This window comes from Muscardinus avellanarius, assembly GCF_963383645.1.
Source record: "Muscardinus avellanarius genome assembly, chromosome: 1".
NCBI lineage: Eukaryota > Metazoa > Chordata > Mammalia > Rodentia > Gliridae > Muscardinus > Muscardinus avellanarius.
This window is the reverse complement of record NC_137786.1, coordinates 225259558-225403736: the sequence shown is the minus strand read 5'-3', so window position 1 is coordinate 225403736 and position 144179 is coordinate 225259558. Positions and strand designations below refer to the sequence as shown.

General features: G+C 41.0%; 4 protein-coding genes across 5 annotated transcripts in view; 2 read left to right on the top strand and 2 right to left on the bottom strand.

The window, feature by feature from the left end:
- Window positions 1-2196, top strand: part of LOC308279705 (glycine N-acyltransferase-like protein Keg1) — a gene marked incomplete at its 3' end in the record, with an annotated part of 9289 nt that extends 7093 nt beyond the window's left edge. The window contains exons 4-5 of the mRNA XM_080719819.1: window positions 186-354; window positions 1794-2196. Coding sequence (XP_080575945.1) covers window positions 186-354; window positions 1794-2196 — 572 coding nt within the window. The remainder of the gene's footprint in view (window positions 1-185; window positions 355-1793) is intronic.
- A 42498-nt stretch (window positions 2197-44694) lies between these two features.
- Window positions 44695-46507, bottom strand: CNTF (ciliary neurotrophic factor; the record flags this gene model as incomplete). The annotated part of the gene is made up of 2 exons (XM_080719815.1): window positions 44695-45177; window positions 46394-46507. The coding sequence occupies 2 exons, from the start codon at window positions 46505-46507 to the stop codon at window positions 44695-44697; spliced, it is 597 nt and encodes a 198-aa protein (XP_080575941.1).
- A 5510-nt stretch (window positions 46508-52017) lies between these two features.
- Window positions 52018-88166, bottom strand: ZFP91 (ZFP91 zinc finger protein, atypical E3 ubiquitin ligase; the record flags this gene model as incomplete). 2 transcript variants are annotated; one of them, XM_080719785.1, is made up of 11 exons in its annotated part: window positions 52018-52528; window positions 52866-52965; window positions 55572-55686; window positions 57272-57350; window positions 57730-57780; window positions 59019-59153; window positions 60142-60246; window positions 60845-60881; window positions 61114-61320; window positions 83548-83576; window positions 87844-88166. In XM_080719785.1, the coding sequence occupies 11 exons, from the start codon at window positions 88164-88166 to the stop codon at window positions 52018-52020; spliced, it is 1692 nt and encodes a 563-aa protein (XP_080575911.1). The 2 variants fall into 2 exon arrangements, with proteins under 2 accessions (XP_080575911.1, XP_080575912.1); XM_080719786.1 differs by having other exon boundaries at window positions 60142-60243.
- A 9483-nt stretch (window positions 88167-97649) lies between these two features.
- On the top strand, window positions 97650-137882 carry LPXN (leupaxin; the record flags this gene model as incomplete). The annotated part of the gene is given in 9 exon segments (XM_080719788.1): window positions 97650-97658; window positions 97662-97802; window positions 97806-97807; window positions 111746-111845; window positions 116014-116181; window positions 117528-117701; window positions 117794-117875; window positions 137156-137304; window positions 137613-137882. Coding segments are annotated over 9 exon segments (1095 nt in total).
- Window positions 137883-144179: the final 6297 nt, after the last annotated feature.

The window sequence follows — 144179 nt, the reverse complement described above, 5'->3', positions numbered from 1 at the left end:
AGCTTACCAAGACGCTGTTTCAATATATATATATATATTTGTCTGGGGGTGTAGCTCAGAGGCAGAATGCCCCTGGGTTCAATCCTGAGTTACAAAAAAAACCCCTATCTCACGGTTGAACAAGGTTTTATGACTATGTCCACACACTTACTGACTCTGTTTGGTTCCTCATTTTCCCCACTTAGGTTCACAGTCCAGCCTGGATAAGGTGATAACAAATCTTGCAGCCATTAATTTGAGCAAGGTGAAGCACACACAATGCTTCCTGTATATGATCTTTGACACCGCAAAGAAATTGGCCCCTTTTCTGATAGCAAAGAACTTATCACCCAGTGGTGATGGATACCCGCCCATGTAAGTTTCATGAAAGCACGTACACTTCTCGCCGCTGAAGTTGTCTCCTTTGTTGGTTTTCTCGGGCTGTCAAAATATGATCACAGTCTGGGAACCTTCAAATGACAAAAGTGTGTTCTCTCTCAGTTTTACAATTCAGGCATCCAAAATCGAGGTGTAGGTAGTGCCATGTTCCCTCTAAAGTCTAGAGAATCCTTCCCTGCCTCTTCCAACTCCTGATGGCTCCCTCTAGGTATGCCTTTGCTTGTGGTTTTGTAACCAACTGCTGAATAGAATTGAAAGCTAGTCCTGGGAGTTTCATCTGAAGATGCTCAAGTCCATTTTTTGTGTGTTTTGTGTGGGGAAGAGCTTTACAACTTGTAAAGGGCCTTACAGCTTGGAAAACACCTCCATGTCTGGAATCTCACTGCATCCTCTTGTCCACCATATGAGACGGGACAGGAGATGTGATTTCCATTTTCCTGAAAGAAAGTGTGCTCTGATGATGGGATGGCCTCCTCACCACCTGATGGTGAAGGACATAACTGGAGCTTTGTCTTCTAATCCCACATCCAGGGATATTGCCAGGATGCCTCCCAAGGGCCATGTACACCACTGCAGGCACTTCTGACTAAAGTATTCTGCAATGGGGGCCATCTGCATTTCACTCTGCTGCTCTTCCCTGGACTTAGCTTTCTCATTTACTCAACACAATGGCCAAGAATTCCCCAAACATCAACATTCTAAGATTACACAAGTCTAAACTCTGGCCGTCCCTGCTTGCTACCATGTGTTATATTGTTTATTTACTATTATTTATTTTCTGTGAAATGTCTCCTTTCTATACCTAATAAGGATAATCATACATGAGCTGAGTTATGGCCAAAGCCAAATGATACAGCTGTGAAGTGTGTGTGTGTGTGTGTGTGTGTGTGTGTGTGTGTGAGAGAGAGAGAGAGAGAGAGAGAGAGAGAGAGAGAGATAGATTTGGGGTTAAATTTAGGGGTGCGCTACCTCTAAGCTACTTTCCAGCCCTATTTTATTTTTATTTTGTTTTGCTTTGTTTTGAAACAGGGTCTCACTAAATTGCTTCAGTTGGTCATGTACCTGTGATCCTTCTGTTTCAGGCTCCCAAGTATTGGTATTATAGGCATGCAGCACCACGCCTGGCTTGTGAATGATTTTTATGTACTGCCCAGTATCTTCTGGGCACTGATTTTAAGTACCTAAACCCATTGGCTCATTGCCTGTCATCCTAGTCACTAGGTGAAGAATGGAGAAAATGAGAGGTATATCAGCCCAAAGTCTCACAGCTGTGTTGCCAGGAGCCAGTCGGCCTGGCTGCAAAGCACACGTTCCTAGAAAGGCTTCTGTTTGCCACTCAGGACACTTTGGAGGGAAACAAACACTTCACAGTGGGAATAATATTAAGGTTTATTCTTTTCTTTTGTTCCCAATAGCAACCAAGAGATGTTTAAACACTCATCTCTGGATGTTGCCCACGCTGCCTTGGTGAATCAAATCTGGCATTTCGGTGGCAATGAGAGGAGCCAGAGGTTTATCGAGCGCTGTATCCGGACTTTCCCTAGCTTCTGTCTGCTGGGACCTGAGGGGACCCCAGTGAGCTGGTCCTTGATGGATCAGACTGGAGAACTGCGGATGGGAGCCACCGTGTCCGGGTACCGAGGCCAGTCTCTTATTCGGCATGTCAGCCATCGTCAGATGCAATCCCTAGGAAAACGTGGCTTCCCTCTGTATGCCCATGTAGATAAGGCCAACCACGTCATGCAGAAGGTGGTCGCCAAGATGCACAACGTCCCCATGCCCTGTGACTGGAACCAGTGGAACTGTGTGCCTCTGTGAGGCTGGCCCCGGATGCCAGACAGCGATGAGAGGGCTGTGATGTGGCTGGAGATGTGGGTGGTGGACACAGAGAGGAGATTGTGATGGAGTGAACTAGGAAGGCTCTAGGAAGCAGGGGTGAATGGGGTGGGGGGCTCAGCCTGGACTCCTGCCCGTGAAGAGCTCTGACTTTCTTTAGTTTCGTCAATGTGAAGTAGGCCAAGCACTCCTGCTCCCAGGCTGGTACAACTACCACGCTCCCAGAATCCTTGTAATACTTTCAATCAATCCATTTTTCCCCTTTGTTTTAGTTTTTTGTTTGTTTGGTTGGTTGGTTTGGGGTTTGGTTCTGATAACTATACTCAGAGGCATTCTACGTCCTACACTTCCAGGTCTATTTTATTTGTATTGTTTATTGTAAAACAGAGTCTCAATAAGTTTCTGAGGGCCTTTCTAAGTAATGCTCCTATCTTGGTCTCCCACTTACTGAGATTATAGGCATGAGACCCCACGCCCAGCTAAATGCAGGTTTTCTTTTATTTAGCCTGACTTCTGAATAGGTCTTTTCAAAATCATTTATTTCTTCCAGTCCACCTCCTAGTCCTTGTGTTAAAATCATGTCAAGGACAGACATATGCACACAGACACAATACACGATGCAACAGTGAGAACTGTTAAGGTAAAGACGAACTGGTAATGGTTTCCAACTTGTATCAATATATTTTGCAATTTGTTATCTCTTGCAACTCTTACCCCAAGAGAAAGAATCCAGCATTGCTTCTAAAATCTGAGCTTTCTCAATCCTGGCCCACAGTCTCATCAGCATAAAGAGGTTCTTTGGTGATGGAAGCTAAATCTGTGAAGGGACATAAATGTTAGGGGAGGAGAAAGTGAGAACATTCAAACCAAGGAAATAGGTATGTCTTACCAGAACCTGGGGCTATGGGAGGCTTTGTACTTGGTTGGAGATATGGCTTGATTGCTGAACCCTCTGCAATGTAGCCAAGGGACACACTGGAGTCTGGTTGATAAAGGCGATCTGAGAACTCATCTCTGACTTGCTACAGGAAGGATTTTTTTCCCCCCAATAGTGCTGGAGGAACATCATCTACTCAAAAGAATAAAGAAATAAAGAGACTGTCAGTAAGTTGAAGCTTAGGATCATACAGCCCAATTTTTCAGCACATCGCAGAAATAGCACATCACTTGAAAGCCAGCTGAAACACCACCCCACAGCTGTCCTGAAGTCAGCCAGAGAAGAGGGGCTTTGTGATATGGAAAAAGGGAGGTAAAGATACTTGAAAATACCAAGAGGAGAGAGAGAGAGAGGAGAGAGAGAGAGAGAGAGAGAGAGAGAGAGAGAGAGAGAGAGAGAGAGAGAGAGAGAGAGAGAGAGAGGAGACTTTTCATAATTCTCAGGTTATGGAGGAACTGACTCTTGATATTCAGTAGGGAAGTTGACTTTGCATTATCTATTGCTGATGTCAAATGAAGCGATCTAGATGCAGTGCTAATAATAAGCATTTAAGATCTCCTGTGGTGGGAATTAGTTCTTTAGTTCTTCCAGTCCAAACTTTAATTCCTAAGATAAATGACCTGTGACTCCAAGCAATTGTTTAATAATTTCTTCTAGTCTTCACTCCGTTTGCCATAAATGACAGAATGTCTACTTTATCCTCTAGGCTGGACTTTCCAGAGGCTGGTGAGTGCACAGTGGTTCCTTTCTATTCTTAAATTCATTTTAAAAAACTTTTCACTTTGACAAGACTATTACTCAATTACCAAATCAGTGCTAAGTGTGAAACATTTAACAGTTTCTTTTATAGAACTGTAAATGTGTACAGATTCATTTATAAACAGCTTATTAAATACTTCAGGATGTTTCAAACTTTTATTAATAAATTTCATTTTCCTTTTAAAGACTTCGATTCTTTGGCAATAAATAGAACTATCCTAAATGGCAAATAATTCTTTAGAGTTTAATAAACTTATAAACACAATACATTTAGTTAGAGTATATCTTCAAAACTTTTACAAAAATTTAGAAATAGTCTAACTTAAAGATTAACTTAATAAATTTAACCAACTGCCCAATTATGCATTTCTGGTTAAATTTAAAAGGTTCTTGGTGTGATAGGTAAAATTTTGCCACATGTTGTAAGTATGTAAAACATCAAATATGCCAAACTTGCTTTTTAAGCTAAGTTGTTAGTACCATAGATCTGATTATTTATGCATCAGTGCACTTAATTCTAATTCTTACAGTGGTAGGGAGATCTATGCTCATGGAAGAAGATCTTACTCTCTTGGGTCATTAAATTTGTTGACACTAGACAGAAGACAGACAAGAGCTGTGCGTCTGTTGTTGTCTTACTCTGCTTTTCATTATTATAATCAAATGCCTGAGGCTGGGTAACTTTTTAAAGAAAAAAGAGTCTATTAATTCTCAGTTCTAGAGGTTCAAGAACTAAGTACAGCTTCAACCTTGTGGTGAAAGGCATATCCCAGAGTACACGTAAAAAGAAGAGATCGCATCTTGAGACAGACCATCAGAAAATGATTCAAAGATTTGGATGGCTTTTTTAAAAACTCACTCTTGTGTGAAATACTTCATAATACTTCAACCTCTTCTTATGGTGGCCCCCCTCGTAAGTAAATATTTCTCACTGTGCCCCCACCTCTTAAAGGTTTACACCATGTCACACACTGGGGCTGAAACCCACAACCCATGAACTCTTCGGGGGACAATTTACCTTTATATTATAGAATCTGCTCCTGCTCCCCAAGGTGGCTACCCCACTTCCGATGCAAAATCCATTCATTCCACCCACAGTCGTCCTCACACCTGTGATCAGAAGTCAGAGTCCAAAATCTCATTTGAGATTCAAGCCAAACTCTTCCAGCTGCTATAACCCCCTGTAAAATCAAAAACACAAGTCACAAACTTCCAAGATACAGCGGCGGGTGTCATGGTTAGCTATACAATGCCCCCTGAAGAGCTCATGGATTAAGCTTAGGGTTGACATGTAACGGGTTTATCAGGGTGGTAGCCGGGGCAGGTAGGGTAGGGTGTGCCTGGAGAAGGCAGATCCCAAGTATAGTCCTGAGGATTCTATATGCCTCCTCTTCCTCTCCTCGCCGATGCAGCTCTTTCTTGGGCTCTACTTCCGGCCTCCATGACATGAGGAGCAAAGCCCTGTGCTCTCTTTATCTGCTTCCTGCCTCCATTCTCTGAGCTCCAGAACCTGGCCTCACATGGACTGAGCACAAAATCTCCAAAAAGCTGTGAGCAAATATAATCTTTCCTGCCTCTAAGTTGTGTAGTTATGTTTTGGATTATATAAACGAGAATGCTGACCGAGACAGCGGGACTTAACAAGGTAAATATTCTTCTGCCAAAAGGGAAGGAAAGACATCTAGAAAGAAGTGATCACCCCAAAGCAAAACCAGAAGCCAGCGGGGAAGACACAAGCCTACAGCTGTAAGTCCAGCATCCTGTCCGCACTGTGGTGCGGGATGAATCCTCAAGGCCTCGGGCAACCAGAAATACTTTGCCAGTCACAGGCGCGTGGCTGACCTCTTGGGCAAGCTCTGCTGCTGCCTGCAGCTTTTCCACCTGAGCCTTGTACATTGCTGGTAGCTGTACCTTTCTAGAGTCATAGCTGCAAGAGGCATCACCCCAGCTGCAGGTGTCTCCACCTTTGGCAAACTTCTACCTGGCCTTCCAGGCTCTTCTTTGAAATCCCCATGGAAACTGTCATGGACCCACAGCTCTTGCATTCTGGATATGTTCAATGAAGGGCACAGTCTGGGTACATTCATTCAGGGTACGTTCAATGAACTCTAGCCTTCAGTCCTATTTTCTTTATTTTTTCACTTCCCACACCTAAGCCAACTATTTTGATTAGATTTTGGCTTATCCTTTAACTTTTTAATATGATCCCAGAATAAAGCAAAATATGCACACTCTTCTATACTTTCCACCCCCCACCTCCTGAGACATCTTCTCTCTAAAATATATCTTAATAGCAAGCCAGATGTGGTGGCATACATCTGTAATCCCAGCACTTGGGAGGTTGAGGGAGGAGGATTGCAGGTTTGTGGTCAGCCTCGGCTACTAAGTGGGGCTCTCAGCAATGTCCAGAGACCCTGTTAACAGCAAATACATTCCTCAATCCCTTTTCTTTTTCAATTCTATTGTAAAAATGTGCCATGATTTTTTTTCCAGGTCTGGGGATGGAACCCAGGGGCATTCAACCTCTGAGCTACACCTCCTGCCCTATTTTTATTCTTTATTTTGAAACTGGGTCTCACTGAGTTGCAGAGAACCTCACTAAGTAGCCAAGGCTGTCCGCGAACCGTGATCCTCCGGTCTCAGCCTCCCGAATGCTGGGATTCCAAGCGTGCGCCACCATGCCCGGTTTGTGCCATGATTTTTAATTAGTCACTTATTGTATTAGTCAAGTTTCCCCAAAGAAGCAAAGTCAGGAGGAGGCAGATATAGATGACATCAAATATAGATACAGATACAGATAGATTTGTTATTACAAGCTAGATCACATGACTGCGGAAGCTGAAAGGTCCCAAGATCTGTAATCAGCAAGCTGGAGCCAAACCCAGGAGATCCTATGGTGTAAGTTCCAGTCCAAAGTCAGGAGAAAATTAATGTCTCTGCTCCAGCAGTCAGGCAGGCTCAGTGACAGAACATCACAGCTACCTGTCATGGCAAGAACCTTTGGGGCACAGAAGAAGTTGAACAAACAGGAAAGTTGAGGCATGAGATGTCCACAGACGGCTTTGAAAGCTCTCAAATTTCTAGGACTCTAGAAGGCTCTGTGTTTGTATAGGGCTGCATGAATTCCCCAATATTGTGGACCTGCACAGGAAAGAACAGATAATGGTCTCTGTACTCACCTCTGGCTGACCTGGAGACTCTAAGCATAAAGAAAGTAAATATTAAGAAGAGGGAGCCGGGCGTGGTGGCACACGCTTGTAATGCCAGCATTCGGGAAGCTGAGACCAGAGGATCGTGGTTCGCAGACAGCCTCAACTACTTAGTGAGGCCCTTTGCAACTCAGACCCTGTTTCAAAATAAAGAATAAGAAAATAGGGCAGGGTATGTAGCTTGGAGGTCAAATGCCCCTGGGTTCCATCCCCAGACCTGCAATATATATATAATATATTATATATATATGCAATAAATATATGCAATAAATATATGCAATATATATTAATATATACCTTATATATTAATATATATATTAAGAAGAGGGATAAACTGTCTGCCTAAATAGAAGGCATGGACTAATATAAATGCAAAGCCACTCAGCAAAGGGTAGGTGATTAATGGTTCCAGGTACTCAAAGAAACCACTTAACTAATCACACAACTAAGGGATCAGAGGCTTCAGTGGCCACCCATGACAATCTTTATGATTATATTTAAAACCACTAAGTTACATACTTTACAAAGATGAAATTCATGATGTGCAGATTATCCTAGTAGTAAAAGGAACTGAAGGTTAAAAATGAATGCACGAGGGGGATGGAATGGGGCAGAAACCGGGTAAGGGCTAATTGGGTGATGTGTGCATGTATGCCTCCACCATCTTGTACCATCTTGTACTCCATTAAGATGAGTCGGGTATGGTGGTGCACGCTTGTAATCCCAGCATTTGGGAGGCTGAGACAGGAGGATCTTGGTTCACGGACAGCCTCAGCTACTTAGTGAGGCCCTCACAACTCAGTGAGACTCTGTTTCAAAATAAAGAATAAAAAATAGGGTAGAGGGTGTAGCTTAGAGCTCGAATGCCCCTGGGTTCCATCCCCAAACTAGCAAAAAAAAAAAAATTTAAAAATTAAGATCACAACTGGTTTATTGTGGTGTGGTCGCCTCTGGGTCCTTAGGCTGATCATGGTTTCCATCCTTTGATCAACAGATGGGCTAGAAAGTCCCCTAAATTATAGGTTTCCCAAGATACCATATCTGCCTTGTTAACAACACACAGGGTAATTATAATTTTCTGTTTAGTTTGTTTTTTGTTTTGTTTTATTGACTAACTTTAAGATTTATAGATTTGGGAGAGATAAAATGGGAGAGATATCCTGGGAAAGAGAACTGGTTGGGGAAGGAAAGGTATAAGAAATTTCAGTGCCAGGTGTGTGTGTGTGTGTGTGTGTGTGTGTGTGTGTGTGTGTGTGTGTGATGCTGGGGATTGAACCCAAGTGCATTCTACCTTCAAGCTACTCCCTCAACCCGAGTTTTTTATTCTTTGTTTTTGCAACAGGGGCTTGCTATGTTGCTGAGGCTTTCCACAAACCTGGATCCTCCTGTCTCGGCCTCCCATATACTGGGATTATAAGCATGTACTACCATACCCAGCTACCAGGCTTTTATATTAAAATTATGTCTTACTTCTTCCTTCCTATCTCCTTTCTATTTTTCCTCTTCTTTCATCAACCCTATCTCAATTCCAACTCTGATGCAAATATCGCAGGGTAATGAGCTCCATCCCAACAAAAGAATATGTAATGAAGGGAAGCCTAAATAAATGCTCTAGCTTCATTTGCTTTTGGAGATCTTGCAGCTGAGCAATCCATTTTTAACCTCTGGGTCATAGCTTTGCTCAGCTGTGTATCTAGACATGTTAATTATTTACAGAATGTTTGTCTGAAACTGGCACTCCAAGGTTGACTACCTCTCAGTTCACCTCGTCTGTCTCTTCCCCTCTCAAGATGGAAGACACTGAGACAAGACTACCTGAGATATTTCCAAGATATCTGAACAGGGGTGGGCAGAGCAAAGGCGATCCATTAAAACACTTGGCATTCACAGGCTGCTCCCAAGATGGAAGCGAATCAACAGGTGTGTTTTCATGTCGAGGTAGAAAGGCTACAGCAAAGCGCTGGAATGTCAAGGGAGAGAGTCAGTCACCAGAGCAGCAGCCAACGCGATCGGGAGCAAAAAGAGAAGTCCTGGAGGATTCACAGCATCCAGCTTCAAAACACACTACAGCCAGGCATTGCCGCGCACCACTGTCATTCCAGTACTCGGAAGGCTGAGACATGGGGATCACAGGTTCCAGGACAGACTCGGCAACTTAGCAAGACCCAGCCACCTAGTGAGACCCGGATTCCAAACAAAAAATGACACACTGGGCGTGTAACTCAGGGGTAGAATGCTCCTCAGTTCAATCCCCAGTACCCAAACAAATGACCCGCAGAGTCATAGTAACAAAATCAGCGTGGTAGTAACATAAAATTAGACACGTAGAACAATGGACTAAAACAGAGGGCCCAGAAGTATACCCTTGTGGCTACAGACAGGTGATTATTGACTAAAATGCCAAAGACGTACATCAGAGAAAAGACAGTGCCTTTAACAAAAGATGCTAAGAAAACAGGATATCCGTATGTAGAAGAATGAAACTACTATACTCCTGTGTCGCTCTCCACAATTCAACTCAAATAGGATCAAGGACCTAAGGATCAGACGTGAAACTCTGATGAAAGTGTTAGAAGAAAATTAGGGGAAACATTTCAAGATATAAGCACAGGCAATGACTTCCTGATCAGGACTCTGATAGCTCAGGAAATAATACAAAGCACTGACAATGAGACTGCATCAAAAGCAAACGCTTATGCCGGGCGTGGTGGCGCATGCCTGTAACCCCAGTTCTTAGGAGGCTGAGGCAGGAGGATCACAGGTTCAAAGCCAGCCTCAATGATTTAGCAAGGCCCTCAGCAAATTAGTAAGACCCTGTTTCAAAATGGGGCTGGGAGTATAGCTCAGAGGAAGAACTCCTCCTGGTGGTTCAATCCCCAGTACCAAAATAAAAACATAAGTAAGTAAAGCTTCTACACAGCAAAAACGACAGAGCGAAGAGAAAGCCCACAGAGTGGGAGAAAATCTCTGCCAGGTACTCCTCTGATAGAGAATCAATATCTGGAATATATAAAGAACTCAGAAAAACTCGATGCTAAAAAAAAAAAAATAACCATGAGCACAGATGCTAAACACTTTTCAAAAGAAGTAAAAGTTATATGGAAAAAAAGTTCAACCTCTTTTTTTCTTTTGGTACTGGGGATGGAACCCATGGGTATTCTACCTCTGAGCTATACCATCAGCCCTATTTTTTATTCTTTTTATTTTGAAACAGGGTCTCGTTGGTTTTCAAGGGACTTCGCTAAGCAGCTGAGGCTGTCCGCAAACCTGCGATCCTCCTGTCTCAGCCTCTCAAATGCTGGGATTATAAGCGTGCGCCACCACACCTGGCTAAAGTTCAACATCTTTAGTCATCAGGGAAATGCAAATCAAAGCTAAACTCTCACCTTAATGGCAATCATCATGACCACAAAGGATGCTAAACGCCAGCCCTAACTTGTCAGGCTTGCCAAGCCCCAGTCGTGGGAGCCAATTCTTTTAAAAATATATACACACAGCCGGGCATCATGATACACACCGGTTATCACAGAACTTGGGAGGCTGAGACAGGAGATTGCAGGTTTGAGGACAGCCTCAGCAACTTAGTGAGACTCTCAACAACCTGGTGAGAGCCTGTTTCAAAACAAAAGACAAGAGTAGGGGATGCTGAGTGTGTAGCTCAGTGGTAGAATGCCCCTGGGTTTATCCCCAGTACCACTAAATAAAAATAAATAAATAAATAAATAAATAAATAAATAAAGGCACACAGAAACACAAATCCACATACATAGACTATACATAATTATACATTTACAATAAATATATTTTATATTTATGCCTATAATATCTGTAGGTAGATAGGTAATATAAAGGTAGAGATAAAAGTGTACATCTTGGTTCTGTCTCTCTGTAGAACTTTGACTGATTAACCACGTGGGCTTAAATCTGAGATGCCTTGAAAAGTCTCGCCAAGTCTGAATATGGCTCCCCTTGGCCTTCCCGTGAACAACAACAAACAAACAAAAAATAAAACAAATTATTTGCTCCCTCAACACTGCATATTGTAAGTAACCACAATAAAAACATCTAATTAAAAAGAAGAAAATTGGAAACACAAAAGTCTTTGTTCCTAAGAATTCTGGACTGCCACAGGACAGACAACATTCCCCAGGGTAGGAATGTTTTGTTGATCTGATCCGACTGTTATAGGAGTAATTCTAACATCCGCTGCTCTGTATCCTTCTCCGTTCTTCTCTTTGGATGCACCTTAAGTGATAAAGGCCACACTGAAATTCCTACGGTCACAGAGTCTCTTAACCCAGGCTGTGTAGAAAGCCCTTCAGGAGGTTCACAAACCAGCTTACAGAAACCAGGCACGCCCCAGTGAGAGGGTGCGGACTCCATTTGGCCAGCAGAGGGCAGCAGAGGGAGCCCTGGCCGTAGACTGTGGATCCCCACCTCAGAGGAGGAAGGTGCTATGATATGAGCCTCTCTGTTTAAGTTGTTGAGGTGACCCTACCATAGTAACTAATAGATTTTTTTTCTTGCTGAAGATTTAAAGAGGTTTATTAAAAAGACAGAAATACAGAAGATAGTTACAGCCTCATGTTGTAACACGAGGGGGTGGTTCGAACGAATTCACCTACCTAATCGATTTTGCCCATCTTTTATTACAACTCAATTTTGGGAAACTCAGGATGTTGTGACCAGAACACGTGCAGATGAAAGATGACCACGTGGATGGTAACTTCCTCTCCAAAGGAAGAGGTCTCAAGGTGGGCACTGCAAGAAATAAAACGGTCCTTTATCATTTATCTACGTATTTACCTACTTATTTACTTATTCATTTATTTAATTTTGTTTTACTGGGGATTGAACCCAGGGCCATTTTACCTCCAAGCTATACCCACAGACCATTTTATTTGTTGTTGTTGTTGTTGTTGTTGTTGTTGTTGTTGTTGAAACAGGATCTTACTGAGTTGCTGAGACCGATCTTGAACCTGTGGTCCTCCTGTCTCAGTCTCCCAGTACTGGGACAATGGGCATGCACCTCCATACCCAACTAAAGGTATTCTTTTTTAAAGGCGACCTCCTCGAGGTTTACTAATAATTAGGTTTGTGATAATGACCAATTAGACATTGAGAAGGCATGGCAATGCAGAAAACAACTGGAAATGTCTGAAGTATGTAGCTTGGGACCTCTGATCCCAACTTGTGTCTCAAGCTTTCTGATTGGGGGTTGGCAAGCCTGGTGTGTTGGGGCTGCCCAGTGGCTGCGGAAACTGAAAAGGGAGTTAAAGCTAAGTTTTAGTTTTTATTTTATTGTTTTTATTTTTTATTTATTTATATTTATTTGGTGGTACTGGGGATGGAACCCTCTACCTCTGGGCTATACTCCCAGACCTATTTTATATTTTATTTGGAAACAGGGTCTCTTAAGCCAGCGAGGCTGGCTTTGAACCTGAGCGATCCTCCTGTCTCCTCCTCCCAAGCGCGGGGATTACAAGCGTGCGCCACCACGCCTGGCGATTTTTTTTTAACTTTTTAATTTCTATGTGGATCATATTGAAAATGACATACATTCAGACTGTACTTGGTGCCCTTCCCCCTCCACATCTCCCCCCAGACAGTGTCAGGTTAGCCATGCGACATAGAGCTAAGATTTTGGGGTTTTTTGTTTGTTTTTTGTGGTTTTTTTGTGGGTTTTTTTTTTTGTGTGTGTGTGTGTGGTGGTACTGGGGTTCCTGGAAACCCTTCTACCTCCAGGCTACACTCCCAGACCTATTTTTATATTTTTATTTGGAAACAGGGTCTGTTTTAAAATAAAGAATAAAAAAATCGGGCTGGGGGTGTATCTTGGAGGTAGAATGCTGCTGGGTTCCATCTCCAGTACTGAAAACAACAAAACAAAACAAACAAACAAACAAAAAAAATGTGATATGGGTATACACAGTTGAATTTACTCAGACAGAGACATAAAGAACAAAAGTATGCCATTTGCCGGAAAATGGATACTACACAAGGTGAGATCAGCCAGCCTCAGAAAGCCAAGAGTCGTTTGTTTTCGCTCATATGTGGAAGTCAGAGAGAAAGTAGGAAACAGAAGGGCCTTCATACACAGGAGGAGAGAGACCAATCGAGGAGTGGGAGGGGCTGGGCCCAGGGGCATTCTCCCTCTGAGCTATAGTCCCAGCTCTTTTTAAGATTTATTTTGAGACAGGGTTTAAGTTGCCGAGGGTCTCACTGAGGTTGGACTCAAGGCTGCAATCCTCCTTTTTCTGCCTCCCAAATATTGGGATTACAGGTGTGCACCACTACACCTGGTTTAGAAGTCATCTTTTGATGTGGAGGAATTTCACTAAGAAATGAAGCTTTTGAGATTAGACTTTGAAGCCAGGTGTGGTAGCACACCACTGTGATCCCAGTACGTGGGTGGCTGAGACAGGAGGATCACAGGTTCGCGGCCAGCCTCAGATACTTAGTGAGGCCCTGTTTCAAAAGAATAAAGAAGCCAGGCGTGGTGGCGCACGCTTGTAATCCCAGCATTCGGGAGGCTGAGATCGGAGGATCGCGGTTCGTGGACAGCCTCAGCTATTTAGTGAAGCCTTCTGCAACTTAGTGAGACCTGTTTCAAAATAAATAATAAAAAAATAGGGCAGAGGGTGTAGCTTGGAGGTCAAATGCCTCTGGGTTCCATCTCCAGACCCACCAAAAAAAAAAAAAAGAAGAAGAAGAAGAAGAAAAAATAGGGCTGGTAGAATACCCCTGGGTTCAATCCCTAGTACCATAAAAAAAAATTATATACTTTGAGCTAGGCATGGTGGTATGTACCTGTAATCTCAGTACTTGGGAAGTTAAGGTAGGAGGATTAGAAATTTGAGGCCAACTTCAGCAACTTAGTGAGACCCTGTTTCAAAATAAAATAAAATAAAATAAAATTGGTCTGAGGGTGTGAATTGGAGGTAGAATGCCCCTGAGTTCAATCCATAGTACCAAAATTTAAAAAAAAATCTAAAAAAGATTAGGACCTTTTGATCTGGGTCCACAGACTTCTCAGGGCTTCATTTAAGTCCAGGGAATCTCTAAAATTAAAGAAAAAACTGCATCTTTACTTCCATTTATTTCAAACCATAATTCAGCACTCCCTTCAATCACGGATACAGTTATAAACTACAGCAAGTTCACATGACTTTTGACGTTTTCATGAACGTGACAAGGTTATTTCATATCTGATGTCTTAGTAAAGAAAACTGAAATGTTACCTACTCTTATATTAAAATTATATATTGAGTAATTAGGTGCATTATTAGACTTTGCAGCTCATTCTTTTTTTAATTTATTGGTGCACTGCAATCATTCATCATTATGAGGAACGGAATGGTAGAGGCATAATGCACACATCACTCATTTATCCCTTCCCCGATTCCCACTTCGTTCCCTCCCCCTCCCTCCTTCTCATGTTTGGCTTAGGACTTTGAACTGTTTGTGAGTGTATATCACGTGCATTACAGTGCCTCCTGAGTGTATATCACGTGCATTACGGTGCCTCCCTCTTCCCCCTCTCATCCCCCCCAGGTAAGTCGCCTTCTTTGCTCATCTATGGTTTCTTCTTCCTTGTCCTGAGTTCCTCCTGTGTCCCGTTTTCTCCCTACTTTCCTCCTCTTAGGGAGAACATCCTACTTTTCACTTTTTGTGACTGACTCATCTCACTTAGCATAATGTTCTCCAGTTCCATCCATGTCCCTGTAAATGGCATAATTTTGTTCTTCTTTATGACTGAGTAAAATTCAATTGTGTACATAGCCCATAGTTCTGAGCTTCTCTGCAGCACAGGAAACTATCAAGAATCTCGATAGAGAGCCAACAGAATGGAAAAAGATTTTTGCCGGCTATTCCTCCGATAGAGGACTAATATCTAGAATGACAAAGAACTCAAGAAACTCGTGGCTAAGAAAACAATCCCATCAAAAAAAAAAAAAAAAAAAGGCAAGTGAAGCCAGGCGTGGTGGCGCACGCTTGTAATCCCAGCATTCGGGAGGCTGAGACTGGAGGATCGCGGTTCGCGGACAGCCTCAGCTACTTAGTGAGGCCCTCCGCAACTCAGTGAGACCCGGTTTCAAAATAAAGAATGAAAAATAGGGCAGGAGGTGTAGCTCGGAGGTTGAATGCCCCTGGGTTCCATCCCCAGACCCACACACACACAAAAGGGCAAGTGAACTAAATAGACACTTGACAAAAGAAGATGTTCAAATGGCCAATAAATGTATAAAAAATGTTGACCATCCTTAGCTCATTCTTATTTAATTGTTGTGTAAACGTCCAAGGCTGGGAAATTGTGTCTGCAGAAAAGACAAGTGGTAATCCCAGTACTTGGGAGGCTGAGACAGGAGGATCTGGGTTTTCAGACAGTCTCAGCTACTTAGTGAGGCCTGGGAAATTGTGTCTGCAGAAGAGACAAGGCCTTGGGGAGAGGGGAGAGGAGAAAGGCACCATGCCCAGCTGAGAGCTCTTTGAAGAGAGGCTTCTTCTGGTCCTCTAGAAGCAGCCTGGGGAGCAGAGGCTGCGGCAGATCCCTGTAGGCAGCAGTCAGAGCCCACCAGCTTCCTGTGCTCCTCACCACAGTTTCTGTCTGTCAGGGAGATAAAGGTATGTACCAGAGCCTGGGGCGGTGACTCACATCTGTAATCCCAGTACTTGGGAGACTGAGACAGGAGGGTCACATGTTGTTGGTAGCTAGCCAACTCAGTGAGACCCTCTTTCAAAATAAAGAATAAAAAATAGGGCTGGGGTGTAACTACAAGGTAGAATGCCCCTGGGTTCCACCCCCAGTCACACACACACACACACACACACACACACACACACACACACACACATTTAAAATTTAAAAAGTTAAAAAATTAAAAATAGGGCTGGGGATATAACTTGAAGATAGAATGTCCCTGGGTTCCATCCCCAGTACCCCCCCCCAAAAAAAATGAAAGTGAAAAATAGAGCCAGGCATAGTGGTACATACTTGTAATTCCAGAATTTGGGAGGCTGAGACAGGAGGATTACAGTTTGCAGACCTTGCCTCTACTTTGTGAGGCCCTTTGCGACTTAGTGAAACCCTATTTCAAAATAAAGAATAAAAAATAGGGCAGGGAGTGTAGCTCAGCGGGTCGAATGCCATTGGGTTCCATCCCCAGACCACCCCCATCCAAAAAAAAAAAAAAATAAGGCTGGGGGTATGGCTTGCCCCTGGTTCAATTTCCAGTATAAATAATAAATAAATGAATAAATAAATAGTTGTTCACCAGACTTAATGTATTGAATGTGAATAGTCTTCTTCCTTTGAGCCATGCTTTCTTTCTTTCCTTCTTTTCTTTCCTTCTTTCTAATTGATGCATTGTGTATGTATGTATGTATGTATGTATATATATATATATATATATATATATATATATATTTTTTTTTTTTTTTTTTTTTTTTTTACTATATAGGCAGTATTGGGATTGGAACCCAGGGGCCTTCTACCTCTGAGCTATGCCCCAGCCCTATTTTTATTCTTTATTTTGGAACAGCGTTCACTGAGTTGCAAAGGCCTCACTAAGTAGCTGAGGCTGGCTGAAAACCCAGATCCTCCTGTCTCAGGTTCCCGAGTACTGGGATTACCACACCTGGCTGCAATTATACTTTCTAAAGGAGCCCCAAACATGAAATCATTGGGCTGATAGATGAACATGGAGAAAACCATGGCTCTTACACAGACTTGCGGTCACAGGGGCTTTGTCCAGGGAATGAGTGCACCGGGTCCCCTGGTCCTTCCCCATTCTTTAATAAACCTCAGGCCTAGAGCAGCAGGCTGGACAGGAAGTATATGGACACAGCTGGTGTGAGCTGGGGTTGAAGGAGCTCAGGGATCCCACCGATGACAAATGCTTCGGGTATGACAGACACAAGAAGACTTGTGATGGAGAGCGCACCTGGGCCATGTGTATATGATGCTACAGTCCAAAGTAGTCATTGCCCCTCACAAACCAGCTAGCGGAGTGAAGTCCCTGCTTGCTGTTTTAAACTTGTCAGAAGGCAATCTTGCATCTGCACTGCCCTCTGCTGGTCAGTGGGCCCGATGCAGGGACCAGCTCCCTGCCTCTAGGATAAAATCCGTGGCTCAGCACTAGGAGGGCTCTTAGCCTACCTCCTGATTTTTTTTTTTATAAAATAGGCAGAAAGTATGGTCATGAGTAACAACTTAGTCAAAGGTCTGCACCATAGGCCAAGGAGGTTGAGTGGCCTTTTCTTTATTACTTCATGATCAGACCTCCATATTTATTTAATATACATCCCCAAGCCTACTAGATAAACCACAACCTGAGTAATTTTTTAAAGACAAGAAACTAGGAAGTTGAGTGTGTTGGCACACACTTGTAATCCTAGTACTTGAGAGGCTAAGAAAGGAAGATCACGGGTTCAAGGATAGCCTCCAAGATTAGTGAGACTCTCATCAACCTAGTGAGACCCTGTTCCCAACTAAGAAATAAAAATCCATCTGGGGGTGTAGCCCAGAGATGAAATGCCTCTGGGTTCAATTCCCAGTACAGTATCACAATAAATAAATAAATAAATAAATAAATAAATAAATAAATAAAACCTATGATCTCCCTGTAGAGAAGTTTCTTTGCTGTTGGCAACATGTTTGATACCCTGGAGGTAACTGTACATCACAAGGTTTTCTGATCTTTAATGAAGAAGAATTCCTAAGTTGTCTACAATGCTGGTTGATCATAGAAGATTGAGTTCATGGAATATTCTTCAGGAGGACGCCGGGAAACGAAGGGAAGTTCCATGCAGAATATCTTTGTTTGACTTCAGCAGAGACCGAAGTGATTCCCACCTGCAGCTGTGGAAAGAGAAGGTAGGGAGAGAGTGCTGCGAGCTTCCTAGAGGAGTGGATTCCAACAGGCTCCGAACATGGCTATTTGGTTATTTATTGCTGCATAACTAACTGTCCAAAATGTGGTGGCTTAGGGGCTAGGAGTGTCACTCAGTGGTGGAGTGCGTGCTTGGCATGTGCAAGGCCCTGGATTTAATCTCCAGCATCACAGAAACAAACAAACAAAATTTGGTGTTCTCGGGAGGCTGTGACCAGAGGATCGTGGTTCCCAGACAGCCTCAGCTACTTATTGAGGCCCTTTGCAACTCAGTGAGACCCTGTTTCAAAAAATAAAAAAAAGAATAAAACATATGGCTGGGCGTGTAGCTTGGAGGTACAATGCCCTGAGTTCCATCCCCAGTACTGCAAAAAAAAAAAAAAAAATTTGTGTGTATGTGTGTGTGTGTGTGTGTGTGTGTGTGTGTGTGTATGTTCTAAGGCAACAATTCTTTTCCTTCACTGTTCTGTGGTTTGACTGGACTCAGCTAGAAACCATTTCTGTTCCACAGTGTGCTGGCCAAGAGCTTGATTGGGTCTGAGCCATCAAAAGGTCTGACTTACATGTCCAGCCTCTATATGGGGAAAGTTTGAAGGGTGAGACCAAGAAGATGTGGGCAGGACTGGGCTCTTTCTCCCTAGTCTTCTAATCTCTCCCTCCTTAGCAGATCAGCTGAATGGCAGAGGTTCCCAAAAGTGAGAGCTTCTAGATCTTCTTAGGTGTGGAGACAGCTTCATGTCTGCCATATTGGATTGAATGAAGGGAACTGTAGGACCAGTGCTTTTCACTGTGGGACAGGATTTCTCCAGAGTATTAATCCTGAAAGGGCTAGTTAGCTGGGGGCTGACTCTGGAGACCAGTTCCAACACCAATAAAAAGATGCTGAGAAAAAGACAGATGAAGAGAGAGCATAAATAAAACATAAATGCAATCACAAAGCTGATAAAATACAAGAGAACAGAATGAAGTATAGGATTTGTACTTGGGAGGCTGAGAGAGGAGGGTTGCAATTCAAGACTAGCCTCAGCAACCTAGTAAGACCTGTTTCAAAACAAAACAAAACAAAATATTCAAAAAGTAGGGTTCTGAGGGGATAACTTGGAAGTCGAATAACCCTGGATTCAACTCCTAGTGCTATCAAAATAGATATATAAGTAAATAAATAAAGTGTAAGGTTTATAAGAAAATAGATGAACAATTGGCTTGAGAGTAAGACAACTCTTGGACCGCGGGGACCTTGGACATTAGGCTCAGCAATTTGGAATTAATTTTGTCCAGTAGTTATGAAATCTAACTATACCACAAAATGTCCTAGGAACCATCAAACACCACATCCCGCAGTCATCACCAAAGACAAGCCATTGATGAGACAAGGAGAATGGCACCTGGACAGAGGCCTGGCAGGGCCTCCAAGGGGAGAGGAGGCTCTGTGGAGAACTGGAAGGAGGGTGTGCAGTGGCGTCCTGGTAGGAAGGAGGGAAGCTGTAACATGGATTACAGAAAGTTCACGACACAGCAGTCTATGGTGGGCAGAAGGAGCAAGGTAGGTAAGAGATTCAGGTAACCACAGGGCAAAAATGACCCGGAGGGGCTTTTCACTGAAGAGTTGAGGGGTAGTTTGGACATTTGTATGATGAACACTCAAATCATTTGTCTGGGGAAGAGTCTCCTGGAATAATATAAAGTTATGCTTGTTAAAAGAAAAATTCTGAGATGTCCTACACCGAATTACAAAGGCCAGAAGGTGGTGGTGAGGGGAATATGGCAAGTTAATCAGCAGCCTCAGGAAGATGCCAACAAAAATCTGTTCCACATTCCTGAATGTAAGTAGAAACTTTGACTTAACCTCCCAGCGGCCGATCCCCACACACCACTCAAGGGTTGCACTGAGCTTCCTGGACTCTTAATACAGAAGCAACAAATCCTTCCCCTGATGGACTCTCTTCCCAGCCTACAGCTTCTCTATTTAGCTTTATCCTGCCCCTCTTATCTATAGCCAATGTAGAGTCACTATAATTATTTTATCATTTGTTTCACCAGGTTTTTGTTATAAAAATTCTCTTAGAGCTGGGCATGGTGGTGCACACCTTTAAAAACAGTACTTGGGAGGCTGTGACAGGAGGATCTCAGTTTCAAAGCCAGCCTCAGCAACTTTGTGAGGCTTTCAGTAACTTAGAAAGACCCTGTTTCAAAGAAATATAGGACTCAGGGTGTAGCTTGGAGGTAGAATGTCCCTCCATTCCATCCCCAGTACCATAATAAGTAAATTAATTAATTAATTAATTAAAGATGCTCTTAACCCACCAGACATAGTGGTGCAGGCCTGTAATATCAGTGATTTGGAGGCTGAAACAGAAGGATTTCAGGTTTACGGGCAACACCAGCAACTTAGCAAGACCCTGTTTCAAAATCTGAAAAAATAAAACATGGCTGGGGTGTGGCTTGGAGGTAGAATGCCTCTGAGTTCAATCCCCAGTGCCACAAGAAAAGGAAGGAAGGAAGGAAGGAAGGAAGGAAGGAAGGAAGGAAGGAAGGAAGGAAGGAAGGAAGGAGAAGGGAGGGGAGGGAGGGGAGGGAGGAAGGAAGGAAATGAATGTTCTTAGCCAGGGTGCGATATGGAGGGAAACACACCAAGTGTTGTGTGCATGTATAAATATATCACTTTGAATCTCATTATAATGTATAATTGCAAAACACCAATAAAAATATTTTAATGCCATTAGGTCCAGTAGATTTATTTCCAACTACTAGCTAGCCTTGCCACTGAGAGTTGCAGAACTTGTACCCGGACCTGGTCCTTTTCCTACTAGCATCTGTAATGGCGCATAAACCCTCTTATTTGAAGACTTCTTCAGTCCCAAGAGTTTTGTTTGAACACACTGATTTTGGTTAAACATGCTGATGATGATGGAGGAGTAATATCATGTGAATATGACAGAATAATAATGTTATGTGATTTAAACTCTGTGGTGTAGATGTAGTTTAGATCTCAGAACTCTCTGTGTGTGAGTGTGTGTGTGTGTGTGTGTGTGTGTGTGTGTGTGTGCGCATGTGTGTGTTGCTGGGTATTGAACCCAGGGCTATTCTATCTCTGAGCTACAGCCCCAGCCCTATTTTATTTTATATTGGGAAACAGGGTCTTGATAAGTTGCTGAGGCTGGCTCTGAGCCTGTGATGATTTGTAATGGCACTGTGTGATGGGTTCTTTTCCTCGGTTCAAATAGATGTGTTGAATCGTGAAAATTGAAGAACTGATAGGCAGCTCAGGTGCAGCTTAAAGCAAGTCTTTATTACAAAGTAAGAAATAGAAAGGGAAGAAAAAGCAGAGTTGTGGGGATACATGCAGGAGAGCCCACAAATGGAATTCTGCCTCCTCTCAGACCCTGGGCCCTTAAGTACAGTTTTTACTGGTATTCTTTTATTGGCCTTACCATGTCAATAGACTAGCAATTCATTTTCCCAGGCAGGTGGTATCATCTTGTCTCTGGACAACGCATTTACTGAATGCAAGTCCTGATAATCTAATTTCTTCTACCTCTGCTGTATTGGTTGCCCATCAATTATGGGTGCTTTTGAGTAACATATGGAGATTACATCCAACATACCAAGCTGGGTCACAGAGATAAAGGAAGACAGAGGCACTGATTCCAGCCAGTGCAGCTGTATATAGTCTCCAAGATCAAGGCATAAGGCTCTTGCTCTCCTTACAATTTTAAGATCTGTCAGGCAGAGCTACATGTGATCTCAAGGCTTTTAATTGCTTTTATGTATTATTAAGGTTCTAATTGCCTCTATATTCTTCCTATGGGTTAACATCAAGACAAAAGAAAGGGGAGAGGAGGTTCTGAAGTGTAACAGGCCAAGCTGCAGTCTTTCCCTGCCTGAGTGCTTGTGTAGCACCCAGGCTGTGATTGCCTTTTACATTTTTATTGGAAATCAATACTGGGGTAATTTTCTAAGACCTGGACAGAGAGACTACAAGAAGCAGGGATTCTGAGTTGTCTTTATAAGGAGGAGTGACAAAACCACTAGCTTTTTTTCTTAATATGTTTCTATTTTTTATTGACACATAGTAATTGTATATATTTATGAGGTAAAGTGTGACATTTCCACAGTTGAAAAAAAATGTAATGATCAGAGCAAGGTAATTGGCATGTCTATTACCTCTGGCTAGGAACATTCCAAATCCTGTCATAGATATTTTGAACTAGTCTACTAATTGTTTTGACCACAGTAGTTTCTTTAAACCTACAGGTCCCTTGGCCGACCAAGTGATGTGTTCCTGCATATGGTGAGGTAGGGGAGGTGCCCACAGAGTTGTTTAAAAGTTAACCCAGAATCTCCCTCAGGTTAAAGTGAGGATAAGAAACCTTTCCCCACATACACACACACAAACACACACACTTGGATTCAGGATCCAGGATCCACATTTTATTATTTATTTTTTAATTTTATTATTTATTTTATTGGTATTTATTTAGTAGTACTGAACTAGATCTCCAATGTTTTGTTTTATTTTGTTTTGTTTTGTTTTGTGGCAGTTTCATGAAATGAGCTCAGCTTCCTAAGTAGCCATCAGTGGCTACTTTTGATGCTGAAATATTAGTTTACCAGACTAAAAGTCTCAAACCTCTCAGCCTACTTGACCTTTCATAGGAGTGATCCTTTCTAAATTGCCTTTTGTTCCTCTTCTCACACTCACAGACATCTGCAAATAAAAAGGTCAAGGAGATTAGGATGGTCTAAGGTCAGGAGCCATTAAGTGCAAAACTGTGTCCCAAATCCAGTTCTGCTAAGCTCTCCCTAACTCCTCCTTTCTACTTTTTCCCTTTTCCATAGTTGACTTGTCCCCATTTACAGGGTCCTGATACTTAAATACATCAACAGATAATACTGAAAATAATAACATTGTGCTTCTACTAAAAGAATTCTCTTGAGCTGGGCGTGGTGGCGCACGCTTTTGGGAAGCCGAGACAGGAGGATCGCAGTTCGTGGCCCATCTCAGCTACTTAGTGAGGCCCTTTGCAACTCAGTGAAACCCTGTTTCAAAATAAAGAATAAAAACATAGAGTATGATAGTTTGGAGGTAGAATGCCCCTGGGTTCCATCTGCAGTATTACAATAAATAAATAAATAAATAAATAAATAAATATTAAAAGAGTTCTCTTCCTTTGTGGATTTTCTTTTTCTTTTGTACTGGGAATTGAACCCAGGAGCAGTCTACCTCTGAGCTATGTCCACATTTCTATTTTATTTTATTTTATTTTATTTTAAGTTGCTGAACCTGCAATAGTCCTGTCTCAGCTTCCCAAGTACTAGGAATACAGGTGTGAACCACCATACTCAAACCTTTGTAGTTTAAGACCATTTCACATCCTTATTCATTCATTTATTTATTCACTTATTCTTACATTCATCCATTCATGTATTCCCTCCAAAGCATGCATTGAGAGTCCTGTAGAGTATAAAACAAAGCCAGGCAGAATATAAAACAAAGCCAGGCATGGTGGTGCACACCTGTAATTTCACTATTTGGGAGACTGAGACTGGAGGATCACAGGTTTGAAGTCAGCCTCAGCAACTTAGCAAGGCTCTCAGAAACTTAGCAAGAGACCCTGTTTCCAAATAAAAAATAAAATAGGGCTGGGGGTGTAGCTCGGAGTTCCACCCCTAGTGGCATTAAATAATAAATAAACAAACAAATAAGTAAGTAAGTAAATAAAACGATACCCCTACATGAGGGCTGATAGCTAGCCGGTAACCTTAGGAAGACATTTGCAGCCTTTGTTAGCTCTAATTGGTTGCACCTGCAACTTTCAGGATGTTGCATATTTCTGGCATTTCTCCTGTGGATCTGTCAGGTCAATTACCTTTGTGTCCCCAGGGTGTGTAGGAGACTCAGCCTTTCTATAGTCTATTTTTATATGACCTCATGCACAGTTTCCCCTTTCTCTGGGAATCAGTTCTCTGGGTCAAAGTGTGCAATGGCCTGGTATCATCTTTGTCAAACAGAACATGCACACGTGTCTGTGTGTACCCTGCATGCATGGAAGCGAGTCTGGAAGGGCACACACCCACCCACCTATTCACGGATGTTACCTCTGGGGAGGCAGCTGGGTGGGGGAGGTCTTTTTCACTTTATCTAAATTCTACTCTTTTAATGATCCATAACAAGTGTTTTGTTGTGATTTTTGTAATCCCAGTACTTGAGAGGCTGAGACAGGAGGAATGCAGGTTTGAGAACAGCCTCGGCAAGTAGTGAGACACTCACTCATATAGCAAGACTCTGTGTGAAAATAAAAATAAAATAGGGCTGAGGGTATAACTTAAAGGTAGAATGTCGCCGGGCATGGTGGCGCAGGCTTGTAATCCCCACGTTTGGGAGGCGGAGACGGAGGATCGGGCAAGTTTGAAGCCAGCCACGCTGGCTTGAGAGAGACCCTGTTTCCAAATAAAAAGTATAAAATAGGTCTGGGAGTGTAGCCCAGAAGAAACTCAGTACCACCAAAAAAAAAAAAAAAAAAAAAAAGGTAGAATGTCTCTGGGTTCAATCCCCCATACCACAAAAATACATTTTATTATTTGTATATAATAAAATATAATATATGCATATATGTGCATATATACTTATATTAACAGCTAAAAAGATCTGTTTGTTCCTCTTTTAGAGGAAGTCAAGCTTCTTACCCATTGTCACTGGAGTTGGGCATCTGATTCAAAAGGCTGTCCAGCCCGCATATTTTTTAGGCTCAGAACAATTGAGGGATGTGAGTGCTGGGCACCCAGTGGCCCCTCCTAGTCCCTGGCCTTGGGGTGCTGCCCAAGGCTGGTAACAAAACATGCCCACAGTTTTCCTTGCCCTCTTCCTACTGGCATCTCACTCAAAGTCCACAAATGCTTACTTGCCATTCAGGCAAAAACATATTTATTCTTTCTTGTCTCCATAGCAAGTACATGCCCACCCACCTGCCCCGGGGTCTGGGAAGGAGCTAGAACCCAGCAGGAAGGATTTCCAGGATCCTTTGGATGTACAGTAGCGTGAGCTGCTTGCTTCCAGGCCCCCAGGCTGAGAACCTGCGCAGGATGCTGGGAAGCAACATGAATTTTGCCTGTGCCAAGGGAAGGACACACAGAAAAGCCTTGTCTCTGCCCAGGTAACAGCCTCTTTCCAGCAAATGACTCAGCCCAAGTGACAGTTCGTGTATATGTGTGTGTGTGTGTGTGTGTGTGTGTGTGTGTGTGTGTGTGTGTATAGAGATTGAACACAATGGCATTCTACCTCCAAGCTACAATCCCAGCCCTTTTTTTATTTTTGGTCTTGCTCAATTGCTGAGTATGGCCTCAAATCTGTGACCCTCCTGTCTCACCCTTCCAAGCTCTGGAATTACAGCCAAGTGCCACCACACCCAGCATTGATACTCAGAAGCCCTCAGTGACCAAAAGAGTGAAAGCAAGAAGCTTGTTAGGAACGAGCAAGCAGAGGCGGGTCATCCCCAGTGCCTCGCCTTCTGGCACTGCCGAGAGGAGCCCAGGCCAGGAGCCGTCGATTGTACAGCGCCTTTCCCCAAAATCTCTCCCCAAGGAGAGTCGCGGGGTTGCTGATCTTGATGCCGGGTGTAGGACTGATATAATTTTAAAATCCCTCTGAATCAACATTAAACGATGAAAACAAGTCCCTGTTTTTTGCATTTGTTCCTTGACTTAGTTAATTTGTCATCCTGTGGCTATTAACTCCCAGAGCCATGAGACTGTATATTCCGCAGGTTTGTTCCCTGATTTATCATGGCAACGGCCCGTGGGTCTGTGGTTGGTACACATGTATCATGGGCTCTTGACATCTTGGCTCCACTCGTCTGCCTTCAATTGTCCCTCTTCAGGTCCAATAAACAGCACCTAACAACCTTCTTGAGTGGGGGTGGGGCCTGCCTTTTCTTTTTCTTAACTTTTTATCTCCTGGGAATCCTCTTCCCTCATGGCCTACCCAATATCTAACTCACCAGCATCAATTACAATTACACGTTTTTCCTCCTCCTCCTCCTCCTCCTCCTCCTCCTCCTCCTCCTCCTCCTTCTTCTTCTTCTTCTTCTTCTTCTTCTTCTTCTTTCTGTGTGTGTGGTACTAGGAATGGGACCCAGGGGCAATCTATCTCCGAGCTACACCCCTAGCCTTATTTTTTTATTCTTTATTTTGAAACAGGGTCCCACCGAGTTGCAAAGGGCCTCACTAAGTAGCTGATGCTGTCTGTGAACCACGATCCTCCTGTCTCAGTCTCCTAAATGCTGGGATTACAAGAGTGTGCCACCACGCCCAGCTTCAATCACACTTTTAAATAAAAGAATACAGTTTATTATTTTAAAATGAAAACAAAGATTGAAAGGAAACCCTGGATTGACTAAAAGGGCACTGTGTCCTGGATCCAGATAAACCTGGGTGTGATTCCAGACTTGAAGAAGTCGCTTAGCCCACTGAGCTGAGAGAACACCTATTTTCCACAGGCTCCAGGTATCCGGTCTTCACTCCTTTGGTCAGTAAACTGATAAGAGCCTGTTACTCATTAACAAGGGGAGGAGGAGAGGAACAGGAGGAAAAGAGGAGAGGAAAACGTCAGCTTTGCAATAGGCCATCTGTTAGCTGCTAGGGCCAGAAGCAGGCCACCATTATATTTTCCCCACTGTCAATATCTAAATCTCATATCCATGCAATGGGCATCCACAGGGGTTCTTACAATGGTAGGTATTTATTCATTGCCATGTTTTTCTTTGGAGCTCCCTCTAGGGTTTTGGTCATAGATTTACAAAGAAAACAATACGACAGGAGCCACCAGCAAAACACAAATCCAAGACCAATAAGAACTAGCAATCTCCCTTTTGGTGTTTAGTGGTCCTGAACCTATAGAATCTGGAGAATGGCAGTTTTAACTTTAAGAACTTAACTGGAGGGAAGTTTGGGGCTTTGGTGTCATTTCTTACTTCTTTCATGAATCTAAAGGTAGAAGTATTATTATAAATGGCTTCAGAGTTGTGCCTCTTCCGACAAGCCCACATGCCCCTGATAAGCTAACTCTTTAAAGGTACAGTTGTTAAAGGGTGGGATATTATTATTATTATTATTATTATTATTATTATTACTGTTATTATTATTATTATTATTATTATTATTATTATTATTATTTATTTTTTAGTGGTACTATGGTTCCTGGAAGCCCTTCTACCTCCAGGCTACACTCCCAGACCTATTTTTTTTTATATTTTTATTTGGAAGCAGGGTCTCTTAAGCCAGAGCGGCTGGCTTCGAACCTGCACGATCCTCCTGTCTCCACCTCCCAAGCGCAGGGATTACAAGTGTGCGCCACCACACCTGGCCAGGGTGGGATTTTATTTATTTATTTTATTTATTTATTTTTGTGTGTGTGGTACTGGGGTTCCTGGAAGCCCTTCTACTTCCGGGCTACACTCCCAGACCTTTATTTTTTTTTGGAAACAGGGTCTCTTAAGCCAGCGTGGCTGGTTTCAAACCTGCGCGATCCTCCTGTCTCTGCCTCCCAAGGGCGGGAATTACAAGCGTGCGCCACCACGCCCGGCATCAAGGGTGGGATTTTAAACCCTCAAGTTCACTGGCTTTCTCCGATTTGCTAGCAAATCAATTATTTTCTCCCTCAAAAAGAACGAACACCTATTTGTGCCAAGTACTCAGCTGGGCGTCTCGGATCCAGCAGCTCAGGCCTAAAAGAGTTTTTCTTGTCCTCATCATGGTCACACAAAGAAAGTGAGACTCCTGGGCAAAGACAGGAGAATAGGAGGGCTCAGCTGTCAAACAACAGAGGCCAGATTCCAGTTCAGAACTTCAGAAGTCAAGGACAGCACCAGTACCCAGACGGTGCTGCCTGTCTCTCAATGAGGAGGGGAGAAGAGACTTTGGCTCCAGGCACAGGGCTGCAACCAGACCCAACCAGGGGTAATCCCAGGTGCCCGTTCCATGAGCCCTTAACTGCGATTGCCTATGAAGGATAAAAATCAAGATCCTGACATTACTTAAGAAGAAGAAACTTCAAGCACAGAGCAGTGAATGGAAACTCATTTAGCAGCAAACAAACCCGGCTTCAAATGCTGGCTCGATAGTGTGCTGTGACCTTGGGCACTTTATCCAGCTCTTCTGGGTCTCGGTTCCTGAAAGTATAAAAGGAGAAAGTTGAGAGGTTAAGATGAAATCACAAAGCTGTGCGTGGTGGCGCACGCTTGTAATCCCAGTACTTGAGAGGCTGAGGCAGGAGGATCGCAGGTTCAAGGCCAGCCTCAGCAACTTAACGAGGTCCTCTGCAACGTTGTGAGACCCTGTTTTGAAATTTAAAAAAAAAAAAATGAAGTAGGGCTGAGGGTGTAGCTTAGAGGTAGGACATCTCTGGATTCAATCACCAGTACCACACATAAATACATAAATAAATAGTAAATAAATAAATAAACTGGGCGTGGTGGCGCATGCTTGTAATCCGGGAGGCTGAGACCCAGAGCATCACGGTTTGCGGACAGCCTCAGCTACTTAGTGAGGCCCTCTGCAACTCAATGAGACCCAGTTTCAAAATAAAGAATAAAAAATAGGGCAGGGGGTGTAGCTCAGAGGTCGAATGCCCCTGGGTTCCATCCCCAGACCTGCAAAATAAATAAATAAATAAATAAATAAATAAATAAATAAATAAATAAATAAATAAAATGGTATCGTAAAGCTCCTAGCCATAGAGAACAGTTGTTATTCTCAGGAAAGGGGCAGCTCCTAGAGGGCTCCAGGTAGTAGGACTAGGACAAGGAAAACCCTTGGGCCCACATGTGGGCTGTGCTAAGCACCCTTGGGACACCCATCCTGCTCATGCAGCAGGGCGCTGGAGCCCGGGCACAGTTACCCCTCACCTCTCAGCTCGGTCCTGAGGCCCCTCAGAACTATCTGCTGGAGGTTCCCAAGGAATCAACCTGCAGCCAGGGTGACCCCTCCCGCATCCCTCAGGCCTCCCTGGCTATGGCTCTCGTCTATTGTCTATTTCATTGCTCAAGCTGAGCTTTACATCTGCAAATTGCAAGAGCCAGAGCCTACCCGCTGTCTTTGCTATGGCAAGGATCAGTGAGAGACCACGAGGTGCTCAATGAACATAAATGTTGGATTCTCTGCACAGAGTTGGGCCCTGCGGCTGTCTGCCCCTCCTCACCCCTCCCCAGCACAAGCCAAAGCCCGAAACCGTCCAGTTCCACTTCCCTGTGTGCTCTGATGAGGGGCGTGCTTGCTATGCTTTGCTCTGGAGAGCACCCGGGGAGGAGGTTGCTCCCTGAGGTCAGGCCTGCAGGCTGAGTCACTCTTCTAGCTGGCCCTAGTTCAACCCTCAGATGGCAGATTTCCCCTCTGTGACTCCCAGACTCCCTGGCCACAGAGCCACGGAGAGGAAGCTGCCAGAGTGAGGCCGTCTGGCTCCTCTGTGGGTCCTACTCTGGACTGTGCATGCTGGACGAGGGAACGGAAGCACCAGGCTTTCTGGGCAGCAAGCAGGCTCTGAGCTTGAAGGTGCTGCAGGAAGGAGCTGTAACACCTGTGCCCTGTGGGGCTGGGGCTGGGGCTCGGGGGTGACTGCTCCAAGTGCCTCACCATGGAGGATGACGAGTATCTCCCCCTAAACCATGTGCACCACTGCTCCCTAGTCTAGGAAGAGCGTCACACACCCATGCAGAGCTCACCGACCACTGACTCAACCACATCCACACCAGAGCAGTCTCCCTCTGTGCAGAGTTCTCCTTCCTCCCCTTCTCCAGTGATGAGTGCTCCGCTGGCTGCCACAACGCAACAGGGTACACTCTAGAGTACCAGAGGCCACAGCCAGGGTGCGGGTCTGCCACAGCATTCACCCTGCAGAGGCCCACGAGGATGCTGGCTGCCAGCCTGACGTTCACCAGCATCCTCGGACACTCAGCATCCACCAGCATCCTCGGACACTCAGCATCCACCTGCATCCTCGGACACTCAGCATCCACCTGCATCCTCGGACACTCAGCATCCACCAGCATCCTTGGACACTCAGCATCCACCAGCATCCTCGGACACTCAGCATCCACCAGCATCCTTGGACACTCAGCATCCACCTGGAAAACAACCCAGACATTGAAACTGAGTCCCTGACAGAGATACTTGTGCTCAAGTGTGATCCGTGCACCCTCACCCAGATGGAGGCTGGACCTCCATGCTGCAGGACGGCCAGGACAGGTGGAGGCCGGCGGGCAGTCAGGCCAGAGACGAGAGCGATGCCACAGCAGCCTCCTTGGCCGTGTCCTTCTGCATGGTCAGCACTGGAGAAGAGTCCTCCTGGCAGGCACATGGCCAGCTCTTCCAGGATACCGCATAGAACACAACAAGTTCCAAGATGCTCTGCAGAGCAGTGTCTACAGAAACAGAGAGGACACTGGCAACAAGCTGGAGGTCATCTGGACCAGCGCTGCTGGGGCCCGAGGTCCTGCGGAGCTTCCTCACCTGCCGAGCATGTGGCGACCACTATGGGCAGCTCTGTCCACAGCTACCATGTGGTCAGTGCACACCCTGGCTGCCCCAGGTGGGGAGCACCTGCCCTCTAGCCTCTGGCCAATGTGGATGGCTGCTTGTGCAGAGTCATTGGCCCTTAGCTACAGAAGCATCTCCCAAGAGTGCCAGACCTGGAGCCGGGCGTGGTGGCGCACACTTGTCATCCCAGCATTTGGGAGGCTGAGACAGGAGGATCCAGGTCCACGGACAGCCTTGGCTACTTAGTATGGCCCTTTGCAACTCAGCGAGACCCTGTTTCAAAATAAAGAATAAAAAATAGGGCTGGGGGTGTAGGTCGGAGATAGAAGGCCCCTGGGTTCCATTCCAGTACTGCAAAAAATGAAAAAGTGTGAGACCATGTTCGGGCAGGACGCTTAAGTGCCTGGGCCAGTCCAGCAGCACCCTGGCAATGCCTCCTGCCCAGCCAACTTCATGCTGGCACCCTGTACCGCACACTGAGGACACCGAGCAAGCTCCGCACTGCTTGCTGCAGGACAGCACGCACCACCCAGGGGCAGAGGGTGGGGGCGCCTGGCTGCCTCCTGCTGCGTGTACTTGCAGGCCTACGGGGTTGCATTTCTGGTTTCCTCCCTGAAGCTTCTATAGCCCCCCACCCCCGCAGGGTAAATCAGAGTCCCAGGGCTCAGGGTTGACTGCCCCTCCTCCTGGTACCCACCAGTGTTCTTCGATGGCCTCAAGGTGTGTGTCAGCAGCCACTAAGCAGCCTCACTCTAAGCATAGCCCAGGCAGTCCCCTCGGAGGAGGTCTTCAGCTGCTAGGTGGTCAGTCCCTGGGTGGGTTTCATGAAGGACCAGAGCTCCTGAAGGAGAGATTCTATGAGGAAAGTTCCGGGGACACCCCACGAAGTGCCCAGCAGTTTACAGTCAGAACCAGGCTGGCCTCAGTAGTGATGTTAGGTTCTCTACAGCTTCAGGCTGGGGAGTAGTCTGACAAGAGCACTGTCCGGATGCTTCTGTTTTCTTCTAGCCCATCCTCCCTCAACAGCAGGTCTCAAAGGCTCTCTGTCTTGGTGACTCCAGTGGATTCAGGGCTCTGACCGTCAGCAGCAGGCTAATATCAGTGATGCTTCTATTCTCTCTCTTCTCTTTGCCTCTGCTGCCGCCGCCTCCTCCTCCTCCTCCTCCTCTTCCTCCTCTTCTTCCTTCTCCTCTTCCTCTTCCTCCTCCTCCTCCTCTTCCTCCTCCTCTTCCTCTTCCTCCTCTTCCTCTTCCTCCTCCTCCTCTTCCTCTTCCTCCTCTTCCTCTTCCTCCTCTTCCTCTTCCTCCTCCTCTTCCTCCTCCTCTTCCTCTTCCTCCTCTTCCTCTTCCTCCTCTTCCTCTTCCTCCTCCTTCTCCTCTTCCTCTTCTTCTTCCTCCGTCTCCTCCTCTTCCTCCTCCTTTTCCTCTTCCTCCTCCTCCTCTTCCTCCTCCTTCTTTCTCTGTCTCTTTTTCTCTCTGTCTCTCTCTGTCTCTCTCTGTCTCTCTCTCTCATTTTTAATTTGTGGTACAGGGGATTGAACTCAGACATTCTACCTCTGAGCTATACCCTCAGCCCTATTTTATTTATTGTTTATTTTAAAACAGGGTCATGTTAAGTTACTGAGGCTGGCCTTGAACCTGTGATCCTCCTGTCTCAACCTCCGAAGTACTAGGATAACAAGCATGTGCCACCATAACCAGCAGTGACCTCTCTTTCTGGACAAGCTTCTGGGCCAGCCCAGCTCAGGGCCAGCATTCAGGCCATTACTGGCACCTGGGTAGGCGCCCTCACAGCTGTGAGGGGTGTTGCTGTGGCCCTGAGCTCTGGCTTCAGGTCCTGTAGGAAGTTGTAGGAGACTGCAGGGTGCACCCTGTTTGAGGATCAGGGGAACCACGGAGCCACTGAAGTGTCTACTGAGCTCAGGTTGGTCTAAGTGCACACATATAATGGCAATAATCCACCCAAACCTTTATTTAAAATAACCAAATGGAGCCGGGCACGGTGGCGCACCCTTGCGATCCCAGCATTTGGGAGGCTGAGATGGGAGGATCACGGTTCGCGGCCAGCCTTAGCTATGAGTGAGGCCTTTTGCAACTCAGTGAGACCCTGTTTCAAAATAAAGAATAAAAAATAGGGTTGGGGGGGGCGTAGCTTGGAGGTAGAAGGCCCTGGGTTCCATCCCCAGGACTGAAAAAAAAAAAAGAAAGAAAGAAAGAAAGAAAAAAGAAAGAATGTGAAGAGGTATGTTTTCACTCATATACTGGAGCTAGAGAAAAACTGGGTACCAATAGGAACTTCAGGTAAAGGGGGAACGACTCCAGTGGATTGATAGGAGTAAAGGGGAGAGGGAGGAAGGAGGCGTGATAAAGGCAACACAGCTCCAACAATGTACCTGTAAGGGATATCAACACCAATCTGAAAGCTGACTTTAAGGGGGGCGTTGACCTGTAACTACAGGACAAACCCAGATGCCGTAGGATGACGTCCAGCTCCTGCAGGCCTGAGCCCCGCCTCTCCATCCGCCCACTCCTCCACCTTCACTCCCCACTCCTTCCCCAGGGCTTCCTGCTGGCCAGAGTCAACTCAGCAAGTTGAAAAACTAGACCTACAGACACCCGACTGCTAATCTCCTTATCTTCTTTTTTCTTGAATTATTCGGTGTCCTCCTAGCTGGGGGCTGAATGTTCTTTGGCTTCTCCCTCTTACCACTTGCCTTTCTCTACCATGTTTTCCAGAGCTCCTCATTCTTCCTCCTACCCACTTTCACCATTCTCATTCGGGTTCTCGTCACCTGATCTTTCACTTCCAACATCAGCCCCTATAAACCCACCTGCCCACAGCAGTATGAGTGCTCATTTTAAAATAAGGCCGTATAGCTGAGTGCAGCGGCCCACGAGGGAAAGACTAGTGACTCAGGAGGCTGAGACGGGAGATTCCCAAGTTTGAGGCCAGCCCCTGCAATTTAGCGAGATTCTATCTCACAAATAAATAAACAAACTAAAAGAGCTGGGGGTGTAGCTCGGGGGCAAAGTGCTTCTGTGCTCAAGCCTCAGTACCAAAAATTAAAAATTAAAATACAGGATAAACTTTATTATGTTATTTTTCTGCTTAAAAGTTTCCAGTGGTTTCTTTGCAATGTTGATGTTCTTTTGCCAGTGACGGCCAGGGCAAAACCTGCGGACAAGCAGAGTTGGGTTCACTGGCTCGCTGCATTGCGGAGTGCGGCACACCGTGGGGCGCTCAGGATCTCCGTGAGGAAATGTTGGGGGGGGGTTTGTGCTGGATTTGGGCTTGGACTAATTTTTTGGGGGTGCTACTGGGGGTTGAACCCAGGGATAATCTACTTTCAAGCTACACCCCCAGTCCTATTTTTACTTTTTATTTTGGAACTGGGTCTTGCTAAGTTGCTGAGGCTAACTTTGAACTCGAGACTTTCCCGTGTCAGCCTCCCAAGTACTGTGATGACAGGTGTGCAACACCATGGCCCAGCTGTTAATAGTTAATTTTTAAATACATTGTTTCTGGCGCCTTGTAATTGTGCTTCATAATAAAGTTCGGAGTGACAGAAACATACAGGCACTCAACACTTCCCTACCCCTTGATGAACATGTTATTTATATATTATTGTTTATTATTTATTTATTATTGACATTGGTATTGCTTTTGAGAAGGATTCAATGACCTATGTCAGATCTGGGTTGGGTGTTGCCAGAAAGCAAGGGCAATTCTGTGACTGGGTAGTTAGATTTTTATCTAGGAGTAATTAGTACCCAGCGAGTGCTAATCACACATGGAGTTCGGTCAGAGTTGATTGTATATCTGTTGTCTGTGCTCAGTTAGGATAAAATCCAGATTTTTTTCTACACCTGATTTTGTCACTAGTGAGAAAGAATAGCATAGCCATGATCCAGAATGGATCTGACGTCCACAGCTGGGCTACAGAATTACTGCAAGCGGGGCTAAGGCTCACTGCCCAGCGAGCCAGAACGGTCTCGGCATTCTCAAAGAATAGCCCTGCGGACAAAGCTACCCTGAGACCGTGATAAAAATGGAACAAAACCACCCACTGCAGGGTTTTGTCTAAGCACAGACAAAAACAAGGTCACCGCACCTCCCACGATATCCCCCGTCCTAGAATTGTGCCCACTTAAAAGTATTTTCACCCCCGTAGGAACACAAGCCAGATTTTTGTTTGTTCTTTCTTGTACCTGAAGTACTCTTCCATGACATCCTTGGCCTGGGATTCTTGGCCATACTCTTTCCCTGACATCCAACCACTTTACAAGATTCCCCTCTTCAACCACCTCTGTGAAGCCGACGAAGAGGGAAAGCTTCTTGTGGCCATCAACCTTAATGAGGTTGATTTGGCGCTCAGCGTGCAGGGCCTCCACCAGCAGGACACACTAAGGTTCATCACGGTTGGATGCCGGCGCACAAAGGTGGGCTTGACCTGCATCTCGGGCTTTGGCAACTCCGTGCATTCCGCCTGCTGGGCCGCCTTGGAAAAGGCCGCCTCAGGACTCTTGTGAAGCAGTGTTAACCCTCTCTACCCCCACCAGCACCCGTGCCTTCCTCTGGTGTGGGTGGGTTATGGGTGAAACCTAAATTTTTTCTATTTTTTAAAATTTGTGGTACCAGAGATTGAATCTAGGGATGCTTTATCTCTAAGCTTGATCCCTAGACCTATTTTATTTTATTATTTAGAAATACGGTCTTGCAAGGGGCATGGTGGCACAGGCCTGTAATCCCAGTACCTGGGAGGCTTAGACAGGAGGACTGTCTAAGGTTCAAGGCAATTTAGCCAGATCCTTAGTGATTTAGCAAGACCCTGTTTCAAAATTAAAAATACAAAGGGCTTGCCAGGCGTGGTGGTGCACGCTTGTAATCCCCGCACTTGGGAGGCGGAGACAGGAGGATCGCGCAGGTTTGAAGCCAGCCACGCTGGCTTAAGAGACCCTGTTTCCAAATAAAAAAGTATAAAATAGGTCTGGGAGTGTAGCCTGGAGGTAGAAGGGCTTCCAGGGACCCCAGTACCACCAAAAAATAAATAAAGGCCGGGCGTGGTGGCGCATGCTTGTAATCCCCGCGCTTGGGAGGCAGAGACAGGAGGATCGTGCAGGTTCTAAGCCAGCCACGCTGGCTTAGGAGACCCTGTTTCCAAATTAAAAAAATATAAAAAAAGGTCTGGGAGTTTAGCCCGGCTTCCAGGCTACACTGCCCAGCGAGCCAGAATGATTTCAGCATTCTAAAAGAAGAGCCCTGCGGACAAAGCTACCTGAGACTGTGATAAAAATGGAACATTTTTATTTATTTATTTATTTATAAACAATAAATTTTATTTTATTTATTTATAAATAATATATATTTATAAATATATTTATAAGTAATAAATTTTATTCATTTATTCATTTATTCATTCATATTTATTTATTTATTCACAAATTGTTTATTTATTCATATAAATTATTCATATAAATTATTATTTATTCATATAAATTATTTATTCATAAATAAATAAAATAAAAAGGGCTGGGAGTGGAATTTGTAGGTAAAATAATGTTCCTGGATTCAATCCTTACTAAAAACAAAAAAGAAAGAAGAAATAAATAAAAAAGAAAGGGGGGAGGGAAGGAAGGAAGGAAGGAAGGGGTCTCATCAACGAGGTTGTTACTGAGGTCTCACATAAACCTGCGACCCTCCTGTCTCAGCCTCCCAAGTGCTGGGATTATAGGTGTGGGCCACCTCGCCCAGCTTGAAGCCCAATCTTGAATACGTTCGTGACTCTGCTGCCCGGCCGTCTTCACAGTATCCAGTCTAGAGTACAGCTCTGCCCCTCCTCTGGGCCCTCCTCCATATCATCCAACCACTGCGCAGATCCTCTGGGGTCTAAGGGGCTCTCACTGAGCCTCACAGTTCCCCGTGGTTCCCATTCTTCCTTGTGAAACAAGCAGCTCACGGCTGGGGTGTTTCTCCAGTGTCTGGCCAAAGGGCCTTGGTCCTGGTGTTGCCCCTATCCCGCTGCAGCCCAGGCAGCCTCCTTCCGTTTCTTTGAAGACAGAAAGCTCATTTCTGCCTCTGGCTCTGCACTTAACAGTAGCTTGCCCCTACCCAGGTCTCTTCATGGCTGACTCCTTCTCATCTTTTGGGGTCTCAGAGGACATGTAGCATCTTAAGAATTAGAGGAGATGAGGGTGATCTGGCTGTGATATCTGTCACCCCCTTGATCACCGGGGCCAATCTGGTGGGCTACGTGGGACACCCCTTCTTCACCACCCCATGTGTATCCCTCCCAAAGTTGTGCATCCCAGATAGAGGAGGGCCGCGCTTCAAGTTATCCAAACAAGTTCTCAAGAATTAAAGACGGCAAAGCTTTCTCGAAAATGGTGAGGAGTAATGGTGAGGCCACAAACCAATGAATAGAGCTACAAGTCAGAGCCCGGCTGGATTCCAAGTCTCCATCGGGCCTGCTGATATTGGAAATGCAATCTGCCCATCACGGGTGTCCTTCCCTTTCCTCTGTCCTTCGCTGACCAGGAGGCTGCGGGGAGTTCCCGAACAGCTGGTGATGCAGGCGCTGAGGGATGAGGCCCCGGGGGGCGATCCTTCTGGGACGCCCACTCTGCCTTCATAACTCCTTCCCTCGGTAATTCTCCATTACCTTTCCCACTTCCTAAAGATTGCTTTTCATGTTCTAAATGGTACTACTATGCGTCGCTCGTCTTTCTCCACCAGCGTTCAAATGTCAAGAGGCCCGGGGACAATGTGGTGTCCTTCTCTGAATCCTGGTACCTCTAACACAATGTCCACAAATAACAAATCTGTATCTTACGTTGGACTGTCTATCGCATTTTCTTAATAGACCCCCAGCAGTTCTGATCTCTGACAGAGACAGAGCAGTTTGAACTATTGCTTCTGAAACAAAGAGCTGGCCCTGACACTCTCCCTGTCTTCGAAATCCTCCCGCAGATTCTCCAGGCTGCCATGGCCTCCCTCCTCCAGTCTCGTCTTTGGCTGTGACTCTCAGGCAATCCTGAGCCTAGCCATGCCCAGCGGTCCCAGACGCGCCACCGGCCTCCCAGCAGCCAAGCGCTGCTTTTCCTAACGGAAACGCTCTGGCCTGCCTCTCCCTTTTGCTGCTTCTGGAGGGCAGCATTGGCCTCATCCTTCAACTCCCAAAGTGCCACTGTTGAGACGTTTTCTATCCAGCCCTTCCTTTCTTGGGCTCCTACAGCTCTTTGTTCTCCAGGTTAACTCTTAGCACACAGCTGGTTGCCTGCCTCTTGTGTTTCCCAAGGGACTAGGAATGTTCCAAGCATGGAGGAACTACCAGCTTTGAGCCTCTGCTCCTCTGTTTATAAAATAAGAGTCTCTGTACTTACTGCACAGAGTTCTTGTAAGGAATACTGAACTAAAGCATTAACAATGCCCCACACATGAGAAACACCATAGAAACATTTGCTAGTACCATTTTATGTATCTTCAGTACTGGTCTCAAGCAGGCATCAATCTGTATTTGCTGATTAATTTGGTCGGAGAAGGGCAGGTGACTCCCAAAATATTGGAGGATTGAAGGTTCAAGGCCAGCCCCAGGAATTTAGTGAGAGCGTTGGCAACTTAGCAAGACTCTGTTTCAAAAAAAAAAAAAAAAAAAAAGATAAAATAAAATAAAGGCTAGGGATCTAGGTCAGAGGTAAAATGCCCCTGAGCTCAATCTCCAGTTTAAAACCAGACTGGGGATATTGGCATTTTATCTAGTGGTCTCTCAATTTATTTGTATGATTACTAACACTCTACCACACCTAAAGCTTTGGAGATAGGATTCAGGAATTAAGAAAAACTAGTTCTAACTTTTTATCCACTGGTATGGCACAATGGTTGATTTGATGAAAAGGCATGACCTTGGGCATAGTATTTTTAAACATCGTCCCTGGCCCAGGCATGGTGGCCCATGCCTATAATCCTAGTACTTGGGAGGCTGAGGTGGGGGATGCTGGTTTTTTAGCCAGCCTCAGAAACTTAGCAAGGCCCTTCATAACTTAGCAAGTCCTATTTCAAAATAAAAATAAAATAGGGCTGGGGGGTATAGCTCAGAGGCAGAACACCCCTGAGTTCAGTCTTCAGTAAAACACACACACACACACACACACACACACACACACACACACCACCACCACCACCACCAACAACAACAACAACAACAACAGCAACATAAATAAATCCCCACCATCCCTGCGTGCCTTGTTCAAATGACAGTTCAAAGGAATGATGTGTTTAGCCATTGTCTCAAAATGTGTCCTACTTCTCCCATCAAATTGGAACAGGTTTGGGATATAATATTATCAGATTATAGGGGAGGCAGGGTTTGGAAGAGGCAAAAGAAGTCTGGGTCACAAGTTGCTAAAGTTCCAAAGGATTGAGGTCTCTAGAGTCCTAGAGCTACCAAAGGCTCACTGGAGGGAAGGCCGGATAGATTGTGTTGTCTCATGGAGAAGCAGGGAGGTGCCTTGGGGGAGCCAGGGACTGGAGCTGCAGTTCTCACCTTCCATTTCCTACTAGAATACCTGGGCAGACTTTCAAACCTGTCTCCCTCATGCTGTGTGTTTCAGGAGGAGCAGGAACTGAAAGTAGTTTGTCTTCCTTCCTGTATTCAGAGGAGGGCGTGAGCACATGGCGGGATGATTCTACGTGCATGCTTTAACAAATCCTGGGTGGCGTCTTGGTTTGCATGTCTCCTTGGTTCCCTCTAGAGCCTGCCAGGCTTCTTCAGGGCTTGTCTAACCCCGTCAAGTGAAAGCCAGCTTCCGGGTGCAGTGAACAGCTGGGATCCCAGCCCTCCAGCAGTGTGGATGATTCGAAGAGGCCATGAGTTGGGTTTTCATGGCCAAAGGCCAACAGGGAGAAGTCTAGGCTGTGACCACAAGATTAGTCCTGGGGAGCAAAGAGTATTCCAAGATATTTACAGAGTTTGCTCCTCAACTCAAAGTCTAGCATAAATCCAAGTTACTTAACATAGTAAATATACTTGATGTCACTTGCAAGTACGTTCAGATACTCAGTTTGTCAAAATTATGTAACAACTTATGAAGTTGGTTATTTGTCATCATTTCCATTTCATAGATGAGGAAGCTCAGAAAGAGTGACTTCTTCATTTGGAAACTTATCTAGGCTTTGTCATAGAGCAAGGTTTGGTACAAGTCTGTACTGGCTTTATCCAAGGAAAGTGAATTACAGAGATGGAGAATGGATTTTGGAATAAGATGATCTTGCTTACTGGGTGTTCCACGGTGTGGGGTGTGGTACAGCGAGTTTTGAAGCCAGAATTAAGACTTCAACTGTCAATGGAGTGAACTTGGGCAAATTAATGCTCCTTGTCATTTCCCTCATCTGTGAAACAGAGATCGTATCTCAAAGGATTAAATGGCCTAAAATAGTGTAGGGCTGCTTGATGTGGTAAGTAAACGTACCTTGATTATGTGGACAGAAATAGAGAATCTCTCAGCAACTACTCAAATTTTCTCTTGCTTTTTTCTACAACTTAATTTCTACCCTCAAACAAACTAGAAATGAGCTAGTCAGGGGTCTTCTCTTTAAAAGGCTTGACTAGGGATCAAATGCTTAAAATTAAACTATATATAAGGTTGGGTATGGTGGTGCAGGCCTATAACCCACTACTTGGGAAGCTGAGACAGAATTGCAGGTTTGAAGGCAGCCTCGGCAATGTAGCAAGACCTTCAGAAATTTAGTATCTATCTATCTATCTATCTAGCTATCATCTATCTAACTATCTATCATAGACGGCATTCTACCTCTGAGCTACACCCCCAGCCCTTTTGATTTTGTCTAAGTTGTAAATGGCCTAAGTTGTTCAGGCTGGCTGGGAACCTGTGCTCCTCCTGTCTCAGCCTCCCAAGTACTGGGATTACAGGTGTATGCCACTGTGTCTGGCTAGTGAGATCCTATGATAGATAGATAGACAGATGATAGACAGACAGACAGACAGAGAGATAATAGGAAAAGGACTGGAGGCCTAGTTCATAGGTTGAATACCCCTAGGTTCAATTCCCTGTACTAAAACAACAACAGCAATAACAACAAAACTATATACAAGGAAATCCTACTCATCTGCAGGCTGGTTGATGTGGCCACATACCCAGAGGGAGAAGCAGTGCTGGCCTGGTGGAGTAGGGGCAATCAAACTTTCTTGGCTCACTGGCCCTGGGAATTTTGCCCAGTGGCCTGTCATCATGGAGATTTACCCAGCACGCTTGGCTGAGCCTGGCCCTGGCTGGGAGGATTACATTTCATCCAATGTTGAAATCACTTGAAATTCCCCTTGTTCACCCAAAGACACAGAAATAAAAGAAGCAACTCATGGTCTTGCTGAGAAGGGAACTTTATTGTTAGCCACTCTTGCATCTTTTATCTTTTTACACTCCAAAAATAGACTGATCCAAGAAATCTATTTTCTGTCAAGAACCATAAGCACATGGATTTCATTTCCCACCCCACACACATTTCACCAAAAGATCAAATTCTTTTTGCTCTGACTGTAGGCCTCAGAGCCCTACTGAAGTTTCTGTGCCAACATTAAGTTTTTTGCCACCTCTCACTTTTCAAATGCACTGACTTTAGAGCACTTATATTCTTTTTCTCAGGGTCTAAGTTGCTGAGAGCCTTACTGAATTGCAGGGCCTGGTCTTAAACCTGTGATCCTCCTGTCTCAGACCCCCGAGTACTGAGATAACAGATGTGGACCACCACGCCAGGCTTAGAAGGCTCATTCTTGAGTCTGATATTTGAGGTGGAGGGTTGGATGAGACCAGAGTCCAAACCATTCCTTTTAAATAATTCCTTGACCTAAACACGACATCGGTCTCATACACACACAATAAACCAATAAAAATCCAAATCCTACCCCATCCCATGCCTCCCCTTCACCAATCCCTGCCCTATTTTAGTGGAGGTCTCTCTTCTCCTACACCTTCATTTTAACACCTTAATAGAGGAGTCGAGGATTCACAAGCAAAAATCATTCAATCACCGTTAGAGATAATCTCCCTGAAGTATTTCCTTGTCCTCTCCCTGTCTGACCAGTGGTCATAATGAGTCATCCACTGGGCTTTCCTCCACGGCAGCCTGAAACAACCGCCATGCCAGAGACTATGACCTTACACTTCCCATTTTTGACTAGAGCTCTTGCTGCCCTCGAACCTGAGTATCTTGAAGCTCACTTTATTTCATGTGTGGCCTTCAAGGTTGTATCCATTAGAAAGCCTGTTCCAAATTGCCTTCTTCATATAAGAAAAATTTACCATCAATCATGCAGTTTCTTGATAGATTAAGGCAACCAGAATCTGTCTCTCTGCAGAGAGGATGTTTTTGTGGAGGCTGTGACATGAAAAGAAATCCTTTTGACAAAGTAGTGGGTTAGAGGCTAGGAGCTAAATTTATGTACTTCAAAACTTTAACTTTAGGTAGTTATATGTGATAGTCTCAAAGGTCCTATTTATGCACAGATCTATGAACCAAGAGAAAAATAATCTAAAGAACAAAATCTCTGGGACCGTGTAGCTTTAAAACCTATGTGCTTGTACAATGTTGTCGTTTTCTACCTGAGCACCCGGAACACTAGCTCCTTGTCAGCACCTTAATGTGTGGCTGGATGTTCATTTCCCTTTTCTTTTTAAAAGGGGTTTTCCCATACTTCTTGAGAGACAGTGATGCATAGACAGGGCTGGGAATGAACTCGGTAGGCCTGGCTGCTTTGGGGAACTGATCAGGGTGTACGCATTCTATCTCCTCCCAGTCCATAGTTCATGTATGTGCCTTTCCTGGACGCTCTACCACTTCAGATTTGCTTCTCTTAAATATCCCTCCATATGCCACTGAGCAGAGCTTAGGCCAGGCTCCATCAATTTCTGAAACTGCAGATATCTGCCCTGCTCAGCTGCTGGATACAAAAACACATGGATAGAAGCCACTCATTTCAGGTTCAGAGAATTCATAGCTATTCCTCATAAATTCCAGTCATATCTTTCTCCATGAAAAAAAAAAAAGGACTATCCAGCTGGGCGTGGTGGTGCATGCTTATAATCCCAGTACTTGGGAGGCTGAGACAGGAGGATCATAGTTCAAAGCCAGCCTCTGCAACTTAGTGAGATTGTTTCAAAATAAGAAATAAAATAGGGCTGAGGGTATAGTTCAGAGGTAGAATACCCCTGGGTTCGACCCCAGTACTACACACACAAGAAAAACCTCACAAACAAAAGGACCATCCACATAAATCTATGATTTTACTTTAAATACAGAAGAAACAATATAAAGAAAAGCTTGAATGAAATTATCCTCTATGTTTAGTGGAAAACCATATCTCTGCACCAAAATTACAAAATAAAACCAAGCCAACAGCTGCTCTGTTGGCAGATGGGCCCAGATATTTATTGCCTAACTTCTCCTAGCAGCTAGCCCTTCTGCGTTTTGTTTCTTCATGATTTTACCTATTTTGTACCCAGCAAACCTCTAAGACAACTAGATCCTCCAGGAAACTATTTCTGGCCCTTACTGATTTCTTTAATTTCCTAACACTAATCCCAGGCTTTGTAATTCCAACCTATTGATCTGTCATACATATATACACACCCCAGTTTCCACAAACGCATACTAGAAAGTCGAACTTTACTTCCCTTAAACTGTCATCATGCCTAGCCTAGGCATTGTTTGTAACATTGACTGCATGGGCATGAACCCACAGGAGAAAGGATACAAGCCTATTACCCATCCCCATCTCATGCAGCCTATGGGAGCTAGCCCTGTGACTCATGGTTCACTTCAGAGTAAAGATGTCTTGATTAATTGGGCTAAGTTGACCTGGGTCACCAGTCCACAACCTCGAGTTTTATAGTGTGTACCACTTGAGTACGGGCCTCACTGCCAATAACCTTTTCCATTATTGTCCACACTTACTAGCTTTTCCTATGCTGTATGGTTCTCTCAAGGACACGAAGCGCAGAGCTCTGGCCCTCCGTTGTGCTGTAGAGGCTTTATTGCATATTGTTTCAGAGTGTCTGGCATCCCTCCTGGGAACAGAGTGGGCCTCATCCTCTCCTCATGACTAAGTGCAGAATGTGAGGCGAGAGGTCTGTGACTTTTTAAGCTGAGTAGTATTCCACCATTTGTCCACGAATACTTGGGTCACTTGTCTGCACTCCTGAAGCACTGGCCAAGGTAAACATGAGGTGGCCTGGAATCTGTGCCCATCCAATCAATGCCTGTGAACATCGGTGGACACTTGGAACCAGGCGGTGTAGCTTATTTTCAGCTGCGAAGGCTGAAAGCTTGGTGAGCTGCACCTTTTGCTTAAATGGAATCTAAAGATTTCCAGCCTCTTCTTTGCCAAGTGTGGGCAACAAATACTGCTGTCAACACTAAAATTTGCTGTTATGAGGACATGTATGGGGCTTTGTGTTTTTCAGTGCTGGGGACAGACTATATGAAAACATCTTCCCATATTCTGAGAGGTGCAGTGAGTTTTATAATTGGGCCTCTTTTAAAGGGAAGGGCATTCAGCCTTTACAGTAAAAAGAATGAGTTCAAACTGCACCACTTGGGAGTCATGTGATCTTAACTGAAGTTGTTCTCTTATTGGGCAAAGGAGTCATGCCACCTCCCTCACAAGGTTGTTGTACAAGTTACATGTACATGCATAAAGCCTCTGGTTACTGTCTCCGTACAGTAGATACTCAATAGATGTCAGTTATTATTTTTATTGTCGAAGAGCTCGAATGGGTAGAGAGCGTGTGACTTTTAATTTACTGGTTCAGTCTTCTCAGAAGTTATCTGGAGCTAGAGTTAAAATATTTCTCTTGTCTGTAAGACTGTTAATATCTGTAAAAGTTACTGAGCAGGAAGGTTAGAGTACTAAGTTGGAAGCAAGGTGTCCCTGCTTACACTCCCTTATACCAGAGAGCATGTGTACACACACACACACACATCAACCCCAAACTAAATCTCTAAGCCCATCCATCCACGTCTCCAACCCTACTTGATGAAAACGCTTGTAGTCTTAAAGGTTTTCAAAAATTGAAGGTGAGAAAATGAGGCCCCAGAGAACCACGTACACTCCATCAGACAGACAGCAACGAGAGAGGGCTAACTGCTACATTTGCTTGTCCTTAACATATCGGCTCTCATGTGCTGGGATCCCTATCTGATGAGAAGAAATCACACGAAGGTCATGGATGGACCTCACGGTCCACTGTGAGAGCTCCTGCAGCACCTTTAGGCCCCACAGTTTCTTCTCAAAGAGACCACCATCTCCAACAACAGGAATCCCATCAGCCTCATTTGGGGGGATCTTGTGTTCTAGAAGCATCATTAACTCCTCTAGCTGGTAGGCAAAGGCAGACACTTGGAGGAGAATGGTACGTATCGCTTGATGGAAGTCACTTTCCGTCGGGGTAAAATGCACCTGCTGGTCTTCTAAAAGCCTGGCCAACATAACATGGAAGGCACGATAAGCTTGGAGATTCTCTTGGAGTCTCTCTGCCTCGGTCAGCTCACTCCACTTATCAGTGCTAGCCATTGGTACGCCATCCACAGACTCGAGGTTGACATTCTTGTTCAGGCCCTGGTGCTTCACCTGCTCAAGGTTAAAGGGAAACATGACATGTTCTGCCATCACCCCAGTGGCTTAACTTAAATCCCATGGAAGACCTTCACCACCATGGTTAAGAAAAATATAACAGAAACTCTATCTGGGATCCATGATTGGACTTTAGGAAGACCCTATACTGAGTATTTGCATTTTCCCTTGGAGAATGTTTTACTTTCTTTAGGTTATAAACTATTGATTTAGAAAAAAACTTTTTCTCTCCATTTCAGAATTTCAGACTATTCTGGAAACTGGAATATTTTAATCTATTTTAAACATACATCAAGACTCTGGTCAAACTTACAGAACTTTAGCTATTGTGGAATTCTTCTAGTCTTTCTATCCCCATTGCCCACTTTCAATGGTGAGGTCAATTAATTCTTTATATATACAAAAATACAATAGTTCATTTAAAAAAAGTGATTTCTACTTGCCAACGCTGTTCAAATATAAACCAATCATCAGATAATCTAAATTCAGAATTTTCCACAAGGACCTGGAAAATTTCCACAGCAGGCCTCACATAAAGAATGTTGTTGTGGACTCCCTTTATCCTGTGTAATACTGAATAGTGGGTGGCTAGTAGTGTATACAAATTGGTTGGATTTAAAAATTACTCCCAAGTTTATACTACTATTCCTAATCCTATAACCCTTTTTCAATTATATGTTTCAAAAATTTACAACGTCTATGAAAAACTAGAATTTTCAGCCCTATGATTAACCTATTCGGTAGAATTCAGAATGCAGGCAACAAAATTAGTAATAGCCTTCATGACACACAGAGACCCAGATAGAATCAGGGGCATTCGACCTCTGAGCTACACACCCTGCCTTATTTTTTATTCTTTATTTTGAAACAGGGTCTCACTAAGTTGCGGAGGGCCTAAGTAGCTGAGGCTGTCCGCGAACCACGATCCTCTGGTCTCAGCCTCCCGAATGCTGGGATTACAAGCGTGCGCCACCACACCTGGCTACAAGCACATACCTACTTATTCAAGGAAAAGCATGTCTCTTAACAGCCAGAGGAAGACAGAAGGGTCAGGAGTTTAAAGAGAAAGGGCCATGTCAAACAGCAGGCATCCAATTTATGAATGACTGTGTGACTATGGCTTTCTAATTGGTTATGAGTTTGGAACATGACAGTAAGGAGCTGGGTTGGAAGAGATGACGGGAAATAGACAACAATAAAACAGACAACTTACATAAGATTCCATAAGAGCAGTCAGGTCTGAACGAATCTTTCTTGCTAGCCAGATTGAGCGGCTACAAAGGTCCCGGCGATGAGGGGTCAGAGGTGAATGCTCTGCAAAAGCCATCCCCTAACTCCACTGTCCCAGGAAACAAGTGAGCTGGGTTTGCTTCTGTCTATACTGGTCCAAATAAGAAATGTGACTCTCACAGACTGAATCCACTGGGCATTCTCTAATGGGATTGTGCACCCGCACCCCCACCCCCACCCCCTGCCTGACTCAGAGGTGGCAGCAAATTCCTGGCTGTGGATTTTTGTGCCTGTGGAATCAAAGGGCCCTTTTTAATCAGCTTTTTTTTTCCCCTTGCTTCTGCTTCCATCTCTCTCCTCCACTCGGCACACTTGTTTTTATGTCATTGTTTTGCTTTTGTACTTAGCAACAAGGTCACTATCACACTAATCCTCATGACACCCTTGTGTAATGTAATCTATCTCTCTCACACACACACACAATTTATTATACTATCATTCTCCTTTATATGCTCCCCGTGCCCTTTTGTTTTTGTTCTGGTCTGACAAACAGGTCAATATTTATTTTTGACATAACTGCCTTTTTATTAAACACCCACCATGGGGGTCAGATACTCTGCTACTCACTTTAAAGCCTTAGAATAACTTGGGGGTAAATACTAGTTTTCCTAATAAACTTTTAAGTGTAAAAAGTTAAACAATGTGCAGAAACAGCCAATAAAATGGTTTCAAATTTACATATAGGTCTTTGGGTCGAGTTGTTTTCCCCACTGTCTGATTATTTTAGGTGGCTCACATTTTGTGCAAGGCGGTATGAATCAGGTACTTTAAACATGCTCCATCTTTTCACTCCCATCCTTTTGGTTACTACTTTTTAAAATAAGTTTTACACTTGATTAAAAATCAACTAAGGAAGCACCTCAAATCTCAAACACGATGCCTTCTTGGTAAACTGGAAGATGTGCAAAGTACTGTTTAGGCCTGTTCGCCTTCAAAGGAACACCCAACCTAACTTGGTAACATTTCTTAGGCAGCTTCTCTCATGTGACAACATGCTTTTTTCTTCTCAGTCATACCACCTGCTTTTTAACAAAATAAGAGTGTACTGGGCTTTGAAATGAATGAAGATTAAAGAGTTAAAAGGTGCTTGGGGAGTTGTCCTGTTGTGTTTAACTCGGGACGATGCTAATTGGCTAGTCTGCAAGTTTCATATACAAACGGATAATTAGCTTTTCCTATTTCATAGCACAGATGCTGCCAGTGAGTTGAAATGCATGCCATCTTAGGAGCACATTTACATGGGTGAACAATGTATGAGGGGTATAAGGGAAAAAAATGGCCCGGGCAGCTGTTATAGGGCCAATTTTTTGTTTTTTTTGTTTTTTTGGTGGTACTGGGGTTCCTGGAAGCCCTTCTACCTCCGGGCTACACTCCCAGACCTATTTTTACATTTTCATTTTTGGAAACAGGGTCTCCTAAGCCAGCGCGCGCGGCTGGCTTCGAACCTGCACGATCCTCCTGTCTCCGCCTCCCAAGCGCGGGGATTACAAGCGTGCGCCACCACGCCCGGCTACAGGGCCAATTTTTAAGAAGGCAGAAGGATGATAGTTTTCATTTTTTTAAAAAGTCAGTACACTTCCTATGAATACCAAGTTTTGTGAAGAAGCACTAATAAAGTGCACTTTTAGAGCCGGACATGGTGGCACACGCTTGTAATCCTAATACTTGGGAGGCTGAGACAACAGGAGGATCACAGGTTCAAAGCCAGCTTCGACAACTTAGCCAGGCCCTCTACAACTTAGACCGTTTGCAAATAAGAAATAAAATTGGACTGGGGTTTAGTTTGGAGGTAGAATGCCTCTGGGGTTCAATTTCCAGCGTCACATAAAAAAAAGTATCATTTTTAGAGTGAAATTAACCTCATGGCATCCTTAATGCCCCTCTATTACTAGATCAACAGGACAACTTTCAAGTTTGCTGATCACAGAAATATATGGCATTTCAACCTTAAAAGAGTCAAAGTTAACTAGTTGATTTTCAATTTGAGCAAGCAAGAGTACACTGCACATAAAAGCCACTCTGAGGATAGTTTCTTCATTTAGCAGTATCAACGGTTTTAACTTTTGGATGACTGTAACTCATTGTAACCTAGGAAGATCAGTTGCTTCTATGAAGAGAATCTTTTTTTTTTTATAGTACTAGGGAATGAATCCAAGGGCATTCTCTTTGAGTTATATCCCCAGCCCTATCAGGGTCTAAGTTGCAAAGTGCTTCGCTAAGTAGCTGAGGCTGGCTGTAAACCTGTGATACTCCTTTTAATTAAGCTTCCCAAATACTGGGATTATAAGTATGTGCACCAGATTACACCTGGTAAAACAAACTTTTATTTTTCTCTTTTACATACTTTACCTAGATTAAGAAAAAAATACCCAAGAATTTGAAAAGCAAAGTATCCCTTTTATTATAATTTCTTTTTACATAACCATTTCAACCTAGAATCAGGTAACTACCCGTCTCTCCCATCAAAGGAGAAGGGTCCTGCAACATTACAACAGGCAAAATAGGCTTGTAGGAAATAAAATATTTTAAGTTGATCCATTACAATTTTTCAATTTTCTGGAGTACATTGGAAAGTGGGAAAAAGATAGGAGGAAAAAATGGTACTTGAAAGAATGAGATTGTAATAACCTTGTTTAAGTTGGTTGTATATTTTCTTCTGTCCTCCAAACAGGTACACAGGAGGTTCAAGTGCTCTATGTGGATACTTTTCTATACTTTAGTGATTTCTTTACTCCCAGCCAGTGTCCATCTAAACTGTCTGAAATGTATTAAAGTCTAATTATTCAAAATAACCTCAGGCAATCACAAACAAGGGGGCAGTATACTGCCCCGCAATATTGAATAGAAATATCTCAACTACATTATCAGAATTTAGAATTGTCAATTCAAGCTGAAGAATATGAAATGGGAAGCACTATTAAAAATTTGACTAAGACAGACTTTGACTAATAGTAAGAAATATGAACTTTCAAGATTTTAAAAGGGCTTCTTGGAAGAACAATGAAATAACAGCCTAGGGGAACAGAAGGGAAATGGAAATGGGGCTTGGACAGTTTACTTATATATTGACTCTTTACTATGCTAGCACTCCTCAAAAGTAAAAATATAAACTCCATGAAAAATATTTTAAAATTTACCGCAAACTGCTACAATAATTTGTTTTCAGCAAATAGTAGCTGTGAAGACCCCCTCCCCAAAAGAAAGAACACAGCAAGTTTCTAATTACTGGAACAAATTAGGTGGGAGGGAAGAATATATTTTCCCCATCCCAAAAAAGGCTTGGTTCCTTCCTCTCCCATGCAGTTTGCTTTTGTGTAGGTGGCTAAAATATCTGATGACTAACCACTGTAAGTGAAATTTATGGAGACAAAGTCTAGATGTGACAAATACACAAAATAAGTGTAGGACATAGATGCTAACTTGTGAAACGGTACAAAATCAAAGATTCCGTTGTAGACCCATTCAAACAATCTTAACATTTTCAAATCTATTCAACATACCAAAGTAAACTGCAAACCCTTACTGCGAGCAAGGAGGCAGATCCTATATCCCTTCTATCTTTATTCCATTTTCTACCCTCACAATGGAGAGACGGGAGGCAAATCTGCAGCACTCTGAAAACAAACAATAGTGGATTTAAGACTGTTCACTGTAGGTGTCTTGCTCCATTCCCTGGCATCCCAACCACTGACACTGGTGGGAGTACAGTAAGCCTCTTTCAGACATGGCATTTTGTGACCCCTCAAATAGAAAATTGATACACTTTGTAGTTTTACTGTTTGTGAAAACAAGCTGTTCCTTACTTTGTTCTCAGCAAAACTTCATTCCTTTCAACAGCCATCATACATTTCTGACAATAAACAATAAACTGGGTAAGCATTCAGTTCTAGCTTCTGAGGTACACAGGATAGGAATGGCCCTTCTAATACCCTAAAAGCGAGTCCAAATAAATTTTTAGTTTTCTGAGAGTTAAGAACTTATACAAAAATACTACCTGTGTCTCCATGGACAGTAACAAACAATCCACACCCACCCCATAGAAATTTCTTTTCCAAGGGAAGTGGTAATTGTCAGAATTTCAGGTGAAAGCCAAAGCCATTATTATGTCAATTATTAACTGTCTATTGAAGTCTTTTTTCTAAAAGACTTTGTTTACTAAAAAGGAAAACAAAAGTTCTGACTTACAACTTTCAGACTCCTAGACTTTGTTCCTTCTCTAACAGCAGCATCCTTCACTAACAGGGTGCTGCCATACACCAATGATAAAGCAAAACAAATAAAACAAAACCAAAATAAGGGGCCAGAAGGGAAGTATATGTAAGAAAATGGTGAGGACCAAGAGGAAAATAAATTCACAAGAGAAAAATCTTTCATCTGTAATTCAAACCCTGAACAACCCTCCTCATCCCCTCAAACTTCCTAAATCTCGGTGCTCTTAAAATCTCAAAGAGCAAACTTGTTACCACACACCTATCATCCTTCCCTAAGAAGGCTTCCAAAAAAGCACTAGGCTATTGTAGTGATTCTGTTAGTGTGGAGGACCAGCTTTCTTTAAAGGCCACTGGAGAACTATGTTTTGAGAGGCTGGCTGTGCTTCTTCAACCCTATACCTTGCCTTCAAAGTACCTCTTGTGGAAAGGATTCCATGTCAGAACAATCTCTCCCAGCCCCACAAAATATAGCAACGAAGACCCCCCACCCAAATCAGACTTTCCATTAATAAATAAAGAATCTCAGGTTCCACAACACAAACACACATGTTCAAAGTGCAAATTTCTGCCATCAGCCTTGGACTTTTCTCACTGATATACAGCCTTTTCTTACAGTCAAAGAGACTGTAGGGGGCAGCCCCCTCCCTCTTGGGAGCCTGCTTCCAAGCAAGTGAGCACCATTAAGAGCCATATGGAGGTTTGGGAGGGGGACTGAGGTGCTGGGATCAAAGAGGAGGGAGGTGGTCCACATGTATCCTTCCTTTCCAAAACCCAGTGGGGAATGGAGGAAGAGAGGGTGAAAAACGTGTGCTGTATTAACAGCACACCCTGCTAAGGGGCCCTAAAGTGCCAAGTCAAGCTGCCAGCCTCCAGGGATTAGAATTATATACTATTTGAGGATAAGTATGCTGCAGTGGGTAGAAGCCAGAACCATGGGGCAGCAGTAGAGGAGGAGAAAGGATTTAGAAGACAGTAGTATACTATTAAGAGTTAAAAGCTGATCCAGAGCACGTTAGAGTTATAGGTTGGAAAAGGGTATCTGCTGAGGAGCAGGAAGTCTGCCGGTGGCTGGAACCAAGTATGAGGACACCCTCATATTGAAGAGCTGCTGCTTCTTTTGTGTCTACCTTTCTGGTAAAGACAACATCAATTCTATAATGGGGGAAACAGAGGGTGTTCAGAGGGTGGGGATGGGTGTGTGTGTGCTGTGATCCACAATGGAAAGAGCAGGCCCTTCAGTTATTTTACTAGATTTTAAATGCTTTAAATTTTTTTTGTCCTTTTATCTTTTAAATACAAAGTCTGAACCATCCAGTGCCAAAAATCTTCCTTTCCACTAAGGTCCAGTAGAGTCTGAATCTTCGATCAGAACCTCTGTGGTAGCACCGAGTAGATCCGAGTTCATGACCAGCCCTTCAGTGCCCCCGCTGCTGCCGCTTCCCACAAAGATCTTTCCATCAGCCATCAGGCTCACCCGCTCTGTTCCACTGCAGTATGACTTTGACATCCCTTCAGCTTCTAGCAGCAGGCACTCTCCAGAGGTTGAGTTTCCCAAGGGCTCAGGAAGAAGAGGAAGACCCTGACCATCTGCAGGTTGTGCCAGGGACTCTGGGTTAGTGCCCAAGATATCTGTGCTGGTGATGAGGGCGCCTGCGTTGGCAGCCAGGGCTTCTGCAATCAGCACCTCAGGGTGGCTTTTTGCTTTGTGTGCCACTACGCTGTCCTTCTTCTCAAACTTTTTGCCACAAATATTGCAAGAAAACTGGTAGAAGGAGTCTGCATCATGCTTCTTCATGTGCCAATTAAGGGATGCCTTTTGTCGACAAGTAAAGCCACAGATCTCACATCTAAGAGTGGAAGAAGAAGAAGAAATGTATGATCAAACAGATTTCTTATGGAAGGGTTGGGTGCAAACTTAAGAGCCCAAGTATATATACAACAACCAGTAATGTATATTTTTTTATGAAGGATTAGAAAACTACTCAAAGTCTAATGTGTGTGTGGTTTTTTTTTTTTGGCTTTAAAAACAGTGAAACCAAAAAAAGTCACTAAGTAGCTCCTGAATCAATCTTCATTTTTAATGTGACAAATAGCAGTGGCAACTGAAATGTTTTTAACAGGCAAACCTTCAAGTGGGGTATATGCACTTCTTGTCCAGATGTTCACCGGTGAATGAATACTCACTGTAGTGGCTTCTCGCCAGTATGAATCATTCGGTGCACTGCCAGATTGTGGGAACTCTTGAAGGCCCGGGCACAATATTCACAGATATAATCCCTTTGATCTAAGAAACAAAATAATGTAGTTAATATTCCATTGAGACACCCTCTAAGTATTTTCCCTAGTTCACAACAAGTGAGCAGGTGATGAGGTAGGTTAACTTAAAAGTAAAAGCAATGCTGTTTTCAATGTCTAAAACTATGAGTCAATAAAAATTTAAAAGGAAATATGTTGTTTTGATCTTTTAGTTCCAAATTCAGTAGCACTGAAACAGGACCTGTTTAAACACAAAAAAACCTAGATAAAAACATCAAAACTGGAATCTGAATATCAACTTTATTGAATCTCAGGAAAACTGGTTAGAATATAAACATTTTCATGTCAACTTAAACACGTTTTTTCACAAATCGTGAAGGTGAATGCTTGCATAGGAAAAAAACGGAATTCAAATATAACCACCCCCAACATGGCATTCCCCAGAATAGAAAAAGGATCAATATTAATAGTAATTATACCAGTCTTTATGTTTAAAAATATTAGAGATAGCTGGGCGTAGTGGTGCACACTTGTAATCCCAGCATTTGGGAGACTGAACCCAGAGGATTGCAGTTCCCGAATAGCCTCAGCTATTTAAGTGAGGCCCTCTGCAACTTAGTGAGACCCTGTTTCAAAATAAAGAATAAAAGCTGGGTGTGGTGGTGGATGCTTGTAATCCCTCGCTTTGGAGCCTGAGACAGGAGGATTGCACTGGTTTGAAGCTAGCCTCAGCTACTTAGTGAGGCTCTCAGCAACTTACTGAGACCCTGTTTCCAAATAAAATATAAAATAGGTCAGGAAGTATAGTCCGGAGGTGAAAAGCCTCTGGGTTCCACCCCCAGTACCACCATAAAAAAAAAAAAAATAGAGATAATTTAAATCACTCTCATTCAAGTCTACTGCACCATTTAACTACCTGTCACTTCATTATTCCCCTCCCACAAGATTTTTGATGACTTAGATAATATGGAGTGGAACTCATGGGGCAAAGGAGCACTGTACTTATTTACTACTTGACTAGCGAGCCGATGGACAAACAAGGTGCTAAATAGATGTTTGCTGACATTTTCTGCTCCTTTTACAATTACCTGATATAGTCAGAATGAAAATATGACTGTAAGTTAAATAATGAATAATATCCAATTTAAACCAGTACCACTTCCCAAATAGTTTTAAAATCAAGTGTGGTAAAAGAGCCACTTTTTCCTCAAATCTGAGCATATACAGAAGTTATGTAGGATCTTAATTGAATGCATAAGTATTTTGGAATGATTAAGAGCAAGTTCAAATCCTGATGTTTTGAAAAAGGAGAATGTGCCAGGCCACGTAGTAAAAAGTGCTTTATCTGCTACATTATTTCATCTTATCTTACTTTATATGCTACATCAGTTTATTAGTAACTCTGTTACACTGGAGTCCTTAGTTTACAGTAAAGGAAAGTGAGTTGTTTACTGATTTGCCTAAATAACACATACAGAAAATGGAGGAAAGAATACACCTTAGTAAGATTTTTGGGAGGAGATAAATTTTACACAACTGGAATTTCTAGTCTTATTCTCCACGTCTGAGAAGGTAACATAGATATGTGTCTGAGACATATCAAAGACTATAGCATATGCAACTGATACCTAACTCAATTTGCCTACATCATAAACTGTACTTTATTCAAACTGTCAGTGGCTATAAATGAATGGAATTTGAGCCTATTTTCTTACATTGCACTCAACTTTCTCTTTTTGAGTAAACAGTTTAGTTCCTGTATGAATCTGTATGCAAATTCATTAGCTATCCTTTAAAATTCTGAAAGTGGAAGTCCCAGGAGGTACCTATTTATACAAACAAGCCTTTTTGACTTTAGGTTTTCTCCCTAAATTTCCCCACTTTTGGTCCAGTCCATTAACAGCTACCAGAAGTATCTACTTGAAAAAAATTTCAAAATCCAGGTTCTGCTAAGTAATATTAGGTAATCATAGCTAAGTTAACGCTGCTAAACCTTTAGGTTCTTGGTTGTAAAATAAAGTTAAAACCAATTTGGTGTTGTTGAGTGGCTAGATCAGCAATAATATATGTAATATGTCCAGTTCACAGATGATATAGACTATGTGCTCAAGAAAACACTATCTTGATCATAAAAAATTCTCAAAGTCAATGGATAAACATTCAGAAAGCCCTACTTTGATCACCTTAATGTTTTATTAAATTTTCACACATTTCTTCTACACATGACTGTATTCTTTCAAGTTTTATGTTAGAGAAAATTACATCATTACTAATCTGCCTATCTAAAGTGCAGTTCATTTGGCCATTTTATAATTTTTTTTTTTCCTTTTGGTACTTGAGGTAAACCCAGAGATACTCTATCCCTGAACAATATATACCCTCAGCTATATATGCATAAACATGTTTTGTGTGATATTAGGAACTGAGCTCAGAGGCATTCTACCTCCAAGTTATACCTTTGGCCCTTTTTATTTTTTGTTTTGAAATAAAGTCTTGCTAGATTGCTAAGAGTCGCACTGCATTACTAAGACTGTCCTTTAATCCATAATCCTCCTTGTCTTAGCCTCCCAAGTACTGGGATAACAGATATGAGCCACCACACTTGGCTGATAAATATTTTATTTAAAAAGATACCTGTATGATGTTTGGCATGTCGTAAAAGTTGCTTCTGGAGCCTGAAGAGTCGTCCACAGGAGGGATGAGGACATACGTATTTCTTCTTCAACAAATGCTGGTATTTAATGTGGTGCTAACAGTAAGACAAAGTGAAAGGGACAGCAATTAAGTCTTCCTGAAAGTTCTTTTCTTGGCTAGGTCAAAAGTGTTAAATAAAAATCAGATATTTCACACACGGATAGGGAGGCAATTTGATAAAATGGTTAAGAACGTGGCTATAGAATTAGACCAGCCGGGCGTGGTGGCACACGCTTGTAATCCCTGTGCTTGGGAGACGGAGAAAGGAGGATCGCACAGGTTTGAAGCCAGCCTTGCTGGCTTCAGAGACCCTGTTTCCAAAAAAATAGTTCTGGGAGTGTAGCCCGGAGGAAGAAGGGTTTCCAGGAACCCCTACCCCCTCTCCCCACACACACACGAAAAGAAAAAAAAAAGAAAAGATTTAGACAGACTGGAGTTCTGATCTGGATAAATCATCCACTCTATCGGAGTGATCTTAGAAGATTAACTTACGTATTTCAAGCTCCAGTTTTTATTTGTAAAATGGAGAAAATGAGAATTATCTCAAAGTGTTGAGAGAATATAAGTTCTATAATGTTTAGTGAAGCAAATGACACATGGTAAATATCCAATAGGCTATTCCTAAGCAGTACTTCACTTTCATGTTTTCGGTGAGACCTAAATATAAGCTCTATCATAATTCATTTTTAAAAATCTACTCACTTAAACAAACAACCAAAACTCTTACCCATTCTAAATGCTTAAGAAATCACTGGTTGACTTGCAAAATCACTTTTTCCTGATACACATGAAAGTAAATCCTATTTTTCTGTGTCTTGGTGTGTTGCTACAATTAATTCTTGTATCAGAAACATATCATTTTGGGAAATACTATACTGGAAGATCTCAAAAAAGTCTACTATTTGTGATCAGGTTCTAAGTCATTAAAAAAATAAAAACGCAGATCACACCATGGTTTGAATGCACCCCCACCCCCGCAACATTCATGTGCTGTACGCACTCTTCAGTGCTACAGTGTTGGGACCTAGTGAGAGGTATTTAGATGGCTCTGCCTGTATAAGCAGATTGAAAACTCTTGGCATGGGAATAGATTGCTGTGGGTGAGTTCAGCTTCCTCTTGCCCTCTCTCTCTCACTGCCTCTTGCCTTCCATTTTCCACTAAGAGATGAGGCAGTGAGAAGGCCCCAAACCAAACTCTGGTATCATGCTCTTGGACTTCTTAGCCACCAAAACTGTAAGCCAATAAATTTCTGTTCTTTATAATATACCCAGTTTCAGGTGTTTGGTTATAGTACTGTAAATGAACTATGAGTTACTAAAGTAATTTTATACTTAATCCATTTTTCTTCCTTTTATTTTTTGGCACTGGGGATTGAATCCAGGGGTGTGTCTAACTCTGAACTAGACCCCAGCCCTACTGTATTTCGAAACAGGGTCTCACTATGATGCTGAAGCTGGCCTGAACCTGTGATCCTCCTGTCTCAGCCTTTCAAGTACTAGAATTAAAGTATGAACCACCATGCCCACCTGATTTTCCTTGACACTGAGAAAGCCTACACAACCCACAAAATCTCATGAGATATGAAGGTAACTAATGGGACGTAATCTGCAAGGCCGTCTTACACAACAAAGCCACTCACCTGCAAGTAGCGAGGGTGAGCAAGAACAGTTCCACATCCTTCCATCTCACAACGGACATACTGGATTGGAGGTTTTTTCCTATTATCAAAGTGTTGAAGAGTTAGCAACAGAAAAGTGTCTTTCTGTAGTATAATGAATAGTTTTATAGTATGAAAGAAAATTAAGATTCTTAGAAACTTCAACATTCTGCAATAAAAATAAAACTACAGTATTTGTGCATCATGAATATTAATGAAACTACTTTTGTAAAAGTTTAAAAAGATAATCTTTTTTTGTGGTACTAGGAATTGAACTTAAGGCTTTGTACATGTGAGGCAAACACTATCAAGCTAAATATCCCCAGGCTCCTAACAAAATAAAAGAAAAGCCATCTCTTCAAAATTATGAGAGCTAAGCAAATTGATTATGAGTAAAGTGCTTGCACAAGAAACAAAGATAAAGAGTATAAATTCCTTACCGCCTTTTGGGTAAACGTGGACTTTTGTCATCTTTTCGCCTTCTTCCTCTCCTGTAATTATAGAAAAAAAACAAAAAACAAAACTGACCATATATTCTAGATTAAAAATTTTAGAAGTGAAGGAAGGCTGAAGGAATATATTTAAGTATATGGCCCTGAGAGCAAAAAGCTGATGGCTAACACAAAAGATAACTCAGAATATATAAAATCAAAGCCACATCTGGTTAATCAAGCAAGATTCAATTTAGAAGTAATTTCACTTTCAAATCAGCCTGTATCACTGATTAATATACCTTCCACAAACTATGCATTATTAAAGATTTGGAAAAATCTCAGTGTTATTAAGTTGGAGGGTTACAAAAGTCTCCTGCCTACATTTAATCAATTTAAAAGTAGATTAAGAGTCTATTATCTAAAAGCCCTAAAAATATTAACTATATTCTTGTAATAGAACAGAGAAACCTAAACATTTAGTTTTACCTGAAAAGTGCAGGTAATAAAAGTTTTTACTCAATACATCATTTGCCTTACTTTTCCTTTTTTTGAGAACCATCACTTGGCCTATTTTTTCTTGTTGTTTCTATTTCCTTTGCATCCATATAGCTAGTCTCTCCAACTTATTTGAACTTAAATATTGCTTTGAATTAAAATGAAAACTTTTCAAGCTGGGTGTGGTGGTACAGTTTGTAATCCTAGTACACAGGAGGCTGAGGCAGGAGGATTGCAGGTTCGCAGCCAGCCCCAGCAACTTAGTGAGGCCCTCTGAAATTTAGAGACCCTGTTTCAAAATAAAGAATAAAAAATAGAGCTGGAGCCGGGCGTGGTGGTGCACGCTTGTAATCCCAGCATTCACAAGGCAGAGACCAGAGGATCACAGTTTGTGGATAGCCTCAGCTACTTAGGCCCTTCGCAAATCAGTGACACCCTGTTTCAAACTAAAAAGACTAAAAAATAAGGCTGGGGTGTAGCTTGGAGGTACAATGCCTCCTGAATTCCATCCCTGGTACCGGGAAAAAAAAAAAAAAAAAAAAAAAGCTGGAGAAGATGTAGCTTGGAGGTAGAATGCCCTGTGCTCAATCCCCAGTATCGCAAAACAAAACAAACAAAACCCACAACTTTTCAAGCTTCTGAGAGGAAGGTCTCTAATCAACTTACTAGATGTTTGAAAACAGTTAAAAATATATCTTTATGTACATGTCATCATTCCTCCTCACATTCCCACACATTATGTATCACTAATGGCTTCAGTATGTCAAGACTTCCATGTTTAGCAGAAATTGCTAACTCACTTCCTAGGAGGGTCCTCATCGTCCCTAATCTCATTCTCTTCTTCTTTCACCTCTACTTCTACTTCCACTTTAATTTCCTTCTTTTCTTTCTCCTCTTTCACCTTCCCGGATTTTCTTCGCGGCTTTGGGGTTTCCCTGAAAACACAAATGCATTTCAACATTGATAGGTTTAAAAAAACACCCCATAAAACCCATAACTATAGGTTAACTATAGGCTTAGAAAAACAAACAAAAAACCTGTGAGCCAGGCATGGTGGTCCATGCTTGTAATCCCAGCATTTGGGAGGCTGAGACAGGAGGATCCGGGTTCACGGACAGTCTCAGCTACTTAACGAGGCCCTTTGCAACTCAGTGAGACCTGGTTTCAAATTAAAGAATAAAAAACTAGGGCTGAAGTTGTAACTTGGAGGTAGAATGCCCATGGGTTCCATCCATAGTACCAAAAAAACCAAACAAACAAGCCCTATAACTGTAGGTTAAAAGTAGATTTATTACAACATTATGATCTTCAGCTCATGAACTATGTTTTCCTATCAATTCTTCCTCATACACAGAGTAATGATGTATATATTTGATATGAATGGGATGACTTCCCAGGCTATAAAGATGACTAAAAAATAAATTTCACTGTTGTTATAAAGAAAAAAAAAATGCCCAGGCAAATCATAATACCTTGGAGTAAGGTAGTAAGGTAAAACATTTGCACTACTAATAATATGATCAGCTGGGCGTGGTGGCGCACGCTTGTAATCCCCGCGCTTTGCTTTGGGAGGCCGAGACAGGAGGATGGCACAGGTTCGAAGCCAGCAGTGCTGGCTTAGGAGACCCTGTTCCCAAATATAAAAAAGTATAAAATAGGTCTGGGAGTGTAACCCAGAGGTAGAAGGGCTTCCAGGAACCCAGTACCAAAAAAAAAAAAAAAAAAAAAAAAAAACCAATGTTCTGTACATGGAAGTCAGGACTATAATATGAGAGAATGTTAACAGATTTGCAAAGCAAGTAAATAATCTCTTAAAATTATTTCTACACCTATACAGTTAGGCAACAGGGCAAAATTAAAGAATTAACACCATATTCCTACTTATTTTTCACTGACATTTTTAGAGTAAAATCTGAGACATGCCTTTCTAAGTGAGGTTTGTAGGTCTCATCTCTTGGGTCATCTTTGAATGGTATTTCCTCTTCACTGATTAACATCTCTTCTTCTTCCTCCTCTTCCTCATCACTACTAAAAATACAAATAGAAATAAGAAACTCATTTTAAGGACCATGACTGATGGGACTGTACTTGATTATTTATTTAGAGGTAGCTAAAAATTCAAACTACATTATCTAAAATTTTTCATTCTTATAATCTAAATTGGACTGTAACATCATTGCTTTATCCTAATAATAAAAATCAAAACCAAATAAATCCTACATAAACTATCACTTTATTAAATAGACAGGTGAATAGTCAATGGTGGTAAGAATTTAAAAAGTTGACTTTATAGTACTATATAAAGAACCTGCTACATCACAAAAGACCTGAATCAATAGATAAAGATCACAACTTCCCACTGAAGACACTGATAAGATTTCAAAACCTTGGCCAAATCACCCACATTTCACTTTAGTGCTATATCATAGAATAAACACAAACCGTAGAACGTACTTGAGATATGATTTCTAAATTACATAACTAAAAATTACATGGTTTAAGCTCGAATAAATATCAATGTGGATATAATATCTAAATCCTTTCAAGTAAAAATAACACTTCAGAATCAATTAATGTAATTGTGCTTATGTACCCAAAAGTTTAAATATAAGTAAAAACTTTTTACCTAATGCCACCAGGAGACTGATGTTCTTCTCCAACTTCTAGAAAAATAAAGCCAAAACAAAACTTTGTCTATTATAAAATATTATCTTTGTGTAGCCAAAAGGAAGTCAAATTACTGCATGAAACAATTATAGAGACTATCTGCAAATTGCCCAGAAGATACCCCACACCAATACACCTGTCCCTGAAAATTATATTTAGGTAATTGTTTGACATTACATTTATATATAAAAAAGGGCATTACATAACCCTACTCTAGTTGCTCTGTACCATAATCAAGCTGATCTGTAATTGGTTCTGACTTGCAGATGAGCTGCAATGACCCAGTCTTGGACCGAGAGCTTCGGGTGTTTTCTGTGTCTCGAAGGCGAGAGAGAGATGTCCTGCTACTGCTGCGCCAGCCCCGGCTAGGTCTAGATGCAGCAACGGAAACGTCCTGAGGAGGGACAGAATTCTCTTCTTTCTCTTCCTTGGGATCTAGAACAAAAGGCCATTCTTTTTATTTTACAGTTAACTAACAACCAATTATATATATCTGCCAATTGTAAATATTCACCAAAAAGATAACTGTTTCATAATGGATAAAAAAACCAACTGACCCAGTTTGTGTTGAAATAAGAGAAACAAGGATATTTAGATAAAATTTATCCTTAATATCATTACCCTAAAGAAAATATGTTGCAATGTAGTATTTTATACGGCCTTCTCTACTAAAAAATACAATGCTAACAAGTAAAAAAAAATGCCTTACTAATTTGATTTATGACTCTAACCATTAACTATAAGTTAAGAAAAATTAAGTTAAGAAAGTGGTGCCAGAAAGATAACCAGAACTAGAGACACCAAAAAGAAAGACCCAGCCAGGCATGGTGGCCTAAGCTTGTAATTTCAGCTTTTGGGAGGCTGAAACAGGAATATCGCAGTTCAAGGACAGCCTCACCTTAGTGAGGCCCTTGCAACCCAGAGACCCTGCTTCAAAATAAAGAATAAAAAATAGGGCTAGAGTTGTAGCTTGGAGGTCAAATGCCCCTGGGGTTCCATCCTTAGTACTGAAAGGAACCCATTTTGACTATGTAAGATTCTTTAATCTCACTTTCTGTGATGGTACTAAGGCTTGAGCCCAGGGGGCACTCTATCTCTGAGCTATATTCCCCCAGCCCTTATAATTTTTTTGTTTTGAAACAGGGTCTCACTAGGTTGTTAAGGTTATCCTCCAACTTGTGATCCTCCTGCCTCAGCCTTCTAACTACTGAGACTATAGGTGTGTACTACCATGTCTGGCTGACAATATAAGATTCTTTAATAATCTCAGAATGAGAAAGGCCTAAAAACAATCAAACTTAAGGTCACAAATAATACATCTCACAACATAAACATCTCACAAACATAAACATCTCACAACATAAACATACAAACAGTTTTCTACATGGCAAAAGTCAATCAGAAGCAAAATAAAAAATAGCACCTCAGTGAAAACATGGTTTTCAATACAACCATAAAGCGAAATCTACTCAAAACAAGATTTAATCATGTTGATAATAATCCAAATGTTTGCCAACACATTGTATTGGCAAGCCTAGAAAAATTTAGGCAATCTCATACAAAAATGTTAGTGTATTAGCAAAGTCTATTGGATTCTAAGGCCCAAGGATAATTCTCTATAGATAAGTGCTTTCTGCTCTGAGCCCACTGGAGCAATGGCTTGCACTGGTCCTAAGACTCCTTAGAAGCCAGCCCAGCCTCTGCATTTGTGATTCTACCCTTAGAGTCATTCTTTTATTATTATTTTTTTTTAAATTTCATCCTGTTTTTGTTCCTTTCAGTATAGTCTGTCAATGTTTCTGTTGATGCAAAAATATCAAAATCCTTGTCAGTCTCATGTAGAATTCACAGGGTCAAGCCAGCAAACAAAAAGGCCCTCCACAGATATTTCCCTTAATTATGGCTTCTCTATCCAGGGAACTGCTGACATGGTAGGTTGGATCCATAAGTTATATATCTAATCTCTTTAGGAAAATAGCTGTCCTATCACACCCAGTAATAAGAATGCACTATCTTGAGAGGCTAAAAAATCAAGTATGGGTTCCTTTTTGCTAAATAATTCATTCCTCTACTCTCTCTTCACTTTAGTATAAGCAGAAAAAAAAAAAATTCAGGCTGTACTGTCTACACTTTGTCTACGAATTTCACATCACCATTTTCCACTGTCTAACATGTTCACCAAACTTCCTTTTAAAGCCCTTCCAGTTTTTCTAGTGCTCGTATTTCTGTCAACTATTTCTTTGAGGCAATCTAGGTTGCTTTGCAATCAAGCACCTCAGAATACTCCCAACCACTATCCATTACTCAAATCCAAAGTTAAATTCAAATTTTTAGGTATTTTCATATACCACACTTGCAGTATGTTTCCTAGGGCTGCTGTAACAAATTCCACAAAGATCTATCAGCAAAGACACTTATTTCTAATGATGGTACATTTACAGGTAACTGAGTTGGGACTTCAACATCTCTGAAGAGAGGCAAATAAATTCATAAAAATACTCTAATTTTAGATGTTACACTTTAATTTAAAAAACTGTTATATGCCATAAAGAAAGATACTCTATTGATAAGAGGATAAAATCAACCAAGAAGATAAAACTGAAGGGAGAAACAGGCAACAGATAGTCCCCAACTTCAGATGGTTCATTTTACAATTTTTTGGCTTTATTATAGTACCATATGATATACACTGCTTTAAATTTTTATCTTTTCCAAGGCTAGTGGTATTTGGTATATTATTTTCTTTCAATGATGAGAAGAAACACTAAGCTAACATTCTCAGGCAGCCTTGAGGGTAAACAACCACTACATCACAGTGTACTGTGTTGCCAAGATACAATGTTCTGTAGGATGGGTGCATGAAATGCATTTTTAACAAAAACTATCTTCAACTTGCCATGGGCTTAACCGAGATGTAATCCCATTGCAAGTTCAGAAGCTTATGTACTATAATAGTTGGAGATTTCAATTTCTCATTTTCAACAGTGGCTAGAAAAATGAGTCAGAAGTACAATGCAGGACTTGTACAATAAAATTAGACATAATAGACAAATAATTCTCTATACAACAAACATACAGCCTTCTCAAGCATACATTCTAAATACATTAGTCCATAAAACATATTTTTAAAAGTTTTTATAAAGACTGAGTAAAGAGATTATGTTCTCTGATTACAGTGGAATGAAAACTAGACATCAGTATCAGAAAGAAAATCAGAAACATGGAAATTATACAATGTATGCTAAAATAGATGGATCAACAAAGCAATCACAAAATACTTTGATGATTGAAAAGGAAAACAAGCTGGGCGTGGTGGCTCACGTTTATAATCCCAGCATTCGGGAGGCTGAGACAGGAAGGATCGCTGTTCTAGGGCAGCCTCATCTACTACTTAGGCCCAGTGCAACTCAGTGAGACCGTTTCAAAGTAAAGAATTAAAAAAAAAAAAAAATAGGGATGGGGTGTAGCTCAGAGGTAGAATGACCCTGGGTTCCATCCCCAGTACTGGGGGGGAAAAAAAAAAAAGAAATGAAAACAAAATATATCAAAATTTAGAGGCTACAAAAAGAGGAGTACTTGAAGGAACTTTACAGAAAGTTCTGTAGGAGAAAAAACCCTCTAAACCCAATAACATCTATCAATAATATAGCATTACACATTAAGAGGCTACAAGAAAAAAAAGCAAAACAGGTTAGAATACACAATGAACAACTGTATGCCAACATATTAGAGAACTAAGGTAAAAATTAAAAATTTTCTAGACACATATAAAACTAACAAAACTCAAGAAAAAAATAGAAAATCTATACCTAACAAGGAAAGGCATTTAATTGGTAAACAAAAAACTTCCAATGCAAAAGCCCAAAAGTAGACAGTCTTGTACCAGTATTGGGAAGAGTCTTCAAAATATATGAATGTATCAGTATTGGGAAAGATTTTCAAATTTCAAAATATATCTTTGGGAGAACTTCCGGGAAGATGGCGACGGAGCAAAACAGGGCTTACGAGCCCCGCTAACAACCAATCTCTATTACCACAAAATCAGCACCTTTTATAGCCAGAAAACACCATCAGCAGAGAAACAAAAAATGTAATTTTAAGGGACAGAGAAAAAGAGGGCTGGAAAAACAAGACACCAGAAACCAGACCGTAGTGCTGCAGCCAGAGCTGCGGCGTGAAGCGGCAGGCGCCATTTTACTTGCAGCACCAGGCTCCAGAGAGGAAGGGAACTCATAACAGAGTTCAGAAACCAGAAAGGAGACACGCCGGCCTCACGCCCAAGAACGTGGCAGCAGCGCCTTATTGCTGGCAGCAGCGGCGAGTTCACCGGACGGCACCATAACAACGCACTCAAAAGCCCACCAAGCCCCAGAGAGGAGCGGCGGACAGCGAGCCGAGGTGAGCCGCTGCGGGACAGCCGGGCGGGATTCGGCAGTTTTCTCGGCGCAGGGAGCAGCTAAAGCTCCCAGGGGCTGGGTTCAGAGCACCCTGCAGGGATTCAGAGTGGAGTTCAAAAACAGAAAAGAAATACGCCAGCCTCATGGCTGAGGGCGTGGCAGCGGCGCCATATTGCTACCGGTGGCAGCAGCAGCGAATTCACCAAGTCCACGACAGCTCCATCTGCGCACTCAACAGTGAGTCAAATTGCGGCCCCTAGAGGAGAAATCCCAGTACTGTACTCCCAGGGACTTGACCCAGTGGGGGAGTGGTGGTGGCAGAGATATTATACCATAGGAGAACGCCCAACCTGGCACCCCCCATGGTCTAAAGCAGCCTCGATTGACTCCCTGGGTCTGAGGGTCTGAGACTCTGATATACAACCCAGTAAAGGAGTAGAGGGGACTGATATACCACAGACTCGAGATCCACAGCACCTTAAGTGAAGTCGTAGTGACCCAGGGAAGAACCCAGAGAAGGCACAAACTTCCTAAATCATGGGAAAGAGGAATAACAATGGAGCAATGAATGCCCACAACCCCACAACATCAGAACCTGATAAAACAAAAATTCAGAGTTTTATAGAAGATCAAATCAGGAAAATAACTGTAGAAATAATAGGTGTTTCGAAAAGAATTCAGAGAGAGCCAAAGAGAGATAAAGGATGCAATTAATGAAGTAAAGGCCTCAATTCAAAGTACAAATAACTGATTAGACCACATGGAGAATAGAATCTCGCTCCTAGATGATCACTCCAAAAATGAACCCATAGTTTCTAATATAGAAAAAAAAATCCGACAGTAGGAATCTGACATTGAAGAAATATGGGCCCATTTTAAGAGAGCTAACCTAAGAATAATTGGAATAGAGGAGAGAAAAGAAGGTGAAACCAAAGGGATTAACAATCTTTTCAAGGAAATAATAGCAGAAAAATTTCCAAACATAGAGCAAGAGGTCGATACACAGGTCCAGGAAACTTATAGAACCCCCTTTAGAGAGAATCGGAGAAGAGGATCCCCACGCCACATAATTGTCAAAATGACCAATGTGGAAGCCAAGCAGAGAATCTTAAAGGCAACAAAAACAAAGGGCCAAGTGACATTCAGAGGCAAACCAATTAGAATCACTCCAGACTTCCCAAACCAAGTTATGAGAGCCAGAAGGGCTTGGGGTAACATATTCCAAACTCTGAAAGAAAACAACTTCCAGCCAAAAATTTCCTACCCGGCAAAACTTTCTATCAAATTAGATGGAGAAATAAGAAGCTTCCATGACAAACAGAAACTGAAGGAATTTATGTCTTCAAAACCAGCGCTAGAGAAAATACTCAGAGATTAGCTACAAAGAAGAAATAGGTAACACACACCAGAACCCGAGAAATAAGATTTTCCATCCAACAGACAACTAAGATTGGTTATCTTTGGAGATTCATTATTTATGTTAGTCTTTTACCTATCTCTAAATTGTATTGTTTACTTTTATTGTTGCTAATTTTTAGGATTTCTAGTTGGAATATTAATATACCTTCAGATATAGCATTTGGAAATATTTTATCCCATTCTATCAGTAACTTTTAACTCTGTTTACATTGTCTTTGGACATACAATATGTTTTTATTTTTTAGGAAGTTTGTATACTCTTCTGTTGCCTGTGCCATTGAAATCATATCCAAGAGATCACTGCCAATTTCAATGTTGTAAGGTTTTATGACCTCGATTTTCTTCTAAAAGTTTATAGTCTTAAGATTTATATTTAGGTCTTTTATCTATTTTGAGTTAATATTTGTATATGTGTTAGGTAAGTGTCCAATTTTATTATTTTTCATGTAATTGTTATTTTTCAACAATATTTAGTTAAAAGATTATTATTTCCTCTACCAAATGTTTGTGGAAACCTTGTCAAAAATAACTTGACAATATAGGGAAGAATTTAGCTCTAGGCTTTTATTTAACTTCAATGGTTTATATATCTGCCTTTAGAACAGTACTACACTGTTTAAATTATTGTAGCTTTATATGGTTTGGAATCAGAAAATATACATCTTCTAGCTTTGTCCTTCTTCGAGATTGTTTTGGGTATCTAGAGTCCATATTCCATATCAGGATAGATTTTTTTCTGAAAAATAAATAAATGTATAATAGTTTCACCTTAAAAAAAGAAAAAAATATCCTCTGGTAAGAAAGAAAACAAAAAGAAATATTGAACTGTTATCTTTTAGTCATCAAAAGCTTGGTATCAGACAAATGAAACTGTTTTGTGAGATTATCATAGTTAATATTGGATAAATTTCTATAAATCTAGATGTCAACCACTAAGCCAAGCATGGGAAGGAGGGATGAGGAGGGAACGGGGTGGGGATCGGGTAGGGGCTAACTGGGCGATGTGTGCATGTATGTCTACAAAAGTATTTTCTTTATATCATTATGATATATGAATACATTGCACCAATAAATAAATAAATAAATAAATAAATAAAATATATCTTTGGTAGTTAAAAAAAAAAACAGCCAAGAGCTTCAAGGAAAGGACTAGATTTCCAGGGACCAAGATTAATTAGCAAGTGAATAGAAGCCCAAGAGCCTAGGGTCTTTTTACATTTCTAAGAGAAGGGGACTTTCTCAAAGATGTGGGGGAATCCCAGACTCCAGATAAGCAACTTAACACATTTTGGAGTGTAACAAAAAGTGTGTGTGGGGGGTCTGTGCTGGAGACAGAGCAGGTCATCTACATATCAAAAGACTGGCCAGAGATCTAGTCAGGTCAGAAGACAGGTTATAAAAGTACTTTGTGTCCAGGAATCTTCAGAAACCTCATTCAGGCCACCCCCCTACACGATCAGGAGAGTGTAAAGAGCTTTAACTGTCCTCTGTATTTCTGTTTAATAATAAACTCATTTAAGTCTTCAACAAGAGTTCTGACTAGTATATATTGATCCTGGTCCAGAACAACCACCTGCGGTTTCCGGTATAGTTTTCGGGAGCCTATCAGAGGTCCCTGGGAACAGTTCTCCCAAACCCTAACAGTTCAAAACGATAACAAGTCTCACTGGTGAATTCTAACCTAATGTTTAAAGAATTAACTGTCTTTCTTAAACTCTTCTCAGAAATTGTTATTGGAACATTTACAATTCATCATTTGAGGCCACAGAACTGCTTCAATACCAAAGCCAAAGAGAAATCTTAAGAAACTGTAAACCAGTATCCTTTGCAAACCAATGATATTAAGATGAAATGGCACATATCCCAAGATTATGGGGGTGGTTTAACATACAAAATAAAAAGAAAATACAGCATTACATATAAGAATGAAGGGAAGCCAAAAACCAAACCAAACCAAACCAACAAAACCCCACAATCAGCAACTTATAAAAACAAACTTCCAAAAAGGAACACATGACAAATTTGGAACAGAATGGAACAGCCTCAACCTGATAAAGGGCATTTATGATTAACATTCATAAATGAATGCCCAGCATTAACATTCTCAGTGACAAGACTAAAAGCTCTCCTGCTAACAGAAGAAACAAAACAAGAATGCCCTCTTCATTTCTATACTACATTGTACTAGAAGTTCTAGCCAGAGCACTTAGGCAAGCAGACAAAGGCACTCAAACTGGAAAAAAGGTAAAACTGTGTATTTATTTATTTACAGATGAAATGACTTTTCATAAACAATTTTAAAGAATTCACACAAACAAAATTCACAACTTCAGCAAAGAAGCAATATAAGACCACACACAATTCTGTCATATCAGCAATAAATAGTCAACATGGACATTAAGTCATTCCTCTTTTAACAGAATAAAATACTTAAATATTGCTAAGAAGGCAATCCTCCCAAAACAGATCCACAGACTGAATTTAATTCCTATCAAAATACAGTTTCTTTTTGCAGAAATTGACAACATAATCCTAAAATTCCTATGAAAATGCAACGGGCCAGGTCTAACGAAAACTGTCTCAAAGAAAAAGTTGGAGGATTATTCTTTTCACTTTCAAACCTTACTACAAAACCACTGAAAAAACACAGTATGGTACTAGCAGAGAGCTAAACATAATTAGACCAATAAATTGAACTCGAGTCCACATATAAAACACAGATCTAGGCTCAACTAATTTCAGAAAGGCTGCCAAAATCATTCTTTGGAAAACTGAATATTCATATATAGAGAATGAAGTTGGAATGTAAGTCTGATATTACATCATATGTAAAAATTAAAGTGGATCAAATGCCTAAATGTAAGACCTGACATGAAAAACTCCAGTGAAGACAAACTAGAGAATGGGAAAAAATATTTAAGTCATTTATCTAATTAAAGATTTTGAAAATGCAAAGTATTACAATTTAACAAAAAGAAAATAACTCAATTAAAACACGAAGAGACCTGAACAGGTATTTCTCCAAAATAAATATACAAATGGCCCAAAACACATGACAACATCAATCAGTGGTAAAATCAAATCAGAACCAGGATGAGATTACCACATCACTCCAACAAAAATTAAAAAAAAAAAAAAAAAAAAGGAAGGCAAGTTTTTGTGAAGAAACTGGAACCCTCATGCTAGAACCAAAGTACTAGTGGGCATGCACAATGAATGGCTCAGAAAAATGGAGGATCCTCAAAAAACTTAAAGAATTGCTGCATGATTCAGCAATTCCATTCTTATGTACAACATATGTCCCACATTGAAAATATTCTAATACTTGTAAATAAATGATCCTGGAAGCACAATCCACAACAGCCAAAACGTGGAAATAATCTCAAAAATCTATCAGTTAATGAAGGTATCAAGAAAACGTCTATGTCTACGCAACAATTTTTCCTTTTTTTTCCTTTTGTGGGACCAGGGATTGCCTACACATGTCAGGCAAGCATTCTACCACTGAGATGTATCCTCATCCTCATTCCTATTATTTAAATTTTATTTTGAGACAGTGATGATGGATGCCTGTGATCTCAGCTATACCCAGGCTGGCCTCAAACTTGGGATCCACCTACCCCAGCCTCCAGAGTAGATGACATTACAGGTTATGTGCCATGGTGTATGGCTACAGAAATTTTTTACCCAGCCACAGAAAGGAATAAAGTACTAATACATTCCACACCACGTGAACCTTAAAAACATTATGCTATGTGAGACATGACACTCAAGAGTCTTATGAGATTCCATTTATATGAAATATCCAGAACATATAAATTCATAAATAGAGAAAATGGGGCGTGGTGGCGCACGCTTGTAATCCCCGTGCTTGGGAGGCAGAGACAGGCAGGAGGATCGCGCAGGTTTGAAGTCAGCCGCGCTGGCTTAGAAGACCCTGTTTCCAAAAATAAAAAATAGGTCTGGGAGTGTAGCCCAGGAGGTAGAAGGGCTTCCAGGAACCCCAGTACCACCAAAAAAAAAAAAAAAAAAAAAAAAGAGAGAGAGAGAGAAAATGGATTAATGTTTTGGGGGGGGCCAGAGAAATGAAAGGAATGAGGAACAACTGCTTTTAAAGGGTATAGGGGTTGTCCTGGTATAATGGAATGTTTGGAACCTGACAGAGGTAATAGTTATACAACATATATTTTAAAATGATTTTAAGCTTTTTGTTATGTGACTTTCATCTCAACATACACTTTCTCTTTCAGGTTTGACCATAGAAAAACATACATTAATATTATATATAATCATGACAAAATAGGAAGAGTTAAGCTGCTTCTGTCTTATTCAAAGGTAACTTCAAGATGTTTCTCATAATAACAATTATCTTTGAAGAGTCTAAAAGATACATAAAATAATAAGAAAAAGAAAAGAAAAAAACCACAGTAGTTGGGGCAAAGGAAAGAATCAGGAAAGTTATTCCTTGAGCAATATGCAGGAACCATAAGTACCAGCACATTTTTGAAAAAAAGAAGACAAAGTGGCTAATACTATGATGGGAGACAAGATGATACTGATATACTGACAAGAACTATTTTTTATAATTCTCCTAGGTAGCAAAAAAATAAAATGTAAGAGATTTATCTCAATCTTACAGCTAAAAGGTTAACTCTTTCTAAACAAGCCAACACATCAAATTCCAAAAGGTAACAGCCACCCTAATATGATCTGGTCCTCTGACCTTCAGTGTGCCCCATTTTTCTAACTTAAGTTTGTGGACATTAAATGAATGTAATATTTGACTGTTAGGTGAAACAGGGTGTGGCAGGTTGATAGACAGGAGAAGAAACTAAAGTTTTTTCAAGTATTTAAGTGTTTTCTGGGAAACTAGCAAACCTTCAATACTCATTAATGTCAGTCATATTTTTTCCATTTCTCCAGATTTAGCTCTCATAACCAAGTAATTATTATTCTTAACTTTATAAATGAAGACATTTGTAAACGGACTTCCTCAAGCTCACACATTAGGTATAACTCAGTCTAAAGTCTATACCATTCTACTACATCTCACCTAACCATATACAGAGGAATGGGAAAATGCCAGTGCAAGGGCTCAGTTCAGATTTGGCTGTCTTCATTTAGCTTAAGGTACAAGGACTAAGAGAGAAATAGGAGACATACCAGGCAGGCCTAGGGAATAACTGCTAAGTTGAGTAGAATGGTGAATGGCATTGAGTTGAGTGAGTGGTGAATGGCAAGGAGGTAATACTCCTCAAACACTGTGAAAAGACTACCTTTGAATAAGTTGCAAACCAATACATAATGAAAATATAGGACATATACAAAGTCACTTAAAAAAAAAAAATCCAGGTTAAAACATCAACTCTCAGCTAGGCATGGTGGCACATCCTTGTAATCCCAGCATTTGGGAAGCTGAGACTGGAGGATCTTGGTTTGTGGACAGCCTCAGATACTTAGTGAGGACCTCTGCAACTCAGTGAGACCCTGTTTCAAAATAAAGAATAAAAAATAGGGCTAGGAGTATAGCTCAAGAGGCAGTATTCCCCTGGGTTCCATTCCCAGTACCATAAAAATAGATTAAAAAAAAAACACCCAACTCTCTTCAAATTTCAAGATATAAAAGACAAATCAAGTTGGGCCTGGTGGCACACACTTGTAATTCCAATTCTTGAGAGGCTGGGACAAGAGGATCATAAGTTCATGGCCAACCTCAGCTACTTAGTGAGGCCATCAGAAACTTAGTGAGACCCTGTTTCAAAATAAAATAATAAAATAGGGCTAGGAGTATAATTCAGAGGTAGAATGTCCCTGGGTACCCCAGTACTACATTAAAAAAGAAAAAAGTCAAATAACAAAAGCAGATTTGATATGAATGAGTGCCATTTACAGGTTAAGTGGACTAAAGGAGCATTAGAATTAATCCAAGTTTTGAAGAATGTTCAAGGGACTTCTAGTTAAACAAACTGAACATTATATTATTTTTTGTTGTTTCCTCTGAAATCACAAAAGTACCAGAAGAAAAATAAAAACGACTAAGAATAAAGGGATACAAAAGAAGATAATATCAGCAATGTGATTTCATTTCAAAAAAAAGTTTGGAAGACTTAAATTCAGGAGAGTGATAAATGACTTTGAAGATCAAATAACAGTACGAAAGAAGTAAGAAAAAAGCATATAGGTATATATATATTTTAAGCACTCCACACAGGTTCAGAAACCACAAGGTATCTGGGAGTACAGAGGGAGAATAAATAGTCTTAAATTTTTAAAACGAGAAGCTTCAACATCCAGACCCCTCCAACCCCAAGCTGCTTTCTGGAGTCTTACTATTTAGGAGATGCTCTGGCATCAACAGTTTCGGTTGAAAATAGAGGTAAAGTTGTTAGATAAAAAGTTAAATAGAAGCAAAAAATAGTAGGAGTGAAGACTCACCTCACACATTCCCCACCAACCTTCCCTAGCAATGTTAGGCAGTTAGCTGGACATTAGCAAATGGAATTGGCTGGGATGAACTGGAAGTACACCTGTTGAGCCCTGGTGAATTTGGCCCCCTCCCTTGGTTGGAAAGGGACAAAGACACACTGCACTCACTAAGGTGCTATGTGCAAAGAGCAGCCTGGACAAATGTATGGAGGGAAAAAATGACCCTGAGCACCCTGTCCTCTGTACAGAGGCCAAATTGTTACAAGGAGAGTCTACCTGTGGGCTAGAGGGATCACGGGACAGACAGACCCCCTACCCACTCATTTCTGGCCCTAGAATAAGAGTGAGCTTCATTCTGGAGTCCTTTCCTTGCTATATCCTGCCAAGTAATATGAGTAAATAAAAGACTGACAAAGTGATAATTTACAACTTCTGGCACTGTTCATGGAAGAAACCTGTCTTCCCATCAATTTTTGGTTATTTCCAAATGCCTAGGTCTCTCATAGGAAGGGATATGCTTCAATGCTAAAAATTCAATGGTCTTCTCTCCCCAGACACAGGGTCAAGGACTCACTTCGTGGCAGTAGTGTAGAAATTCTATTGCAATGAGGTCAGAAGCACAGATAAAACAACATGGAGTGTGAGACTGGAATGGGATACGAAGGTAATTTTGTGGAATTGGGTCCTTAAGCCTATGGGATTCAATGCAATCTCCAAATAGTATTGCAACTAAATTGAACACCAAAATTAAATTCAATTAGAGTGGACACCCAGGCTAGTTTCTCTGAAGACTTTATTGTCTGCTTTGTGGGGAAAACAATTCCACACATCTAGTGTTAGAAGTGACCTACATTGTTTGAGTATAGAGGAAAGTGAGTTTGTGATCCCTGTATTCTCAGAATCAGAAACCTGAGGAAAATCTCTACCAAAACTACATAAACGATGGGGAAAATACATTAGTTAATTCAGGGAACAAGAAAAAAGCAAATACATCCTCAAATGGGAGGTGTGGTCATCATTAGATATTGTCTTAGATTGTTCCGCGTTGTTGAAACAGTACCACTGCTAGGTAATTTATAAGAAAAAAATTTTATTTCTCACAGTTCTAGAGACTGGGAAGTCCAATGTAAAGAAGCCAGGATCTTGTGAGAGCCTTTTTCTGCATCATCATGGTAAGAGCAAGAGTGGAGAGAACCAAGACAAATGTGTATTATAACTAAGCCATTTCAGTGATAAAGGCTTAAATCCACTTGTGAGCATTTTGCCCTTTGGACTAAATCACCTCCTACTTGTTCTCTCTTCCAATACTATCACTGTGGCAATCACAAGAGAAATTCAAACCATAGCAGGAGTACACTATTTAACAAAGCACACTACAAAAAAAAATTAAAAATATACGACAGTATGCCTGGTGTGGTGGTACACACTTGTAATCCTAGCATTTGGGAGGCTGAGACGGGGATTTCAGTTCTCAGCCAGCCTCAGATACTTAGTGAGGCCCTCTGTAACTCAATGAGACCCTGTTTCAAAATAAAGAATAAAAAAATAGGGCTAAGGGTATAAGGGTTTCATGCCTACTTCTGCAAAAAAAAAAAAAGTAAAAATTAAAACACTGAAAGTAATGAAAACATCGCTAAGAAAGCAGAAAACACAGAAACAGTTAAGATATAGGATCAAAAATAAAGAATAACAAAAGTAAAAGGAATAAGTCATCAAAGAAATAACACAGTGGTGTCCAGTTGTTTGGTCAAAACCAGCCTACATCTAAGGCTTAAGAGCAAGACTGAGGTTTCATGAAGAAATTCGACCTCAAGGCTGCAAAAGAAACAAAGTGTTAGCCCTATAAATTTTAGACTTAAAACAGTGATATCAACTATTACCTGAATTTCAAAGCCTTCATGTTTGGAAGGTTTGCAGGTTTGAATTTTTACACAATTATCTGTAATTGAACAAACCTATGAGTGAGGTGAATATTTATAATTTTATGCTGCCTCAGCATTCATTTTGAATGCAGGTTTAGCTTTCTAGTACCAGAGATAGGATTCATTCACCCTTGATGTAATTTCTATTTTATATCACACCCAAATGGCTTAAGTAGGTAGTCAGGGATAAAAATTTAATTTCTCCTTGTCCAGTAGACTAGGCTCCCCACTTTCAGCAATTTACTCATGAACTTTAAGTGACTCGCACCTTATTCCGAGTACTTACTGCTGGTCGCTATGCTGTGGATTCTTCCTCTCTGCCTGTGCTAACTTCCGAGTGTATGGCCTTATCGCCACATCCTCCCATCCCCACCCCCAGTCTGCTAGTAATAAAACTGATTAAACTCACATTGTAGTTATGTCACTGAAACCATGCCTGCAATTAAGACTCAGGAAGAGGCAAGGCCACCAGTAAGGAATGCATGTAGGTGGATCCTTGGCATACAGGTGCTCTTTTGTCCTGGCTTTTGGTGGCTACTGGCTACCAGAGAAACTTGAAAAAGTTTCATTTGTAACAGTCAGGTACAAATGGTGTTTTTTTTTTTAATGTGCTAAGAATATTAAAATCCAATTTTAGTAATTTTGAAATAATCAAGCTCCTGTTGTTATTATTATTTTCTGACACTGAGGGTGGAACCCAGGGATATTATACCTCTGAGCTATAACACCCAGCCCCTATTTTTTTTTTTTTTTTGGTGGTACTGGCGGCGAGACCCAGGGGCTTTCTACCTCCGGGCTATACTCCCAGACCTATTTTATATTTTATTTGAAAACAGGGTCTCACTAAGTTACTGAGAGCCTCACTAAGTAGCTGAGGCTGGCTTCGAACCTGTGCGATCCTCCTGTCTCAGCCTCCCAAGCACAGAGATTACAAGTGTGCACCACCACACCGGCTTTTATTCTTTATTTTGAAACTGAGTCTAAGTTGCAAATGGCCTCACTAAATAGCTGAGGGTGCCCGCAAACCATGATCCTCCAGTCTCAGCCTCCCAAATGCAGGGATTACAAGCGCACAGCACCATGCTTGGCTTGATGATGATGATGATGATTATTATTATTATTTTAATGGTGGCACCTTTGAGCCCAGAAACGTTCTAACTCTAATTATACCTGCAGCCCTATTTTTATTTTGAAACAGGGTCTAAGTTGCAGAGGGCCCAACTGTGAACTTTCCATCTTCTGTCTCAGCCTCCCAAGTATTGGGATTATAGAAGTGGGCACGGCACCCAGTTCAAGCTACTATTGTTTACTGTCCTTATTATGGTTATTATGTGCGGTGCAGTAAATCATTAATATGTATTTTTCCAGTCTGACACATTGTACCCTTTAATCTACATTTCCTTTTTTCTATCCTTCTTCCTCCAAACCTCTGGTAACTACCCGAAGACCTTAGACAGAACTACCCTGTTTCTATGGGATGGATCTTAAAAGATTCCACACATAAGAGATCTCATCTAGTAATGTCTCTTTGTGCTTGCCTTGTTTCACCTAACATAATGCCTTTCAGTTCTACCCATGTTGTTGCAAATGACACAATTTCTTTTCAAGGACTGTAAAGTATGGTATTCCATTATATATATACACCCCACTTTTTTTTTCACAAAGCAATAGTTAAAAAACACTAAACATTAGAAAACTATAAATTAAACTGACAAGAGATAGCACTTCTCAACTATGAGAAAAACTACATTTTAAAAAATGGCAAATGTTGGTGAGGATATAGAAAAAAAGGAATACTTTTTTTCTACTGCTGGGAATATAAATTAGTACACCCATAATAAAAAAACAGTAGCAAGGTTTCTCAAAAAACTAAAACCAGAGCCAGTCATGGTGGTACACGCTTGTAATCCCATCATTTGGGAGGCTAGACAGGAGCATCATAGTTCACAGACAGCCTCAGCTACTTATGAGGCCTTTTGCAACTCAAGTAAGACCCTGTTTAAAAAAAAAAAAAAAAAAAGGCTAGGGGTGTTGCTCAGAATTAGAATGCCCCCTGCCGGGCGTGGTGGCATGCTTGTAATCCCCACGCTTGGGAGGCAGAGACAGGAGGATCTTGCAGGTTCGAAGCCAGCCTTGCTGGCTTAAGAGACCCTGTTTCCAAATAAAAAAATATAAAAACAGGTCTGGGAGTGTAGCCCGGAGGTAGAAGGGCTTCCAGGAACCCCAGTACCACCACCAAAAAAAAAAAAAAAATTAGAATGCCCCTGAGTTAAATCCCCAGTACCACACATGCACACAAAGAAAAAACTAAAAATAGAATTACTATATTATCCAGTAGCCCCACTTCTGTGCATATATCCAAAGGAATGAAAAATGGTATGCAGAAACAGTATTTGCTCTCCCATGTTTATTTCAACATTATTCACAGCAACTAAAATATAGAAGCAAACAAAAAATCCTTTATGAATTTCTAACTCAACAGTTCCTATAACTGCATAATCCAATAGTTTAAAATTTCTCTCTATATTCTAATAGTTGTTTCTCTGGAGAACCTGGCAAATACAAGTTTCTGTGAACCGGTTCTGGGATTTCTAGAATTAGTGCTCTAATCAGATTAAAAATGTCAACTCCATTTCCAGTACTAAACACAACACTGATAAGTTTAAAAAAAACTATCACCAACGGAGACTCCTAATCAACTTCTTATAGCAGGCAAGGTTCTGGTGATCACACATTTGACAGACAACAAACACTACAGTCAAACTAATGATTATAGTAAGATTGGCTAGTTGCTCCTAATTAGGAAACTGGAAGTAGGGAAAGAAAAGGATGTGCTCAGTGATTCAAATTCCCAGATCAAGTACCACATAAATGACCCAGAAGTTTCTTTGTGTGCCCTGAAGGAAATACATATCTCTTATAAGTACAGGGCAGAGATTACTGAAAATCAAATCCAGAATCTCATCAAGGTTGACCTGGCTACAGCCATTGTTAAGTGCCCAAATGCCATCAGCAAGACCAACAGAGTCCTCAGAATGGCACCATTCCTGGGGATGATCAGCTAGCCATCAGGTGGCAAGCTGATTATATCTGGACTACTTAGATCACCAAAGTGGCTTTATTTTGTTCTTACTGCCTAGACTCTGGATACAAATTTGTCTTCCCTGCATGTAATGCTTCACATATCTAAGAGAAAACATTGTTAATATATTACTTCCACAGTCTTTTATACTCAAAACATACAGAACTTTTATTTTAACTAGGAAAACCAGGTCAACAACAAGGAGATTTAAAATCTTTCAAGAACAGTTGTGAAGAAAATGCCTCAAGTATATTTTCACATTTTCTTCTGCACAGAAACTCATACGGTAAAAACTGCGAAAATTACATATGTTCACTGGAATGAGAGGAAAAAAAGAGATGCCTGTTTTATAGATTTAGAAATAATACAAATATTGTTTAACAATATTGGAAATGAGATTAATCTGTTAAGGTAGGTAGATACAGCTGATGTCAAGTTGAAGTTGCAGGTTGTACACAGGTAGAAATGTATATAATACATTAAGACTGATTTGAATACATAACCAATACGTTACAAACAGTAAAAATGAAACAATACTTGGCTAATTTAACGTAAAACTTGTTTAAAAAAAAAAAAAAAAAGCAACTGATCCTAATTTTTAAGAACTGGAGTAGCCAGATGTGGTGGCATATATCTGTAATCACAGGTACTCCGGAAGCTGAGGCAGGTGATCCAAAGCCGAAGGGCAGCCTCAGCCACTGAGTGACAGCCTGTTTCAAGATAAAAAGGTCCAGGGATGTGCTAAGAGTTCAATTCTAAGTACCCACCCACAATCAGAAACCAAACACAAAACACCCCAAATTTGGTTAACTTAATAGAAGACAAAACTGAGGATATGATCTAGGGCAGAAGGTTTTGGAAAAAGCCAAAACAAGTTAATATTTTGTTGCTAATTACAGTTGTTCTAGTGATTAAAATCAACTTGGAAATGCAGTTAACAAACTGCTCTAAATAATGTAATTTCCAGAAGTATTCATCTGAAGACTCTTAAGTATTCTTTGTTAAACTTTACCTTTCTATAATTGTAACTGAAAACAGCTTTGAATAAAAGGTGAGTTCCATTTTAGTAGTCAAACTTTCAAGTATCCAGCACCCCAAAGTATATTTTCAATAAACTAGTTTCAATAAACTACTTCTTTAAAAAGTATGTGTGTGTGTGTAGGGATCTTATGGTAATAAAGATTGGCAATTGATGCACACTTGGATCTATAATGTAGAGTATTAAAATCAAAGTTCCTGAGAAATCCTGCAATAAATATTCTATCTAAAACTGATGACTAAGCTGGGTGTGGTGGCGCACACTTGTAATCCCAGCATTTGGGAGGCTGAGACAGGAGGATCGCCTTTCGCAGACAGCCTCAGCTACTTAGTGAGGCCCTTTGTAATGCAGTGAAACCTTTACAAAATAAAGAATAAAAAATAGGGATGGGGTGTAGCTCAGTGGTCGAATGCCCTTGGGTTCCACCCCCAGCTCTGTGACAAATAAATAAATTGGTAACTAATGCACTGTTCACACTTACTGGACTTTGTAGTATTTATTATTCTGAATAGTTCACTTGTATCACATACATCTCTACCCGTTTTCAGCTTGCAACCTCAACATAACACTTTAGTAAACTTTCTTAATGTTTTATCTTTATGAGTAAGATATTATTCATCACTAAGGATCCAACAGACAGGAAAGATAATCAAGTTTAAATAAAACAAGGATTCTAATCAATGACATTTAGAGAAAATTATCCTTTTACTCCATTATCCCGAATATGTTACTGGTAAAATTGAACCAAAAATCTACCTCAAGACTTCTACTAATATTCTTGGAAACTTTCTACTGATAAAGATAATCCTGACAATAGTAACTAAGCTTTTAAATTTTAACCTTTTCTCTCTTTTACTTCCAGATATATTTGCATATTTAGGCTTGAGTTCAAATGTCACTTCTTCAGAGTCTATCTTCCCATCTTAATAAAACTCCAGACTCCAACCTCAAGTACTGTTTTGACCTCCTCTCAGTTATACTTGCTGAATGAAGAAAGTTTTTAAAGTAGTATTTTATATATAGCTGTCAGTAGTAAATAAATGTAGCAAAAACAAGAATACTATTGTTCTTTGCTATTTTTAAAAGTGAACATAGCACTTCACAACAATTTAAAAATAAGAGAAAGTTGCTTTCTTTGTGCATGAAATAGTTTATTTGTTGAAACATGTCAAAAACTCTCATAGTCAATTAAAAAAACACAATTTCTGGTTGTTTGGAGTAATTAAGATTATTAAAATTAATCTTGAAAACATCTTTTTGACAAATGGTCATACCTCTAGAAAATAACTGAAGTTTTGAAAAAGCCTCAACTTTTGAAATTAATGGATTATTTCAGTTAAATTTCACTGACTGAATATGAAGACCATTCCAAAGTTAATGGATAACTTTTTGACAAATTAAATGACAAGAAAAAAATTGAGGTGAATTGTTAAACAGTACAGGGAAAGCATGAGTTCTAGTCTTCACACTTCTTTATTCTTTAATATATTGTCTGAGTGTACATTAGGTAGAGTCCTTAGGTACTTACATGTGTTCAGAGTTGGAATAGATGAAGTAATGAACACATAGAAATGGGAGTTTGAGAGTATCCAGACCGAGCATTTAATTAGTGCATTAAAGTGGAACAGGCTAGCCAGGCATGGTGGCGCACGCTTGTAATCCCAGCATTCGGGAGGCTGAGACCTGGAGGATCGTGGTTCGCGGACAGCCTCAGCTACTTAGTGAGGCCCTCTGCAACTCAGTGAGACCCGGTTTCAAAATAAAGAATAAAAAATAGGGCAGGGGGTGTAGCTTGGAAGTCAAATGCCCCTGGGTTCCATTCCCAGCCCCGCAAGGAAAAAAAAAAAAAAAAAGTGGAACAGGCTGTGCAGAAGATGGTGTTTAGAGGCACCCAGAATGGTGCAGCATTCAACATATTATCGTGGGCTTTTAAACAACACTGCCTCTAACAAAACTAGGCTAGTGTGAACTCCAGGCAATAGAACTGTTACCATTTATGCCAAGAGTTAGGGAATCACCAAAGTCTGCATGTGCTGTGTGCCTAGGCAGGCTTCATGGAGGTCATTCAGTGAGAACTAAAGTTCGTATATGATTGCCTAAAATGAAAAAAGAAAAAAAAAAAAAAAAGAAAAAAAAAAAAGAAAATGTCAGCAGGGGCTATAATGGTTCCAATGTGTGCTAAATGTGTCTGCGACAGGATCAATTGTATTTTCCTTAATGAGCAGAAAATTGGTGTGAAATTGGTGAAGGCACAGAGTCAGAAAGCCTTTTTTTTTTTAAATCTTGAGTAATAAAAAAATTAAAAGGCAACACATACATATATCCAGTGTGGCAGATCTTAAGACTAAAATATCTAGAATGAAGTTTTGATCTGTCCACAGCATCCCAAATGGTTTAAGATTAGCTACAAAGATCACTTATCTCCAAAAGGGGCTCAAAATTTCCACCACATTCTCCAAGTTTTCCTTAAGTCAACCAACAGTAATTACTTTGAACACTGAAAGTAAGCTTAGTTCTGATAGAGTTTTTCTTTTCTTTTCTTTTTTTTTTTAGTTAGAACTGTTCTGGTACTTGGCTATTATCTGTCTACATTTTTCTCATATCAAAATCTCCAAAATGTTCTCTGAATACGGAACATAAGACCTTTCATTCTTGGCAGATATAACCCCTATTTCCCAAGTAATAACAACTGCAACAACAACAACAACAACAAAAAAAAAAACTTTGCTAGACTAAAATATCATGCAAAGCTTTCTACACACAAAAATTGCTTGGTATAAAATACTTCTGCCTGGTATACTATGTGATGTTAGTTAGCCTCAGATTCTAAAATCAGAGGAACACGCAACAGGAGGGTTGATGCCTACTTTTTTTTTTTTTTTTTACAAAGCAGCCACCAATTCAATTTACTGGCTCCTAGTCACACTGTCATTCTATGTGACACAAAACCCAAGTTCTGAGCTTGCCTGACATATATAAGTCAAAGCATTCTTTGTAATGGACAGAAAAATCTTCATTTAAGAAGCTATTTATGTAGATATATAAAATGCACTTACATTCTCAAACATGAAATATAGCATGCCTAGAACTCTCCCCTTTATCCCTGACACACTGTCTTAGTTGGTTTGCGATGGGATGAGGTCTAGGAATCTATTTTTAAATCCTCCATCTCTACTCCATTATTCACCTTTGTATCCCCAGTGTCTATTAGGTACATAAGCATTTGGGCACATGTAGCAGGCTATATGTGGACCTTCAAAACTTACTGGTTAACTCTGGGTAGTGTGAGAACTGGGTCAAAAGCATACACCATAATGAAATAAGATTAAGGATGTACTTAAGTTTTAAGGAAGACTTTATGTATTTGAATTCAACATTAAGGAACGGGAAACAACTAGAAAAGAATGAACAACTGGCCCATCATTTAAATAGCTCAATCTGCAAAACCAGAATGAAGTTTCTGAAAAAGTATTTGAAAAGGGAACCTTAGCTTCACTTCATAATCCAGATAAGCAGAAAACTATTCAGTACATACATCTGGTTTGCTAAAACTCCAAATAGAAATGATCTAATGACTTATTCACTATGTTGAAATCTTAGACTATATATATTCTATAAGTATATACTGGTACTGGGGGATTGAATCCAAGAGCACTCAACACCAGCCCTTTTTAAATTGGAAACAGAGTCTCACTAAGTTATCACACATGGGACTTGTACCTGCAATCCTTCTTCTGTCTCAGCCTCCACCTCCCAAGTACTGGGGTTATAAGTGTGTGTCACTATACCTAGCCTTAAATATTTTCCTTGGTATTTTTCAAGCTACAATTATAATTTGAGTCTCTAGTACCAGATTTTTACACTTTACGCTGTATACCGCCTATCATTTCTTTCTGTATTACTTCACTTTAAAAAAAATAAAAAAGCTTTAAAAATTAGAACAGCCATCAAATTATGATTCCCCATCACTGATTTTCTAAATAATGTCAAGATACTCTGTTCTAAATCCACTTATAACCTAAATCATCTCTGTCAACTCTGAAATGTTTTATTAAATAAAAGTCCTATCTATCTATTTATTTAGCGGTACCGGGGATGGAACCCAGGGGCATTTGTTCTACCTCCGATCTACACTCCCAGCCCTACTTTTTATTTTGAAACAGGGTCTTACTGAATTGCAAAAGGCCTAAGTAGAGCTTAGGCTGTCTGCAAACTGTTATCCTCCCTCCTGTCTCAGCCTCCCAAATGCTGGGATTACAAGCATGTGCCACCACACCCGGCAAAAGTCCCCTTTAAGTGGGCACTATTTTGAATGATCAGGCTGACGCTTCTACTTCCTATCTACAAGTAAGAGAGATAGGAATGACCAAGTCTTACCTTTATCAGTTGTTATTTTTTCTATGCATCTGAAAGAAATAAAAATCAAACAGTAAATGAAAAATCTTCTACAATTTCTTAAAACTCTGTCTGTCTATCATCTCAGGTTCATCTCCACAGTTACATAGAAAGCATCTAAAGCAGTACTGTCAATAGTGAAGTCCAACTTTCAGAAGTGGTGGTTGTATTCTCTATCACTGAGCAATATGTGGCCACTGCGCATTTGAATTAGCTAGTTCAACCAAGGAACTAAAATTTTAATTTTGGCTAATATAAACCTAGTCACAAGTGTCTATTATCACTGACAGCACAGAACTATGCTATCATTTAAAACATTTCATTGGTTTTGAACTATAAAATGTTAATATAGAAAAATACCGCTAGTGTTGTTCTACTAAATGACTCCATATGGCAATGAATGCATTTATTTACAGAAATGCAGTAAGCAGGGATGAAATGACATACTTGGAAAGTGTTCCAAAACACTTGACAAAAAAGGCAGGGTGAGGGTATGGGTAGATGTAGCAAGCATGGCAAAAATCTCTAACTGCTGGACCTAGGTGATGAACAGTGGCAATTTGTTATACTATTTTCTCTACTTTGTGCATATTCAACAATGTTTATAAGAAAAATGTAATGGACTTTTAAAAGACCTTAAATTATTTGTTAACTTTGTTAAATCAAAATCTATTTCTAAAAAAGGAATAGATGGACCTCACAAATAAACATAACTTGCACTTTATATAAGTTTGATAGCAACGGTAAAAAGTTTAAAGTGTTGTAAATGTACAGATTTTATAAAAAGCATTTCTATTTTTTGAGAATCTTTTTACCATATGTAACTGGCAGGTATATTATAGTGAATTCCTCCATACTACCATACTACCCCAATCCCAAATTACCTCCGTATTACCCCAATTCAAAAGTAAACAGGCTTTGGATCTTTATCATAAAGATGCCACACAGTATCTTTCAGCAGTACAAAGATTTGTCTTTTCCCCTTTTTTTGTAAGTAATTTAATACAATCAAAGATCTTGTGCCAGAAGAGAATACCCAGGCAAATAAAAAAGCCAAGGCATAACACAAAATCTGTCCTTTTAAAAAAGAATAGCTACCATTCCTTGGTTCCATATTTTTTAAAAAGCTTGGCATACTTGTTTTAAACTATTTTAAGAATGTCCCAATTAATATAACTACTAATCATCCTAACTTTAAAGGAAAACTAAAATAACTGCTAAATCTCTAAAAAATTTTAAAATGGTTCAATGTTTCTGCTGCCATACTGATTACTCTAGGATCCAGAATGTATAAACCTTGTTCAAAATTGATTTAACTTTCCTTATATTAAACTTTTAGGCTCTAGTTTATAGTGAGTCTAACTTTTAACTTTGTCTTTCTCTTGAGCAAATTCATTAAAAATTTATTCTGCTTCATTTATTAATCTTTCCTGCTCTTTCTGTTAACTCCCAAACACCTTAATGTGCATAAGGTCATCAACTCTAGTTTAAAAAAGTATAATCTAATATCATCAACTGTAAAGCTCCTTTCACAAATCCATAGGATGTCAAAGATCTGAAAAGTTAAGTGACTTGTGTAAGGTTAGTCATGCTAAGATGAGATTTGCGATTCTAACTGGAGTTCAGTGTTTTCCCACTATATAATTCACCTTTAATAGGAACAGAAGTTTCCATCAATCCAAATCCATGTTATTTATTGACCTTTTAAATTACTGTGCACTTTATTTCTTTTCAATAACAAAACATTTTTACTTTTTACTTTTCTTGAAATTTTTATTGGCACAACTGTACATGAGACATTGCTGTCTTTAATCAAGAAAGACAACTGCCAGGTGTGGTGCATGCCCGTAATATAATCCCAACTTGGGAGGCTGAGGAAGGAGGATCATAGGCTCAAGGCCAGTCTCAGCAACTTGGAGTAACCCTGTTAAAAAAAAAAAAAAAGAAAAATCCCAGAAAGAAATTAAATTAAGAAAGAAAAACAACACCTGCCTGTTAATTGGGAACCAGTACTTAAGAGGCTGAGATAAGAGAATCACAGATTGAGGCCAGTGTGATACTGTGTCAAAATAAAAAATAAATGGGGCTGGGTAATTTAAAGGTAGAACTACAGAGGTAGAAGGCAGAACACCCCTAGGCTCAATGCCCAGTACCATGAAGAGGATGGGGGTTGGGGGAGGCGAAGACTAATGTAAGCTAAACAGCTGATTACTTAGCGGATTTTTTTTTGGTAGGGAAAAAGAAAACTGGGATATGTTAAACAAAACCTAAATGAAAAAAGGTAATTAAACAGAGATCCAATTTCTTAAGATGAATCAAGGTCAGAGTTCAGTAAATGAAAAATTCAAAACCACTTGAAATGTCTTAAAAGATTAAGTGTAACAGTCAGCTTAAAAATGTTCTGTGTGACCAAAAATCAACAAACCAAGCACACCTGTTAAGAAATCTCCACTCAAGAGTGCATCTTTCCCTTTCACTGCAAGGTCCTTGAAGACCAGGGCCATGTCTCCTTTACCTTTCTACTGCCTGGCCCAGCACAGTAGTAGGCCCAACTACTGCCCAAACAAGAATTGCCAAGCTGCAATGCTTTGGAACTCCTTTGATTTCCAGGCCATGGAGTAAATGGAAAAGATGTATCAAAACTATTATGAGAAGAATGTCACCAAAACCAATCAAAATCGAATAATTTTAAATACACAGACCTAATTCTGATGCTGAATGTAAAAGATTAGTGCTACTCTCTTTTACATCAGATATAAGGCAATCGCACTAAAAAGTCAAAAGACTATTCTTCCCAAAAGAAATATGAATAAACTGGAGATTTAACTAAATCACTTTCATTCAAGTTTAATCATTTTAACATTTATATTGTAGAAGTAAAAAGATTCATTACTTTTTGCCAAATTGGGGAAAAATAAATCACTGCAGGAAGTAAAACTACTGTAGGTAAAATTATCTTGTGATGCAGATGTGTTTTAACTCTGAAGTGGTAGGTGAGAAAGCAAGTTTTTAAAGTATCTAAAATATTAGCCACCGTACACATAATAAAAACGGGGGCATCTTATTTTGTAGAAATGTCATGAAAAACATGGTATCTCTACCATGCCACCCTTACTCAAAACAGCAAAATTTTACTTAGTATTTAATATATTCCAGGCACTGTATGGAGGGCTTCACGTGCTATACTTAATTCTCACAAACTCGTGTCATAGTATTATTCCTTATATATAACTATTTGTAAATGAAGAAACTGAGGAACAGGTAGGTTAAAGAGTTTGCCAAGGAATTCAAATCCCAATAAAGTTAATGACATACTTTTCAAGTTTAAAAGGAACATACATGCTTAAGAACATGAAATGTGGTAAAAGCACCTACAATTTTAATCACAGCTGAAAAATTCATAGATTTTTACTGCCACCGAACTGTAGTTCACTAATGCTCAACCTTACGCTAATCTAAGTGGCATTCAAAATTCTGAAGGCACCTCTAATGTCACAACGATCTCTCTCATTTTATTCCTCTTTTTGAAAGGCTTCTAAGTACGGCCAAGTCACAAACTTAACTTTTGCAGGTCTGTTTTAAGGTTCAGATGTAATGGGTCCAGTGTAAGTTAAACCTTGCCACTATTTCAATTAGGAAGCTGGAAACTCAATACTGATACCCCCTTTCGATTTTTACTGCTTCAACTAATTTTTTCACTTGGAAGTTAAAGAACACAATGACGTTTTCAGCAATGAATCTCAGCCAAAAAAAAAAAAAAAAATTAGCTAATGTGACTGATTTCTATAATTTACAAATGTGTGCGCTCCGGTGTTAACACATGAGAATCATTTCAGTAAACAAAATATTTGTGCTCCCGGACATCTGCTCATAGTTCCACTTCCACGTGTAAGGAATCAAGTAATTCCTTTGGACTGAGTCTGATTTTAAGAGTGAAGTCCCTCCATTAAAGTATGTTCAAAAACAAAACGCGGCTGGGTAAAAAGCAAAAAGCAGAGGAAACTCATCGGATTCGGGTGCGTAAAATGCGCGTGCCCCCCGCTGGCGGGGGTCGCGGGAAGTGACCCCGCCGCCGCGAAGCCTCAGCCCTCCCTAAGGGAGCGGAGAGCGAGCGCCGACCCGCCGCCGGGGTGATGTCACCGGAGCGGCGCCGCCGGCCGACAAAGAGGGCGCGGGCGGCGGCGGCGGGCGGGCGCGGGGCGGCGCCGCGGTCACGTGGGCGCTACGGGAGCCGGCGGGCGCGGGCCAGGGGCTTCCCGCCGCCGCCGCGGTACTCACAGGAGGCGCGGGCTCCTCTTGCCCTGCGCGGGCGACGCGGGCTTGGCGGGCTGCGGCCCGGGGCCGTCGGCGGGCCTGGCGCTGGGGCTGCTCCTCCGCCGGCGCGGGTACTCGGCCTTCCTCCGGCGGGACGCGGCGGCCGCGGCGGCCCGGCCTCGCTCCCGGCCGCCCCGCAGCACGCGGCTGCTCGCGCTGCCCGCGGCCGCCGCCTTGGCCGCCTCCGGGGGCCGAGGCTCCTGCGGAGCCGCCTCGGCCGCCGCCGCCGCTCCCCCGTCCCGGTCCTGCTGCTCCGGGGGTCTCGGCTCCTCCGTCTCCCCCGGCATCGGGGCTCGTCCGTCCCCCACCCCCTCGTCCCGGGCGGCGGAGGCGGCGGCGGCCGCGGCTGCTCCCCCGCCCCCCTCGCCTCCCGGCGCGCCCGGCTCACTCTCACCGGAGCTCCGCTCTTCCCCCTCCCCTCCTCCCGCTCCGAGGGCGCCCCCCCGCCCCCTGCCACTCAAGGCCCGCTACGGCTGGCGGCGCGCGCGCGCCCGCCGGGGACGCTCTGCAGACCAATGGGAGAGGAGGAGCGGCCTCCTCGCCCCGCCCCCCCGCGGCCGGACACGCCGCCACGCGGGGAGCGCCCGCCCCGGCCCCTGCCCTCAGCCAATCAGGAAACGGCTCCGAGGGAGCGCGCGAGGTTTCCTTCCCCGCGCACCCGTTCTCACCGTTAAACGGCTGCGTCTCGCGACAATCCCAAAGTGACCTTTTTCCCCTCCGGAGTTCAACGCGCGCTAGGGGCAGTGGGAGGGGTAGGTCTGCAGAGGGAGGCGGGAGGGAGGAAAAAGCGCCTCTTCCCCCGCCTCGCGCGCACCCTGGGCCGGCTGCGCGCGCACCTGCCTCCCTAGGGAGCCGCTGTGGCCACCAGGGCTCTTCCTAGGCTTCCTCGGGCCGCAGAAGTAGCCTGGGCGCACTTCCGCCTCCGCCCGACCCCACTTTCCTGTCTCTGTCCCTTCTGTCCCCCGCGCCGCCAGGTCTTGCGGAGAGAAGGGAAATTTTTGAGCTGTGTCGCTTCTCCTTTAAGAAAAAAAGCCCCGTCCGCTGCCGGATGAAAGTCTCCGCAAAAATGGCGGCGGCGGGCCGGAGGCGGGGCCGTGGGGGCGGCGAGGGCCCGCCTCTTGGCGCATGCGCGCGGGCGGCGAAGCCCAGGGCATCCTGGGAGGTGAAGTCCTGTTTATCCTTGCGCTGTAAGGCGAGAGATGGGAAACCAGGGGCCGAGAGGCTGCTGGGAGTTTGTGCTGGTTTACGACGGGAGACGTAGTTCACGCTCCGCAGCCGCGTTTACCTTCCGGGAGGCGGTGCTTCCGGCTTAGGCCGCGCAGGCCCCCGGCGTCCCGGCCCCTCTGTCGGGCTAGTTGCTGATAGGACTGCCTACTGCTTTACCCCACTTTTTCTTTTTTTCTTTCTTTTTTTTTTTTTAAACTGGCGCACTTTTTCTTTTTTTCTTTTTTTTTAAACTGGCGCTAATACATCTCTTCCAGAGTGACCACATCATAGTTATTATTTCCCTCGGTTAGGTTAGACGGCACCTCCGGGTAGCGTTCTTACCTACTTCATTCGTCTCATGGACCAGTATCAGACCCACTCCTCCGCGAGCCCCTCGATCAGGGATGGAGTCCGCGTCCGTCGGGCCTTCGGGGTCGTGGCACAGTGCCCACGACTCGGATCAGTCCTAATAACGTGTGGGAGCACGTAAAGTTGCTTTTCTACTAGATGTTGGGAGCAGGCGTGAGCTGCTTCACTCGCCTGTGGTCTCTGACCCGGAGCAGGTTAGTTAGCGTGACTGCACCGACCCACACCGAGAAGCCGAAGGTCTCTCCAACCCCCCGCCCGGAAGCCACTGCTTCTGCGGTTTGGAAACGTTTCTGCTGCACAGGAAGCACGGTCTGGAGAGCAGTAGCACGTTTGTCAGAAATTACTCCTCTGCCCGCTAGTATGTGCACTAAGTTTCTGATGCTTCAAAGGGGGTTTCCAGTAGCTCATCTCGTAAGTTGTAATTGGTGATGCAACGTTCTCCCATTCCTTCCGCCCATCCATTATAATCAGGGAACGATTTGCAAGAACATTTTCTTGCCGCCTGGAAAATAAAGCATCCCGGGTTAAAAATCCCCAGAAAAAAAAAGAGGGTGGGAACACAATCTGGGGAGCCAAGTCTAGATTTAACATTAATCATCTAACTGTCGACAACTGCTAAAGAACATTTTTCTTTCCAATATTTTGACTCAGCTGCCACTTCAGATAACACAGATGTTTTATACCCTCTACTAAGATTTTGCACTTTCATAGGACTTATGTCATTTTCAGTTGTAAAATGTATTTGGCATAGTGTCAGTGGGAATTTTTTCCATCTGCATTGCACAGACTTGGAACAGCACTGACATCCAATGGCTGCTTAAAGTAATACAGTGGAGAAATTATCTTTCCCAAAAGAAGTAAAAGGTCAGACACTGTTTCAACTGGGCGCAGTAGCACATGCTTGTAATCCCAGTACATGGGAGGCTGAGACAGAGGATCACAGGTTTGAGGCGAGCAGACAATAACACTTTTTCAAAATAAAAAGGTTTCAGAATATAATTCAGAGTTCACCCTCCCCGTTTGATTCCCAGTACCTCTCCTCATCCTTAAAATTAAAAACAAAGAAACAAACACCACTGTCGTAGAAGAAAGATCACACACCTCGTAGTAAAATAAGGATTCTAGTAAGTAACAAAGCTACCTATTCTGTTATTTTGGCAAATTGCTATTTCTTGAGCCTATTTCACCTTTGCTAAAAAAAAGGGGGGGGGGATCAAATGTGTTGTGGGGCCCTTGTTACAGTTCTTTACATACTGTCCTCTCATAACCGGCCTTTTGTAAATGTATTTCCAGATGGATACAATTACAGTGGTTAAAAAGCTAACCTCTTGTCACTTTTTTAGATATCTGCTACTTGACAGCCTAAGTAGTGAATTATGTTTAATTCAAATGGCCAGTTTAGTGTTAGCTTCTTCAAAAGGAACCAGGTCAAATGAGAACCAAGGAGCAAAACTTTATTACATCATCTGCCAGCAGATGGGCTAAGGCCAAAATGGAGTCAGCAGCTAAGGACAGGGTGGGAGTGCTCTATAGGGGGAAAGGTCTCCAATGCCAGTGAGGTCTGCAAAGCAGTAGAAGCCAATATGAAAGGGTCAGTTTCGGAAAAACCAGGTGAGGTCAGTCTGTGACAATGAGGTCAACTGAGGTCAGCTTTTGAAACCAGGTGAGTTCTGCTTGTCTCAGCCTTTAGATTACATTGAGCACACACAGCACAGTCCCCGCAAAGAAACAAACTGGAAAAGGGCAGCCACGCTTACCATTTACTTTGATTGAACTTCACTTATTATAGGGTTATGTGGTCTTAACTTTTAGCACCTAGAATCTCAAACCTTCCAGCCTCATTCTTAATGCCCCATACCTGTTTGCATTGTGGACCACTAAGCAGTTCAGAATACAATTAGGGACTTAAAAATCTATTAAAGGAAGCAAATAAGCCAAATTTCTGAGTAATTAAGACAGCAAAATGAATTGGGTGCTGGTTAACTGATAGAAATTTTAAGGAGTCTATGCCTCCATGGTCCCTCAGCTTCACAGGAAATAGAATGAAAAGCTCAGTCACAGTGGGATACATACACTTGGCAAAAACCACAAGTGTACATCTGCCATGCCCATGACTTCAAGATGAATCCCGGAACATAGCAGACACTCAAATTTTACAAAACAAACTTTGAATCTACATCACCCTGCCCAACTATCAGAACTGAAGTCTTTCAACCTGTCTTTCGGTGGCAGTGCCATTTTTAAAAACTGTGACCTATGAAGAAGAGGAAGAAAGAAGTTATTCACCAAATCAAAAGAGAGGAAGTGCTAAGCAAATACAGGAACCAAAAAGAGCTATAGAGGCTGCTTTACGCCGTCTCATTCAGTTCCTTTGCGGTCCTCTTCTTCACCACATGCCAGAGCAGCTCTTTGTAACCGGTGAGACCAGAACATCTTGGGTGTGGAACAATGGAAGAGTTGGGTGAGTGGAGAACCTCTCGGAGAAGAAATCTAGGGAATGAAGACTTGGCTACTGTCCTATGCATGGAGGGGTGTGCTGGTAATCAGACTCAGGGCAGAGCTGAAAGGTTTCTTAGCTTCCCTACTGTCCTCAGCCCAATCAAGAGTGAGACACGAGGAACTATGATTGTCTGGGGGAACTATGAGTTGACTGCAGTCACACAGTGGACGGAGAGTTTAATACTAACCACAGTGTGAACTCTTGCACAAGTATTTCTGGACTGAATCGTGATTGAAATTGTTTTTTTATAGTAAGAATTTTCCCCTTTGGGGGCTGCTGGAGATCGGAGTGGCAATACAGCTAGACAAAAAAAAAAAAAAAAAAATCAGAAGAAAAGAGGAGAGGGTGTTATAAGGAGGAGAAATGGAATAGAAGTATAAGAAAAAGGGGTCTTCAGAGGTGAGAGAAAGTCCAGGGTGGTTTTATTTGTCCTTTAGTATTGAATCAAGAAGACATAGTACTTTTAACTCGAGTGATTTTGTTGCTAAGCTCTTTATGCAGAGGAGCTTCTTTGAAGGAGTTAAATTACTATGGCCTGAAACTATTCACACCTCTTTCTGTATTGAGGCAAGTAAAGCCAGCAGCAGAACTAATTTCAAGCCTTTGGAATAGTGTAAAGTAGTTTGTCATTCTTGGGACTCATTTCATAGGCTTTGCCATTTTTTTTTTTGTTTGTTTGTTTTTTGTTTTTGTTTCCAGCATCCTATCTTTGAGTCACTGACTTTTACCCAGTTTGTTCATTTTTTATTTTTTCAGTACTGGGGATGGAACCCAGGGTCATTCTATCTCTGAGCTATACCCCCAGCCCAATTTTTTATTCCTTATTTTGAAACAGGGTCTCACTAAGTAGCAGAGGCTTCCTGTGAGCTGTAATCTTCCTGTTTCAGCCTCCCAGATGCTGGGATTACAAGAGTGCGCCACCACGCCTGCCTTTTACCCAGTTTTTAAAACGTATTAGTTTCAGTGTCCTGGATTTGCATATTCATTATGGATAAGTAAAAAATGTAAGCAACAACACATTGTCCCTTTTTTTTTTAACTGTCTGGGATGTGATACGAGAACTGGAGAAATAGAGGAAGGAAGAAGAACAAATAACAGGAGGAAAGAAAGATTAGTGGAAATATACAGTTGATATTTAATAAATATTAAATTGTTTTGTAGTAAAGTCTCTTTGGATACTGGGAAAGGGTAGACTATTTTGGATTTCAGGTAGAAACCAAATTTATATTCTGTATGAGCGATGGGAGAATTTGTACTTCTACCTGAGTTCCACCAGGGGCTATTTTCTTTTTCATGCACAAAATTTAAAGAACTAGTACTTATTCAGTGACATAGGCTAAAACAAGACATTTTTATATACGTCAGTCATTTTAGTGTTTGCAGCAAGCCTCTGCATAGGTATAGATATTATTTATTTTTATTTTATTTATTTATTTTTATTTTATTTATTTATTTATTTTTAGTGGTACTGGGAGTAGAACCCAGGGGCTTTTCTATCTCCAGGCTATACTCCCATGCCTATTTTTTATACTTTGTTTGGAAACAGGGTCTCACTGAGTTGCTGAGAGCCTCACTAAGTTGCTGAGGCTGGCTTTGAACCTGTGCGATCCTCATGTCTCAGCCTCCTAAGCGCTGGGATTACAAGCATGCGCCACCACTCCAGGCTTCATTTTTATTTTAGATGAAAAAAAAAATAACTTGTTCACTATTACTCTCAGGAGCACCTGACACCAGCCAATAAAACTACACGGTGTTCTATATTAAAATTGTGCTAGAGCCAGGCGTAGTGGCACATGTCTATAGTCCCAGTACTTGGGAGGCTGAGACAGGAGGATTACAGGTTTGAGGACAAACCTTATTAAGTAGTGAGACTCTCATCAACCTAATAAACCTTGTTTCCAAATAGTAAAATAGAGCTGGGGGTGTAGGTCGGAGGTAGAATGCCCCTGGTTTCAGTCCCCAATAAAACACACACACACACACACACACACACACACACACACACACTGTGTTAGTTCAGGTGTTCTGGCCATTGGAATAATCCAGTTAAAAACTGTTTACTTTTGCATTTTCTGAGCAAGATGGAAAGATTTCTCTGACAAGCAAAATCTTGTCAGGAAATGTGGAAAGTCCAAAGCAGCCTGGAAGCTAACATTTGTGGAGCTTATCCAGATGGCAGCAGGTCACCATGCTTGCTGATGGCTAGACCTCAGATGGCAGCAGGTCACCATGCTTGCTGATGGCTAGACCTCACCGGCTCTTCAAACTGTCAGCAGCCGGATAGTTAGCCTCTAGGCTTGGGGTTGGTTTTTCTTCCTGACAACTTGAGAAATGACAACCGAGGACACATTGGCTCAGGTAAGCAAATATTACTCGCTACTGCCTTGGTGATGAGTTTATGCCTACATAGGCTTTACCTGAACCCTTATTACTTGAGTGTGGCAGATAAAAAGAAGCAGCAATAAGCCGGGCGTGGTGGTGGCGCACGCTTGTAATCCCTGTGCTTGGGAGGCTGAGACGGGAGGATCGCACAAGTTCGAAGCCAGCCTCAGCTACTTAGTGAGGCTCTCAGCAACTTAGTGAGACCCTGTTTCCAAACAAAGTATAAAATAGGTCTGGGAGTATATCCCAGAGGTAGAAAATCCCCTGGGTTCCACCCCAGTACCACACACACACACACACACACACGCACACACACACACAAAACCAGCAGTAAGTAGGCTTTGATGATGAATGAAGTATTTTCAGCCCGGGGAGACCCCCAAGAGGCCTCTGTGCACTCCTTTTGTGTTAGTGCTGATTTTTGGTTTCTGTAGGGAAGGGATAAGGAGAAGGACTGCAGAGCTTTCAGCCTCGCACCACCCCACCCCCAGTAATCTCATATTTGTCATTCTGAAATTAGTCATCTTCGGATTGCAGAATCTGGCAAAAGGCACAACCGCAGGGTGTTGGTGATATGTGTGCTCATAAGAAACTGGAAGGGAAAGTCTTATTAACTCGTGACCCAGAAAAAAGCGTTTTAATAACTTTGGTTAGCTGATGCTTCTAAGGGTAACTTCACACTCTTTACGGTGCGGTCTCCACCTTCCCACAATCTTTACTGTAAATTATTTTTTTCTGAAGGGGAGGTTTATTTGTTTTTTTTTTATATTTTTATTTTTTATTTTTTTATTTTTTTATTCTTTATGCTTTTATTTACAGTTTTTTTTCTTTTAACAGTTTTTTTATTGAACATAAATAGTATACATTTAAACTATATTTGGTGCTGAAGGGGAGGTTTATTTGAATCACAATTTCAAGGATTCAACCCGTGGTTGGCCAGCTCCATGGCAGAGACATCATGACAGCAGGGTGTGGCAGAGAAGAGATGCCCATGGCAGGGTGTGGCACAGAAGAGATGCCCATGGCAGCCAGGCAAAAGAGAGAGGGGGGAGGGGAAGAGTCAGCATTCAATATTCTCCCTTTCTTTCTTTCTTTCTTTCTTTCTTTCTTTCTTTCTTTCTTTCTTTCTTTCCTTTTCTTTCTTCCTTTGCGGTACTGGAGATTGAACCCAAGGGCATTCTACCTCTGAGCTACACTCCTAGCCCTATTTTTCATTCTTTATTTTGAAATGGTCTTACTGAGTTGCAAAGGGCCTCACTAAGTAGCTGAGTTTGACCTCGAACCTATGATCCTCTAGTCTCAGCCTCCCAAGTGCTGGGATTACAGGTTTGAATCACCATGCCTGGCTTAGCATTCAATATTCTTGATTTATTCATTTTGAGGTTTGAGGATCTAAGTGCAGCTCATACAATGAAATATGTTTCTTAAAGTCTCTTTTAATCTACAGGTATACTTTCTATCTTTTTTCCCCATTACCATTTATTGGATGAAGGGTAATTTGACCTGAAGAGTTTAGTTCAGTCTGCTCATCTGTAAAATGGTGCATAAGGGTCAATTATAATATAGATGATTTAGAGAATTCTACAGATGATTTTATTTATAAAAACAAGTTTTCTTCTATAAATATCCATTTTCCCCAAGTGACATAAATGAAAATTGGTGTTGCTCTCAGTGACCTCTGAAGTTCATTCTCTTTATTTGATAATTTCAGAGATAGGCAAGTTCTTAGAAATGATACAATCTGATGTCTTGAAATTAAAAAAAAAAAAAAGAAAACTATGATCTGTGGCAAACCATCCATCATCCACTAGAGAACCACTACTGGGTCTTGACCCAAAATTTGAAAAATAACTGTTGTATCCAGTGGTTTTGATATGTAGATGAAGAAACACCCTCAGGGAGTGTGTCCTGCTCAGGAGGACCAGAGAATCTGTGTGAGGGTACAGGGTGTGCCTTTCAGTTAATTTAGATAGCCCAGATTCCAGTGCTGCTGCTCTACTCCTGAGCCTATACAAGTTATTTTTGTCTCCCAGTTTACAAAAGTAGGACAATAATATTATCCACGTCAACTTGTCTGGGTAATTAAATGTGTAAACCCCTCAGCACTGGAGTTTGGCTGGCTTGTGCTAATCTTTATTACTTGCCATTATTAATTTATTATAACATAAAGGTACTAGTATAATGCTTGCAAAGTTCATTGTCTTTTCTCAAGCAAACTATAGTAGAAACAAGTCCTGACGATTTGCATTGCAACATCCTGATTTTGTAATTACTGAGTTTTCTTTCCAACCACTTTTTTCTCCTTACTCTCTAAAGGACAGAATATTTATACTTTGTTTTGAGAATTTTGTTATGTGCTTGGAATAATTCTAGAAATTTAAGACAAAAAACAATGACCAGGGTTAAGAATGTTTTACTTTGCAGGGCGTGGTGGCGCACGCTTGTAATCCCTGCGCTTGGGAGGCGGAGACAGGAGGATTGCATAGGTTTGAAGCCAGCGCGCTGGTTTAAGAGACCCTGTTTTCAAAGAAAAATATAAAATAGGTCTGGGAGTGTAGCCAGGATGTAGAAGGGTTTCCGGGAACCCCAGAACCACCAAAATAAATAAATAAATAAATGTTTTACTTCCCTGGTATATCTTTAAGAGTGGCAATAAAGTTGCTTATATTTTATAATAGGATGTATATTTAGGATTTACCTTTTTCCAGTTGGGAATCTTGGTGGGTGAACTAAATTAATGATTAAAATTAATATTGAGCTGGGCGTGTGGCACATACTGGTAATCCTACCACTTAGGACACTGAAACAGGAGGATCACAGTTTAAAGGTCCATTTCAGCAACACAGTAAGACTCTTTGCAACTTAGCAAGACCCTGTTTCAAAATAAATAAATAAATAAATAAATAAATAAATAAATAAAAAAGCTGAGGGGTATAGCTAAAAGGTAGAATGCTCCTGAGATCAATCCCCAATACCAACGAAACAAAACAAATCCCAAACACCAAAATTAATACCTGCAATATAAGAAGTCAAATTATAGAATGGGACTATGAAATTGAATACAACCATAGGACATAAGAAACATACACGTATGTATGCACACGTGCACGCGTGCACACACACACTGTACGGAGGCACTTAACATCTCCTGGTAGGTCACATCCTTGAAGTGAAATGAGGAATAAAGGTATTTGAAAATAGCCTTAATCCATGAGAAGAAGATGAATGGGGCACTGAGAGAATATTTAAGGGGAAAATGATTCAAGATCCTTATATATTCTGTATTATGACTCTTTTGTTTCTTATGTTGTAGATGCCTTACTAGAGGAACTGGAACGCTCCACCCTTCAGGACAGTGATGAATATTCTAACCCAGCTTCTCCTTCTGTGGATCAGCTTTCCAAAACGGAGAGTAACCTTGTTGAGACTTCAAAGATCCTTCCTGGCTCGGGTGATACAAGTCCCTTGATGGTAACTTTTCATTTGTTGCAGTACCTTGAATATCAATGTTTGAGTGCATTTCTAACAATTATCCCACATGATATCAAAGGAGAATCATATATGCAAGAAAGAGAAAAGATGATCTCTCAATGTTAACTTAAGGATGGTGGTTTCTGGAAGGTGGAGAATTAAAATCATCACAGAAGAATAAGCCTTCGAAAACAGCTTTTTTTTTTTCTCATGAGGGCATGGTAGCAGGCAGAGTACTGCCTACTTTACTTGTTATGTTCTGATGTTAGTGTCTGGGCATTAGAGATGCCATGTTTGGGTTTGACTGGAGTGGTATTTGGTAAGCCAGAGATCACCTGGGAAAGGCAGGTGGCAGCTTAGAAAAGTCTACTCAGGGCCATCACTTTTCAGGTCTTATTTTCTGCTGAATAGATTAGGAGATTCGATGTTCAGTATACTCAGAGATGATGAAACTCTAGGGAACCAACTCAAACCAACTAAATTCACTAGGCGGAATGTATAAAAATCACTCCAGAGATCCAACATATTAATTTATGGTTAGAGAAAAACTATACAGTAGAACAGATATTATTTGTATTTGCTGATACTTGTACTCGGCCTATGGGTAAGACTACATTAAAATTAGAATGTTGCTTGTTGAGAATGAAAGTCTATGTATGAGGGAAATTGAGTGAGATGCTCTTCATATCTGGAGTTGTTGAACTATGATATTTAGATTGGTCTTTGTATTCTATATAGAGCAACCAGTAACAGATTTGAAACGTGAACTTGAGTGGTTTTCCACTCTATTCTTCCCCCATTATTACTCATTTCTCATTTATTTATTTATTTATTTATTGGTGGTACTGGGGTTCCTGGAAGCCCTTCTACCTCCAGGCTACACTCCTAGACCTATTTTTACAATTTTTATTTGGAAACAGGGTCTCCTAAGCCAGCGTGCACGGCTGGCTTCGAACCTGCACAATCCTCCTGTCTCTGCCTCCCAAGCGCGGGGATTACAAGCGTGCGCCACCATGCCCGGCTCCTCATTTCTCTTTCTACAAGGGAATTATTATCTTTGTTCTCACTATTAGATTATAGCCTTAGGTTCCTAAAATGGTCTGCTTCCCTTGCCTTCCAGCAGGCTCTCCTCAACACAACAACCAGGGTGATCTTAAAACTGAAGTCAGTTGGGCGTGGTGGCGCACGCTTGTAATCCCCGCGCTTGGGAGGCGGAGACAGGATGATGGTGCAGGTTCAAGAGACCCTGTTTCCAAATTAAAAAAAATATATAAAATAGGTCTGGGAGTGTAGCCCAGAGGTAGAAGGGTTTCCAGGAACCCCAGTACCACCAAAAACCAAAAACCAAAAAAAAAAAAAAAAAAAAAAAAATAGGTCTGGGAGTGTAGCCCAGAGGTAGAAGGGTTTCCAGGAACCCCAGTACCACCAAAAACCAAAAAAAAAAAAAAAAAAAAAAAAAAATAGGTCTGGGAGTGTAGCCTGGAGGTAGAAGGATTCCATCCCCAGTACCACCAAAAACAAATAAAAAACAAAAAACAAAACAAAAAAAAACTGAAGTCAGACCACGGCACTCATCTACTCAAAATTCTTCAACAATTTTCTATCTCATTTGGCATAATAGCCACATTCTGACTGGAAGAGGCCTGAGTTCGTGTTTGCTTTTTTATTGACATCCTGTTGACTCTTTTTTTTTTTTTTTTTAAATTCAGGTCTTAAATGTTATTAACATAAGCCAGTGTGACCTAAACATTTGGTTCTCCTGGTTTCTCGGATGGATTCGTCTTGTAGTATGCAAAGCACATGTGTGTCCTGAACAGATTTCTCATTTTGTTATGACTAAATCCCAAAGGTGACGAATGATAACTTCATCTCTTTTCCTTGATCCTGTTCAGACACAACTAGCAGCACAGTTTTGTGCATAACATACAGGGTGCTAGCTGTTCAAGCTAAGCACTCAGGCGCCCACAGACAGAGACGTGGTGGTCTGTGACTCGCGTGGAGCCTCCTCGGGGTCTGTAAGAAGGATGAGAAGTTGTGGTAAAATCCCATACGGAGGTGTTTAGGGAATGGAGGCTCAGCATTCTGGTCATAGAGGACAGGATGACATGGATGTTCTTGTTAAAGCTGACTTGTTATTATTTGTGTAAAGGCTGAAGTACTTGCTTTATTATTTATGAAGACTCTAAACCTTTACAATAAATCCGTTCAGCAGTTAGCAGAAAACAAACCCCAAATTTCATGTTCTGTTTTCTCAAAGAACTTGATGACAAATGTGGATCATGCACAAAGTATTTGTCGAGTAGAGATAGCACTGCCCCATTGAAAACCAAGAAAGCATGCATACAGTGAAGAAGAACTGGCCTCTACTTCAAAAGTTAACACTTAATTGTAGGGGAATGTGCCTAAAGGTGACAGTTCAGCACGTGCCGCTGCGGGAGGTGTGTTTGCATATCGTTATGAAGCACACCTTTCCAATGACTCTTCTAAATTAAGTTTGCGTATTTTTCAATTCCAAGGTCTTTTTGTGCTTGTAAGTCAAGTGAAGCTGTGATAATTAATGAGTTGGTTCCCTATATAAACCATCAAATAAAGTCAGTTTTTTTTTATTTTTATTGTTGATACTGGACATTGAACCCAGGGATATTCTATGTCTGAGTTACAATGTTAGCACTTTTTTTTTTTTAAATTTGAAACAGGTTCTTGCTCAGTTGCTGAGGCTGGCAACTGTGATCCTACTGTCTCAGCCTCCAAAGTACTAGGATTACAGGCATATGCCACCATGCCCCGCTATGATATCAAATTTATATCAGTTCCCAGAGGTCTCTTTTAGAAAATGTATTAATTCAAAAATGGTTCAATTGTTTTTCATCCTATCTAAAGTATGGAATTATTTAGAAGTTCATTCTCCTACCCAGAAGTAAAATATCTGATGTTGCTAGTGTAATTATATAATTATAAATCTAGTTGAAACATTCAAGAAGAGATTTTTTTGTGGTAAAAATATAAATACAAATACTGGTAGAGCACAGCATTGTGATTAAAATAATGTTCTTAACACTTTAAAACCCTTTGGAATAGGAATGTAGTCGGAAGTGGTTGTGATGTACATGAAATTCATGCCTGCATCCAGTCGGGCTGCAGTATTCCACCAATCAGAATGGAAACTGAAAGTGTCAAAATGCATAAACACTATACAGTATATGTACCCAGGTCATATAAGTAACCGATGTACAAAATGTACGTGAGAGAAGCTGAAATCACATACAAAGACACATCTCAGCCTGGCTGTATATGTTTCCTGTTTTTGTTGCCTGGCATCCTTGGAGTTTGGAAACCCCTGAGCCTTTGAAAGCCACTTCCTAAAGCAACCCCAATTTAGGCTGCAGTCTATGCCAAATCAGTTGGAAATCTTTAATCAGATTATTCAATGAACGTGGTGTGAAAATTCAGCTTTTGAAGCTTTCAGCAAGTTACAATTATGTAAAATAAAGCTTGCAAAAAGGGAACAGCTCAAATCTCTCTCTATAAAATTCAGTGTGGTGAAAGGGGAGAGATTGAAGAAATTAAAAGTAGGGAGCTCATATGGTTTTAACCTAATTTGAAAATTGTGCTTCAGAAAAATCTTGACTTTGATAGGTTTTGACTCTTATTTTTAATTGGGTAAGTTTATATTCTCTACCAAGATGAAATGAAATTGTGAAAGTCTATGATTTTGCAATATCTATATTTGGTGAAATGTTAAAAAGAATTACAAATAGAGATAAACTGAAGATTTAGGCTCTTAAAATATTAAAGAAAGGTGCTCTGAATAAGAGGCAGAAAGGCAGTACCTATAAAATATTGTCCTGAAATATTCATACATTGTAATATAAAAGATAAACTTGAGAATATTTTCCATTGAGCAGAATTGCTCTGAACTTACAGGTTCTAAATTTAAAAAAATGGTATACTGAGAGGCATAAACTAAAACTATTGATAATTTCAAATCCATTAATCATAAAATACAGCTTAGAAGATTGCTTTATATGAAAATAATCACACCATATTAAAAAAAATCAAACATTTTTCAGAAAAAAATCCACAACCCAATGACAGAGATAACAATGGCTAAGTAACCAATTAAGGTATGTGAATATACATATACATATGTATATATATCAAGAATAATTATATGTATATATATGTATATATATATCAAGAATAATTAATTTACTTGTGCTACTTTTGAATGTTCAGAAAACTAGTTCTTAAAATTTGTTGTTGATAGCCATGTATTATTTATAAATATTTTACTTTATTTAGAAAATAAATTTTGGTTCACGTTATTTTATAGGTCCACCAATTTAATAACAATCAAGTTTCAGATTAGTACCCACACATTTCAGAAATCATGCTTGTAATCCCTGTGCTTGGGAGGCGGAGACAGGAGGATCGCGCTGGTTCGGAGCCAGCTTCGATGGTTTAAGAGACCCTGTTTCCAAATAAAAATAATATAAAATAGGTCTGGGAGTGTAGCCCGGAGGTAGAAGGGCTTCCAGGAACCCCAGTACTGCCAAAAAAAAAAAAAAGAAATTATAGAATACAAATCATCTATAGACACCCCCCTGACAGCGCCTCTGTTGGGAGCGCAGGTGATGCGGTCACTCTGTCTGTCTGAGCTGACCCCTCCGTCCATTCTCCCGGGTTCACTTTGCTCAGGCTGCTCTGGCCTCCTGGTGGCTCCAGGAGATGCTCCTGTGTTTCCAGCTGTTCCTTCTGCAGGGATCATGTTACCTCTGACATCTGTCTACTCTCCTCACTTCTCCAAGTCCTTGCTCACCATCTGCTACTCAGTGAGCCCTCCCCTAGTTAATGTATTTATATTTGCCATCTCTCTCCCCCCACCCCCGCTTCCCATCCTCCTCCTTGATTATTTTTATGTATTGATTTGTCTTTTTGTTTTTTAATTTTTATTTTATTTTTGTGGTACTGAGGATGGAACCCAGGGGCATTCTACCTCTGAGCTACACCACCAGCCCAGTTTTTTTTTTTTTAAGTCTTTTTAAAATTTTTCAAAACAGGGTATGCCTGAGTTGTGAAGGGCCTTGCTAAGTAGATGAGGCTGTCCGCGAACCACCATCCTCTGGTCTCCACCTCCGAAATACTGGGATTACAAGTGTGTGCTACCAGGCCTGGCTTGAGGCTTGATTTGTTTGTTTGTTTTTGGTGGTACAGGGGCTTTCCACCTCTGGGCTGTACTCCCAGCCCTTTTAAAATATTTTATTTGGAAACAGGGTCTCACAAAGTTGCTGATAGCCTCACTAAATAGCTGAGGCTGGCTTCGAACCTGTGTGATCCTCCTGTCTCCGCCTCCCAAGTGCAGGGATTACAGGCATGCGCCACCACGCCCGGCTTTGATTTGTCTTTCATCTGCTGCTTCTTACCACCAGAATATAAGCACCAACAGATATAATTTTTTCACACTTTATTGGTGCTTTATAGACTCACATCATAACATAGTTCACAGCAATAGCGACACACATGCCACAGCACTTGATGAGCTTCCTCCCCACTCTCCCTCTTCCCCGTACGGATACTGAGATTGGCGTGGATATTCTAGCACATGGGCACAGTGTCAATGGAAGTGATACCCCAGCCACCTTCCTGGCTCCAGTGGGGGTTCTCCTCCATTACCCAAAGTCCCTCTTGTATCCACCTTCCTCCCTTGCTTCCCCATATGAGAGAAAACATATGGCCCTCAATTGTTTTGTGATTGTTTTGTTTTCTGACTGTTAGATCCTCAGCCCTGGCAAACAACAGGCACTTGACCAATATTTGTTCAATGAATAAATGAATTGCTTGCCAGCCACTTAGAGTCACATATTATTTGTCTTATATTTTATGGCTTTTCCCTGGGTACCTTCCTGAATAGAAAGAGAGGCTCAGACTCATTTTCTGTTGTTTTATGGTTCCTTTTTGAGGATGGTATACTTCTCTACTTTATTACTCTTCAGGCAAAGAGGAGCTGCTAATATTTGTTCATATGCCAGCTACTCTGCTTAGAATTTGGCAGAATGACAGCCATCCTTTCTCTGCAGGATGGCTGGTAATTCCTTTACCTTAAAAAAGAAAATCTCAGAGATAATGCTAGTAGCCAGGCATGTTGGCCCTTGCCTGTAACACTAGTACTTGGGAGGCCGAAACAGGAAGATTGCAGGTTCAGAGCCAGCCTCAGCAACTTTGCAAGGCCCTCAGTAACTTAGTTAAGGCCCTGTTTCAAAACAAAAAATAAAAATAGGGCTGAGGGTATAGCTCTGAGGTAGAGTGACTCTGAGTTGCTGGGTATGGTGGTGCACACTTGTAATCCTAGTACTTGGGAGGCTGAGACAGGAGGATTGTGGTTTGCAGACAGCCTCAACTACTCAGTGAGTGCTCCACAAATAAGTGAAACCTTGTTTCAAAATAAAAAATAAAAAATAGGGTGGGGGTATAGATTGGAGGTGAAATGCCCCTGAGTTACATTGCTAGTACCGCACACACACAAAAAGAATGATTCTGGGTTCAATCCCCAGTACACAGAGAGAGAGAGGTGGGGGGAGAGAGAATGCTAGTTATTAGTCTGCTTTAGAGGCTAAAAACATCCTCTAACTCTCAGTGTTGTTAATTCTCAACATTCTAATAACAGAATCCATTCTTTGTTCATATATATCTTAGATGCAGCTTGTGTATACTACCAGCATCCAGGAGCCCAATGTCTACAGGTATGCTTTGTTCTTATAAGATGCTTTAAAAATTAAGGTTATTTGATAATATTTATTAATCTTTGGGCAATAATTTTTTACAAGTATTGTCTATTAATCTCCTCTATTGTCTTCCTCTTTCCATAGTTTTTGAGCACATATAGAAATCTACTCATCTTGGCAATTTCCCCAAAGCCTGCTTTCTAGACGGACTGCCCAGGCTAGTGGGCTCTACTATTTTCTTTACCATCTGTAAAAGTATAAACAGTCCTAGGGTCACTGCAGATGTTTTGGTCCATCTATTCCAGATATCATGCTCCAATTCACAAGAGAGAAAACACACCTGGATTAAAACACATCAGGGTAAAACTAAGATGGTGAGGCTCTACATTGGACCAATGAGTGTAGACTTTTTTCCATCTTTGCCCAAAATTTATTTAGATGATTGTAGCAGTTTCTTTTTAGTAAAAGTAACATGTTGAAATAGATCCTCTTAGTAAATCCTTTCTCCTGGCCAAATTAGAACTGACACTGTGAAAACTTAAAAGGCTATTTTTTTGTTCTGTTTTCAGTTGGTGTTTGCTGTTTAATATCAGATAACTTTCTGATGTTACCAAGGGTTACAGTATAGATAGTGAAGACTCATGCTGGCCAAAGAGCACACCACACATTTTCCGCTTCAGAATCATAGCCAGTAGTGCACACACACAAAACAAAAATAGGGAAAAGATTTGTGGGATAAGAAGTCTTTTTAACACTTTCCACTTGAGGATACCTTCTACGTTGGTGAGAGTGAGACCAATTTTTTAATACATGTTGCTAGTTCCAGTTCCAGAAGGTTTTGGGGTGAGCATTTATCCCTAGATCCCCCCTCCCCAGTATAAAAAACAGAACAAAGTAAAACAACCAGAGAGTAGTGCCTGGTACTCAAGAGGCTCTCAATAAATATCATTTTCTTAAATCAGAGAGGGCAAATTTTCAATAGAAATACAAGTGAACACACAAATAGATAACATGAAAACCAGCTCAAGAAACGGCCATTTCCCTCTATCTGGCATTGTGATCCATTGATGGCTCACCAGTACTAACTCATTAACTCCTCCCCACAGTGTAGGTTGGGTCTTCCAGGCTCCAGGGACAGTTGACTCTCATTGGCTGTGTCCAATAGGAGGCGCTGTGGAGAGACTGAAGGGTGCTGGTCTCTGTCTTTCCACCGTATATACCTGTCTGCAGCTGCACCTTTATAGCTTCAGCTGGAGCTTGTTAGATTTGCTGTAGTTCCAGCTCATTGACCCCAGGGTCTGGTTTCTGACAGCTGGGCCTCTTTGCGTCTTAGCTGTACTATCACCTGTATAATCAAGCTTCTGGATTAACTACATCTTTCCTTTACTCAAAGTGTTTTATGTTTTTCTGATTGGATTTTGATACATTCTCCATTACTGAAGGACAGATACTTCCTGTGTAAACATGTGTGCCAGAATGATATAAAACCCACTAGTAAATATGTTACAGACTTTTAAAAATCCCAGAGGCTAGTGTAATTCAAAGCCAGTAATGCTGTCTGCACAGATAGAATGTTAGACTCAGAAACTAGATTCCTCCATCTGTTTCAACCATTTACTTCAGCTTGCTTGAATGAACTGAACGTTGCTTTCAATACATATAGAAAGTATATGCAATGCCAGCTGTGACTAGAGCAATGAAATAATATTTTTGTTATATACCAATAGCAATATGAGCAATAATTCATAAATGTGTCTTTTACATGAACAAAGTAATTTTGTTAATAAAAGGCAGAATCATTCATAAAAATATAACAGAAAAATAGAGAAAAAATCCAGCACAAACACCTTACTTAAGAAGTCTAGATTCTTATAAATATATGTCCTGTGATTTATATTATTAAAATATCTGAGTAGAGAAATCAGTTGTCGATGTACAGAGCAAAGCACTTTTCCTTCCTTTAAAAAGTCAGGGAACAAATGAAAGGACCTCTGAGTTGAGGTTGCCTCTTTAGGAATGTTTTCCTCAGCAAGCAATTTAATTTGTAACCATCAAGTCTTCCAGGTCTCATTTCTTACTTAGAATATTATTTTATTGACTCAGTTACTACTAGGGTATCATGACTGTGATCCATTTCTCATTATATGCTGCAACTCCAGTTAAAATCGAGTGGGGATTCTTTGCATAAGCACAAGTGTGCCTCACCTGTGAGGTGGGGAGCTTCACAAGGAGGCAGCGGAGGAGGGGCTGTATTTCTTCTGTGCTCAGGCACTGTGCAGCTGCAGGTGCTTGTCGTCCTGCCAAAGAACGTCCCTGGGCCACAGTGACTAAGGGTTAGGACTGAAGGAGTTTGAGAGAGCTCCTCAGAACCTTCTAGGAAACTTTCCAGAAGTACTGAGTCAGTCACTTGTAGATTGTCCTCAGATTTAAAAACAAACAAAAAGAATCCACTCATATCTGGCAGATTTGTATTTAAAAGACAGAATTTTTTTGTTTATTTGTGATGCTAGGGACTGAACCCAGGAGCATTCTACCTCTGAGCTACACCCCCAGCTCTATTTAATACAATTTAAATTTTTTTTTTTCCGGAAAAAGGGTCTCCCAGCTGGGGATGGTAGTGTCTCAGCAACTTAGGAAGATCCTCAATAACTTAATGAGATGCTGTTTAAAAATAAAAATAAAAAGGTGTGGGGGTGTAGCTCAGAGGTGGAATGCCTCTATAGCTCAGAGGTGGAATGTTTTTCTTTCTGTGTCTGTCTTATTTCACTTAGCATAAAGTCTTCTAGTTTTATCTATGTTGTGCATATTACAAGAGGTCCATCTTTTTAAGGCTCACTTATATTCTAATACCTCTGTCTATCTTTCTGTGTACCTATCATAGTGTAAGTTTACCCATTTGCCCATCAATAGACCCTCTAAAGTTTCCATGTCTTGAGTGTTATGAATAATTCTGCAGTGGACATGGGGGTGCTGATATCTTCATGAGGTCTTTATTTCATTTTCTTGTATATAAGCTCAGAAGAGCGATTGCTAGGTCATATGGCAGTTCTATTTTTAATTTCTTTAAAAAACTTCACACATTTTCATGTTGGCTGTACCAGTCTATATCTCCACCAACAGTGTACAGAAGTTCCCTTCTTCTACATCTTCCCCAATATTTATGTTTTGACTTTTTGATAGTAGCTATCCTAATGGGTATGAAGTGGTATCTGGTAATAGTTTTGATTTTCACTTTCCTGATGATTACTGATGTTGAGAACCTTTTAATATATCCGTTGGCCATTTGTATGTCTTCTTTGGAGAAGGTCCTTTGCCCAATTTTAATTAAGTATATGGGCCTCCTTTAGTGTCTGACAATGGGTTTTCATTGTACAACTTGCATTTTTGTTAGATTAATTTTTTGTGGACCTGGGGATTTTGAACACAGCGGAATTCTACCCCCAAGCTCCATCTCCAGCCCCTTTTATGTTTTCTTTTGAAACAGGGTTTCACTGGGTTGCTGAGCCTCTCACTAAGTGGCTGATGTGTTCCTTAAAGTTGCAGCAATCCACCTGTCTCAGGCTTCCACGTACTTGGATTACAGGCATGTGCCACCATGCCCAGCTTTTGTTAGATTTATTATTGGATATTGTATAAATTTTGTTAGTATTATGAACATATTTCTTTTTTATATCTCGTTTTCTTTCTTTTTTGTGGTACTGGGGGCTTCCCTACATCTGGGCTATACTCCCAGACCTATTTTTTTTTTAAAGTATATTTTATTTGGAAACAGGGTCTCACTAAGTAGTGCCACCACACCCAGATCTTCTCATCTGGTTTTCTAATTGCTTAGTGCTGGTTGATAGAAAATACATTGTTTGATTTTATTTTTACATCTAGTAACCATCCTGGCGTTTTGTATTCATTATAATTGCTTTATCACTTACCTGATATTCTCCAAGGCAATGATCATATCACCTCTCTTAAAAGAAAAGTGAGGATGCTTTGTAATTTTACTTAAATATATAATTATTTTATTTTGAATGCATTTGAGCTGGGTGTGGTGGTGTACGGTGTACGTCTGTCGTCCCAATACTTGGGAGGTTGAGGCAAGATAATTGCAGGTTCATGATCAGGAATTTAGTGAGGCCCTCTGCAACTTAGTGAGACCCTGTTTCAAAGAAATCAGGACATAGGAGGGACCCCAGAAAAAGGAGAAGAAACCTTAGTGGATCGAAGGAGGGGACCTGAGGGAGGGTGAAGGGAGAAGGGAGACTAAAAGAGGGAAACACGTCAATGGACACGATGTTCATAAACAAACTTAACAATGCCAGCGCTAGTATCATGCATAGGAGGTGGGGGAAAGAGGGAGTGGGGTGGAAACTAGGGGAGAGATGGAGTGCTGTATGCATGTATGCCTCTGTCACCCTGAACTTCATTATGATGTTTGCTTACAGTGCATCAGTAGTAATGATGATGATGATGATAACAACAACAACAACAACAATAATAATAATAATAATAATGGAATAGCAAAGTTAAACTGATCAAATATTAGGGAACATTGATAATTAAATATGTTTCAAACATTGTATTTAATCAGATATAGAGAATGAAATTTTATTTCAAAAATTTTCAATTTTGTATAAGAAACAAATGTTGTGAACATGTACTTCTTGATCATAAAATATGCTCCTCACAAGAGATTTTATAAACTCAATACTACTATTACTACTACTACTACTACTGATGATGATGATGATGATGAAGAAGAAGAAGAAGAAGATGAAGCATAGGACTTGGGGTGGAGATTGGAGGTAGAATGTCCTTGGATTCAATACCCAGCATCACACACACTCACAGAAAAAGCTTGCATCTGATAAGATTAGCAAGAAGAGAGTAGGATCTATGTCCTGCTTATCTCTTAATTAGGAATGTGTTTTCTATTTGATTATTGAATATGAAATTTGGTATATATTTGTTATAGGCACATTTTATCAGGTTATGGGATTGTTCTTTTTTTTTCTTCAATCACCAGCAATAGAAATGGTGATTAAATTTGATTTGATTTGCAGTGGGGTTTTTTTGTTGTTGTTGCTGTTTTTTTGTTCTTTGGTTCTGGGGATTGAACCCAAGGAATTCTACCTCTGACCTACATCCCCAACCCTATTTTTTCTTTTTAATTTTTTTATTTTGAAGCAGGGCCTCATAAGTTGTGGAGGGTCTCACAAAGTAGCTGAGGTTGGCTGCAGACCTATGATCTTTCTGTCCCAGCCTCACAAGTACTGTGATTATAAGGGTGCACCACCATACCTGGCTTCTGTGTTTTTTAATCACCAATTAATGTGTTTATAAAAATTTCCTTTGATTTCTTAATATTATGAATTATATTAATACTTTCCCTAAATTTGAAAACTTCTGGATAACTGGCATAAACACTACTTAACTATGATTGTTGAAAAAAACATGTTTCTGCTGTTACTATTCAAGCTTTTCTACCGGGATATATATTCATTCTTATATACTTTCTCTCCACCTCCCCTCTCTTTCTTTTTCTTTCTCTGTCACACACACATATACATACGTGCTCACACTGTTCTTTGATTTTAGTTTCAAATTTTTCTGATATATATAGAATTGGACAGTTTTTTTATATTTTTCTATGTAGTTGGAAATTTTGTATAGTTTTCTCCCAAAGCTGTCAGTTTTTATTTTGTTGGTTTTCTGCTTTATTAATTTATGGTTTACCCATTCTGTTTAATACTTGAGAGTTTTTGAGAGTCTTGAATTGCAATTTTTTTTAATTTCTGACTCTCCTATTTTCCAATATTTCACTTAAGTAGATTCATATATTTTTCTTTTAGTAGCGTTTGTTTTCAACTCCAAGTGTGCGCATGTGTGAGTGTGTGTGTGTGTGTGTGTGTGTGTGTGTGTGTGTAATTTCTTTCTTTCTTCCTCCCTTTCCTCCTTCTCTCAAACACCCCCCCCCCCATTTTTGGTGCTTGGGATTGAACCCATTCTACCTCTTAGCTATACCCCCAACCTTTTTTATTTTGAAATAGGATCTCGCCAAGTTGCTAAGGGCCATGCTGAGTTGCTAATGCTGGCCTCAAATCTGTGGCACTCCTACTTCATTCTCCTGAGTACCAGGATGACAGGAGTGTGCCACCAACCCTGGCTTGTTTTTCTTAAAATAGATAATTTTTATGGTCAATTTATACTTTTATTTACTTCAACCTAAGATTATGTATGTCTGTATGGTTTACCTTTTAGAATTTATCGGGCTTTATTTTGATTCCTTATTCTTGGTTATTTTTACTTCACAGAAACTTGAATAGAATCTGTATTCTGTTTGTTGGGCCCAAAGTTTTATTTAATCAAAATTATATAAATATGCAACATATTTAATCATTATATAAATATTAAATCATAATTATATACATTACATAAGTTTTCTATACCAGAGATTTGCAAACATTTCTGTGAAGAGCCAGATTATTAACATGTGAGGATTTGTGGATCTTAAGATATATAGCAAGTACCCACCTCTGCAGGGAAGCAGTTGGATGTATGTGGGTGGGGGCGGCCAGAATTGGTCCAAGGAACCTAAATTGTTGATGCCTGCTCTGTATTCTATTTTTAACTTTTTTGTTTCCCCTGAGGGGAGATATGATGCCTCATAATTTAAAAAATGCAAAGCTATATGGTTTTAAAGCTTTTTTGTGAGTCTAGTACTGGGGAATGAATACAGGGGCATTCTACCTAAAGCTACACCCTCCCAGCCCAATTTTTTTTTATTTTTATTTGTTGAAACAGGATTTCACCAAGTTGCAGAGGCCCTCAGTAAGTAGCTGAGACTGGCTGAGAACCTGGATCCTCCTGTCTCAGCCTCCCCATTACTGGGATTACAAGCGTGCGCCACCACGCCCGGTAAAGTTTTTTAATGGCTGCTTAGCACCTAGGATGTCCTGTTATCAGCTATATGCCCACACTTTCCTTCACCTGAGAATGGTGATTATCTTCAAGATGACCAGGGACAAAATTCAGAGACACCTTGTTCAGATTTTTAGTCTAGTAGCTATTAAAAAAAAAAAAAAAACACTCTGTCCTTATTTTCAGTTCATACCTAAGGGCTTAATAACTAAAATTATATTTTCTAGTACTTCATATGTGGCTGACTTTACATTTGAGTTTTGATGTGGTAGTAAGACTTTTCTCTCTCTCCATCTCTCTGTAGTGAAGTCCAAGAGCCAAAGGAATCACTAGCAACTCCTAAGACCTCGGCAGCTGCTCAGCTGGATGAGCTCATGGCCCACCTGAGTGACATGCAGACCCAGGTGGGGATGTCGGAATGATAAAGCCTCCAGGGGCTGGAGGGGCCCCGTTTATCTTTGTGGAACCCAGCTCTGCAACTCCCCTACTCAGTTCTTCATATTGGCGTTCATTTCCAGTATAAATTCAATTCAGTGGAGGAACTCAACTTTGTGCTATGCGTTATTTGATCACAAGGTGTAATATGATACAAGCTCTGCTCTCAGGGAGCTTGGGCTATACTTGGTAAAATGAGGCTTGAGCCTTTGTAACATTTATGGAGTAAAAGGCAGGTGTCTGTCAAAATAAGTGAAACAAATGTTAGGAATCTGGAGAGTGACACAGAATTTACTAGAGAGGCAGGCAGGGGCCTTGGGTGTTACAGTTGGGAAACTGCTGCAGTGGAGAGAGGTCGCTGCGGGTTCTTGTTCTAATCTAGGTGTAAAAATCACGAGCCTGAACTCTTTTGCTGTAAGCTTAAGCAATTTTTATTATTACAAAGATGGAAAGATAGGATAGATTTAATAAAGGCCTATACCAGAGACAGTATGGGGGGGTGACTTGAAAAGAAGTCACCAAATTCTTCTGAACACCATGCATTTTTATGGATGCTCTCTTCATCTTGAAGAATAATATTCTGACCTAGGTGTAAATCCGCCCATTAACTCTGTGCAGATTATGGGGATTATGATTATGGGGATTTCTGGCTTGACCAAAAAAAAAACCTTCCTGCTTTATTGCAGGTATAAGCCTAGTTTTCTTTGTTAGGACCAGGATGATGAACAAGGTCAGGGGTCGCGTGGTATCTGCCCCCCTTTCACAGAGGTCAGTACCCTCCTCCCACACTCTGTACTCTCCTGGGGAATCTTAGCTTTTTGCTAGATGTCATTTATTATGTAAACCTGTTTTTAGAATGTGAAGGTCCTAGGTCCCAACTCTTCTAGCCACTTGCTAATTACTTTTAGTGAGGGTATTTTGCATTATAACAGCTGCCTGAGTGCCTGGCAGTAACCAGGCCCTGCTTCTTACATTTTGAAACCAATTTTTGACACATTAATACCAAACTATTTTTAAATACATTTTTTAGGACATTTCCCAATACTGGTACATTGGGGTGAATGCTGAAGAGAGGGTAGGGTTTGGATGAAAAGCAGTGAGATATGGGTCTTTTGGGTTGGAGGGGACCCTGCTGTAGCCACAGGTATCCAAGTTCTGATGATGCAGAGGGGCCGCGGATGAAATCTGTCTGAGCGGGGTAAGACGAGACAAAGCAAAGGAGAGCAAAAGAGAAAGCATGAGGAGTCCTGAGCTCACACTGGGATAAAATTTGCCTCCTGTTCTTGCCTACAGAGCACACTGGCAAGCTCCTATGCCTTGGCAGGGATAGGAAATCAGATACCAAAACCTAAGGGTTTTTCAAGGGAAATATCTAGAATTCTGAAGGTAGAGAATTCGACCTTTATAAATCTGGTTGGGGGATTGATATGCATTCATGATGTAACTATGAAATAATTTCTAAACAGAATATAAAAATGCGTGTGATTGGGGAAGGCAGGGATTTTCCTGTGACTTGCCCGGGGAAATTCAGTGCCCAGCACACTGCTTGGCACATAGCGAGGAACACAGTTATTAGTGGCATAATTGAATGAACATCACAAGTAAATTTTCTTTAATAAGCCAATATTCTTTGGCTAGCTACTATCTACAGTAAAACTAGGTGAACTGGCTCATTGTGCTGTATAGTTGACAATGCTGGAAAAAAAATTACATGATGAAATTTAACTATATTGTGCTTTCTAATTTATTTTACATATATTTGCTCAGTTAAATTTTAATTTAAATATTATTTTTTATATGAAATCATGCATTTACATTGTATGAAAATCAAAAGGACAAGTACGCTTAACAAAACAATTTTCTTATCATTTCTATCTTCAGGCATCCAGCTCTGCCCCCTGGTGGTAATCACTATTTCCTTTTTCTTAGAAATTAGAAGTATTCTGGAATATATGGGCAAGTGATACAGATGCAGATATATATTTTTACTTAGTTATTTTTCATACTTAGTATCAGTCACCCTTTCAGGACCCTGGAATGTTAACCTTTTGAATACTTACCACTTGAACATTAGCTAACGTTATATAATACAGGAGGAAGGAAATCTGTCAGAGCATCAACATTCCTTGAAGGAAAGTGAGCACTATGTTTGATGAGATAATGTGAGGTTATTCCAGGCAGTGGAAATGGAATGTACAGGCTCGATGGCAGAGAGTAACAGATCAGAATCAGGAGACTGTAGGGAGCCTGCTGGCATTAAACAGTGAGGGCTTTTATTTCATAAAAGATGAGACTGGAAAGGCCAAGTGAGGACAGTGGCTGGGAGCCTTGAGCGTCTGGGTCGCAGGTCTGCTGTGGGGGCCTGGAGAGCCACGGTTGCTTCCGATCAGCTGAGCATTGCAGCAGATAGTAGTGGATGAAGCAATGAAGGATAGGTTTGGAGTCTTTTTTTTTGTAATTTGAGACTCTTCCTTTGAATGATTTATAATAGTTTGGAGTTTTGCTTAAATAAATCTAATCTGTCGGCATGTCTTATCTGATTCTCACCAGTTTCTTTCCAAACCCTGGTCTCAGTCATTATTTAATAGTCCGCCCTCATCTGCTCTTGCTTGTCAACACTTAGCTCTCTGCTCAGCTGTCACAGGGATACTGCGAATCAGATTCCTTGCCTCTCGAGCTTAGCATCCTTCATTGGCTCCCAGCGCCTGGAAGGAAAACCCTGCTTTTACCACAAGGTGATCATTGCCTTCCCTCCATTGTCTTCTCCTGCTGCGCTGAATCTCAGTCTCTTTGCTCTTGCCCCAGTGGCCTTTTGGCTTTTTTCCTAAGGTGCAATAGTTTGAGGATGTGGCATGGTAGCAGAGCACTTGCCTATGTGTGCGAGGCCCTGGGTTCAGTGTGGAAGGCCCCAGGTTCCATTCTCAGCACCACAAAGTATCTTCTGATGTCCCAAACTGTTTCCTTCCTTGGGCCCTCTTTCCCCACAGTTGTCCATATTTCCATGTCCCTGAGTATCACTTAAATATCTGCTCAGATATCAGTTTCTTGGAGGGATCTTTTCTGATCTCCCCCACCTAAATCAATTTTTCTCAACATCTCGGTCTGTTATTTCTATCTCCATTTATAGTTTACTATTTTTATTTTTGTACTGGGGATGGAATGTCCAGGGGCATTCTACCTCTGAGCTACACCCCCAGCCCTATTTTTTTTTTTTAATTCTTTATCTGGAAACAAGGCCTCACTGAGTTGCAGAGGGCCTCACTAAGTAGCTGAGGCTGTCTCAGACTTTTGAATGCTGAGATTACAAGTGTGGGCCACCACGCCTGGCTCGGTTTACAACTTTTCCTTATCTGACATTGCAGTCTATGTTTATTTAATCATTTATTGTCTATGACCTATGGAATTCCATATACCACTTACAATTTTCCTATACCTAACATCATGGTCTATGTTTGTTTAATTGTTTACTGTCTATCAGCCATAGAATATGAATTTCCTGAGGCCAGAAACTTAAGTCTGTCTTATACATTGTTTTATTCAAAGTGCCTAGAGTAGTTATTGGCACAAACTAAGGGCTCAACAAATATTTCAGAATAAATGAATGAAAGGAAGGTATGACATATCATCATTGTGGGAGCTAGAAGGGGTATCATCTTCATATACTCAATTTTCTAAGGTCAGAAAATAATTACAAATAGAAGAAGAAGGTTGGTTAAATTCCATTTGGCCCGAGGAATTTAGAATGAAAGGAAAGTGAAAGTTTTTAATTTTTTTTGTACTGAGGATTGAACCCAGGGGCATTCAGCCTCTGAGCTACACCCCCCTGCCCTATTTTTTAATTCTTTATAAACAGTCTCACTAAGTTGCAGAGGGCCTCACTAAGTAGCTGAGGCTGGCCGTGAACCTGTATTCCTCCTATCTCAGCCTCCCAAGTATTGGGATTACAAGTGTGTGCCACCACGCCCAGCTCGGAAGTGGTTTTATAGATGGTCAAATGTTGGATTCCTCCAGTGCCTTGGAGAAAGGTTAGAGGAAGACCAAGAGATGAGTCATAAAAGGTGAGCTTACAGGGCTGTGTAGAAAAGAAACACAAGTACATGGAAGCTAATTCTCCTTCTGATTCTTTTCTTGTGTCAGGTTGTAGTGAAAGCAAATGCCAGCAAGAAACCCTCACCAGACAAGCAGGACCACAAGGCCTCCCTGGACTCAATGCTTGGGGGCTTGGAGCAGGAACTGAAGGACCTTGGGATTGCCACCGTACCCAAGGGCCATTGTGCTTCCTGTGCGAAACCAATTGCCGGAAAGGTGGGATAGGCCAAGGTGTCAGTCCTGTGACATGTGTGTCTGTGTTCATGTCTCTGTTCCACCAAGGATGGCTTTGTCTCCTTGTATTCCAAGACATTTTAGTGATCAGGAATGGACTACTGACCACTTACAGTGCTCTGTGCACTGAGCTAAGTGCCTTACTAGTATCTCCTCATTTATTGCCCACCAGCCCTTCAAGGGGTTGCTATTACTGTTCCCTTTGCAAAGATAAGGAAGCCAAGAGCTCAGAGACATTAACTGATGTGACCAAGGCCTAGTAAGAGGTGGAGGTAAGATGAGAACCAGGAGACTCTGACCCCCAAGTTTGGGGTTTTTATTTAATTTTTTATTTTTTTGGTGGTCCTGGGGTTCCTGGAAACTCTTCTACCTCCGGGCTATACTCCCAGACCTATTTTTACATTTTTATTTGGAAACAGGGTCTCCTAAGCCAGTGCGTGAGGCTGGCTTCGAACCTGCGCGATCCTCCTGTCTCTACCTCCCAAGCGCGGGGATTACAAGTGTGCGCCACCACGCCCGGCCAAGTTTGGGGTTTTAACCAATTTTCTTTCCCGCCTTTGCTGAGATGACCTTTCTCGCTGCTTCCTTTGGTCAAACATATCTGGTCTAAATTGATTGGCTATTGTTTTAAGCTGAATGTAGCATCAAATCATAGCCACAGCCAGGTGTGGTGGCACACACCTGTAATCCCAGTTATTAGGAGGCTGAGACAGGAGGATCACAAGTTTGTGGTCAGACTCAGCAACTTAATGAGGGCCTCAACTTAGTGAGACCCTGTTTCAAAATAAAAAATAAAATAGGGCTAGGAGTATAGCTCAGAGGCAGAATGTCCCAGGGTTCAGTCCCCAGTAACACATGCACGCACACACACACACACACACACACACACAGAAAATAAATTATAGCCACAAAATCTAGGTCTGAATAATCCTTTATCAAATACATGACAGGGTTTTTAGACCTGATTCTGTATGGGACATGGGCTGAAGTGCTTGGAGCAAAGGAGTCTTTTTCCCTCTTCCAGTGCGGTTGTCTCTTGTCCATCATCAGCGTATTCTGTAATATTTCTGCCACCATTCGGGGCAGTAGAATGATAAGGAACACCTACTGGCTCTTATCAGAGTGATTGGTCAGGAGAGTAGGAGCCCTTTATTATCCATTAAGCATGACGAGGAACTGCCCTAGGCGAAGCCTAGGTCTAGGCCTCAGTGCTGTATAACTCCAGGGGTGTGTTTCCATGGAACGCAGAGTGCCCCTGAGAGTGGTGCAACCTCTGGGCCCGAGGAGCTGCACTGGGCTCCCATCTCAGGCTCCATGCCCTCTCCTAGGTCATCCATGCCCTCGGGCAGTCGTGGCATCCAGAGCACTTTGTGTGCACTCACTGCAAAGAGGAGATCGGCTCCAGTCCCTTCTTTGAGCGGAGTGGCCTGGCCTACTGCCCCAGGGACTACCACCACCTCTTTTCTCCACGCTGCGCCTACTGTGCTGCTCCCATTCTGGATGTAAGTGAATCTCCTCTCCTCCCTCCCGCCAGCTCTTACTCACTGAGAACCTCCACAGCCTTCTAATGTCTCTCCATGCATTCCCTCTCCAGAAAGTGCTAACGGCAATGAACCAGACCTGGCACCCCGAGCACTTCTTCTGCTCCCACTGTGGAGAGGTGTTTGGTACGGAAGGTAAGGCTGGGAGGCTGCTTCCCAAACCCGGGACTGGTGATGGATGAGAAAGCTGGCACTGCTTTTCCTTGGAGCCTGCTGTGCACTGCTGTGTCAGTAGTGGATTCATCCTCTACCATCTGAGTGCCCTGTGTTAGCTTTCTGTCACTGTGATAAAATACCGGAGGAAATCAGCTAAAAGGACAAAAGGTTTATTTTGTTCAAACTTTTAGACGTTTCAATCCAGGGTCAAGAAGCTCCATTGTTTCTGGGCCTGTGATGAGGCAGAACATTGTCATAGGGAGCAGGTGGTGGAGCAAAGCTGCTCACCTGATGGTGGTCAGGAAGAAGGAAGAGAGAGAGAGAGAGGGAGGGAGAAAGAAGAAGGAGGCAGAGAAGAAGGAGGAGGAGGGGGAGGAGGAGGAGGAGGGGGGGAGGAGGAAGAGGAGGAGGAGGAGGAGGAGGAAGAGGAGGAGGAGGAGGAAGAGGAGGAGGAGGAGGAGGAGGAGGATGAGGAGGAGGAGGAGGAGGAGGAAAGAGAATGAAGAGGAGAGAGAATGAGCAAGCATGACCTTTCCAGGCCATGGCCCCCAGTGACCTACTTCTTCCAGCTAGGCCTCTTACAGTTTCCAGTGCTTCACGATAGGAGCCCTCGTGATCCCACCACCTCCCAGCGCTGCCTCTGGACACTGCCACATTGGGCACCAAGACTTCAGCCCATGACCTTTTGGGGAACATTTCAGATTCAAGCTGTAACACACCCATCTCAGTACTAGATGTCACCTCTCTACCCTTCCCCCATACACAGTTTTTGTATAAACTGACTTCTTAAGTCAAAGAAATACAAATACATAGTTTAAAACCTCAAATAGTACTGCAAAGGCATTAAGGTTTGGATTGTAAATGTTCTTCCGAGACTCCTGAGGTGAAGGCTTGGGTCCCAGTCCTGCCATGATGAAAGGAGGGGCCTCGGCAGCTGGTTGGAGCCTAAGGGCTTGGCCTCATCAGTGGATGGATCCATTGACGAGTTCATGGCTTAGGGATAGGGAGGGGCTTTGTATAGAAAGAAGGCTCCCTCTGCTCCCCGACTGTCAAGAGGTGTGCAGCCTTGCTTGGCCAAGCAAATCCCTTCCATATGCCCTGCCTTGCCTCAGGCCCAGAGCAGCAGGACCCAGTGCCCATGTCTTCTAGCTACAACCTAGATTTATTTATTTCTCTGAGTAGCAGACACTCAGGTCCATTATCCCAACATTATCCCTGGGAAATTCTTTTACTATTTTCCTTTGTTTCCTGGATTCTCTGTTTCCTGGATCTTATGTCTTTTAAATATTTTTTGTATATCATAATGATAAATAATAGTGGGACTCATTGTGACATATTCAGACAGCACAGAAGCATAATTTGGTCAGTGTTATTCTTGGGTACCTCCCTTTTCTCTTTCCTTCTTCGACCTCCTGGTCCTTCCTCCACTCTAATGGTATCCTGTCTATTTTCATGATTCCCAACCCTTGTTTTTCCTTTTTCTTTCTAGCTTCCATATCTGAGAGAAAACATGACACGTGACTTTCCAAAGTTGGTTTATTTCAAGTTCCACCCATATTCCTACAAATGATACAAGGTTGTTCTTTATGACTGATCAACACTCCATACTCCACGTGTGTGCGTTCACATTTTCCTTACCCCTTTATCTGTTGAAGTGTACTGAGGGCTGCTTCCGTACTCGGCCATGGTGAATTGTGCTGCTATTAAGTGTGGATATGCATGTATTATTGTAGTATGCTGACTTTAATTCTTTTGTTGGAACACATCCTCTTAAAAACTTTCTGAGAAAGACTGCACAGGAAGTAATATTTGTTTGAACGGGAAATATTTGTATTCTGTTGTTTTTACATTGCCTAGACATAGAAATCTGTGAGAATCCTATTCATGGAAACTATTTGCCTCATAATTCTGAAGAAGCTGCTTCATTGTCTTCTAGTTCCCATGATGGTGAAGTTTTGTTTTGCTTTGTTTTGTTTGTGGGGAGAGTACTGGAGTTAAACCTAAGGATGTCCTACCTCTGAGCTACACCTCTAATACGATTTTATTTTGAAACAGAGTTTAAGTTGCTGAATGTTTCACTCAATTGCTGAGGCCGGCCTTGAATCTGAGATCTTCCTGTCTCAGCCTCCCAAGTAGTGGAAACAGGTGTGCAACACCTCACCCTCCGGAGAAGTTTTTTTTTAAGATTTTATTCTTATCCCTCACACACAATGTGTGTGTGTGTGTGTGTGTGTGTGTGTGTGTGTGTGTGTGTGTGTGGTACTGGGGATGGAATCCAGGGTCCTTCTACATCCAAGCCAGACCCCTGGCCCTATTCTTTATTCTTTATTGTGAAACAGGGTCTCACTGAGTTGCAAAGGGCCTCACTAAGTAGCTGAGGCTGTCTGCAAACCCCGATCCTTCTGTTTTAGCCTCCCAAATGCTGGGATTACAAGCGTGCACCACCACACTTGGCTTCCCTGATACTTTTTATGTGACCTGTTCTTCACTCTTTTGAAGATTTTATTTCTTTTTTCTGAATTGTCTTATTTTTCTGACTTTTTATGTTGTTTTTTTTAACAATTTTTTATTGAACATAAGTAGTATACATTTACACTATATTTGGTGCCCTCTCCCCCCCCCGCCCCCGTTTTCTCTCCCCCCCCCCACCAATGGTTGTCCAGGTTAACCATGTCTTATTCATAATTTTACACATGTTCAGGTGTAGACCCTCGTTAATCAAGATCTGTCTTTCTCCTCTCCTATCCTTCCATTAAAACTTAGCTAGTATTTCCCCTTGTTTTTTTTTTTAAACAAATATGATTTACTTATGGAATCAGAAAACTTATTTGTTTTTTTCTTGCCCTTTTAGAATTAACTCAGTGGTAGATACTTTTTTCTCTTTCCTGGGCAGTCTCATGTCTTTTCTCATTATTCTTACTAAACAGTTATAAAATAAAATAAATTTAAAATATGAAACAAAAAACCCTAAATTCTTAGGTAATTCAGTCTCACAGTGCCCTTTCTTAATAGTAAATCCGTAATTGTAAAACCTGCAAGTTTTTCAAAGTGGAAAACTTACTTCTTCCTGACAGGGCCCTACATGACCCCCACCTCCCCGCCTCTGGCGCTCACTGCTCTCGCCTTCTTGCCAGCTATTTCCAGGGTCGAAACGTGTGGGAGGAAGATGGGAATGCAGGGCAGGGCCTTTCCGCCTTGTCTCATACTGTGGTGAAGTGTTAGAAGTTTTAGGTTTATGCTCTCCAGGCCTGCATAATGTAGAATTGTCACTTTGTGGATTACATACAGATCTAATAGTAATATCTCTCTAAATATATGTGTGTGTGTGTGTGTGTGTGTGTGTGTGTGTGTGTGTGTGTGTAATACTGATTAAATCCAAGGGTATTCTACCTATGAGCCGCACCTTCAGCCCCTTTTTACTTTTTATTTGTGTGTGTGTGTGTGTGTGTGTGTGTGTGCGCACACATATAATACTGATTACATCCAAGGGTATTCTACCTATGAGCCGCACCTTCAGCCCCCTTTTACTTTGTGTGTGTGTGTGTGTGTGTGTGTGTATGTGTGTGTAATACTGATTAAATCCAAGATATTCTACCTATGAGCCGCACCTTCAGCCCCTTTTTACTTTTTTTTATTTTTTATTCAGAAATAGGTCTCGCGAAGGTGATACGAGCTGGTTTTAAACCTGCAATTCTCCTGTCTCTGCTTCACAAGTACTGGGGTTACAGGTGTGCCGCCATGCCTGGCTACTACTTTTTCTTGTGACACAGACACTCTCTCCCAGTTGTGATCCTTCTGCCTCAGCCTCCCAACTACTGGAATTACAGGTTGTGTCACGGCACCGAGCTCCAACAGCAAACCCTTGATGGCCCTGCACACGTCCTGCTGGCTGTTCCCCCGGCCACGTTTCTTTGAATATTGATTCCTCAGAGTTTCTTTATTCACAGGCTCTTCATCGCTCCCTCCTGGAGATCCTTTAGAAATTATTAAAATGGCTCCACGTCATCCCTTTCACTCACATGTTTATATCAGGTCCATGGAACACTTGGGCTTTTCTCTAATAATCAATGGAATCGCACTTCATTTGCAACTACTGTTCTGCCTTCAGCTGCCGTCGGCCCGTTCAGCCAGGCTCTCACCTATGAACTTCTTCCAAGATGAGTCCGACACCATCAACTGAATCCCACTAATGGCAGGGCACACATACATGGATCTCTAAGTGATTCTTTTGAAGTCCTCCTCTTGACTTAAGGTGCCTAAGAATTATACCGCATCCCTCCTGGTAGTGCTGAAACACTCATAGCATAGTTTGATTGATTGATTGATTGATTGATTGATTGTGGTACTGGGGATGGAACCCAGGGACATTCTACCTCCAAGCTATACCCCCAGCCCTATTTTTTAATTTTTTGTTTTGAAACAGGATCTCACTGATTTGCAAAGGGCTTCACTAAGTAGCTGAGGCTGTCTGCCATCCTCCTGTCTCAGCCTCCCAAATACTGGGATTACAAGTGTGCACCACCATGCCCAGCTTATTTATTTATTTTACAAATATAATTCCTCTCTCAATTTCGTTTTCTCCTTTCCTGTTTTATATGATCGCTATGAGGGAGGACTTCAAGAACTGTGCAAGCTGGTGTGGCAATGCACACCTGTAATCCCAGACTTGGGAGACTGAGACAGGAGGGTCATAAATTTGAGGCCAGTCTCAGCAACTTAGACAGACCCTGTTTCAAAAAAATAAAATAAAATAAATTAGGACTGAGGGGTATAGCTCAGAATTAGAATGCTCCTAGGCTCTACCCCCAGTACAAAAATGAAGTAAAATAAAAAATAAATAAACCTGCACAAACAGTCCTTGACAAAATCTTTAGAGGATGCATTGCAGCTCAATTTAGAATTTGGTGCTTATTATGTCTTGGCACCTTACATACTTTGACGTTGGTTTTTGTCAAACGCCATTGCTCTTTTGCTGTCCGTTCCTGATTAAGACATTAAACTGGACATGGTGGTGCACACCTGTAATCCCAGTACTTGGGAGGCTGAGGCAGGAGGATCGCAGATTCAGGCCTCTGCAACTTAACAGGGCTCTCAGAAAGCTAGCGAGACTGTTTCCAAATAAAAAACAAAAACAGCTGGAGGTGTAGCTTAGAGGTGTAATGCTCTGGATTTAATCCCCAGATCACAAACAAATACAAAGTTAAAAAAATACATTAAAATGCAGATTGGAAGCCTCTGTGGTAGGCAGAACATGTTGATTGGCAGACTACTATATTCGGGTAGGTGGAGCCTGGCCCGGATTTTGGTAGACCCCTGAAAATTACTGTCTTAGGTCTCATTTCATACTGGGGATTGAACACAGGGGCTTTCTACCTCTCAGCTATATCCTTAGCCCTATTTATTTATTTATTTATTTATTCATTTTTGAGACAGTGTCTTACTAAGTTACTGAGAGACTTACTACCTCACTGAGGCTGGCCTCAAATCTGTGATCTTCCTGTCTCAACCACCCAAGTACTGGGATGATAGGCATGCCCCATCAAACCTAGCAGAGTCTTTTATCTTGAGTTAATTTTACTATAGAGATATTTTCTCTGGCAGTATTCTGAGGTTCCAAAACAAATAAGATAAGAAAATGGGGTTTTTGCCGGGCGTGGTGGCGCACACTTGAAATCCCTGTGCTTGGGAGGCTGAGACAGGAGGATCGTGCAGGTTCGAAGCCAGCCTCAGCTACTTAGTGAGGCTCTCAGTAACTCAGTGAGACCCTGTTTCCAAGTAAAATAAAAAATAGGTCTGGGAGTGTAGCCCAGAGGTAGAAAGCCTCTGGGTTCCATCCCTAGCACCACAAAAAAAATAAAAAATAAAATAAAATGGGGTTTTCACTACTTGGAGTGTCAACTTTTACTTAAGTATCTTTTTTTTTTTTCAGTAGAGAATTTCTTTATGGTACCCAGTATTTCTGAGCACTGTGAATCTTTGATTTAATATTTTCTGAAACCATCACCGTATCTTATGGTGGGGTGGGTGTCTGATCTTCCAGTGCTTTTCAGGCTCTCAACCGATCCTGTCTCTGTACTCAAAGAGTACTTTATATATTCTGTTCCTCAGCTCCTTTAATGGAGCTCAGGGTAGCCGAATTTTTATTTTCATCTACCATCTGTGAAGATGTAAGCTCCCGTTTTCTTATTTAGATCAAGGTAGTCATCAGTCTTATAACCTGCTTTGCTTTATTTGAAAACTTTATTGATATGTCCTCGGTGACACCTCCTTTCATTTCCTCTTTTTCCTTATGGTTCTTTACAATTTAAGTACTCTTTTCACTGTTAAGTTAGTGATGTTTCAGAAGGAAGTGAAGAAAATTCTATGGGTGTTCAGGCCTTTCACCAAGATGGAGACTCTCCTACATACCAAACATATTTATGATGTCTACCTATAATGATTATTCACTTAATTCCTACCATAGCTCAGTGAGAACAGTTTTATTCCACAGTTTACCTAGTTGTAGATGAAAACACTTAACCTCAGTGAGGTAAAGTTTTCTTCTTAAAGTCATACACGTATAAGGTTGAGGATATGGGATTTTCTCATAAACTAACCTCACACCTATAACCCTAGTACTTGGTAGGCCAAGATAGGAGGATTGCAGGTTCTAGGCCAGCCTCAGCAACCTAGAGAGACCCATAGCAACCTAGTGAGACTCTGTTTTGAAATAAAAATAAAAAGGGCTGGGGGTATAGCCAGAGGTAGAATGCCCTGGTTTCAATTTTCAGTTCCACAAAATAAAATGACTCAGGGCCCATTTCTGCAAATTCCATTCTTTTTTTCTACAACATCTTAACCTCCCCTTCACTGAGACCCAATTCTTCTTTACTGTTGGATCCTCTTACTTTTTTCATACCAACATGATGTGCTTTATTTGACAATAGACCCAGATACACTGACATAATCCACTAGCAAAGTGTTTTGTGGTGATTTGCTTGTTCACTGGAGCTGCACAGTACATTTCACAAATCGTTAGACATTTTATTTCTAGATTGTATTTTAGTTGAGCAACGTTTTTCATTGAGAATCTAAAGCGTGTTAAAATGTGTCAATAAATTTATATCGCACTAGTAGCCATCAACAGGAGAGTTAGTTGAACAGTTCAATCAGCAAGAGAATATGGCCTATGGATGGTCATGATGTGGAAGTTGCCTGGAGGCAGAACAACAGAATAGAGATATTTTTGGGGGAAGGATGGCAGGGGTTGAGCCCAGGGGTGTTTATTCTACCTGAGTTATACCCTAACCTTTCTTATCTTTTTTTTTTATTTTGAGACAGGGTCTTGCTAAATTGATGAGAGCCTCACTATATTTCTGAGGCCATCACACTTGGCTTGATTTTAAGTAGAGCCATAGGTTATGTACAAAAGAAAAATAACCAGTGCACAGAAAGGTGGCTATTCTCACTGTTACTGACTTGGATCCCTTCTCAATAGACAAGGGTGACTGGGTCATTTTAAAGACTTTGTATAAACATCAAGTTACATTTGAAGGATATCTATATTATTGGAGATGCTTGACAAAAGGGCCTCATTAATCAGAAGCTCCTCTTAGGTTGCATTTTCATTATTATTATTATTATTTTTTTTTGGTGGTACTGGAGTTCCTGGAAGCCCTTCTACCTCCGAGCTACACTCCCAGACCTATTTTATTTTTGGAAACAGGGTCTCTTAAGCCAGTGCGTGCGGCTGACTTTGAATCTGCGCCATCCTCCTGTCTCCGCCTCCCAAGCGAGGGGATTACAAGTGTGCGCCACCACGCCCGGCCTGCATTTTCATTTTTATCTCTGGTTTTCTTGTCAACATGTCTCCTATCATCTGGTCGGCCCATTGATTAGGGGGCATCTGCCTTTTACCCCAAGTCACATAGTCACACATAGAGCTTTGATAATGACAGTTTAAGCCTCCTGGGAAATTAAATTCATCTGTACTTTTTCTTCATTGTAGAGAATTCCTCTTTAAGGCTCAAGTTTCTAAGCACAACTGGGCCTTCGCATCCTCCTGCAGGGACCAGCTCCTCCGTGCCTACCTGTGTTTCTTTCTAGTTGTTCATTATCCAGGTGCTCTCTAATTTCCCCGTTGGCTCAGAGTCTCACCAGAGTATAAACACCTCCCTCTCTCTGTGAACCTTTAATTGTCAGCATCTCTTATTCGTCCTCCAGAGGTAATTGGCCCCAGAGAGAGCTCCCATGAAAGTCAGTCCTGAAACTTTTCTAATTTATCGGCTTACTAAAAGCAGGGTATCACAGCAAGTTTGGCTGATTGCTTTTGACTCCTCTCCTGAGGCTCACCCAGCTTGAACCGAGGCCGCTCCTTCCCTGCGGTGTCACTCTTGAGACCAGATGGCCTGCAGTTGCCTGGATGAGGGTCATTCCTAGGTTAGCTGGTGTGTCTTACAGTTGGCGTGTCTTACATCATACCTCTTTATAGGCAAGCTTCATGCCATTGGCTTTGTGCAGCATCAGCATCACCTGGGGACTTGTTCAAAATGCAGTATTGTGGGCCCCATCCCAGATCCACTGAATAAAAAGTGCTTGAGGGGAGGACCTAGAAATCTGCATTTTAACAAGTTTTCAGGTGAGTGATGTATGCAAAAATTTAGAAAATACTGTACCACACAAAAACAAGAAAGATGGTTATGGATTTTTTTTCTGCATTGTTTCCCTTGAAAAGACTCTAGAAAGCCATTGGCGGGCGGGGGGGGGTAAAGTGAGATCTTCTGTGTCTCAGGTTAGAGGAGGAACTCAAGACAGTGTGTGAAATTACGAATTTGGATTCTTAGATCCTTCAGCCTCAGAATTCTGCTAAGTTGTCTGCTTTTCAAAGAAAACATAGTTGAGTAAAACAAGCCCTATCAAAACATAGCAGAAAGTAAGGGGCAAAACAGTAGCCCAGCTCCTTACTGCTCCAACTGCAATTTTGGGATCTGGCCACCGCCATTGGAGTAGATTTCTAGAAATGTGTCTAGGTGAGGCTGCTATACAGATTACTGTGCGGGCTTTGCTATTTATTGATTGATTGATGGATTGATTGCAGTACTGGGGATGGAACCCAGGGGCATTCTACCTCCAAGCTATACCCCAGCCCTATTTTATATTCTTTATTTTGAACCAGGGTCTCACTGAGTTGCAAAGGGTCTCACTAAGTAATAGCTGAGGCTGTTCACAAACTTGGATCCTCCTGTCTGAGCCTCTCAAATGCTGGGATTACAAACGTGCACCACCATGCCCAGATTGCTATTTTAGGTTAGGCACAAGTAGAGTATTCATAACTACAAAATTAGTGTGCTATAATGTTGGGGCTCAGCTGATACTGACAGTTACCACAGAGAGGTCAAAGTTAGGATGTATTGAAGTGCATCCTAACCTTAACCCCTAACCCAACCCCTAACTGACATTGCAGTTAGGCCTGGATTTGAATCTCAGCTCCTCCACTCCAGTTTTGACTAACTTCTTTAAAATTTATTTTAAGCTGGGCATGGTGGTGCATGCTTGTAATCCCAGCATTTGGGAGGCTGAGACCAGAGGAAAGTGGTTTGCGGACAGACTCAGCTACTTAGTGAGACCCTGTTTCAAAATAACGAATAAAAAAATATGGCAGGGGCTGTAGCTTGGTGGTCAAATGCCCCTGGGTTCCATCTCCAGATCCACACAAAAAATTATTTTCATTTAATTTGCAAAATGTGACTAAAACCTACTTCAAAGGAATGTTGCGAATAAACTAATTTCAGTTTAGTACTATAGGTAGAGTCCTGAGAGGAAATAGTGCAAAGCAAGTGCTCCCTAAATGGGATTGCTGACAACTTCATTTTCATGTTAGGTAGCCTTCCCAAGTTAAGTACTAAGGAGCATTCCTCAACAGAAAAGTTCACCTATTTATATATAGATTTTAGTCAGTACTAAGGTGAGACTCTCAAATTACAACCTACTTGTAGAGCAGACCATCTCAACTTTGCTATTGTAACATTGTTCATATGTCTGCCCATCTGAAATATATTTATTGAACAACTACTGCGTATGTGTTAGGTACTATTGTAGGCACTAGAGAGAGAGTGGCAAAAAAGGTAGTTCTGGCTCTTAGGTAAATATAGTCCAATGAGAGAGACAGATAATAATCATAGCCAACTAACTATTAACTTATTCTATACGTTAAAGGAGCTAGAATGATTACATACTATTTGAGGATAAGCCATCTGGATCCCTGGGAGAACTAACTTCCTGCCCCTTCCTTCCTTTCTTCCTTCCTTCCTTCCATTTCTTTCATATATATGATATATTCATATATATTATATAATATATAATATAATATAATAATATATATGTGTATATATATATATATATATATATATATATATATATATATATATATATATATATATAGGGGTGGTGGTAGTATTAGGTATTGAACCCAGTGGCATTCTACCTCTGATCTATACCTCAAGGCCTTTTTATTTTGAAGGAGGATCTTGCTAAGTGACCATGTGTTGGCCTCAAAACCTGCAGTCCTCCTGTCTAAGCCTCCCAAATACTGGGATTACAGGCATGTGCCAATGCACGGGATGGAAAGTAAGTTTTGAAGCAGAAGGACTGACTTACTTGAGCAAGTGCTTGAAGATGAATTCATGAATTCTATTTTTTTGCATAAAGACAATGTAAAGACCTTGTAAAAAATTCACATATAACTCATTATCCTGTTAACTTAAACATATTTTTGTTTTTCTGTATTTATTCATAGTTATGTATAATTAAGGTATAATGTAGCTAAAAATTCTTTTACCCACGTAAGCACTTATCTGTATTATTTTACAGTTTTAAAAATAATTTAAAAATTTTTATTGGTGCATTGTATTCATACATCATAATGGGGTAAAAAACTTGTGTGTACATACATGTACACATCGCCCATTTAGCCGCTACCCAATTCTTACCTCATTCCCTCCCCATCCCTCCTTCCCATGCTTGGCTTAGTGGTTGACTTCGATATGTTTAAGTACTTTGTGTGCTTTAGAGAATTTCCTTCTTCCCCCCTCCCATCCCCTCATTTAGGTTGTCTTGTTTTCTCCTCTGTAGGATTTCCTTTTTCACCTAGAGTTCCTCCTATGATCCATTTTTCCTTTGTTTCACATATTAGGGAAAGCATCTGATTTCTTAATTTTTTTTTTGACTGACTAATCTCACTTAGCATAAGGTCTTCCAGTTCCATCCATTTCCCTAAAAATGATGTAATTGTGTTTTTTTATGGCTAAGTAAAATTCCATTGTGTACATATCCCACAGTTTTGTAATCCATTCATCTGTTGCTGGACATCTGGGCTGGTCCCATAGTTTGGCTATGGTGAATTGTGCAGCTATGAACATAGATAAACATGCATTCGTATGGTAGTTTGGTTTACTTTCTTTTGGGTAGATACCCAGAAGAGGTATTGCTGGATCAAATGGTAGATTTGTTCCCATTCTTCTGAGGATTCTCAATACTGTTTTCCAAAGTGGTTGTACTAATTTGCAATCCCACCAACAATGTTTTAGAGTTCCCACTTCTCCACATCCTTGCCAGCATTTGATGTTGTTTGTGTTTTGAATGATTGCCATTCCAGCTGAGGTTAGGTGAAATCTCAGGGTAGTTTTGATTTGCATCTCTCTGATTGCCAACGATGTTGAACATTTTTTCATGCATTTATTGTCCATTTGAATTTCTTCTTTCCTGAAGTGTCTATTTAGTTTACTTGCCCATTTTTTTGATTAGATTATTATTTTTTTTAGTGTTGAGTTTCCTGATTTCTCTGTATATTCTAGATATTAGTCCTATATTGGAGGAGTAGGTGGCAAAAATCTTCTCCCATTCTGTTGGTTCTCGATTGAGGTTCTTGACAGTTTTCTTTGCTGAACAGAGGCTCTTCAGTTTCATGCAATCCCACGTTTGTTGTGCCTTTGTGGTCTTTTTGAGAAGTTTTTTATCTATGTTTGTGTGTTGCAGTGTTGGACTTATACCCTCTTCAAGGAGCCTCAAGGTCTCAGATATAATTTCCAAGTATTTGATCCATCTTTAATTGACTCTTGTACAGGGTGAGAAAGTGGGATTAATTTCCAATTTTCTGCATGTGGTTAACTATTTTTGCCAACACCATTTGTTGAACAGGCTACCTTTTTTCCAGTTTATGTTTTTGGCCCCTTTGTCAAAAATCAATTGGCTGTAAGTGTGTCGATTTGTTTCTGGGTCTTCTATTCTGCAACATTGGTCTCTGTATCTGTTTTTGTGCCAGTACCATGCTGTTTTTATTACAGTGGCTTTGTAGTACAGTTTAAAGTCAGGTATTGTGATTCCTCCTGCATGGTTTTTGTTGCTGAGAACTACTTTGGCTATTCTGGGTATTTTGTTATTCCAAATTAATCTAAGGACTGATTTTTCTATGTCTGTGAGGAATAATCTTGGTAATTTAATGAGTATTGCATTAAATCTGTAGATCACTTTTGGAAGTATGACCTTTATAATGATATTTATTCTGCCTATCTGTGAACATGGAAGATCTTTCCATCTTCTAAGATCTTCTTTGATTTCTTTTTTCAGTGTTTTATAATTTCCTTTGTAGAAGTCTTTTACCTCCTTGGTTAAGTTTATTCCTAAGTATTTTATTTTTTTTGTGGGAAATCCTGAGTGAAAGCATTTTCTGAATTTTTTCCAGTGGATTTATGGTTGGTGTACAGAAAAGCTTCTGATTTTTTAAGATTGATTTTGTATCCAGATACTTTGCTGAATTTGTTGATCAGTTCTATGAGCCTTTTGTTTTGAGTTTGTTGGGTTTTCTAAATATAGTATCATGTCATCTGCAAATAGTGAAAGTTTGAGTTCTTCTTTTTCTATTTGTACTCCTTTGATTTCCTTTTCTTGCCTTATTGCTCTGACTAGAGTCTCTAATACTATATTGAAGAGAAGTGGTGATAATGGACATCCTTGTCTTATTCCTGTTTTTAGGGGGAATTCTTGAAGTTTTTCCCCATTTAATATGATATTGGCAGTGGGCTTATTGTAGATTGCTGTTGTGATGTTGAGATATGTTCCTTCTATTCCAATTCTCTGCAGTGCTTTTATCATAAATGGATGTTGTATTTTATCAAATGCTTTTTCAGTGTCTGTTGAAATGATCATGTGATTTTTGTCTTTGATTCTGTTCATATGATGAATTACATGGATTGATTTTCATATGTTGAACCAGCCTTGCATCCCTGGGATGAACCCTACCTGGTCATGGTGTGTGGTTTTCTTTATGTGTTTTTGAATGCGTGTTTCTAGTACTTTGTTTAGTACTTTTGCATTCAAGTTCATCAGAGACATAGGCCTGTAGTTTTCCTTCCTTGAACTGTCTTTACTCAGTTTTGGATTTGGTGTGATGCTGGCTTCACAGAATGTATTTGGGAGGGTTCTGCTTTTTTCTATTTCACGAAATAGTTTGAGGAGTATTGGGGTTAGCTCTTCTATAAAGGTTTTATAGAACTCACTTAGAAAACCATCTGGTCCTGGGCTTTTCTTTGATGGTAAGCCCTTTATTGCTTTTTCAATCTCTTTGATTGTCATTGGTTGGTTTAAGCGTTCTATATCTTCTTGACTCAGTTTAGGAAGGTTGTATTTATCTAGAAAGTTGTCAATTTCCTCCAGATTTTCGATTTTGTTGGAGTATAGTTTTTCAAAGTAGTTTCTGATAATCCTCTGGATTTCTACACTGCCAGTAATAATGTCTCCTTTTTCATCTCTTATCTTCATAATTTGGGTTGATTATCTCTCTTTTTTAAGTTAGGTTGGCTAGTGGTTTATCTATCTTGTTAATTTTTTGAGAAACCAGTTTTGGTTTTGTTGATTTTCTGCATTGTATTTTTTAAAATTTTTTTATTGAACATAAATGGTATACATTTAAACTATATTTGTTGCCCTCTCCCCCCCCCGTCCCTGTCTTCCCTTCCCCTCTCCCACCAATGATTGTCCAGGGTAACCATGACATATTCATAATTTTACACATATTTGGATGTAGACCCTCATTAGTCAAGTTCAGTCTTCCTCCTCCTCTATCTTTCCATTCAAGCTTTGCTGGTATTTCCCCTCCCTTACCTGGAGTACCACTGGTATCCTCTATGTTCCCTAGTTTGGGCATATTAGAGGAAACATATGTGCCTTCTCCTTATGTGTTTGGCTGATCTCAACACAATGCTCTCCAGGACTTTCCATCTTCCTGCAAATGATATGATTTTTTCTTCTTCTTTGAGGCTGAGTAGAATTCCATTGTGTGTATTTCCCAGAGTTTTGCAATCCATTCGTCTGTTGATGGAGACCTGGGTTGGTTCCATATTTTGGCTATTACGAATTGTGCTGCTATGAACATAGGTATGCATATGTTGCTATAGTTCTCTGGATTCAACCCTTTTGGAAAAATACCCAGGAGTGGTAGAGCTGGATCGTATGGTGGATCTATTCCTAGCTTTCTTAGGAATCTCCACACAGATCTCCATAGTGGCTGAACTAGTTTGCACTCCCACCAACAGTGTAAAAGAGTTCCTCTTTCCCCACATCCTCGCCAGCATTTGTTGTTATTTGATTTCTTTATGCTTGCCACTCTGGTCAATTTCTGCTTTGATTTTAATAATTACCTGTCTTCTACTGGCTTTGGGGTTAGATTTTTCCTACTTTTCAAGGGCTTTCAGGTGTGTCGTTAGGTTATTTATTTGATGATTTTCTGTTTTTCTTATGTGAACACTCAGTGCTATAAATTTTCCTCTTAATACTGCCTTCAAAGTGTCCCAGAGGTTTTGATATGTTGTATCTCTATTTTTGTTTCTAGAAATTTCTTGATTTCACGTCTTACATCTTCTATGACCCATTCTTCATTCAAAAGTGTGGTGCTCAGTCTCCACATGTTTATGTGGTTTCTCTGGGTCTTCTTATAGTCGATTTCTAGTTTCATTCCATTGTGGTCTGAAAAGACACAGGGAAGTATGTAACATTTTTTGAATTTGCTAGTGCTGATTTTCTGGCCCAGGATGTGATCTATTTTGAGAAGTTTTCCATGAGCAGCTGAGAAAATTATAAACTCCACTGTAGTTGGGTAAAATATTCTATGTGTCCAACAGGTCTATTTGATCACTGGTGTTCTTTAGGTCTGAGGTGTCTTTACTGACCTTTTGTGTAAAAGATTGGTCTAATGGTGTGAGAGGTGTATTGAAGTCACCCAGTATTATCGTATTGGGATATATGTGTGACTTCATGTCACAAAGTGTTTGTTTATGAAATTAGCTGCACCTATGTTGGGGCATAGATGTTGATTATTGTTATTTCCTCTTGCTGGATTGTTCCTTTTATCAGTAAAATATGACCTTCTTTGTCTCTTCTAATAGGTTTGGGTTTGAAGTCTAACTTGTCTGATATCATAGTTGCTACTTCTGCTTGTCTTCGAGTACCATTAGCATAGATTACCTTGCTCTAGCCCTTTACCTTGAGTTTGTTACTATCTTTACTTGTAAGGTGTGTTTCTTGCAAGCAGCAGATAGATGGATTCTGATTTTTAATCCATTTTGCCACTTTATGTCTTTTTATTGGGTAGTTGAGGCCATTTACATTCAGTGTGATTATTAAGAGATGTTTTTTAATTCCCAACATTTTACGATTTTATTTCTGTCTGAAATACTGTTTATTTTTCTTTGCTTAGTTGTCTGCTCATTGAAATACTTTTTTCTCTGGTTCTGGTGTGTATTACCTATTTCTTCTTTGAAGTTAATCTCTTTAAGTACTTTCTCTAGTGCTGGTTTTGAAGACATAAATTCTTTCAGTTTCTGTTTGTCATGGAAGCTTCTTATTTCCCCATCTAATTTGAAAGATAGTTTTGCTGAGTAGGAAATTTTTGGCTGGAAGTTATTTTCTTTCACAGTTTGGAATATGTTATAACAGGCCCTTCTGGCTTTAATGACTTGGTTTGGGAAGTCTGGAGTGATTCTGGTTGGTTTACCTCTGAATGTCACTTGCCCTTTTGTTTTTGTTGCCTTTAAGATTCTCTCCTTGGCTTCTACATTGGTCATTTTGACTATTATGTGGCATGGGGAACCTTTTCTCTGATCTTGTCTAAAGGGAGTTCTATATGTTTACTGAACCTGTGTATCGACCTCTTGCTCTATGTTTGGAAAATTTTCTGCTATTACTTCCTTGAAGAGATTATTGATCCCTTTGGTTTCACCTTTTCCCTCCTCTATTTCTATTATTCTTAGGTCAGTTCTCTTAAAATTGGCGCATATTTCTTCAATGTCCAATTCTTGCTGTTGAGTTGTTTTTTCTAAGTTATAAACTATGTGTTCATTTTTGGAGTAATCATCTTTTAGGAGCGAGAGTCTATTCTCCATGTGGTCTAATTGGTTGTTTATAGTTTGAATTGATGCCTTCATTGATTGCATCCTTTATTTCTTTCGCACTCTCTAAATTCTTTTTGAAAGTCCTGTATTATTTCTATAGTTACATTCCTGATTTGATCTTCTGGAGATCTCTGAATTTCTTTGTTATCAGGTTCTGATATTGTGGGGTTGTGGGAGTTCATTGCTCCTTTTTTCTTCCTCCTTCCCATGATTTCTGAAGTTTGTACCTTCTCTGGTTTCTTCTCCAGGTCACCATGACTTCATCTATGGTGCTCTGGATCTCTGGGGTTTGTGGTAATCTCAGTCAACACTACTCCTTTACTGGGTTGTATCTCATAAAGTCTCAGACCCAGGGAGTTAGTGAAGGCTGCGTGAGACCCTGCGGGCACCAGGCTGGGCATTTTTCCATGGGAAGCTGTGACTAGGATGTGGTATCTCTGTCACCACTACTCATTCACTGGGTTGAACTGCAGTATCTTAGACCCAGGGAGTTTATCAAAGCTGTGTGAGTCCCTGGGGGTGCGGCACTGGGATTTCTCCTGTAGAGGCTGCAATTTTACTTACGTTTTTGGTGCGTGCTGGTCTGGAACTCTCTGGGTGTGGTGAACTTGCTACTGCTGCTGGCAATATGGTGCTGCTTTCATGCCTTTGGCCGTGAGGCTGGCATGTTTCTTTTCTGGTTTTGAGCTCTACTCTGAATCCCTGGAAGGTGTGATGAGCTTGGCCGCTGGAAGTTTTAGATGGTCTTTGTGCTGAAAGAACTACTTAGTTACAACTGACTGATCTGCAGTTGCTCACTTCAGCTCCTTGTTTACCTTTTTCTCTCTGGAGTCTGGTGGTGTGAGGCAAGATGGCTCCAGCTCAGCGCCCAGCACTGCAAATCAGGCCAGTTTCTTTTCTGCTCTCTGGTTTGTTCTTCTAGTCTTCTTTTTCTCTGTCCCTTATATTTATAGTTTTTATTTCTCTACTGATAGTGTTTTCTGGAAGTCCTAAAAATAATTTTAACAATATCAGCCATTTAATTAGGATTTCATGTAAGTCATTTATAAGAGATATAATGCTACATACCTGATGATGTTCTTTGAAGCATGATTTATGATTCAAAATATTGGAAACAACTCAATTTGTCCACAGTAGCATATTGAAATCACTGCTAGTGTTTAAGTAGTGTTGCAATGAATATCTATAAACATGTGTTCTTCTTTCTTTTGATTTTTTATATGGATTAATTATTAGAATTGAGATATCTATGCCTTTATTTAAAAATTCTTGAGATATATTTTCAAATGGCTTTCTAAACAGTTAATTTTATTACCAGGAATATATTAACATGTGAATGACCCCATATATTTTCTAGCACTGGGTATATTTATTTAACAGTTTTTAATACCTATATAAAATTAGAAATTGAACTACTAATTAGCTAAAAAACCTCTTCACTATTGGAAATTTAAACACAAATATACTTTCTTACCTATGTTGAATAAGTAGGAAACAGATCAAGTAAGGCATATGTGTGTGTGTGTATGTATGTATGTGTATATATATATATATATATATATATATATATATATATGATTAATTGTTTGCTTTTTAGACAATTGCCTATGTTAATTTTTAAAAAGCAATGTAAACATTGCAAGTGATAGTTATTGTATTCTATATATTTAAGATATACAGCATGATGTTTTGGACATATAGTGAGATCATTCCATAGTCAAAAAAATTAACATATCCTCACACATAGTTAGCCCTTTCTTGTGCATGTGGTAAAAGCATAAAAAATCTGCTCTCTAATGAAAAATACCAGTGTATGCAAAAGCAGTTAAAGATTTCTTTTAGCTTCTTTTGCCTATAGAAGATATCCGTTAGGACTGTATGCTCAAATATGTTTTAAAGTCACTTGAATAAATCATTTTCTTCCTTTGGTCATGTAATTTATTTGATATATAGTTAATTTCTTTCAATATGATTCAGTTTTTAGGGATTTTTTCCAATTATATTTTTCACTTTTTAATTTTATACAATAATATAAATAATACAGATATTTAGGAACTTCTTGCATCAGCCATGTTTTTTTCTAGGAGGATATAATTAGCAAGTATTTCCCTCAGATTGTCTTTTGTCTTTGATTTTGCCTATGGTACTTCTCAACATACATAAGTAATTAATGTATTTTTATGTTACTAAAGTTATTAATCTTTAACTTCCTTTTAAAATTTGAGGCATATTTATGACAGTTTATCCATTTCCAGATTAAAAAGGAATCCATCCATTTTTAATGCAAGAATTTATGTGCTTTGAATTACTACATTTAGATCTTACATCTACTTGGACATTTTTATTTGGTAGTATTTTATTTTAAAATATTAGGCACTTTTTTTTAGATGCTATTTTAGATCCTGGGAATATAATGATAACAAGACCAATAGTCTCTCATTTCTCTCAGAGCTAATGTTCAGAGAGGGAAGACAGACTAGAGATAATTTGAGGGACTGATGAGATGCCTGTCTGATAAGGTGGCATTTGAGCTGATTCCTGAGTCACAAGGAGAGGCTGGCAAGCGGGACCATCTGGGCCACAGGCGGGCTCACCATGAAGGCAGAGAGAGGCATTCTTACGTTTCCCAGACTCCAGACACAAAACTTAAAACACCTTACCTGCATTATTTCATGTAGTTTCCCAATGACCTTTTCATGTAGGTATCCAGAGTTAAGCCCATGTCAAATGTGAGGACACAGAGGTTGTGAGAGGAGGGATCATTGACCACTTTTCTGCCCCTGACGTGGTTTTATAGACTCAAACTACAGCCGGGAATCCTTAATCCTTTTTCTCCAGGCTTTCACGAGAAGGACAAGAAGCCATACTGCCGGAAGGATTTCCTAGCCATGTTCTCACCCAAGTGTGGTGGCTGCAACCGCCCTGTGTTGGAAAACTACCTCTCAGCCATGGACGCGGTCTGGCACCCAGAATGCTTTGTGTGTGGGGTCTGTATACTCCGTTGATTTTTGGACCTAGGGAATATCTAGAGTTCTCCCCTGAGATGAAGAGCTATACCTTGTAAGAGGGTTTACAGTCATGGATGCGGGATTCACATGGGCTTCCTAAAGGAGAATGAAGACACCACACCCCCATGGGCTTGTGCTCACCATTTTGCAAGCGGGCAGCTGAACCCTCATTTGCCCGTGAATCAAGTGAAATTCCTGCAAGTGGAAGTTAACTGAGTATCGATCTTTGCTGATACTTTCCCTCTTTATATATGAATCCATTTTCTTTATCTTCCCTCCACCCCCAGGACTGCTTCAGCAGTTTTTCTACTGGCTCCTTCTTTGAACTGGATGGACGTCCATTCTGCGAGCTCCATTACCACCACCGCCGAGGAACCCTCTGCCATGGGTGCGGGCAGCCCATCGCCGGCCGCTGCATCAGCGCCATGGGGCACAAGTTCCACCCCGAGCACTTCGTGTGTGCTTTCTGCCTGACACAGCTGTCCAAGGGCATCTTCAGGGAGCAGAATGAAAAGACCTATTGTCAACCCTGCTTCAACAAGCTCTTCTCACTGTAATCTCAAGTGATCCATAGCTCCGCAGATCACCTAGACAGTTTAAACCTAGAGAGGCAAGAACATATTTGCTGTTACTGACTTTCTGCTTCATAGAGTTGTAGAGAACCTCGTTACCTCTGTGGGTAATGAGCAAATAAGGGAATTTCTAGATGTTGCATGACTAGGCTTGTAATCTTGTTTTTTAGGCTTCTAATTTTTTTTTTTTTAAATTAGGTGCTTGGATTCAGATCTAAATCCTACTGTCTAGTCCCTCTGCAGATATATTTTTCATGTGGACAGTTCATTCTCTCTCTCTCTCTCTCTCTCTCTCTCTCTCTCTCTCTCTCTCTCTCCTGTACTGATGAAATGCTCACCTGTCCTTTTCCCTGCTTCAAGGAGGACCTAGTGCTTATTGTCCCTTAAACACTGCCGTGTCTCTTGCTGTCAGGAACCATGATACAACTCAAACTCTGCATATCCCTTCAGTGTGTTTTTCTTTTTCAAGAGGAAGTAGATTTTAACTGACATCCTTGATAAATAAAGTTGCTTGTGGTTTTAATGACTCATTGTCATGTGCATTTGGTAGATACACTTTCAGCTTCTCATGTTATATAAAAGGCTTTATTTACAATTAAATTTGTATTCTACAGCTTGTTTCCTTCCATGTAATAGGTGTTTGTTTATTTTTATTTAGAAGAGGTTAAAGGAGAGACTTATTCACTAACTCTTCTCTTTACTTTGGGGCCCATAACCATTTTATCCTATTTTTGAATTTAGATGGTTGAATCATCTTAAATTTCTTACTATTTTTTTGCACTCCTGGGGATTGAGCCCAGAGGTATTCTAACTCTGAGATACACCCCTAGCTCTTTTTATTTTTTATTTTGAAACAGGATCTTGCTAAGTTGATGAGAGTGTTGCTAAGTTTTCTAGGCTGGCCTCCAGCCTGCTATCCCCTTGTCTTAGCCTCCTAAGTATTGGGATTACAGGTGTGAGTCACCACACCCAACTTGAATAATCTTAAAAGATGGCAGAACTTCGTACAATTGTTTTCTTCACTTTGTTTACATAAGGAGAAAACTTGGGTCTCCATTAGACACCTTATAAATTCATTTCTTTTTTTTTTTTGTTTTTTTTTTTGGTGGTACTTGGGTTCCTGGAAGCCCTTCTACCCCCGGGATACACTCCCACAGGCTACACTCTCAGACCTATTTTTTAACTTTTTTTTTGTGGAAACAGGGTCTCTTAAGCCAGCGAGGCTGGCTCCAAACCAGCATGATCCTCCTGTCTCCGCCTCCCAAGCGCAGGGATTACAAGTGTGCGCCACCACTCCCGGCATAAATTCATTTCTAAATTAAAGAAAAATTGAAGCACACATCTCTTTCTACTTCACAATTGCCTCATGAGGACAGATGAGGTGGCTGTTCTCAGAACTTCTCTGAAGAAAAATGTTACAAAAAATCTATTTATTGTATTCTAGGTCTGATCAGGAGAGCCAAGCTCCAAAGAAAAATCTTCTCTACATTATTGGTTCCTCTCGCAACATTATGATCAAATCTGTAGAAAAGCTTCATAGGTTATTAAAACATTTTACATCCCAGAAAATTTATTTATAAATTTAAGCTTCACAAGGGGCCATCCATCTTTAAGAGAGATATTGATAAAATGTGTACTATATGTATATTTTTCACTGTGTTCTTTAAAAATAATTGCATGATTATTTGTTATAACATAAAATCATTTTTAGAATCCTCTTTTAGATTATGAAATAAGTTACTGACAAAAACTCCTTCACTGGGGATATTTTTTAAAAAGGACCCAATTCATCATCTTTAGATTGGTATGGGAATAGCACTTCTTGGAGGAGTGAGATGGATTAAATGACTCATGCCAAGATTTATTACATCGGTCTCCTTTGTTGGAAAGGATAATAAGGGAGTTTTGAGAGTTAAAAGGAAGCAGCGACAGTTAATTCTGTAAAATAGGAGCTCCAAATGCGTGTAAGATATGTGGGAGGCCCCTCAGATATGGAACCATCTGGCCTTCTATCCTGCTTGGCTGGCTGGTGGCACCAGACTAAGCAGAACACACTTTCCATTTCAGAACACCCTCTCCACCCTGCCTCCATTCTGCAGGTGTTACCAGGGCAGGCTTCATGGTTGCCTTGGCAACTTGACAATAGACACTTGGGGTTCTAGCCCTTAAGAAGGAATGCTCCAGTGTTAAAAGTCTTTTTTTCCCTTTTCTCTCTTTTCCTTTAAAAAAAATTTAGCTACTTTGAGATTCCTTTAGAATCTAGATACTTATGAATGTCAGAAAAAAGCCAGAGCTGACTAAGATGCCATTAAAACATGAAAACATTTTCTTCTTGCAATTAACCAAAGGGATACTGCCTTAAAGACCAGTGTTATAGCAATAAGGAAACCACTCACAATTAAAAATTTTTTCTTAAGGAAAGCAAAGACAAATACTACTACTTATACTGGTCACCTACATATTTACTCTTGGATCTGAGTAGCTTGTAGTGTTTGAAAACTAAAACCCACCCTTCCAGGATAGGACTGTGTGTGTGTGTGTGTGTGTGTGTGTGTGTGTGTGTGTGTGTGTATTTGTACTTGAAATTATACCAAGGGGCATTCTATCTCTGAGCTACACCACAAGTCCTCCTCCTTTGTTTTTAATTTGAAACAGTCTTGCTGAAGATGTTGCTAAGTTGCTGAGGGTGGCCTCGAACCTGTGGACCACTTTTGTTTGCCTCCCAAGTACTGGGTTACAAGCGTACACCAACTCGCCCAGCTAGAACAGGATGTTTTTTTAAACCAGTGAGTATATATGCATAGAAAGGAATATGCCATAGTCTCAGAACTCTATTCTCAAAGAAAAGTCACTTAATTATTCTCTGAAATAAATATAGAGTCCTCCATGGTAGAGGAAGCAATCACTTTTCCATACAAGTTCAACAGTGTACTCCTCTCACAGCTATGGAATGGCTTTCAGGCACATGCTTCTGTTTTTATGATCACTGGTGGGGTGGGGGAGGGGGAAAAGTTCTTTTTCTTTAAGTTTTGTGAGCAAAAGTCCTGAGATTCATCCTAACTGGACTAGTCTAGGTTGCATGCCCATCTATAATTTTTTTCCCCCTGTGGTTGGGTTAAACTAATTTGGACCGTTCCCAGAAATAGAGGTAAAATTAAGTGCTATAAAAATACAAGGGCTCTGTGAAGCTAAGGCCAGTGTTTTCAAATCTGGGTATTGGCAAGAAGAGAAAGTAGGCAATGAATCTTGAATTCATATGATCCAACACAAAAATACTAGAGTTTTTGAGTTGCAAAGTAATTCAGAAGAGAAAAGCAAACAGAGGTTGTCAGTTCCTTGAAGGAATGTACCTGAGGACTTCTGAGTTCTTTCAACTCAGAAGCAGAGGACAGCCAGGAATGACGGCATCATGAGGACACCTGTCAGAGATACTGGGGTCCCTCCAGGGACCCAGCAGCAAGGACATCAGCATCAGTTTGGGTTTGGGAATCTGAAAATGATCTTCCAGCTGAAAAGCAAGGTGGAAAAGAGGCACACTTTTCTTTAGAGGCAAGTGTCTTAGGCATAAGCAGGTCTTCAATAACAGCAGTAGTACTAAGGCATGAGCCTGACAAAGTCTTGCAGAGGTTGTTACTAAATAGAACTCTCTTAAATGTTGGGAACCCGGAGCTCTAAGGGGAAATGGAAATCTAGGACTCAGGAGATGAAAAAGAGAGATTCCCAGGAGAGTGGTGCTTGGGTTGTGGTTATTACAACTTTATAACTTTGCCAAAAGAGAGTGAGGTCTCAAGTCTGTTCTGTAAGAAAAGAGACAGTTTGTGTAAGAAGTTCTCCACCCCAGGTATGTTAACTACATAATGCCTAAATTAATATCCTGTGGGAAGATATCTGCTAACTTTAGGGTCATGGGTTCTGGACAATTGCACAGACATTCCTGGCATCCTGGTGAAGTAAATTCATCTTCCAGGCCTAGTTTAGATTTCACTAAATCTTACCAAATGCTATATTTTGAGAATAACATCTTTTTTTTTTTTGCCTTAACTACCCCAATTCTAGTGAGAGATAGCTCATATCTCTCTCTTTTCTGTCAGATGCTGATGGTAAACCTATAGCTGAGAATTAAGAGACCAAGAAACTAAAGAGGACCTTATCTAAACTTGAATTTAGAAGAGAATTCGATTTGGACTTTAATGCTTTTTTTTTTTTTTTTTGCAGTACTGGAGATGGAACCCAGGGGCATTCTACCTCCGAGCTGCACCCTCCAGCCCTACTTTTTATTTTTTATTTTTGAAACAGGGTCTCACTGAGTTGCAAAGGGCCTCACTAAGTTGCTGAGGCTGTCCGTGAACCGCGATCATCCTGTGTCTCAGCCTCCCGAATGCCACCATGTCTGGATTGGGACTTTAATGCTTTTTAATTTTGATTTGATGTCCTGAGTAATGGGGATGGACATAATTAGGGATGTGAAATAGAGTAATAATAAATTCTTCAGCTTTCTTTGTCCCTGATCCCCTAGCTGACTTTCTTTAGTTCTCCAAAGGGAACTGCATCTCCCATTTAGGGTGTGTGCGTTTAGGGAGGGCTGACTTAATTTTAATTTCAGCTCTTGGAGTGGACAGAGTCCCAAGTCTAACTAATAAGGTGCTTTGTTCTCCTGCATGAAGATCGTTGGATCGGAGTAGACATGTGACCTTAGAAGAGCCAATTATAATGTTCCCTCAGATTACACACACACACACACACACACACACACACACACACACACACACACACACGAATATTAGGGATTATTCCCAGGGGGCATTCTACCTCTAAGCTATGCCTCTAGCCCTTTTCTTTCTTTCTTTAAAAATTTTTTTTGAAACAGGGTCTCATTAAGTCACTGGGGCCTCAAACCTGTCATCCTCCAGTCTCAGCCTCCCAAGTATTGGGATTACAGGCATGTGCTCCCATCCCTAGCTTTCCTGGGACCTTTGCTGGATTTATTGGGAAAGAAAAAAAAATCTCATTTGTTGAAATGAGAGGATAATAAAACCCCACTGTTGGTGAGAAATAATCGTTTTCAACATTCATGGAAAGCCTGCCTGAGAAAGAAGCCAATACAGAGGAAAGCAGGGTTGAGTGATAGAGCAGCTGTGTTTTCTTTATAAAAGCCACTCAACTCCATCATATCAACGCCTTAACCTTGGACTGGGAAGTGATGTGAGCAAATAAATTCCTTTTTGTTTGACCTGATTTGAGTTGGTTTCTGTCACCACCAGAGTAAGCAGAACCGACATATTTTATCAGTTTACAGTATAGTGAAAGACTAAAGAAATAAATGATCAAACAAACTCAATGTGTGAGCAGAATGTACATCACATGTCTTGATGAAAAATAATAAACATGTCATCTCCCCTCAATGCTTTTTCCACTAGAGCAGTGAAGCGTTTTGTATTTTGTGGCCGAGGGTCCTGCAGATAGTCCACATATTTAGAATGCAAGTGTATGTATCCTTGGACTTGTCATTCCTTCCAGTTTGCCAGTAACTTTGAATAATGTCTGGCAGAAAAATTAGAAAATAATGAGAAACGGTTTTATATTTATACCATGTCTTAGTCTGCATGGCTTTCATAACAAAAGTATCATAGAATGTCTTAAACAATAGGATTTCATTTTTCTCACAGATTTGAAGCTAAGAAGTAAAGAAGGAGGGAGGGAGGGAGACAGAGAGAAAAACAAAAATCCTCTCTGGTTTCCCTCTTCCTCCCCAGCTCCTCTTCCTGCTCCTTGCTCCTCCTGCTCCTTTTTTTTTTTTTTTTGTGCTAGAGTTTGAACCCAGAGGCATTCTACATCAGAGTTATAGCCCAAGCTCTTTTTAGTTTTAATTTTGAAACAGGGTCTTGCTAAGCTACTGAGTACCATTGCCAAGTTGCCAAGACCTAAACCTACAATCTTCCCATCTCAGCCCCCCAAGTACTGAGGTCACAGGTGTGCACCACCACGCCTGACTACTTTCTCTTCTTATAAAGACACAAATCCTATGGAGTCCCCACCCAGATGACCCCATTTAACTTTATTCTAAACACATTCGCTTTGGTAGTTAGAGTCTAAACATTATTTTAGGGGGCCACACACATTCAGCCAAACATAGTAAGATATTGGATACTTTAAAAAAAAGTGAGGTTTACAAGAGATTGATGAAGGGAAAGAAGGGATTTCTGGGGATTCTGAGAGGAGTTCGTTGGAACACATTCCTGTGTTTTGGATGATAAGGGTGAGATAATTTTCATTATGTCCAAT